Here is a 144,179-nt window from a genome sequence, read left to right as displayed (position 1 = left end):
CTCCCCCTATGTAAGCACCATTGAAAGCCACAACTTCCCACAGACAGTGCACCTCCCCAGCAATCCTCTCAGTGGTCAACGTGGGCCCCTACTTCTGTGCCCCAGGTGCCTCCAAAACTGTCAGTGATCCTGATCTGAGTGGGTTTGGGCAGTGGATGCCAGCCCCCCAGTTCTGGAGGTACAGGTCCACACCAGTGGCTTCCCTGGTCCTGGTGTTTACCTCTTAAACTCCTGGATTCTGTTTGAGCACTGTTATAGGGTGCTTTCCATCCTACCACTGCCACTCTGCAAGCTATTGCTGGTCCCCAGGTGTAGGATGCTTTTGCACTGTTTTTTGTTTTTGTTTTTGTTTTTGTTTTTTTACTTTCCCCTGGGTAGCTCCTGTTGGCCACCTTCCCCTTCTGTTTATCCTGTGATATCTGTCTGCACAATCACAACTTCATCCTTTGTACCTCTGGACTGAAGATTCTCTGCCCTTGTAGAGATCCAGACATATAATCTTACATCTTAGGCTGATTTTGTGGGTGTTCAGACTGGTTTGGTAGATATCTAGCTAAATTCAGGGGTCCTGTTAAAATGGAGTCCTCTGCCCATTTCTTGACTGGGTTATTTGTTCTTTGGATGTTGAGTTTGATAAGCTCTTTATAGATTTTGGATACTAGCTTTTTATTGGATGTCATTTGCAAATATCTTCTTCCATTCTGTTAGTTCTCTTTTGGTTTTGTTGACTGTTTCTTTTGCTATGCAAAAACTTTATCTTGATGAAGTCCTGATAGTTCATTTTTGCCATGTTTTTCTTGCCTTTAGAATGATGTGTCTAGCAAGAAGTTGCTGTGGCTGAGGTAAAAAAAAAGTTTTTAACTGCATTCTCTAGGATTTTGATGTACTCCTGTCTCACAGTTAGGTCTTTCATTGCAATTGAGTTTATTTTTGTTTATGGTGTAGAAAGTGGTCAAGTTTCATTCTTCTGCACATGGCTGTCCAATTTTTCCAACACCATTTGTTGAAAAGACTATCTTTTTTCATTGGATATTCTTTCTGGCCTTGTTGAAGATTAGTTGACTGTAGAGTTGGGCGTCCATTTCTGGGTTCTGTCCTCTGCTCTATTGATCTATGTGTCTGTTTTTGTATCGGCGCCATACTGTCTTGATGATGACAGCTTTGTAATACAGCTTGAAGTCTGGAATTGTGAAGTGATAAGCTTTGCTTTTCTCTTTCAACATTCCTTTGGCTGTTCTTTGTATCTTTTTTGGTTCCATACAAATTTTAGGATTGTTTGTTTCAGCTCTATGAAAAATGCTGATGGTATTTTGATAGGGACTGCATTGAATATGTATGTTGCTTTGGGTAGCATAGACATTTTAACAATATTTATTCTTGCAATCCATGAGCATGGAATGTTTTTCCATTTCTTTGTGTCTGCCTCAGTTTCTTTCATAAGCATTCTATAGATTTCAGAATACAGATCTCTTACCTCTTTAGTTAGGTTTATTCCTAGGTATCTTATGGTTTTTGGTGCAATTGTAAGTGGGATTGATTCCTTGGTTTCTCTTTTTTCTGCCTCATTGTTAATGTATAGAAGTGCAACTGACTACTGTGCATTATATCCTGTGACTTTGTTGAATTCCTGTTTCAGTTCTAGCAAGTTTTGGGTGGAATCGTTTGGGTTTTCTACATAGATTATCATGGTGTCTGTGAAGAGTGAGAGTTTGACTTCTTTGACTATTTGATGCTTTTTATTTCTTTTTGTTGTTTGATTGGTGTTGCTAGGACTTTTAATACTATGTTGAACAAAAGCGGTGGAGTGGACATCCCTATCATGTTCCTGACCTTAGGGGAAAAGTTCTCAGTTTTTACCCATTGAGGATGATATTTGCTGTGGGTTTTTCCTATATGGCTTTTATGATATTCAGGTATGTTCCTTCTACCCGTACACTGTGGAGAGTTTTAATCAAAAAGGATGCTGTGCTTTGTTAAATGCTTTTGCTGCATCTATTGAGAGGTTCATATGGTTCTCATCCTTTCTTTTATTAATATGTGGCACATTGATTGATTTGTGGATGTTGAATCATCTCTGGAGCCCAGGAATAAATCCCACTTGGCTATGGTGAATAATCATTTTGAAGTGCTGTTGGATTCTATTAGCTAGTATATTGGTGAGGATTTTTACATCCACATTCATCAAGGATATTGGTATGTAATTCTCCTTTTTTGTGTGGTCTTTGGTTTTGGGGTCAAGGTAATTTTGGTTATTTTGGCTGCACAGAATGAGTTTGGAAGTTTTTCTTCCATTTCTATTTTTTGAAACAGCTTCAGAAGAAGAGGTATTCATTCTACATATTAGTTCTTCTTTAAATATTTGGAAGAATTTCACTGGGAAGCCATCTGTCCCTCAAGTGTTATTTGTTGGGAGATTTTGGATTACTGATTCAATTTTGTTGCTGGTTGTGAGTTTGTTCAGGTTTTCTATTTCTTCCTGTTTCAGTTTTGGTAGTTAGTGTGTTTCTAGGAATGCATCCATTTCTTCCAGAATGCCTAATTTGTTGGCATATAATTGTCACAGTATGTTATTATAATTGTATTTTTTCATCGTTGGTTGTGACCTCTCCTCTTTCGTTCATTGTTTTATTGATTTGGTTCCTTTCTCTTTTCCTTTTGATGTCTGGCTAAGGGCTTATTGACCTTATTTTTGTTGTTGTTGTTATTTATTTTTATTTTATTTCATTTTTAAATTTTATTTTATTTTTTCAGTGTTCCAAGATTCATTGTTTATGCACCACACCCAGTGCTCCATGCAATAATGCTCTCCTTAATACCCACCATCAGGCTCACCCATCTGCACGTACCTTCCCTCCAAAACCTTCAGTTTGTTTCTCAGCATCTGCAGTCTTTCACGGTTTGTCTCCCCCTCCGATTTCCCCCAACTCCTTTCTTCTCTCCTTCTCCCAGTGTCCTTGGTATTATTCCTTATGCTCCACAAGTAAGTGAAACCATATGATAATTGACTCCCTCTGCTTGACTTACTTCACTCAGCATAATCTCCTCCAGTCCCGTCCATGTTGACACGAAAGTTGGGTATTCATCTTTTCTGATGGAAGCATAATACTCCATTGTATATATGGACCATATCTTCTTTATTCATCTTCTGAAGGGCATCTTGGTTCTTTCCACAGTTTGGTGATTTTTGGTTATTGACCTTATTAATTCAGTGAACCAACTCCTAGATTCATTGATTTGTTCTAGTGTGTGTGTTTTTTTAAATTTCTATATCATTGATTTCTACCCTAATCTTTATTATTTTTTTCCTCTGCTGGGTTTAGGTTTTATTTGCTATTCTTTTCCCAGCTCCTTTAGTGTAAGGTTAGGTTGTGTATTTGAGATTTCCCTTGGTTCTTGAGGAAGGCCTGTGTTGCTATATGCTTCCTTCTTAGGACTGCCTTTTCTGCATCCCAAAGTTTCTGAAATGTTGTGATTTCATTTAATATTCTTCCATGTATTTTTTTTTTAAATTCTGTTTTCTATCCTAATACCTATTCCTTTTTTTTAGTAGGTTGTTCTTTAACCTCCATGTATTTATGGTCTTTTCAAATATTTTCTTGTGGTTGACTTAAGTTTTATGGCATTGCGGTCTGAAAATATGCATGGTATAGTCTTAATCTTTTTGTCCCAGTTGAGTCCTGATTTGTGCCCTACGATGTGATCTATCCTGGAGAATGATCTATGTACACTAGAGAAGAATGTGTATTCTGTTGCTTTAGGATGAAATGCTCTGATTATATCTGTTAAGTCTGTCGGGTCCATTGTGTCAGTCAAAGCTGTTGTGTCCTTGTTGATCTTTTGCTTTGATCATCTGTCTATTGTTGTAAGTGGGGAGTTAAAGTCCCCTACTACTATTGTATTATTATCAATGAATTTCTTTAATTTTGTTAATAATTGGTTTATATATTTTGTTTTTCTGAAAGAAAGGAACATAAATATTTACAATTGTTAGATCTTCTTACTTCTTACTGGATAGACCCTTTTATTATGAGGTAGTGTCCTTCCTCATCTCTTATTACAGTCTTTAACTTAAAATTTATTTTATCTGATATAAGGATGGTTACTACAGCTTTCTTTTGTTGTCTATTTCTATTGTTGTCTAGACAATAGATAAATTGTTCTCCACCCCCTCACTTTCAATCTGGAGGTAGCTTTATGTCTAAAATGAATCTCCCATAGATAGTATATTGATCAGTTTTTTAAAATTTTTTTAATTTTTTTATAAACATATAATGTATTTATAATATTTTTTAAAATTTATTTATTTGTTAGAGAGAGAGCGAGTGAGCACAGGCAGACAGGGTGGTAGGCAAAGGCAGAGAGAGAAGCAGGCTCCCCGCCGAGCAAGGAGCCCAATGTGGGACTCGATCCCAGGACGCTGGGATCATGACCTGAGCCGAAGGCAGCTGCTTAACCAACTGAGCCACCCAGGTGTCCCATATATAATGTATTATTAGCCCCAGGGGTACAGGTTTGTGAATCACCAGGTTTACACACTTCACAGCACTCACCACAGCACACACACCCCCGTTAGGGCCGATTTAATGTTAAAACCTGTTAAACTATTAGGGCCTGCTTAGCCAGAGTGACTCCATATTGCCTAGGTAGCCATATTGTTGTTTACATCCACGGACTTCATTCTGGGAATAAACACCCCAGCAGTTCCTGGTATCAGTTCCGGGTATCGATTCCAGGAGTAAACTTCTTAACAATAGAAGCCATGTACCTTGAGGTCTGCTGTTATGCCCTATAAAACCATCCTGTGAGATCGGGATGGGGTCACTGTCTTCGGAGGTGGCCCTGGGTGGTCAGTCTGGTTTCTAATGCTTGGCATAGAATAATGCTTTGCATAACTTTCACTTTGACTAAGTCTCATTCCCCTGGCCAGTCAGTCTAACTTCTAATGCTTGGCATAGAATAAAGCTTTGCATAACTTTCACTTTGTCTTGGTCTCGTTCCTTTGATAATGGACCCCAGCACTTCCCAATGTCCATAACTCCACCACCATCTCCCGACTCCCCTCCCCCCGGCAACCCTCAGTTTGCTCTGCGAGATTAAGAGTCTCTTATGGTTTGTCTCCCTCCCGATCCCATCTTGTTTCATTTATTCTTTTCCTACCCCCCAAACCCCCCACGTAACATCTCCACTTCCTCATATCAGGGAGATCATATGATAGTTGTCTTTCTCTGATTGACTTATTTTGCTGAGCATAATACCCTCTAGTTCCATCCATGTCATCGCAAATGGCAGGATTTCATTTCTTTTGATGGCTGCATAGTATTCCTTTGTGTATATATATATATATATATATATATATATATATATATATATATAAAACTTCTTTATTCATTCATCTGTTGATGGACATCTAGGTTCTTTCCATAGTTTGGCTATTGTGGACATTGCTGCTATAAACATTCGGGTGCACGTGCCCCTTTGGATCACTACATTTGTATCTTTAGGGTAAATACCCAGTAGTGCAATTGCTGGGTCATAGGGTAGCTCTATTTTCAACTTTTTGAGGGACCTCCATGCTGTTTTCCAGAGTGGTTTCACCAGCTTGAATTCCCACCAACAGTGCAGGAGGGACCCCTTTCTCCGCATCCTCGCCAGCATCTGTCATTTCCTAACTTGTTAATTTTAGCCACTCTGACTGGTGTGAGGTGGTATCTCATTGTGGTTTTGATTGGTATTTCCCTGAAGCTGAGGGATGTGGAGCATTTTCTCATTTGTCTGTTGGCCATCTGGATGTCTTCTTTGCAGAAATGTCTGTTCATGTCCTCTGCCCATTTCTTGACTGGATTATTTGTTCTTTGGGTGTGGAGTTTGATAAGTTCTTTATAGATTTTGATAGTAGCCCTTTATCTGATATGTCATTTGCGAATATCTTCCCCCATTCTGTCAGTTGTCTTTTGGTTTTGTTAACTATTTCCTTTGCTGTGCAAAAGCTTTGATCTGGATGAAATCCCAATAATTCATTTTGCCCTTGCTTCCCATGCCTTTGGTGATGTTCCTAGGAAGAAGTTGCTGCGGCTGAGGTTGAAGAGGTTGCTGCCTGTGTTCTCCTCAAGGATTTTGATGGATTCCTTTCTCACATAGAGGTGTTTCATCCATTTTGAATCTGTTTTCGTGTGTGGTGTCAGGCAGTGGTCCGATTTCATTTTTCTGCATGTGGCTATCCAATTTTCCCAACACCATTTGTTGAAGAGGCTGTCTTTTTTCCATTGGACATTCTATCCTGCTTTTTAGAAGATTAGTTGACCATAGAGTTGAGGGTCTATTTATGGGCTCTCTCTTCTCTTCCATTGATCTATGTGTCTGTTTTTGTGCCAGTACCATACTGTCTTGATGATGACAGCTATGTAATAGAGCTTGAAGTCTGGAATTGTGATGCCACCAACTTTGACTTTCTTTTTCAATATTCCTTTGGCTATTCGAGGTCCTTTCTGGTTCCATATAAATTTTAGAATTATTTATTCCATTTCTTTGAAAAAAAAAAAGGGTGGAATTTGATAGGGATTGCATTAAACGTGTAGATTGCTTTAGGTAGCCTAGACATTTTCACAATATTTGTTCTTCCAATCCAGGAGCATGGAACATTTTTCCGTTTCTTTGTTTCTTCTCAATTTCTTTCATGAGTACTTTATAGTTTTCTGAGTACAGATTCTTTGCCTCTTTGGTTAGGTTTATTCCTAGGTATCTTATAGTTTTGGGTGCAATTGTAAATGGGATTGACTCCTTAATTTCTCTTTCTTCTGTCTTCTAGGTGTAAAGAAATGCAACTGATTTCTGTGCATTAATTTTATATCTTGACACTTTACTGAATTCCTGAACAAATTCTAGCATATTTGGAGTGGAGTCTTTTGGGTTTTCCACATATAGTATCATATCATCTGCAAAGAGTGATAGTTTGACTTCTTCTTTGCTGATTTGGATGCCTTTAATTTCTTTTTGTTGTCTGATTGCTGAGGCTATGACTTCTAGTACTATGTTGAATAGCAGTGGTGAAAATGGACATCCCTGCCATGTTCCTGACCTTAGCAGAAAAGCTCTCAGTTTTTCTCCATTGAGAATGATATTTGAGGTGGGCTTTTCATAAATGGCTTTGATAATATTGAAGTATATGCCCTCTATCCCTACACTTTGAAGTTTTGAACAGGAAGGGATGCTGTCCTTTGTCAAATGCTTTTTCAGCATCTATTGAGAGTATCATATGGTTCTTGTTCTTTCTTTTATTAATGTATTGTATCACACTGATTGATTTGTGGATGTTGAACCAACCTTGCAGCCCTGGAATAAATCCCACTTGGTCATGGTGAATAATCTTTTTTATGTACTGTTGGATCCTATTGGCTAGTATTTTGGTGAGAATGTTTGCATTGTGTTCATCAAAGATTGGTCTCTAATTCTCTTTTTGGATAGGATCCTTGCTGGTTCTGGGATCAAGGTAATGCTGGCCTCATAAAATGAGTTTGGAAGTTTCCTGTCCATTTCTACTTTTTGGAAAAGGTTCAGGAGAATAGGAATTAATTCTTCTTTAAATGTTTGGTGGAATTCCCCTGAGAAGTCATCTGGCCCTGGGCTTTTGTTCTTTGGGAGATTTTTGATGACTGCTTCAATCTCCTTACTGGTTATGGGTCTGTTCAGGTTTTCTCTTTCTTCCTGGTTCAGTTGTGGTAGTTTATATGCCTCTAGGAATACATCCATTTCTTCCAGATTGTCAAATTTGTTGGCATAGAGTTGCTCATAGTATGTTCTTATAATTGTTTGTATTTCTTTGGTGTTGGTTGTGATCTCTCCTCTTTCACTCATGATTTTATTTATTTGGGTCCTTTCTCTTATCTTTTTGATAAGTGTGGCCAGAGGTTTATCAATCTTATTAATTCTTTCAAACAACCAGCTCCTAGTTTCATTGACTTGTTCTATTTTTGTTTGTTTGTTTGTTTCTATTTCATTGATTTCTGCTCTGATCTTTATTATTTCTCTTCTCCTGCTGGGTTTGGGCTTTCTTTGTTGTTCTTTCTCCAGGTCCTTTAGGTGTAGGGTTATGTTGTGTATTTGAGACCTTTCTTGTTTCTTGAGAAAGGCTTGTATCATTATATATTTTCCTTTCAGGACTGCCTTTGCTGTGTACCACAGATTTTGAACTGTTGTGCTCTCATTTTCATTTGTTTCAATGAGTTTTTTTCAATTCTTCTTTAATTTCTTTGTTGACCCCTTCATTCTTTAGAAGGATGCTGTTTAGTCTCCATGTGTTTGGGTTCTTTCCAAATTTCCTCTTGTGATTGAGTTCTAGCTTCAGAGCATTGTGGTCTGAAAATATGCAGGGAATGATCCCAATCTTTTGATAGTGGTTGAGACCTGATTTATTACCCAGAATGTGACCTACTCTGGAAAATGTTCCATGTGCATTAGATAAGAATGTGTATTCTGTTGCCTTGCTATAGAATGTTCTGAATATATCTGTGATGTCCACCTGGTCCAGTGTGTCATATAAGGCCTTTATTTTCTTGTTGATCTTTTGCTTGGATGATCTGTCCATTTCAGTGAGGGGAATGTTAATTTCCTCTACTATTATTGTATTATTGACAATGTGTTTCTTTGATTTTTTATTAATTGGTTTATATAGTTGGCTGCTCTCATGTTAGGGGCATATATATGTAAAATTGTTAGAGCTTCTTGTTCAACAGACACTTTGAGTATGATATAGTGTCCTTCTTCATCTCTTATTATAGCCTTGGCTTAAAATATAATTGATCTGATGGAAGGATTGTCACCCCAGTTTTCTTCTGATGTCCATTAGCATGGTAAATTGTTTTCCACCCCCTCACTTTAAATCTGGAGGTGTCTTCGGGTCTAAAATGAGTGTCTTGTAGGCAGCATATTGATGGGTCTTATTTTTTTATCCATTCTGATACCTTGTGTCTTTTTATTGGGGTATTTAGGCCATTTACATTCAGGGTAACTATTGAGAGATATGAATTTATTGCCATTGTATTGCCTGTAAGGTGACTGTTACTGTATATTGTCTCTGTTCCTTTATGATCTACTACTTTTAGGGTCTCTCTTTGCTTAGAGGACCTCTTTCAATATTTCCTGTAGAGCTGGTTTGGTGTTTGCAAATTCTTTCAGTTTTTGTTTGTCCTGGAAGCTTTTTATCTCTCCTTCTATTTTCAATGATAGCCTAGCTGGATATTGTATTCTTGGCTGCATGTTTTTCTCATTTAGTGCTCTGAATATATCATGCCAGTTCTTTCTGGCCTGCCAGGTCTCTGTGGATAATTCCACTGCCAATCTACTATTTTTACCATTGTGTGTTACAGACTTCTTGTCCTGGGCTGCTTTCAGGGTTTTCTCTTTGTTGCTAAGACTTGTAAATTTTACTACTAGATGACGAAGTGTGGACCTATTCTTATTGATTTTGAGGGGGTTTCTCTGCACCTCCTGGATTTTCATGCTTGTTCCCTTTGCCATATTAGGGAAATTCTCTACAATAATTCCCTCCAATATACCTTCTGCTCCCCTCTCTCTTTCTTCTTCTGGAATCCCAATTATTCTAGTGTTGTTTCATCTTATGGTGTCACATATCTCTCGAATTCTCCCTTCATGGTACAGTATTTTTTTGTCTCTCTTTTGCTCAGCTTCTTTATTCTCTGTCATTTGGTTTTCTATATCACTAATTCTTTCTTCTGCCTCATTTATCCTCACAGTAAGAGCCTCTATTTTTGATTGCACCTCATTAATAGCTTTTTGGATTTCAACTTGGTTAGATTTTAGTTCTTTTATTTCTCTAGAAAGGGCTTTTATCTCTCCAGAGAGGGTTTCTTTAATATCTTCCATGCCTTTTTCGAGCCTGGCTAGAGCCTTGAGAATCATCGTATTGAACTCTAGATCTGACATATTACCAATGTCTGTATTGATTTAGTTCTTAGCCTTCGGTACTGCCTCTTGTTCTTTTTTTTTTTTTGTGGTGAGTTTTTATGCCTTGTCATTTTGTCCAGATAAGAGTATATTTAGGAGCAAAGAAAATACTAAAAAGGTGGCAAAGACCCCAGGAAAATGTTCTTTAACCAAATCAGAAGAGATCCCAAAGCATGGGTGGGAGAAAGGGGATGAAAAGAAGTTCAAAAAAAAGAATTAAAAAAAGAAAACAAATAAAGAAAAAATATAAAAAAGAAAAAATATGTATATACTAGACTGGTGACTAGAACAGGGTCACCCACTTAATTTTGGGAGTATTTTGGTCTCTTAGAAGAAACTACCTCCCCAAATTTTAAAGAATGAAAAACATATATAAGGGTATACACAATGAAGGGATGGAATATGCCTATAAAGATGAAAAAAAATTTTTTTTGAATTTCTAAAAAAGGAGTTGATAATGTAAGTTGGTTGGGGGAATAAAGGAAAAGGAAGTGGAGAGAATTTGCTCAGGCTGGAGTCTAGAACAAGCCCAGCGCTAGATTTAGGGTATATTTTGATCTATTAGTAGAAGTTGTACCCCAAATTTTTTAGAAGAAAAAACCCCCACGTGTATACAAAAAAATAAAGTTAGATACAATGAATGATAAAATATGACTATAATAATGAAGGTTCAAAAAAGGTTATTATTATTATTATTTTTTATGAAAGGTATTGTTAAGATAAACTAGTTTAAAAACGTTAGAAGAGGAAGGGGTAAAAGTTAAAAAAAATTAGCAGAAGAAAAAAAATTAAATTAAAAAAATATTAACTCCAAGACTAAAGAATCATGGGGAGAAAGCCATGAATTCCAGACTTTGATTTCTCCTCCTTTGGAATTCCGCTCTTCTCCTTGGTAAGTGAATTTGGTCTTGGCTGGATTTCTTGTTGATCTTCTAGGGAAGGGGTCTGTTGTAGTGATTCTCAACTTTCTTTGCCCGAGGCAGAATTGCACCACCCCTACCAGGAGTCAGGCTAAGTAATCCGCTCAGATTCGCTTTCTGGAGCTTTTGTTCCCTGAACGCTTTCCGTAGAGTTCTGCAGGACGGAAATGAAAATGGTGGCCTCCCAATCTCCGGCCTGGAGGAGCTGAGAGCTTTGGGTCCCACTCCTCAGTGCGCCCTCAGAGAAAAGCGCTCAATCACTCCCGTCTCCCTGGCCTCTGGCTGCGCTCCCTGCTCACCCAGCCTGTGACCAAGCATCTCTGTCTCTGGCACACAGCTCCACCTGGAGTCTCCAAACCCCGCAGATCCCTGAGCTCCCCCATTGGGTGTCTTCCTAGATCTTATGGGGACCTCACTCACAGAGCAGTGGCCTGAGCCACAGATTACGGTTCAAGGTAACCCTGAGTTGAGAGCTCACTTCTCAGCTCTGTCTCTGTAGCTGGCTTCCCCACTCTAATACCTGTGAGCTCTGTGACACTCAGAAACCCCCAATCCTTCTGTGACCCCACAGGACCTGGGGCCACGCTGACCACACGTGGGCTTCACCCTGATTTAGCCTCTGGAGCAATGTCCCTTAGTGGAGCAGACTTTTAAAAGTCCTGATTTTGTGCGCTGTTGTTCTGCCACTTGCTGGGAACTGGCCCCTTCCCCTGTGGTCTATCTTCCGGTTGCTTTAGATTCACTTCTCCACTGGTCCTACCTTTCAGAAAGTGGTCTATTTTCTGTTTCTAGAATTGTTGCTCTTCTTCTCTTTGATCTCCTTTTGGATTTGTAGTTGTTTGCAATGGTTTGATAAGCTATCTAGCTGATCTCCTGCTACCTGATGTCGTCTCAGCCTGCTACTTCTCCGCCATCTTGACCTCTATCCCAGTTTTGTTTTTTTTAATCCATTCTGATACCCTATGTGTTTTGACTGGAGCATTTAGTCCACTTACATTCAGAGTAATTCTTGAAAGATATGAAATTAGTGCTATTGTATTGCTGTTAAGTCATTGTTCCTATAAATTGTCTCGGTTCCTTTCTGGTCTATGTGACTTTTGGGCTCTCTTTTCTCTGAAAGGATCCCCTTTAGTATTTCTTGCAGGGCTGTTTTAGTGTTCACAAATTTGTTTAGTTTTTGTTTGAAAACTCTTAATCTCTCATCCTATTCTGAATTACAGTCTTCTGGACAAAGTATTCTTGACTGCATATTTTTCTTGTTTAGTACATTGAATATATCATGCCAGTCTTTTTGGTCCATCAGGTAAGTGTGGACAGGTCTGCTGCCAGCCTTATGTTTCTACCTTTGTAGGTTAAGGACCTTTTGTCCCAAGCTGCTTTCAGGATTTCTCTTTATCTTTGAAATTTGGAAGCTTCACTATTATATGTTGAGGTACTGACCTATTTTTATTGATTTTGAGGAGGATTCTCTTTGTTTCCCACTCTTGAATGTCTGTTTCCTTCCAGATTAGGGAAGTTCTCAGCTATAATTTGTTTAAATATACCTTCTGCTCCTCTCTCTCATTCTGTGTCTTCTGGGACCACCATTATCTGGATATTATTTCACTTCATGGAGTCACTGCATTCTCTACGTCTCCCTTTGTGATCTAGTAGCTTTCTTCTTTTCTGCTGCCTTATTTTACATCATTTTATCTTCTGTATCACTGATTCTTTCTTCTGCCTTGTTCATCCTTGTTTTTACAATCTCCATTTGGGACTGGATCTCTGTAACAACTTTTTCAGTTTTGGTCTGACTAGATTTTAGTTATTTTACTTCTACAGAAAGTGCTTCTCTAGTGTCTTCTATGCTTTTTTCAAGCCCAGCTAGTATTTTTTTAATTGTTGTTTTAAATTCCATTTCATATATCTTACTTATGTCCATATTGATTAAATCCCTGACAGTGAGTGCTACCTCCTGTTTTTTTCTTTGGAGTATATTTCTCTATCTCGTCATTTTTTTCCAGAAAAAAATTGAAGAAAGAAAGGGAAACATCAACAGTGGCAACAATGACAACAGCAAGAAGCAAACAAACGGGCAAACAAAACTCAGATAAAAACAAAAAAAGAAAACATGCAAAAACAAAACAAAACAAAAGAGAAACCAGATCCTGGGTGTGTCTTGGTCTGCTTGTTAAAAGAAGATATATTTCAAAATAAGAAGGAAATAAAAATTTATATATATAGAAAATAAAATAAAATTAAATGAAAGGAAAGGAAACAAAAATAAAATATATGTATACATATATGTATAAATAAAATTAAAAAAAGAATTGAAAAAATAGCACAATACCTGAAAAATAATACCCAAGACTATAGAATAAGAAAAAACATAACCCAACAATGAATGCTATATACTGTTTTCCCCAAGAGCTGAAGCTTTGCAGCCCTCTCTAATCAGTAAACTCAGAGCAAGCCATTTGTTTATGCTGGTCTTCTCAGGGAGTGGCCTGTTGCACTGATTCTAAGGCACACTTGTCCTAATGGAAAAGAGCCCTCCAGGCAGGACTCAGTGTAAGTAGCTTCAGATTCTACTATGTGGCACTATTTTGCTCCCTGAAGGCTTTCAGCACTGATGGCAAGATGAATATTGCTGTGACCCACTCTCTAGCCCTGGGGCTGAAATCTTGTGTTCTGCACTTTTCAGTGAGCCCTCACAGAAAAGCAGTCAATCACTCGTCTCTATTTTCTGTCAGAACTCTCTGTTCACCCTTTCCGTGATTGAGCATTTTTATGTCAGGCAGGAGACTGAGTTTCAAAAGTCCAAATTTTACAGATTCCTGAGGTCTGGACCTGTGATATTCCTCCCAGGGAAGGGAGGGGTCTTGTGGAACACCTCTGCCTTTTGCTGGACACCAGCCAGAGAAGTGGTCACATGACTATGCAGCAGTTTGCTGTTTATGGCAACACAGAAGAAAGCTGGCATCTAGGCTTGCTGTTTTCAGCCAGCTTCCCCATCTTGTGCCTGGGAACTCTGCCACAATCAGGAACCCCTGTTCTTCTTGTGACCCCGGGGATCCTGAGACGACACTGTCCCATCTGTGGTTCCACTCAGCTTCACCACCTGAGCACCTTTAGGCTAGGGACTTATTGCACTGCAGCAGAATTCTAGAAGTTCTGATTTTGTGCTCCACTGCTTATAATACTTTGCAGTAGTCTCCTTAAGCAGATGCCCTCCCCTTGGCCATTTCCTCAGGTATATCTCCCTGGATTCAAGTTTCCACACCTCTTACCTTCCAAAAAGTGGTCACTTTTCTAATTGTAAAGTTGCAGCATTTATTTTCTCAGATCTCTGATTGATTTTGCAGGTGTCCAGTTTGTTTTTATAACTATATAGCTGTATTTGAGGGACCAGACAAATTAAGAGTCCCCTACTCTCTGCCGTCTTAACTCCATCCTACTAATCAGAGAGATTTTTATCTTTCACTCTATTAATGCGGTGTATCTTATTTATTGATTTGTTTGTGTTGAACTATCCTTGTAGACCGGGAATAATCCTTTGATACATATCCATGGTACATATCCTTCAATATACTGTTAAATTTGATTTACGGAGTTTTGTTGAGTATTTTTGAATCTATATATTTCTAGAGATATTAGCCTATAGTTTTCTTTTCATGCCATGTCCTTTTCCGGGTTTGGTATCAGGGGATGTTCCCCTCATAAAATGAAGAAAATTTCCCTCTTCTTCTATTATTTTAAATTTATTTTTCATATTTTTATTTTTAATTTTTTGGGAAGGCGAGAGAGGTGGAGGGAGAGGAGATGGAGACGTCTAAGCAGGCTCCATGCCCAGCACAGAGTATCATGTGGGGCTCCACCTCACAACCCTGAGCTCATGATCTGAGCCCAAATAAAAAGTCAGCCCTTAACTGAGTGAGCCACTCAGGAACTCTCCTTTTCTATTTTTAAAAAGGGTTTGAGAAAGATTGATGTTAATTCTTTAAATTTTAGAATTCACCCGTGACACCATCTGGTCCTAACTTTTTCTCTGTTGGGATTTCTTTGATTTTTTGATTGCTGATTCATTGATTTGCTCTTTTTTTAAAGTTTCCATATCATATATTTCGGCTCTATTCTTTATTATTTCCTTCATTTTGCTGGCTTTGGGTTTTGTTTGTTATTCTTTTTCTAGCTCCTTTAGGTATTAGGGTAGGCTCTTTGAGATTTTCTTTTGCTTCTTGAGGTAGGTCTGTATTGCTACAGAATTCCCGTTTAGAGCCACTTTTGCTGCATCCCAAAGATTTTGGACTGTTGTGTTTTCATTTTCATTTCCATGTAATTTTTCATTTCTTATTGGTTGACCCATTCATTGTTTAACTTCCATGTATTTGTGCTCTTCCAGATTTTTTCTTGTGACTAATTTCTAATTTCATAGTGTTGTGGTCAGAAAAGATGCATGGTATGACTTCAGTCTTTTTGAATTTGTCATGACTTGTTTTGTGGTCTGATACATGATATATTCCAGAAAATGTCCCTATGTGCACTTGAAAAGAATGTGTATTCTGCTGTTTTAGGATGGAATGTTCTCAATATGTCTGTTAAATCCATCTGGTCCAGTGTGGCATTGAATGCCACTGTTCCTTTGTTGATTTTCTGTTTGGATGATCTGTTCATCGAGTTAAGTGGGGGGTGTTAAAGTCCCCTACTATTATTGTATTAATATCTATTAGTTAATTTATGTTCATAATTAACTGTTTTATGTATTTGGTTGCCTGCATGTTGGGTGAATATTTACAAATGTTAGATATTCTTGTTGGTTGTCCCCTTTGTTATTGTATAGTGTCCACCTTTGTCTCTTATTACAACCTTTGTTTAAAGTCTATTTCATCTGGGGGCACCTGGGTGGCTCAGTGGGTTAAGCCTCTGCCTTCGGCCCGGGTCGTGATCTCAGGGTCCTGGGATCTAGCCCCGCATCGGGCTCTCTGCTCGGCAGGGAGCCTGCTTCCCCCTCTCTCTCTGCCTGCCTCTCTGCCTACTTGTCATCTCTCTCTCTCAAATAAATAAATAAAATTAAAAAAAAATCTATTTATAAAGTCTATTTCATCTGATCCAACTATTGCTTTCTTTTGATATCCATTTGCATGATAAATATTTCCCCATTCCCTCACTTTCAGTTTGTGGATATCTTTTTTTCCTGAAATGAATCTCTGGTAGGCAGCATATAGATGGGTCTTGTTTTTTTTTTTTTAATCCACTCTGTGACCCTATGTCTTTTCATTGGAGCACTTAGTAAATTTATATTCAAAGTAATCAGTAATTCAAAGTTGATGGTTGCTTAGGTTTGAATACCTTCTTTACTCCCTCCCTCCGTATTTTAGGTATATGGTGTCATATTTTACATCCTTTCATTTTGTGAATCTCTTGACTGGTTTTTACATAAATATTTATTTTTTACTGCTTTTGTGTCTTTTACTTTTCATACTCTCTCTTATGGTCTTTCCTTTCCACTTGGAGTCCCCTTTAATATTTCTTGTAGGGCCAATTTAGTGGTCATGAACTCCTTTAGTTTTTGTATGAGAAACTCTATCTCTCTATTCTGAATGATAACCTTGCTAGATAGAATATTCTTGGCTATAGATTTTTCCCTTTTAGAACTCCAAATATACAGTGTCACTACCTTCTGGCCTGCAAAGTTTCTTCTGAAAAATCTGCTGATAGCCTTATGGTGTTTACCCTTGTATGTAAATGTCTTCTTTTCTCTTGCTGCCTTTTTTTTTTCTTTATTGGTATTTTTTTGCCATTTTAATTACTGTATGTCTTGATGTGGATCTCCTTGGGTTGAATTTTTTGGGGGATCTTTATGCTTTCTGGGTCTGGATATCTGTTTTCTTCCCTAGATTAGAGACACTTTCAGCTATTATTTCTTAAAGTAAACTTTCTGTCCCCTTTTCTCTCTCTTCTCCTTCTGGGATCTTTATAATGCAAATATTTTCATGCTTGATGGAGTTGATGAGTTCCCTCAGTCTGTTTATATTGCATAATTCTTTCTTCTCTCATTTATTTAGCTTGATTACTTCATTACTCTGTGTCCTAGTTCATTAATTCATTCTCTGCTTCTTCCAGCCTGGCATATTCCACCAAGTGTATTTTTAGTTTCATTTATTGAGTTCTTAATATCTGATGTGTTATTTTTAATGTCTTTGTTTAGGGTTTCAACGATGTCCTCCACTCTTTTTTGAAGTCCAGTGAGTATCTCTGTGATACTATTTGCTTAGATCTTCTGCTGTGATTTTGTTCTGTTTTTTTTCATTTGGGACATATTCCTGTCCCCTCATTTGCTTAGCTCTCTGTTTTTTCCCCTCTATGTTAGGAAGGTAGGCTATATCTTTTGCTCTTGAAAGTAGTGGATGGGACTTGCACTTTTAACTACATGGTACTGGTTCTCCTTCACAGCCATTGTGGAGATCTGGGCTGGTTGGGGCCATTCCACAAAGTGTGTGGTAGTTGGGTGCAATTTTAAAAAGGTGAACATGTCCTGTGAGGTTGGAAGTTGCAGTATTGGCAAGGTTTGTGTTGGTCTTCTGGGGGAAGAGATCTTCATCACCAGGACTGAGGCAGATCTGGCTGGAGGGGGCAGGGCATGGTGTAAGCAAGTGGGGTATGAGTGCCAGTGCTGTGCTGGTTCTCACAGGTGGCTGTGTGTTTATTATGAGGGGTGGGAGAGGGAAATGGTGCCTACCATTGCTCCTGGAGAAGTCCTCAGTGAACTCTGAGATTAGTCACTAACTCCTATAAGACCCAGGTACCTTTCAAACTGCTGCTGTCAAACTGTATTTCCACAAGCTGTTTGCTGTGCTGTCTCTTTAAGGGCAAGGGTCCAGCTTCCTGTCTACCACCAAGCTCTCTCAGAGCCAAGCCCACTGATTTTTAAAGTTCCAGGATTTGGGTCGCCTGGATGGTTTGTTTGGTTAAGCATCTGCCTTAGGCTCTTAGGGTCCTGGGATCAAGCCCTGCATTGGGCTCCCTGCTCCCTGCTCAGTGGGGAGTCTGCTTCTCTCTCTCCTTGTTCTCCTCCTCCCTGCTTGTGTGTTCTCTCTCAAATAAATAAATAAAATCTTAAAGAAAAAAAAAAGTTCCAGGCTTTAATTCCTGCTGTCTGTAGGAACTCATGAAATTCAGTCCCTCTGATTTTCCAAGCCAAGTGCTATGGGTATTTCTCTTTCCCTTGTGGGCTCCTTGGTGTGCTTGTTTCTTGCCCCTCTCTGTGCCCATGTCTCCTCTCTGGTGGTCAGACTTATGGAGTTTGTGTTCCCACTGAGTCCTTGCCCTTCCTATTCTCTTTGATGTGACTTCTTCTTTATATTTAGTTGCATTTGTTTGGACAATCTTTGGGTCCTTTTCTGGGTTGTTTGTTCTGATGTCAATATTATCTAGTTGTATCTGTGGGATGAGGTGAGTTTAGGGTTATCTTACCCCATCATCTTCATTTTTAGACTTGGCACTCCAGTTATAATTTCTCTCTGCTTGCCACAAGTTGACTTCTGAAGGTGGCAAATCTTAGAGTCAAGTGGCAGCATAATGTGTGTGTCTTATTGCAAGGCTTTCCAAATAATGATGTTCCCTTTGTTATCTCGTTTCTGTGACTGAGACCAAAGAATGTTATTAATTTCTAGTTTGAATTCATTGTAGTTGGAGAATAAGTTATTTATTATTTCCATTATTTTACATTTGTTGTGGTTTGTTTTATTACCCAAGATATGGTGCACCTTGTATATGTTGTTAAATTTGCATATCCTTGCCGATTTTTTGTCCAATTGTTCTGTCAATTGTGGAGAGCAGGATATTGAAATCTACAGCTACCATTATGGAATTACATATTTCTACTTTTGTTTTTGTCATTTTTTTCTTCACATATTTTGCAGCTGTTTTTGGTGCATATATATTTTGAATTGTTATATCATCAAGGTGGATTGACCCTTTTATCATTAGGTAATGTCCCTCTTTGTCCCTGGTAATTTTCTTTGGTCTGAACTATACTTTTTCTGATGTTAATATAGCTACTCCTTCTTCCTTTTGATTAATGTCTGGCATATCTTGCTTCCTTTTACTATCAACTTCCTTTCTTATAGACAGAATATAAATGGATCATGTTTTTAATTCATGCCACCAATCTCTGCCTTTTGGTTAATGTAGTTAGACTACTTAAATCTGACATTTTATTTTTTCTGTCTTTGTTTTTTTTTTATAGTGTTTTTTAGTGTATTGTTTTGTTTACCTTTTTAGTGATTTCCATAAGCATTTTTATATACATATCTTTATCAATTTGCTTGTGTCATTATTTTATCAGATTTAGAAGTATAGAAATTTTACCTTTTTTTACTTTCTTTATCTTCTTTCATTTATAGTATCTTAAGTATTAACTTTTGCATACATTGAGAGCCACATCATCCAATTGTTATAATTTTTGCTTCAGCTCTAAATATAATTTAGAAAACTCTACAAGAGAAGAAAAATTTGCTCATTTGCCCACCCCCCCCTTTTTCTTTTCTCTTATTGTTCTCTTTTTTCTTCCTGGCATTCCATTTCCTACTTTGATAAGTTTTTTCTTTAGGTAACTTCTTTCAGTCATTTCTTTAAGGGTAGATTTTTTAAAGATTTTATTTATTCATTTGAATAAATGAATAGGTACATCTGCTTTCAACAAATGGTTTTAGTTTTCCTTCATTTGAGAAGTTTTTCATATATTTTTCACTTCTGAAGAAAAACTTACCTGGATATGGAATTCTGAGTTGATAGCTCTTAAATTTTTGTTTTCTTTTTAGGTATTTTCTGGTGGCCTCCCTGATTTCTGATGAGAAACATAAAATTTGGGTTTACTTTTTTCTGATAGAGAGATTTCTGATAAATCAGATAGCAGAGAAATCTGATAGCAGATTTCTCACTGGCTGCTTTTAAGATTTTTCTCTTTTAGTTTTTAAGAAGTTTAGTTATAATAATTCTTGGCATGGATTTCTTTGCGTTTACCCTATGTTTGCTCAACTTTTTAAATATGTAAGTTTGTGTCTTTTGCCAAATTTGGAAAAATTTTTCCCATTCCAATTTCTCTTCTGAAATTCTGATGTTATGAATGCTAGATCTTTTGTTATAGTTCCACAGGTCCTAAGGCTCTGTTCGTTTAAAAAAAATCTATTTTTTGGGATGCCTGGGTGACTCAGTCTGCTAAGCCTCTGCCTTCAGCTGAAGTCATGATCCCAGGTCCTGGGATCAAGTCCAACATCAGGCTCCTCGCTCGGCAGGGAGCCTGCTTCTTCCTCTGCTTGCTGCTCACCCTTCATGTGCTCTTTCTTTCTCTGACAAATAAATAAATAAAATCTTTAAAAAATCCATTTTTATTTATTTTCAGTTTGGGTGATTTCTATCTTCTGGTTTACCAATTCTTTCCTTTGTTTTCTCTATTCTGGTAATAAGCCCATCCATTGATTTTTAAACTTACTTTTTAATAGACTACTTTAGAATAGATCTAGACTTAAGAGTTATGCTGATAGTGTAAAGTGTTTGCATCAGTATGGTCCGGTTTACTTGTCCATATGTATAAGCCTATATTGATACATTAAGTAAAGTCCATACTTTATACAGTTTCTTAGTTTTTAACTAAGTGTTCCTTTTATGTTCCAGAAGCCCATTCCATGGTACCACATTACCTTTAGTCACCATGTCCCCTCAGGCTACTTTCATTGTGAAATTTTCTCAGACTTTCCTTGTTTTTGATGACCCTGATGGTTTTGAGAAATACTTACCAGATATTTTGTATATTGTCCCTTAATTGGGTCCTTTCTGGTGTTTTTCTTATGATTAGACTGGGACTGTGGGTTTTGGGAAGGAAGGTCACAGAGGCAAAATGCCATTCTCATCACATGCTCTCAAGGATGAGAATACCATCAACATGACTGTTGATGTTAGTCTTGATCACTTGGCTGAGATGGTATTTGTCATCTACCTCTACTGTAAAGTTTCTCTTTTCCCCCTAATTCATCCTGTGTTCTTTGTAATAAAGTCACTATGTACAGCCAGTACTTAAGGAAGGGGGATTTATGCTATATTCCCTTGAACACAGAGTATTTACATAAATCATTAGAAAGTCTTCTCCATGAGAGATTTGCTCTTTCTTTCTTTCTTTCTCTTCCTTCCTTCCTTCCTTTCTTTCTTTCTTTCCTTTTCTTTCTTTCTTTCTTTCTTTCTTTCTTTCTTTCTTTCTTTCATTCATTCTTTTAATCTGTCATCCATTTATCATCTATTATCTATTTATCTATCTATCTATCTATCACCTATCTACTTATCTATCATCTATTTTTCATCTATCATCTATCACCTATCATCATCATCTATCAGTTACCCTCATCCAACATATCAATCATCTATTCATTTACCTATATTAGTATAGGTTCATGAATGTTTATTTTATACATTGTGTTCTAACCTAATGCTGTTATTTGTTTTTTTTTTTTGCTCAAATTATTCCAACTTTGGCCATTAGGGACCCTTTCAATTGGTTTCATGTCCCTTTGACATACTTCTATCAGTGTTTGTATTATTATTATTGTTGTTTTTGTTATTAGCACTTACATTCTGGCACTACACAATTCTCCTGGGTTATCCTGTATATTTCAGTCCTAGGATCAGCCATGTCACTGTGGAACCCTGATTCCTTTTATCAGAGAAGGGTATTAAGGAACTAAGTTCTGGGTGCTAGCTATATTCAATGCTACTAGTCCCTGTAAACTGACAGAGCAAAAAAAAAAATACATGTTTGTTTGTTAACCTGTATACACACAAATCTATAAACCTTTCTCTGTATAATCATATTCATCTATATTAAACTAAGATGAGCTCATTGTGATGTCTCAAACTTTAATTCATTACCACATGGGTTATTCTAGACTTCTCCCTTTACTTCTCTTTAATCTCCCACTTCAGTGTTGCAAAATCTGTCCCTCTTCATATGCCATACATTTATATACTGTTCAATTATAGTATACATAAATTGTGGCTTCAAAATTCTTTATCCATACCCCTAATGGAAAACAACTTTATCAAGTAGATTATGGTGCTTATGTGCAGTTCCTTTTATCTTTGGCTTTACAGACTGCTAATAGGCAAAATAACTTAGGTCATTATCCTTCCCACTCCTACCCCTCCTCAGTAAGGTTATTTCATATATAGGTAACACAGTTGAATTCTTTTGTCGTAGTCTGCTTTCCATCTTGAGATTCCTCTTATATACTTAATGGTTTTTAAAAAATTTGCATACATTAAGGTTTATTCTTTCTGTTGTAAAGTTGTATGGATTCATTATTACAGTATCATAAAGAATAATTTCATTGCTCAAAAATCACCTATGCTTCACCAGTCCTGAGAAATTCTAATGTCTTTACCATCCGTATAGTTTTGCCTTTCCCAGAATATTATATAAGTGGAATCATAAATTATGTAGTCTTTGTAGACTGGGTGTGTGTGTGTGTGTGTGTGTGTAGCAATATGTATTTAAGTTTCATTCATATCTTTGCATCACTTCATAATTCATTCCTTTTTATAGAAAAGAATAGTACTTTATTATATGGGTGTATCATAGTTTGTTTCTTCATTTACCTATTGAAGGACATCTTGGTTGACTTCACAGTTTTGTGAATAAATTTATTATAAATATTTACATGAAGAATTTCATATGGACATGTTTTAAAATCTACTGGACAAATGCCTAGAAGTGTCATTGTTGGATTATATGATAAAACTATGTCTAGCTTTATAAAAAGATGCCAAAATTTCTTCCAAAATTTGCATTCCCACCAGGAATGAATGAGAGTTTCTGTTCCTCCACATTCTCACCAGTAATTTGTACACATTCATTGGGTTTTAAGATTTTTTAAATCATATTTTTAGATGTAAAATATCTATTTGGTTTTTCCTTATACTTTTCTTTTCTTTGCCGAGACTTACTATATTTTAATTTTTTTCCATCCTCTCTTGGTTTTCTCTGACTGCCACAATATCATTGGAGCTGGGATACCTCAATCACAGCTTAGTGAGGGTTCAGGCTCACCAAGTCTAGACTCTGCATTAATCCTTTGCTGCCAAAGGTAGAGATGGGGTCTGGAATAGAGCAGTTACCATCTAAAAGTTTTTGTCTTGTTAAGCTGCCCAATTCCTGGTCCTTAGGCTAAAGAGAGCAGGATTGTCTTGGTGCTTTTGTGTGTCTGTGCCCATTGGAATTTCCATGTTGCTAGCTTCTCTAACACCATTCTGCAATATATGAGGCAAAGAAAACCCGAGGAACTCAGCATCATGTTGTTTATTAGGTCCAGGTTTTCCAAATTAGTTTGCATTCTTCTCTACACCTTTTAGTCTTGTTTTGTTTGATTTATACATAAGAGGGTTTTAGCTGTACTTAATGAGAGGACTGAGAGTAAGTATGTCTACTCCATCTTTCTGAAAGAGAGTCTTCAAAAGGGATTTTTAAAAATTGAATTTGTACCCAAAAGTCTTGTTAATTTCTACCATTAATTATAATTATGTGTAGTTTCTTTGTAATTTTTTATGTATACAGTTCCATCATTTCTACATGTGGAAAATGCCTTTTTGATCCTTTATTTCTACCTCTTTTACCTTTTTCTTTTTCCAACTTTGCTGTGGTGTCCAAGATTTCTAGTATAATATGAGAGAAAGCAGGCAGAACTTTCTGATCTTTAGTGAAGCATCAGTGTGCTATGGTTTTTTTTAAGAGACTGTGTTTTTGGATTTTGGGATTAAGGAAGTTTTCAGCATGTTAAGAATTTTATTTTGTTTTAAAATCATGAATGGATATGGTTTCCAACAAATTTTCTCTGCATTTATACAGACGGTTATACGTTATTTGTTTTTATTGGTCAACGTAGTAAATTACATTAATTGTTTTTCTAATAATAGATCAACCCTACATTATGGTTATAAATCCATATCATCTTTTTTCTAAAATAGTTGTATAACATTTGAATTATTTATTCCTTCAATATGTGCTAGAGCTTCCTGGTAAAATCTTATATAGCTGATGTTTTATTTTTTTATGAGAAGATTATAAACTACTATTTCAATTTATTTAATGCTAACAGTGTTATCAGGTTTTTATTTTCTGTTGAATCAGTTTAGATTATAAGAATTTCTAAGATTTCACTGAATAAACACTGCAAAAAATAAAAATTGCAAATGTTTGTACCATTTTCAGTTATGCTGAGACAAAAGGACACAGTTTAGATAGCAGATATTTATATCATCTTTCCAGCTTACTTCTTCTTTCTTTTGCTTCTTCTTTCTTTTTCTTTCCTTTTTAAGGTTAGCTTCCTTTATTACTCATTTTTTAAACTTTTTAACTTTATTATTTTCTTTTTTTGGTGTTCCAAGATTCACTGTTTATGCATCATATCCAGTGCTCCATGCAATACATGCCCTCCTTAATACCCACCACCAGGCTCACCTAATACCCTGCCCCCCTCCCCTCCAAAGCCCTCAGTTTGTTTCACAGAGTCCACAGTCTCTCATGGTTCATCCCCCCACTCCGATTTCCCCCAACTCCCTTCTTCTCTCCTTCTCCCAATGTCCTCCGTGTTATTCCTTATGCTCCACAAGCAAGTGAAACCATATGATAATTGACTCTCTCTGCTTGACTTATTTCACTCAGCATAATCTCCTCCAGTCCCGTCCATGTTGACACAGAAGTTGAGTATTCATCTTTTCTGATGGAGGCATAATACTCCATTGTATATATGGACCATATCTTCTTTATTCATCTGTTGAAGGGCATCTTGGTTCTTTCCACAGTTTGGTGATTGTGGCCATTGCTGCTATGAACATAGGGGTACAGATGGCCCTTCTTTTCACTACATCTGTGTCTTTGGGTTAAATACCCAGTAGTGCAACTGCAGGGTCATAGGGTAGCTCTATTTTTAATTTCTTAAGGAATCTCCACACTGTTTTCCAAAGTGGTTGTACCAACTTGCATTCCCACCAACAGTGTAAGAGGGTTCCCCTTTCTCCAACACCTGTTGGCCTCTCCAACACCTGTTGTTTTCTGTCTTATTAATTTTGGCCATTCTAACTGGTGTAAGGTGGCAGCTCATTGTGGTTTTGATTTGAATCTCTCTGAAGGCTAATGATGATGAACATTTTTTCATGTGTCTGTTAGCCATTTGTACGTCTTCTTTGGAGAAGTGTCTGTTCACTACTTCTGCCCATTTTTTGATGTGGTTATCTGTTTTTTGAGTGTTGAGTTTGAGTAGTTCTTTATAGATCTTGGATATCAGCCCTTTGTCTGTAGTGTCATAAAATCTATCTACAAAAAACCCACAGTGAATATCATTCTCAATGGGAAAAGCTGACGGCCTTCCCTTTGATATCAGGAACATGACAAGGATATCTATTCTCACCAATGTTGTTCAGTATACTACTAGAAGTCCTAGCAACAGCAATCAGACTACAAAAAGAAATAAAAGGTATTCAAATTGGCAAAGAAGAAGTCAAGCTCTCTCTCTTCACAGATGGCATAATACTTTCTATGGAAAACCCAAAAGACTCCACCTCCAAACTACTAGAACTCATACAGCAAATCAATAATGTGACAGGATACAAAATCAATGTACAGAGATCAGTTGCTTTCTTATACACTAACAATGAAAATAGAGGAAGGGAAATTAGAGAATCAATTCCACTTACTATAGCACCAAGAACCATAAGATACTTGGGAATAAACCCAACCAAAGAGGTAAAGGATCTGTATTCAAGGAACTACCAAACACTCATGAAAGAAATTGAAAAAGACACAAAAAGATGGAAAAGCATTCCATGCTCGTGGATCAGAAGAATAAACATTGTTAAAATGTCTAAACTACCGAGAGCAACCTATGCTTTCAATGCCATCTCGATCAAAATTCCACTGACATTGTTCAAAGTGCTGGAACAAACAATCCTAAAATTTGTGTGGAACCAGAAGAGCCCCTGAATTGCTAAGGAAATGTTGAAAAAGAAAAACAAAACTAGGGGCATCATGTTGCCTGATTTCAAGCTTTACTACAAAGCTGTGATCACCAAGACAGCATGGTACTGGCACAAAAACAGGCATATAGACCAGTGGAACCGAGTAGAGAGCCCAGATATGGACCTGCAACTCAATGGTCAAATAATCTTTGATAAAGTAGGAAAAATATGCAGTGGGAAAAAGACTCTTCAATAAATGGTGTTGGGAAAATTGGATAGCTATGTATAGAACAATGAAACTCGACAGTTCTTTTACACCATACACAAAGATAAAATCGAAATGGATAAAAGACCTCAATGAGAGGCAGGAATCTATCAAAATCCTCGAGGAGAACATAGGCAGTAACCTCTTCGACATAGGCCACAGCAACTTCTTTAAACACATGTCTCCAAAGGCAAAGGAAACAAAAGCAAAAATGGACTTTTGTGACTTCAAGATCAAAAGCTTCTGTACAATAAAGGAAACAGTCAGGAAAACAAAGAGGCAACCCATGGAATGGAAGAAGGTATTCGCAAATGACACCTCATCTTACTTCTTTTATAAAGTTGTGGTTTTGTATCTTGTAACAACTATGGCTACACTTGAATTACCTCAGGAAATAATTAGATATTTGCTCATGTGGCTAATATTCTTAGAATAAATATCTGAATATATTGCTCAGAATTATTTTTATTTCCCAGAAGTAAGAAAAAACAGCACTGTAGATTTCTTTGTTGAGATATACCATAGCATCAAATAGATAGGGCCCCTTCCTTGGATTCTAAGGTGGCTATAGAAATTTGAGGGTTTTTAAAAATTAATTCTTATAACATTTACAAGATGTCTCCCAGGAAGTCAGGTCTCTATGGAGGCTTCATCTTTCCTTAAAGACTTGCTTATAGGAAGAAACCAACCAACTAGCTCACTTCTTTCTTACTTCTGGTGTGAATTTTCTAGTGGATGACAGTTGTCATTTCCCACTAGAATTTATTCTACATAATCTCACCTTCAGATCCCCTATCACCAATTTGTGTAAGTATATTTGTTCACATTTTTACCAGAAGAATTTCTCATTATTTCTCCATAAGTTGGCCCACTCTATTTTGCTAAAATCTTGACATTTGAACCCCCAGGATTATTTTTTTATCATCACCATCCTCATCCTCATCATCATTATCATCATTACTTTTAAAAGAAAGTAGCGTATAACTGATAGTGATAATAATAAAAAAAGAAAGTAGCATAGCTTTGAATTTTCCTGGGCAGAGATTGGACATGCATCAGATGATGGTGCTCCACTGGCCTCCATTCTGGAGGGAAGATGACATGGAGCAGAGTAGCAGTTGGACCTGGATGAACATGTGACCATTATTGAAAGCCACTAGGATTTTGGATCATTTGTTGCTGCAGCAAAACTTAATTTGTTATGACTAATACATTCCCCTTCTTTGATATCAAAGTCACTATATTTTCAATTTTCTCACTATGTTCTGTACTGTTGGATGCTGATCTCTATTGACTGTATCCACCAGGCTTCCTTTTTTTTCTGGCTCTGGTTGGGTTCAACTGATAGGAGGCACCAGTAGACGATTGGAGAGGGGAAGAAAGAAAGCTCAGAGTACTTATCCCCTGGCTTCTCCCTTGCCAGGCTATAGGTTGGAGATATCTGTGTTCCTCTACCTAAGACTTCAGTGATCTTGTAACCACTCCTTCCCTTGTCCCTCTGACCCAGAAGTAAGGCCTCCTGCTATTGTTATATATGTCTGGTCAAATCTTATTATTCCTTTTATTAAGTTCTCATTTATCCCCAAACATCAACTGTTACCACTGACATTATTGCAGGTGGATGAAATAAGTGAGAAAGAGCAGATTAAGCCACCATCAGTCCCAGGAAGTGCATTAAGAACATAACCCCTTTTGGGGTGCCTGGGTGGCTCTGTTGGTTAAATGTCTGCCTTCAGCTCAGGTTATGATCCTGGGGTCCTGGGAGTGAGTCCCACATCAGGCTTTCTGTTTAGCAGGGAGTTTTCTTCTTCCCTCTTCCTCTGCTGCTCTTGCATACTCTCTCTCTTTCTTTCAAATAAATAAATAAATAAAATTAAAAAAAGAAAATAACCTCTCAATGGGAAGGCAGGGAGATGAGTAGCATTATCTTTGTGTATTAAGGACAACACAGTATATTATACCTGCTGAGGATATTTGATACAACAATGAAATACTTGCAAGCAAATAGTGTCCTGAATTTGCAATCATTCTGGGTCTACTGAATCCCAAAGAAGGGTCATTATCCCAAATTCTCAGGAAAGAAAACTGCCAATTTGGAAACTTAATGAAACACAGCAAGGCCACCAGAATACCAGCACACAGGCAGTGTTTATAGCTGCGGTAAACAGAATTTCTGAAAAGCCACCCCCCCAGCTGTCCCACCTTGATCCCCAGAACCTGTGATGTGATGAGATATCACTCCCTCAATTGCCTTATGTTATATGGCACAGTTGACCTTAAATTAAGGAAATTAACTGGATTCTCTGTGTGGGTCCAGTATACTTGGATTAACCCTTAAAAGCAGAGAGCTTTCCTTGGCTGGTGGCAGAAGAAGGATTTGATGCACTGTTGCTGTCACTGCCTGGGGAATATTTGTCATCTCTATATAGTAAACTGACCTGGTGACTAACAAATCTGCACAAACAAATTTAAGGCAAATGCAGGAAGTTGGAGGCTCTTTTTGACTTTAGGAAGCATGAAGGAAATGATGGCTGCTGTCCTTTTGGATGTGGAATCTCTCTCATGGAATGTGTTATTGGAATGTACTCATACTCGTTGTGGTCCTTGGTCTCCCACTTGGAGCTGTGCTGGTGTGCCATGCTGTATAGCAGCAACCCTGTGCTGTCACACTCTGTCCAGTCTGTCTTTCTCTGATGCCTTGCACTTTTCGTCTAACATGATGGCACCAGTGTGTGTCCAAGCCAAGCCAACAGATCACTGGCTGCAGGGTCCCGGGCTAGAGTCTGCAGCTTGCTCTGAGCTCCTGAGTTAACAGACCTGGGACAAGTCTGGATTGGCATTTTCACAAATTACTCATGTGAAGCTTTGTACTGTGAATTTTGAAAGCAACTGGCCTAGAAAGATCTTGAAAAAATAGTCTTTTAAAATTTATTTATTTATTTATTTAAACAGAATCTAAAATAATATTTATTTATTATTTTTTAATTTAATTTTATTTTTCCAGTGTTCCAAGATTCATTGTTTATGCACCACATCCAGCGCTCCATGCAAAGAACCAAAACAAAACAATACAATACAAAACAAAAAGAACCCATAAATAAAGGAAAAATATTAAGGGAACATCTGTGTCACTACAGTCTATAGCACCCTGCTTTTGCTAAAAAGTTGAATTGAGTGAATCATATCCTTAGAAATTGTAGCTTATCCTGAATCTTTGATTTGGGCAGGGGACTCATCTCCCCTATGAGTTCTGGTGTCAGTTGTGCTCTGAGCTACTTTACCCAGCTGATTAGAGAAAGTTCCTGTGTTAATGTAAAGATGCAAACCACCTAGAGACAAACTCTGCTCCACATTGGAAGAGCCTAACTCCTTATTTCAGGCAATGTCTCATGCTTAGTCACAATGAGTGAGGGATCACTGTCAATACTAGCAAGATCATCTGTAAGTGCATGTTCTACAGACAGTGGGTGGGCAGGTTAGAATCTGGAACTTAATGTCTCTAACCATTTTTGGCTCAATAGAAGTTTAAAATGTTTATGTATGTGGCCTATTTTGGTAATTTGTGCCATACCAAAGGTCTGAAATGCAAATGCTCATTTTGAATCATTTATTCAAATTCTTGTGTGTTGTCTGGTTAATGGCCGGTCTCTTAAAGAAGGTATAATTAAAAGACTGCACATAGACACAATGAACCTTGGATAGCATGAATCATGCATTTGAGGAATTAAAAATTACAATAAAAATAAACAGAAGTATATCCATATCAACTATACCAATAGAATTTGAAACAAAGTTATTTCCATACTTGTTGAAAGAACATCTGATCTGTTCCCTGTGCAAAGGAAACTTGGCCAAGTGGCAGTCAGGCATTAAGGACAATTACAAAACAGAAATGAACCGCAGCACTTTGGTTTGATCTACCCGAATCAGTTCACAGTAATAAAACATTTTCTTTACTTTTGAAAAAATGATGAAAGCCATGACATGCCATCTCTAGAATACTATGATTTGGCTAATCTCTCCCAACTCTCTTGACTATTATCAAGAAGAAAGGCTTTTTGTCTTGAAATACACTTTTTTTTTACATTAAGCCATGATAACTCACAAACATCAGTGAATGCGCAAAAGGACTTTACAAAGACACTTCCTTGGAGGAAAATTGATGGAGATGTGGTAATTTCATTGGTCTTTCCTTGGGGCTGTCATTGTGCCAGATGTCCCTGAGCCCCTCCACTGTGGAGAACAGCAGCCTCTGAGGCAGCCTTCTTTATTAACATGGCAATTAAACCACCTACCCCAGCCAAGCTTTTCTAGTTGAGGAGAAAGTGTTTTGAAGTTGCAGGGAAGTTGATAGAGCCTGGAAACCATTAGTGAGCTTCTAGTAAGACTTGGAAATATATTTATATCATGAAACATTTTATATTCACCTTTTTTTTAAATGATGTGGCTGAACACCTGTAACTAGATATATCCATGGGAAATCAGTTCCTATGGATATATGGGATTGAGGAAGAAGGTATGCAATGAGAAATAGGAAAGGATGGATGATCAGATAAGATCATTTGGGACAACTGTCTACCTGATGAAGAAATAATTAGAGTCCTGCCTTTCACCAAATACAAAAGTAAACTCTAGATGAAACATATTTCTCAAATGGAAAGCCTAACTTTAAAAGGTGCTAAAAGAAAACCTATAGAGGGATTTTTTTTCATCACCTTGGGGTCATGAAGAGTTTACTAAGCAAGGAATTGATTGACAGATCTGACCAACAAAAACAAAACAAAATAAAACAAAAACCATTCAAACCACTACTGATTAGTGAAAGACATAGTAAGCAAAGTTAAAACAAGAGTCAAAGATCAGAAGAAAATATTTGCTGCACATAGAACAGAATGAGTTACAGTCATAATAAAGAATTCACACAAATCAGTAAGAAAAAGACATTTGGCAGAAGGAAGGATAAAGTCCCAGATAAACAACAACAATGATCCCTAAGTACTGAAAAGATGCTCAACCTCCCTAATAATCAGGGGAACATAAACTAAAACATCAGCAAGATGCCATATTTTACTGGTTAGATTGACAAAAGTTAAGAAGATAAGAGATCATATCTGGAGCTGGTGAGGGACACAAGGAAACATGCACTCATATCCTGTGATGCATATTACTGCAGACATTTTGATGGTATATTTGCAATAGCTATCAAAAGCTGGCAAGGTCTAGAAAAATCAAAAGTGCATATTTTGACCAGCAATTCCATTTTTGGAATACAGCTTACATGAATACTTGCATATGGACACAAGATAAATAAAAATTAAATATACTCTGCATTGTTACACAATGCAGATTAGAATCTGCATTCCAAATTGGAATCAACCTGAATGTTCATTAGCAGGGGACTAGAAAACAATTTTTGGCTTATATGTATATCTTATGAAATATGATGAGGCATTACAAATGTAAGTTAGATGTATAGATACAGACAGAAAATTCTCCAATATATATCCAGTGAAATTTGTTTTATGTCAAAAACAGTACCAAAAAGTCTGTAATACAAAAGATCTCACAGATAGTGAGATCTTTTGATAGTAGGCACTCAATAATTATTTGTTGAATGAAACATATGTAATGTATAGAAAAAGTTCTGGAAGGACATGTGACAAAGTGTGCAGAGCAGTCACCAATAGAGAAGGCATAGGGATTTAGGATTTGGGAAAGAAGCAAAGGTGAACTTACACATAATACTGAATACATCTTTCTATTGTTTACATGTTTATTTCATGGTAGTTTTAAAGAAGTTGTGCCTTCTCCAAAGGGAGTGATTTCACTGCCATCTATACAGTGAAGATGATTTCTTAGGTGTAGAAATATTAGGTTGTCTTTTTTATGGCTTTGCTGTTGTTATTATTATAATACTTAAGTAGTATTTATTAGCATAACAAATGAATTAATTACACAGGTACAATATTCCATTTATATGAAGCTAATTTATATGAAGCTAATTAAAACATAAGCAAAAGTGACTTGTGAAATAGATCCCCAAAACATTTTTCAGTGGTGGGGTGACAGAGGGGCTGTTGGCTGGAAGGGGCCTGGGGTTGTCTTCTGGGATGCTGGACACATTTTGCCATTTGATTATTGATGCCACAGTCTACGAATAAGTATAATTTAAAGTAAGAAAATGTACAGTTAAAATTTGTGCCTAGCTTAATGTTGCAAATGATTTCTCAGCAAATATATTCCCCATACTATCGGCGGGAAGTGAATCTCAAAGATGTAAGGACTGGGATTAAAAATGCTAGTTCCTCATACCTCCATATCATAAAAACCATATCAGAAAAACACACAGCAAATATCATCCTCAATGGGGAAAAACTGAGAGCTTTTCCCGTAAGGTCAGGCACATGATGGGGATGTCAGCTCCTGCCACTTTTGTTCAATATAGTACTAGAAGTCCTAACAACAGCAATAAGACAACAAAAAGAAATAAAAGCATCCAAATAGGCAAAAAAAAAAAAAAAAGTCAAACCCTCACTCTTTGCAGACACCATGATACTCTATGCAGAAAACCCAAAAGACTCCACCCAAAAATTGCTAGAACTGATAGGAATTCAGTAAAGTCATAGTATATAACATCAATGCACAGAATTCAGTTGCATTTCTATACACTAACAATGAGGCAGAAGAAAGAGAAACCAAGGAATCAATCCTATTTACAATTGTACCCCAAACCATGAGATACCTAGGAATAAACCTAACCAAAGAGGTAAGAGATCTGTATTCTGAAAACTATAGAACCTTATGATGGAAATTGAAGATGACACAAAGAAATGGAAAAACATTTCATACTCATGAATTGCAGGAACAAATATTGTTAAAATGTCTATGCTACTCAAAGCAATCTACACATTCAAAGCAATCCCTATTAAAATATCATCAGCATTTTTCATAGGGCTGAAACAAACAATCCTAAAATTTGTATGGAACAAGAAAAGACCCTGAATAGCCAAAGGAATGATTAAAAAGAAAAGCAAAGGTGGAGGCATCACAATTCCAGACTTCAAGCTGCATTACAAAGTTGTCATCATCAAGACAGTATGGTACTGGCACAAAAACAGACACATAAATCAATGGAACAGAATAAAGAACCCAGAAATGGACCCTTAACTCTTTGGTCAACTGCTCTTCAACAAAACAGGAAAGAATATGGAAAAAAAGACAATGTCTTCAACAAATGGTGTTGGAAAAATCAGACAGCCACATGCAGAAGAATGAAATTTGGCCACTTTCTTACACCATACACAAAAATAAACTCAAAATCAATGAAAGACCTAAATGTGAGACATGAATCCTAGAGAAGAACACAGGCAGCAACCTCTTTGACTTTGGCCAACAACTTCTTGCTAAACATGTCTCCCAAGGCAGGAGAAACAAAATAAATAATGAATGATTTGGATATCGTCATGATAAAAAGCTTTTGCAAAGGAAACAGTCAACAAAACTAAAAGGCAACCTATGGAATGGGAGAAGATATTTTCAAATACCTTATCAGATAAATGGCTAGTATCCAAAATCTACAAATAACTTATCAAAATCAGTATTCCCAAACCCAAGATCCAGTCAAGAAATGGGCAAAAGACATGAACAGACATTTCTCCAAGGGGCACCTATAAATGGCTAATAGACACATGAAAAGATACTGAACATCATTCACCAGCAGGGCAATACAAATCAAAACTGCAATGAGATTCCACCTCATAGTGATCAGAATGGCTAAAATGAACAACTCAGGAAAAAACAGATGTTGGTAAGGTTGTGGAGAAAGAGGAACCTTTTACACTGTTGGTGGGAATGCAAGCTGGTGTAGCCAATCTGGAAAACAGTATGGAGGTTCCTTAAAGAGTTAAAAATACAGCTATACTATGACTCATCAATTGCACTATGAGGTATTTATCAAAAGGATACGAACATAGCAATTCAAAGGATCACCCCACTGCATAAAACAGCAATGTCCGCAACAGCCAACAGATGGAAATAGCCCTGATCCATCAACAGATGAATGACTAAAGAAGATTGGGGGGGGAGGGCGCCTGTGGCTCAGTGGGTTAAGCCTTTGCCTTCAGCTCAAGTCATTGTCTCTGGGTCCTGGGATTGAGCCCCGCATCGGGCTCTCTGCTCAGGAAAGAGCCTGCTTCTGCTCTCTCTCTGCCTGCCTCTCTGACTACTTGTGATTTCTCTCTTTGTCAATTAAATAAATAAAATCTTTTTTTAAAAAAAAGAAGATGTCATCAAAAAGAATGAAATCTTGTCATGTGCAACAACATGCATGGAACTAGAAGGTATTGTGTTAAGTGAAATAAGTCAGTCAGAGAAAGACAAATACCATATGATTTCACTCATATGTGGAATTTAAGAAAAAAAAACACAAGAGAAACATAGGGGAAAGGAAGAAAAACTAAAACAAAATGAAAACAGAGAGGGAGGCATACCATAAGAGATGCTGAACTCTAGGAAACAACCTGAGGGTTGCTGGAGGGAAGGTGGGTGGTGGGGAGGGATAATTGGGTGATGGGCCTTCAGCAGGACACTGGATGTAATGAGCACTGGGTATTATAATGCAACTGATGAATCACTAAATTCTACCTCTGAAACTAATAAAAGAAGAATACTGGCTCCTACTGAATTACAGAAAGGGGATTGCCTCCCTTCCTCATCTTCTTAATCCCTTGTGATCTGGAGTTTTGATCTCACTATCCCCTGAAACTATTTTGCTAAGATTGCCAACAGCTCCCTAGCTCCTTAATCAAATTAGAACTTGTTAATTCTCCTGTCACTTGACTTTAAAGCAGTATCATTGCCACTCTCCACTTTTTGAAACATTCTCTTAACTTTCATGAAACTACACATTGGCTTTCTACCTCTCTGCTGTTTTCTGTCTCTTTACTGTTACTCTCTTCCTATTCCTTACATGTTAATTTTCTTTAGGATTTGTCTCTGACTTCTTTTCCTACTTTCTGTGTTCTTCACAATCTTTCTATATGACCTCATTCACTCTTGTGTTTTAAATCCAATCTACACACTATATTTCCAGCAAAAACTGTGCTTTTGAGCTCCAAACTATACCTCTAGCTGGAACTGGACATCCTCATCATGTGGTGTCATAAGCATCTCAAATTCAAAATATTAAGAATTAGACACATTTTCCCTAAACCCAGATCAGTTCTCCCTTTTCTAGTCCCCATCTTCATGATTGGCAACACCTTCTGTTCTTTCAGAAAACAGGAAATTGTCCTCATTTTGTATTTTATACTCAGTGGGAGATGAAGCCCTGCAAATTCTTTGTTACTAATGTCTCATGAACTGAATCTATTTGGTGTCATCTAATCCCAAAGTCACTGTCTTAGTTTGGGCCACATTTTTAGGGTTTGGCTAGTGCAATAGTTTTCTGAACAATCTCTAGTCTTGTTTCTCTCTCTCAGTTTCAGAGGTAGAGTTTAGTGATTCATCAGATGCTTATAACATCCAGTGCCCATTACATCAAGTGCCCTTCTTAATGTCCATCACCCAGTTACACCATTCTCCCTTTTGTTTCTCTTGAATATGTTGTATAGTGTTGTATTGTGCTCCTTTTTTCTCCCCCACACCAGTTAGAAGTGTTTTATTTAAAAAAATATGAAACAAATGCAAAAACCCTTTTAATTGTAAGTCTGATTAAATTTAATATTAAAGTTCTCAAAAACCCATTGGAGAAAGTCAGCAGGTATGTCAAAGAAAATCAGGAATCTGCTGACAAGTCTTTTGTGGAAAAGTAAGTTGCATAGGTATACAAGCTATCCTAATGATTATCAAGCTCAAATTTTGTTTTTCAAAAATAGGTCTTAATATATACCAAGAAAACCATACAGACACCCCCAACAGTGCAAAGATGTAACAATGAAGTTTAAGGATAGAGGAGAAGCCATATATGACAATACACACAAACAATCTATAAAATAAAATAAACCATTCAATCCTAGGAAAAAATGGGGAAACTTCATGAATGTAAAACACAAGGTACAAGGACTAACAGCAAATGGAACTATCCTAAATATTTCCCCATTGACTAACTAAAACACAAAATGATGACCATTAACAGGTAGTTTTCATATACTATATGTATGTAAATTACAGTAATTTTTTTTTCTACTCAATTGCCATTTCTTCCTTTTTCCATTTTCCCTAATTTTCTCTAGCAACATGTTTCCCTTGGTTTGATCAGTTGAATCTAAAAGGTTTGGAACCTAAAGTGAGTACCAACTCTTACTGGAATAGTACTTGGGAAATGCAACTCTAGAAAAGGCAAATTAAAAAAAAAATTTTTTTATTTAATCTAATTTCTTTTCAGTGTAAGAGAATTCATTGTTTATGCACCACACCCAGTGCTCCATGCTATACGTGCGCTCCATAATACCCACCACGTGGCTCACCCAACCTCCCACCCCCCACCCCTTCAAAACCCTCAGGTTGTTTTTCAGAGTCCATAGTCTCTCATGGTTCATCTCCCCCTCCAATTTCCCTCAACTCCCTTCTCCTCTCCATCTCCCCATGTCCTCCGTGTTATTTCTTATGCTCCACAAATAAGTGAAACCATATGATAATTGACTCTCTCTGCTTGACTTATTTCACTCATAATCACTCATAATTCACTCATAATCACACATAATCACTCATAATTTCACTTATTTCACTCATAATCTCTTCCAGTCCCATCCATGTTGCTACAAAAGTTGGGTATTCATCCTTTCTGATGGAGGCATAATACTCCATAGTGTATATGGACCACATCTTCCTTATCCATTCATCCGTTGAAGGGCATCTTGGTCCTTTCCACAGTTTGGCGACTGTGGCCATTGCTGCTATGAACATTTGGGTACAGATGGCCTTTCTTTTCACTACATCTGTATCTTTGGGGTAAATACCCAGTAGTGCAATTGCAGGGTCATAGGGAAGTTCCATTTTTAATTTCTTGAGGAATCTTCACACTGTTCTCCAAATTGGCTGCACCAACCTGCATTCCTACCAACAGTGTAAGGGGTTCCCCTTTCTCCATATCCTCTCCAACACACAAAACAGATAATCATGTCAAAAAATGGGCAGAAGACATGAACAGACACTTCTCCAGTGAAAACATACAAATGACTATCAGACACATGAAAAAATGTTCATCATCACTAGCCATCAGGGAGATTCAAATTAAAACCACATTGAGATACCACCTTGCACCAGCTAGAATGGCCAAAATTAGCAAGACAGGAAACAACTTGTTTTGGAGAAAAGGCAAATTTTAACTGAAGTGACTGGACAAAGTTAAGCGTTTGTTCTCAATGGAACAATGTCCTCCAGGTTAATCAGTAGGTTAATGGCTTCTCTTGGCTGGGTCACATGACCCAGCATGATACTGGCATGCTCCATGGTGAGGTACTGCAGAGCTATGTGCGCAAACACCCAGCCACTTAAGCTTTCAATAAAACAAAGCATCATCTTAAACCATTTCAGTAAAAAAAAATAAAAATTAAAAAAATATTGTTTTTCTATTGGTCTGCTTTGCCTCTTGAACTGGCTTGGAGTGTTGTTCATGACAGAAGACACAGTAGTTAATTTGTTAATAAGTTGGTACTCCACACTTATTAAGTTATTAATTACTATTAATTTATTACAAATTATAAATTTATTACAAATTATAAATTATTATTTATAATAATCTTACTATTAATTTATTACTATTAATTTATTACAACTTATTAATTTGTTAATAAGTTGGTACTCTTTGGGCTTCAATACTTCCTACTCTTCAAGCCTCAGCATAGTTTTGCTGAAATAATGGTATTCTTCCTTAACATCGTCATTGTCATGGGACAAATATCGCTACGGACTGGAATGCTGTAAGCAGCTTTTTTTCTGATTTCTTCAAAATCCACATCTCCAACCAAGATGGCTTTAGCCATGATGGGATCTTGAACTCTTTTTATTTTCACATTGATCAGTGCAACGCCCTCCTTGATCATATCTGCTGTGATCAGATTGGGAATGCCTGCATCAGAGACCACAATGTCTGCAAGAACTGTATGTTTCTTCATTTGCTCTTTGGGAGTGTACTAATGAATATTGTAATAGTGGCATCACCTCCAGCGTATTCACAAGCCCCTTCACAAGCCCCATCTATCTGTAGTGGCACTGCAATGGGCATTCCAACATTTTTTGACCTCCCAACCACAGCCGCATTCTTCCCTAGGGTTGGAATGTCCATTCACTTAATTAATTATTTTCCAGACACTCCATGGGATCACTGGTAACATATTTGCTCTACATTAATTACATAAAACCATCAGCATCTTTGGAGAAACACTATTGCAGATGTTTCTCTCATCAGTATGTTCTGGAAGAGGCAGCTGAACAAGAAGGCCGTCTACATTATAATCATCATTTTTTAAATTATGTTCAGTTAGCCAATATATAGTACCTCATTAGTTTTTGATGTAGTGTTCAACGATTCACAACAAGTTCTATGCAAACAAACAGTAGATCAGAGGTTGAAAATTTGAGGCTGCTGGTGACTTTCAAAAGCTTTTCTATGGAGAGAGGAAAACAAAATTCTTATTGGGGTGCATTGGGTAGAAGGGGAAAGCAAGAGATTATATACAATTGCTATCAGTCAGAGTTTTATCAACAGAGCAGCCCCACTATCCATGATTTGGAATAAAAGATTCATTGTAAAGAGTGCTTTGTGCAACTGCAGGAAGAGCTGAAAGCAAAGGTCTAAGAGGATGGGAGAAAAGTCACTACTCAGGGTTTGCTCATGGGAGTAGTTGAGAAGTCTGGGTGGCTCTGTCTCTGGGTTTAGTTGTAGGCCAAAAGTCAGCAAAAGTGCTCCATCCATTGAAGTTTCCAACCCCCTGCACCCTCACTGGACTATTTTCTAATCATCCTTTGAAATTCTATTCAGACATGGCCTCCCCCAGAAGCCCTTCTGGAACCTACTGGCATACCTCTTCTGGCTCTGTTGATCATTTCTATGTGATTCTATGTGATTCCACGCACCTCTCCTGTGGGCATTCCCTGGTAGAGCTCCTGGCAGTTAGTAGGTGTCCCAAATGTTTGTACAATTGACTTGAACTCTGTTTCTCCTGAGATCCTGAACTCCTTGAGGGCAGGGACTGTGCTCCCTCTATAAATATTTGCTGACTCAATACAAGGATGGACAGATGAGTGGGTAAATGAGCAGGACCAGAAGTCTGAACACAGCCTGAAGGTTCCGAACTTTGTGTGTCTTGTATTTGTTATCTACTTCTTTTACTTATGCTAAATGACCTCTTTGGTGTTCACAAAGCATTCTGAAGCATTCTGAAACTTGGTGAACATGTTCACATTTGGCTCCTATTATCCTTTGTAATATTATATATTTTAATTGTTTGTGTTCTGTCATCATTTTTCCTAGTTATTCTCATATGAAAGTCCCTCTCAATACTTTAATTGACCTCCTTGGGATACTTTCAGTTTTGATATACCTTTCTTAATGTGTAGTAACATGAAATGGTATGGCATTATAGAGGCAAATGCATGATAATATTATACAAGCTGAGATTTTGCTGCAGATAAATTATGGGGAGGCTTATCAAAGGAGTAACCTGTATATTAGTCATGCTGAATATATATATTTAACTAAGGCAACCTATAGGGTACAGACTGCTTAATACCCTGCAGGGAGCAAAGGTGCATCCTTAGGCCCCTAAAATAGAAATAACCTCTCTGCTCATCTAATATTCCCTGATGGTTGCTCTTTGCACCCAGAGCATTCTGATGTCATGAAGGAAACAAAGGCCTCTTCTGCAATCCTGAGGTGCCAGATTGGCTGGGCAAAGACAAAGGGGCATTTTAAATAAAGGCTCCAGACATTTATTTAGCCTCAAAATTACTTCTCCAAATTTGCACATTGTGCAACACTGCAGATCTTCAAATGTATTTCTGTAATTGGCTCCAATATGCCTTATGTTGTAACTTTTCTTTTTGTCATGTGGAGGGAGTAGGGAAGGGATTAGTTGTCTTTTTTTCCCCTTCCAGAGAACTGCCAAAATAATTTTGACTCTCCCAGATGAAGTAAGTTTTAAAATTGTGGTTCTCCTGAGGTTCATCTGGAAGAAGACACAGCAATTCTGAGAAACCAATGATGGGGGCTGCCAAGATGTTCCATTTCCTTGGCTGTGGCTTCTGTTTCCTTGCATCGAGGTCAGTGTGAGAACAAAACCATGGTTTTCAGGGGTTGAAGAGGTTTGTTAAACACTTGTCCTTGCCCACCTCAAAGTCTCCTGCCTTGCATGGCAATATTGCCTTAAACCCAGAGTTTAGAGTTTATTGTGGAGGTTGGATCCTCACTTCCTCTTGCTCTTTCCCAGGCTCAGCCATTCCTACTGGCTGAGTCGCACCTGGGAAAATTGGGATGCACACTTGGCTCAGGCTATTTTTGAGGTGTGCAGTTTCTAGGAAATTGGAGATTGCCATCCCATACCATTCTGTGTCTCCATCCTGGGTTTTGAGATAAAGTATGAAGGGTTGGGGCTAAGGACTGAATAAGAATTATTCAGGGATCATATAAGAACCATAGAATTTCAGAGCTGTGAGTTCCTTTTAGACAGAATTGCAGAGAGGGAGGAGCAGAATTAACTGAATCAGACTGACCTGGGAGGCCTGGCACAATTTGACCATCAAGTGTTGACACCTGAACTGTCAGCCTCTTCATAGCTTTGGGGAGATTGGTAAAGTGGCAGTTTTTTGAAATGGAATTTTAGTGATGTACAGAGAAGAGGAGTGTGGTACAACAGTGTGTGCCACTTTCCCAAGCACTGCTTTACCAGAACCAGATGGTACAAATATTTAGCCTTTGAGTCTCACTTTAGTTGTTTGGAAAAGGGTTTGTTTGGGGTGGGGAATGAGATCATATGTTGAATGAAGACTGAAATGGATCAGGTGGCTATAGTGGGTGCATACATTATTATCATCAGTTAGTACAGTCTTTATTTGAAAGATAAATGCACCAAAGCCCCCCCAAATTTAGATGATTTGCCTAACAACACAGAGCATTTAATGGCAGCACTCAAGAACAGAGCAATTTCTTCTGACATTCAGAGGAGTACTTTTTACCATTTCGCTACCCTGTAATCTTTTAGGTAAGCTCTCATGAGAAAATAAAATGAAATGGTTTGAATAAAAGTTTTTCATGATTGTATTTTTGATATCAAAATGCTTTCAATGTGAAAATGAAAGATTTCATGGGTGAGCTTTCTGCAGTCTGGAGCCAAAGGGAGGGCCTTTCTGCCTGCCCCGGTTCCCATGTCATCTGGGCACTTTCCCTGTGAAACCATTTAGGAACATTGCTCTGTGTGAGTCCCTTAAGCTTGGTGCTAGAAACAAAGCATGAAAATTGCTGTCCCTGTTCCCAAGTTGTTCATTGCTTTTTGGGGAAGAAATTAGGAAGTAAATCAATGATATACAGTTTAATGAACTCTGTGATTCATGTTAGCCCAGAGGAGGGACACTTAATTAAGGTGAATGTGTTTAGGGTCATTGAGAGCCATCAGCCCTGCACTGAGCCTGGAAGGCTGGGGAAGAGATGGACAGAGGAGAAGGAGAGGTGTGGAGGTAGAAGGGAGAGACTAAAGGAAGTGCCAGGAAGAGCTAGAGGCCATAAGGGAGTGCTGATGAGTATGGATGGAACCCTCCAAGAGCTGTAGGATTTCCCTTGGTGTGTATGTGTTTGTGACAACAATTGCATATTATGTATGTATGTATGTATGTATGTATGTTAGTCACCATAGAATATCTCATTAGTTTTTGGTATAGTGTTCTAAGATTCATTGTTTACATATAACACCCAATGATCCATGCAATACATGTCCTCCTTAATACCCACCACCAGGCTCACCCATCCCCTACCTTCCTCCCCTCTAAACCCCTCATTTTGTTCCTTGGAGTCCACACTCTCTCATGGTTTTTTAAAGATTTTGTTTATTTGAGAGAGAGAGAGAGAATGAGTGGGGGGAGGGGCAGAGAGAGAGGAAGAGGCAGACTCTCCACTAAGCAGGGAGCCCAACAGAAGGTTCTATCTGAGAACCCTGGGATCATGACCTGAGCTGAAGGCAGATGGTTAACATACAGAGCCACAGTGAGACACTCAGTCACCCCAACAATTTGCATTTTAGAAAGATTGTTGGCTCCTATTGAGAGGCTAGCTGGGCAGAGAGTAGGAGTGGAACTGGGGGACCTGAAAGTTATAGGGTCTCCAAAGTAGAATCAACTTAGGAGGGAAGAAGAGAGAAGACACTAGTGGCAGGCTTTGCTTGGGATCCTATGTGGGGAGAGGTCAGAGGAGGGCTCAGGTGACCCTCAAATTAGTGGCTCAGGCTCCCAGGCCAGGAGATGACCCACAGTGAGACACAGAAGTCAGGGTGGCTATAAAGCCCCACTTTCAGAAGGAGTTCAGGCTCCAAGGTGACACTGTCCTGAAATTAATAGATTTCTATTGATGGGATGATGGAATGTACTTGTGAGCAAAGGAATTTGGGGCTCTTCCTTGCTGATCCATTGGCAGACAGTATTGACATGCCCCATGAATGCAGAATCTCAGTGGACCCACTCGAAGTGAGGACACAATAAGCACATTTTACCTATGACCCATGGCCCCAGAGGCTACACTTGCTGATCAAATCAGAGCTTGCTGAGAACACAGAAAGAAAGCAATGAGGTTCCAGGAGGCACAAATGACTAAGAAACTCTATCATACCATTGCTTGTGCTCTTCCCTGTATTTGGTGAAAACAGCATTGAAGGAAAGAGAAAGTCCTTCCTTACTCATCAGTAAGCCAAAGGTAGAGGGTTGGTAGAATGTACACATATCAAGAAGCACAATTAAAAACAGTTCAATTCATTTTGTGTAGTGTTGTCACAGTAACATGTAAGAATAAAGTACATGTGTACATGCAAGTTACAAAATGTAAATTGTGTAATTTCTGTGATTCTACATATAAGTTAAATTCACCTGTATTTGCATTTAAAACTGGCATTCTATAACATAAAGATGAGTGGTAAAATTCATTCTAATAATTAAAAATTGTGCTTTTTTTTAACCTAGAACAACTTTAAATAGGAAATAATAAACACATTTCATGTACATATTGGCCATCAGTATATCTTCTTTGGAAAAAATGTCTGTTAAGACCTTTGCCCATTTTAAAATCAGGTTATTTAATTTTGTTGTTGTTGTAGTTGAGTAGTATGAATACAATTCGTTTGGGGGTACTAAATCTTTATCAGGTATTTGATTTGCAAATATTTTTTTAACCATTCTATAGGTCACTTTTTCATTTTGTTGATGGTTTCCTTTGAAGTTTTTTAGTTTGATGTAGTCCCAACATGTTTATTTTTGCTTTTGTTGCTTGTGCTTTGGTATCATATCCAAAAAAATCATTGCCAAAACCAGTGTCAAGATTTTAACCTATGTTTTCTTCTAAGAGTTTTAAGATATCAAGTCTTACATTTAAGTCTTTAATCCCCCACCCCCCTTTTATTTTTTTTTATTTTTTTTTTAAAGATTTTATTCATTTATTTGACAGACAGAGATCACAAGTAGGCAGAGAGGCAGGCAGAGAGAGAGAGGAGGAAGCAGGCTTCCTGCTGAGCAGAGAGCCCGATGCGGGGCTCGATCCCAGGACCCCGGGATCATGACCTGAGCCGAAGGCAGAGGCTTTAACCCACTGAGCCACCCAGGCGCCCCCCCCACCCCCCTTTTAAAGGAAGGGATGGAAATAGGAAAGGAGGTAGAGAGAGAGAGAGCTGAGAGAGAGGGAGAGAGAGAATCTTAGGCAGGTTCCACACCTAGTGCAGAGCCTGATGCAGAGCTTGATCTCACAACTCTGAGATCATGACCTGAGCCAAAATTAAGAACCAGTGCTTAACTGATGGAGACACCCAGGCGTTGCAAGTCTTTAACCTATTTTAAGTTAATTTTTGTATGTGGTGTAATTTTATTCTTTTTCATTTGATATGGGTATTCAGTTTCCCCAACACCACATTAGAAAGTCTATCCTTTCTCCATCATGTCTTCTTGTCACCATTGTTAAAGATTAGTTGACCACATATGTGTGGGTTTATTTCTGGGTTCCCTATTCTGTTGTATTGGTCTACATGTTTTTATGCCAGTACCATACTGTTTTGATTACTATAGTTTTGGAAAACAAATGGATAAAGAAAACATGGTATATATATGCATAAAATGGAATATTTTCCAGCCATATAAAAGGAGGAAATTCTGCTGTTTGCAACAACACAGGTGAACTTGGAGGACATTATGCTAAGTGATATAAAGTGGACACAGAAAGACAAATATTTAATCTCACTTAAGGTAGAATCTGAAAAAGTCTAATTCATAGAAGCAGAGAGAAGAATGGTGATTGCAGTGGCTGGGGGATGAGGGAAATGTGTACCAACTTTCAGTTATAAGAGGAATAAATTTTGAGGAGCTAATGAATAGCATGGTAACTATTGTTGATAATACTGTTATATTTGATATTAAGTGTTCTCACTACACACAAAAATAATTATGAGGTGGTGATGGATGTGTTAATTAGCTTGACTATGGTAATCATTTCACAATATATATGTATATCAAGTCACCACAATGTACACTTTAAATACATATAATTTTGTTTGTCAGTTATACTTTAATAAAGCTGGATAAATATAGGAGAATGCTTAAAGTACACAAGCCACAAAGTTTTATAAATCTATAATGTGCTATACCATAGCACAATTAAAAAGTGATTTTATGATTGTGAAATAATTATTATAAAGAACAAACATTATATTTGACAGAAACTTCCTTGCCCTTCCCTTGAGCAATGATTAAATCCCCTCATCAATTCTTCTGTTCCTAACAGACTCAGTTGTGAAACTAGCGCCATAAGTTATTCCATGAAAAAATGCTTACATGGGCAAATGATTTGGGCAAATGATTTGGGAAATTCAGCCAGAAGTTTCCAATCTAGAAATTCAGTAACTCATTTTAAACATCTGGGTTGAAAGTTAGGCCGAATTTCATTAAACCCAGATTTTTTCTGAGTTATTTGTTCACAGGACTGTATTCCACTTTGCACCTGTGTTATTATCCTATTAAACTAGTGCTGAGTACACCTTGGGACAAGCGGTAGGCCTGATTTATCTCATGTGCTAGAGCCCAAATTGCATGTTAACCCATTCACTCATTCATTCTATGAATAGTAATGGAATATCTGTCCTGCACGAGGCCCTGTACTTGGCACTGGGAGTGCTACAGTCAGTGATGTAGGCATATTTTGATAGTATGACCCTTATAGCCTTGTGGGCTCTCCAGGGATTAATAAATAATCAAAGTAAATCTACAATCAAAAACTTAGATAAGAACTATGAAGAAAACTGTTCTATAGTAATGTTCAAAAAAGGAAGTCAATGTGTAAAGGGGAGTCAGAGGAAGGTGTTGCAGGGAGAGAGAGCCTTCTATGGTGAGAGAAGAATGTGTGCAGAGGCTGTGGATGGGAGGGAGTGCATTAGAGGCCAAATGACAGTAGCAGAGAGGACAAGGACAGTGACACTTGGGATGTGGCACCTGGAAGGATAGGCACAGGGCCAGGCCCACTAATTCTTATATGGCTGTTGGGAATTTTTGCCCTTTAAGAATCTTGCTAATGAAAAGGTCAGTACTGCGATTATGAGGAAGTGAATGAAGCACTTGCTTCAAGCACAAAATTTAAGAAGTATCAAAAACCAAGTAATCAAAATAAATAATGTAATATTTAAAGAAATCAATATTGATGCAAAAAGACTCCCAAGATGGAGATGACTGGGTGGTTCAGTCAGTTAAGTGTCTGCCTTTGGCTCGGGTCATGATTCCAGGGTCCTGGGATGGAGCCCTGCATTGGGCTTCTTGCTCAGCATGGAGTCTACATCTCCTTTTCCCTCTGCCTGCCATTCCCCCTGCTTGTGCTCTTTCTCTCTCTGACAAATAAACAAAATTTTAAGAAACTACTTCTAGGATGAACAAACTATGAAAAGTGTAGCCATTTTTATGTCTTCTTTGGAGAAGTGTCTGCCACAGCAACTTTCAAGACATGTCTCCAAAGGCAAAGGAAACAAAAGTGAAAATGAACTTTTGGGACTTCATCAAGATTGAAAGCTTCTACACAGCAAAGGAAATAGTCAACAAAACAGAGAGACAACCCACAGAATGGGAGAAGATATTCACAACTGACACTACAGACAAAGGGCTGATATCCAAGATCTGTAAGGAACTCCTCAAACTCAACACTCAGAAAACAGATAATCATGTCAAAAAATGGGCAGAAGACATGAACAGACACTTCTCTAAAGAAGATTTCAGAGGAGTCAAGATGGCGGAGAAGTAGCAGGCTGAGATGACATCAGGTAGCAGGAGATCAGCTAGATAGTTTATCAAACCATTCTGAACACCTACAATTCCAACAGGAGATCGAAGGGAAGAAGAACAGTAATTCTAGAAACGGAAAATTGACCACTTTCTGAAAGGTAGGACCTGCGGAGAAGTGAATCCAAAGTGTCAGGAAGATAGACTGTGGGGGAGGGGCTGGCTCCTGGCAAGTGGTGGAGCAACAGAGCACAAAATCAGAACTTTTAAAAGTCTGCTCCACTGAGGGACATTGCTCCAGAGGCTAAGCCAGGGTGAAGCTCACGTGGGGACAGGGTGGTCTCAGGTCCCACGGGGTCACAGAAGGATCGGGGGTGTCTGAGTGTCACAGAGCCCACAGGTATTAGAGCAGGGAAACTGGCTACAGAGATGGAGCTGAGGAGTGAGCTCTCAACTTGGGTTACCTTAACTTCTGCTCTGTGAGAAGAGACCCCACAAGATTCGGGGAGACCCTCCTGGAAGAGCTCAGGGACCTGCTGGGTTTGGAGACTCCAGGTGGGGCTATGTGCCAGAGACAGATGCTTGGTCACAGGCTGGGTGAGCTTGGAGCGTGGCCAGAAGCCAGGGAGATGGGAGTGATTGAGTGCTTTTCTCCGAGGGTGCACTGAGGAGTGGGGCCCCAAGCTCTCAGCTCCTCTGGGCCAGAGATTGGGAGGTTGCCATTTTCATTCCTGTCCTCCAGAGCTCTGTGGAAAGTGTTCAGGGAACAAAACTCCTGAAAGCAAACCCAAGTGGATTACTTAGCCCAAGCCCTGGTAAGGGCGATGCAATTCTGCCTCAAGCAAAGACACTTGAGAATCACTATAACAGGCCCCTCCCCCAGAAGATCAGCAAGAAATCCAGCCAAGACCAAGTTCACTTACGAAGAACAGCCGAATTCCAGAGGAGGAGAAAGCAAAGCATGGAATTCATGGCTTTCTCCCCATGATTCTTTAGTCCTGCAAAGTTAATTATTTTTTTTAAATTTTATTTTTTCTTATGCTAAAATTTTTTTAAACTTTTACTCTCCTTTTTTAACATTTTTTAACTAGTTTATCTTAACAATACCTTTCATTTTAAAAATCTTTTTTGAGCCTTCATTATTATAGTCATATTTTATCCTTCATTGATCTAACTTTATTTTTTGTATACACATAAGGTTTTTTCTTCTAAAAGAATTTGGGATACAACTTCTTCTAATAGATCAAAACATACCCTAAATCTAGCACAGGACTTTGTTCCAGTCTCCAGGCTGAGCAACTTCTCTCCACTTTCTTTTTCTTTATTTTCTCAACCAACTTATCTTATCAACTCCCTTTTTAGAAATTAAAAAAAAAATTCATCTTTATAGTCATAGTCCATCCCTTCATTGTGTTTACCCTCATTTTGTGTATATATATATATATATATATATAGTGTATATATATATATACACACACACACATATATATATACACACACACACATATATATACACATATATATATATTTTGTGTATATATATATACACACACACAAAATATATATATATACACACACATATATATATTTTGTGTATATATATATTTTGTGTATATACATATATATACACACACACACATATATATATACACACGCATATATATACACACACACACACACACACACACACACATATATATATATGTATATTCATTCTTTAAAATTTTGGGAGGTGGTTTCTTCTAAGAGACCAAAATACTCCCAAAATTAAGTGGGTGACTCTGTTCTATTCATCAGCCTAATATATATATTTTCTTTTTTAATTTTTTTCCCTGAACTTCTTTTTACCTCCTTTCTTCCCCCCACAACTTGGGGTCTCTTCTGATTTGGTTAAAGCTCATTTTCCTGGGGTCTTTGTCACCCTTTCAGTATTTTATTCACTCCTTCATATATTGTTATCTGGATAAAATGACAAGGTGGAAAAACTCACAACAAAAAAAGAAAAAGAGGCAGTACCAAAGTCTAGGGACCTAATCAATATGGACATTGGTAATATGTCAGATCTAGAGTTCAGAATGACGATTCTCAAGGTGCTAGCTGGGCTCAAAAAAAGCATGGAAGATATTAGAGAAACCCTGTCTGGAGAAATAAAATCCTTTCTGGAGAAATAAAAGAACAAAAATCTAACCAAGTTGAAATTAAAAAAAGCTATTAAAGAAGTGCAATAAGAAATGGAGGCTCTTACTGCTTGGATAAATGAGGCAGAAGAGAGAATTAGTGATATAGAAGACCAAATGACAGAGAATAAAGAAGTTGAGCAAAAGAGAGACGAATGACTACTACCACAAGGGGAGAATTCGAGAGATAAGTGACACCATAGGATGAAACAGCATTAGAATAATTGGGATTCCAGAAGAAGAAGAAAGAGAGAGGGGAGCAGAAGGTATATTGGAGAGAATTATTGTAGAGAATTTCCCTAATATGGCAAAGGGAACAAGCATCAAAATCCAGGAGGTGCAGAGAACCTCCCTCAAAATCAATAAGAATAAGTCCACACCCCATCATCTAATAGTAAAACTTACAAGTCTTAGTGACAAAGAGAAAATCTTGAAAGCAGCCCGGGAAAAGAAGTCTGTAACATACAATGGTAAAAATATTAGATCGGCAACAGACTTAGCACAGAGACCTGGCAGGCCAGAAAGAACTGGCATGATATATTCAGAGCAATAAACAAGAAAAACATGCAGCCAAGAACACTATATCCAGCTAGGCTATCATTGAAAATAGAAGGAGAGATAAAAAGCCTCCAGGACAAACAAAAACTGAAAGAATTTGCAAACACCAAACCAGCTTTACAGGAAATATTGAAAGGGGCCCTCTAAGCAAAGAGAGACCCTAAAAGTAGTAGACCAGAAAGGAACAGAGACAATATATAGTAATAGTCATCTTACAGGCAATACAACAACACTAAATTCATATCTCTTAATAGTTACCCTGAATGTAAATGGGCTAAATGCTCCAATAAAAAGACACAAGGTATCAGAATGGATAAAATACCAAAACCCATCAATATGCTGCCTACAAGACACTCATTTTAGACCCAAAGACACGTCCAGATTTAAAGAGAAGGGGTGGAAAATAATTTACCATGCTAATAGACATCAGAAGAAAGCTGGGGTGGCAATCCTTATATCACATCAATTAGATTTTTTTTTCTCCAATTTTTTATTTATTTTCAGCGTAACAGTATTCATTGTTTTTTCACCACACCCAGTGCTCCATGCAATCTGTGCCCTCCCTAATACCCACCACCTGGTTCCCCCACCCTCCCACCCCGCCCCTTCAAAACCCTCAGGTTGTTTTTCAGAGTCCATAGTCTCTCATGGTTCACCTCCCCTTCCAATTTCCCTCAACTCCCTTCTCCTCTCCATCTACCCTTGTCCTCTATATTATTTGTTATGCTCCACCAATAAGTGAAACCATATGATACTTGACTTTCTCTGTTTGACTTATTTCACTCAGCACAATCTCTTCCAGTCCTGTCCATGTTGCTACAAAAGTTGGGTATTCGTCCTTTCTGATGGAGGCATAATACTCCATAGTGTATATGGACCACATCTTCCTTATCCATTCATCCGTTGAAGGGCATCTTGGTTCTTTCCACAGTTTGGCGACCGTGGGTGGCCATTGCTGCTATAAACATTGGGGTACAGATGGCCCTTCTTTTCACTACATCTGTATCTTTGGGGTAAATACCCAGCAGTGCAATTGCAGGGTCATAGGGAAGATCTATTTTTAATTTCCTGAGGAATCTCCACACTGTTCTCCAAAGTGGCTGCACCAGTTTGCATTCCCACCAACAGTGTAAGAGGGTTCCCCTTTCTCCACATCCTCTCCAACACACGTTGTTTCCTGTCTTGCTAATTTTGGCCATTCTAACTGGTGTAAGGTGGTATCTCAATGTGGTTTTGATTTGAATCTCCCTGATGGCTAGTGATGATGAACATTTTTTCATGTGTCTGGTAGCCATTTGTATGTCTTCATTGGAGAAGTGTCTGTTCATATCTTCTGCCCATTTTTTTAATATGATTATCTGTTTTGTGTGTGTTGAGTTTGAGGAGTTCTTTATAGATCCTGGATATCAACCTTTTATCTGTACTGTCATTTGCAAATATCTTCTCCCATTCCGTGGGTTGCCTCTTTGTTTTGATGACTGTTTCTTTTGCTGTGCAGAAGCTTTTTATCTTGATGAAGTCCCAGAAGTTCATCTTTGCCTTTGTTTCCTTCGCCTTTGGAGACATATCTTGAAAGAAGTTGCTGTGGCTGATATCAAAGAGGTTACTGCCTATGTTCTCCTCGAGGATTCTGATGGATTCCTGTCTCACGTTGAGGTCTTTTATCCATTTCGAGTTTATCTTTGTGTACGGTGTAAGAGAATGGTCAAGTTTCATTCTTCTACATATAGCTGTCCAGTTTTCCCAGCACCATTTATTGAAGAGACTGTCTTTTTTCCACTGGATATTTTTTCCTGTTTTGTCAAAGATTATTTGACCATAGAGTTGAGGGTCCATATCTGGGCTCTCTACTCTGTTCCACTGGTCCATGTGTCTGTTTTTATGCCAGTACCATGCTGTCTTGGTGATCACAGCTTTGTAGTAAAGCTTGAAATCAGGTAACGTGATGCCACCAGTTTTATTTTTGTTTTTCAACATTTCCTTAGCAATTCGGGGTCTCTTCTGATTCCATACAAATTTTAGTATTATTTGCTCCAGCTCTTTGAAAAATACTGGTGGAATTTTGATTGGAATGGCATTAAAAGTATAGATTGCTCTGGGCAGTATAGACATTTTAACGATGTTTATTCTTCCGATCCAAGAGCATGGAATGGTCTTCCATCTTTTTGTGTCTTCTTCAATTTCTTTTAGGAGTGTTCTGTAGTTCCTCGAGTACAGATCTTTAACCTCTTTGGTTAGGTTTATTCCGAGGTATCTTATGGTTTTTGGTGCTATAGTAAATGGAATCGATTCTCTAATTTGTCTTTCTGTATTTTTATTGTTAGCGTATAAGAAAGCCACTGATTTCTGGACATTGACTTTGTATCCTGCTACATTACTGAATTGCTGTATGAGTTCTAGTAGTTTGGAGGTGGAGTCTTTCGGGTTTTCCATATAAAGAATCATGTCATCTGCGAAGAGAGAGAGTTTGACTTCTTCCTTGCCAATTTGGATACCTTTTATTTCTCTTTGTTGTCTGATTGCTGTTGCTAGGACTTCTAATACTATGTTGAACAAGAGTGGTGAGAGTGGGCATCCTTGTCGTGTTCCTGATCTCAATGGGAAGGCTGCAAGCTTTTTCCCATTGAGGATGATATTTGCTGTGGGTTTTTCATAGATAGATTTGATGAAGTTCAGGAATGTTCCCTCTATCCCTATACTTTGAAGCGTTTTAATCAGGAATGGATGCTGGATTTTGTCAAAAGCTTTTTCTGCATCAATGGAGAGGATCATGTGGTTCTTCTCTCTTCTCTTATTGATTTGTTCTATCACATTGATTGATTTGCGAATGTTGAACCATCCTTGTAACCCAGGGATGGATCCTACCTGGTCATGGTGGATAATCTTTTTAATGTGCTGTTGGATCCTGTTTGCTAGGATCTTGTTGAGAATCTTAGCATCCATATTCATCAGTGATATCGGTCTGAAATTCTCCTTTTTGGTAGGGTCTTTGCCTGGTTTGGGGATCAGGGTAATGCTGGCTTCATAAAAAGAGTCTGGAAGTTTTCCTTCTGCTTCAATTTTTTGAAACAGCTTCAGGAGAATAGGTATTATTTCTTCTTTGAAAGTTTGATAGAATTCCCCAGGGAATCCGTCAGGTCCTGGGCTCTTGTTTTTTGGGAGGTTTTTGATCACTGCTTCAATCTCGTTACTAGATATCAGTCTATTCAGGTTGTCAATTTCTTCCTGGTTCAATTTTGGGAGTTTATAGTTTTCCAGGAATGCATCCATTTCATCTAGGTTGCTTAGCTTATTGGCATATAACTGTTGATAATAGCTTCTGATGATTGTTTCTACTTCCTTGGTGTTAGTTGTGATCTCTCCCTTTTCATTCACAATTTTATTAATTTGGGCTTTCTCTCTTTTCTTTTGGATTAGTGTGGCCAATGGTTTATTGATCTTATTGATTCTTTCAAAAAACCAGCTTCTAGTTTCGTTGATACGTTCTACTGTATCTCTGGTTTCTACCTCGTTGATCTCTGCTCTAATCTTGATTATTTCCCTTCTTACGTGTGGAGTTGGTTTGATTTGTTGTTGATTCTCCAGTTCTTTAAGGTGTAGAGACAGCTGGTGTATTCTGGATTTTTCAATTTTTTTGAGGGAGGCTTGGATGGCTATGAATTTCCCCCTTAGGACCGCCTTTGCTGTATCCCATAGGTTTTGGATTGAAGTGTCTTCGTTCTCATTGGTTTCCATAAATTAAGTTCTTCTTTGATCTCCTGGTTGATCCAAGCATTCTTAAGCAAGGTGGTCTTTAGCTTCCAGGTATTTGAGTTCCTTCTGAACTTTTCCTTGTGATTGAGCTCCAGTTTCAAAGCATTGTGATCTGAGAATATGCAGGGAATAATCTCAGTCTTTTGGTATCGGTTGAGCCCTGATTTGTGACCCAGTATGTGGTCTATTCTGGAGAAGGTTCCATGTGCACTTGAGAAGAATGAGTATTCTGTTGTTTTAGGGTGGAATGTTCTGTATATATCTATGAGGTCCATCTGGTCCAATGTATCATTCAATGCTCTTATTTCTTTATTGATTTTCTGCTTCAATGATCTGTCTATTTCTGAGAGAGGCGTGTTAAGATCTCCTACTATTAATGTATTCATATCAATATGACTCTTTATCTTGATTAATAGTTTTCTTATGTAATTGGCTGCTCCCATATTGGGGGCATAGATATTTACAATTGTTAGATCATCTTGGTGGATAGTCCCTTTAAGAATGATGTAGTGTCCTTCTGTATCCCTGACTACCGTCTTTAGTTTAAAATCTAATTTATCTGATATGAGAATCGCTACCCTGGCCTTCTTTTGAGGCCCATTGGCGTGAAAGATGCTTCTCCATCCCTTCACTTTCAGTCTGGGTGTATCTTTAGGTTCAAAATGGGTCTCTTGTAGACAACATATGGATGGGTCCTGTCGTTTTATCCAATCTGCAACCCTGTGTCGTTTTATGGGTGCATTTAGGCCATTCACATTGAGAGTGATTATTGAGAGATACGTTTTTATTGACATTGTGTTATCTTTGAAGTCTTTCTTTCTGTCGATTGTCTCTATATTTCTGTTCAATGCTATTCTTAGGATTTTTCCTCTTTTATAGAACCCCCCTTAATATTTCCTGCAGTGTCGGCTTGGTGGTTGCATAGTCTTTCAAGCCTTGCCGGTCTTGGAAACTCTTTATCTCTCCATCCATTTTGAATGTGAGTCTTGCTGGATAAAGTATTCTTGGCTGCATGTTCTTCTCATTTAGTGCCCTGAATATATCTTGCCAGCCCTTTCTGGCTTGCCAGGTCTCTGTGGACAGGTCTGACGTTATTCTGATGGGCTTTCCTCTGTATGTAAGGAGCTTCTTTGTCCTAGCGGCTTTCAAGAGATTGTATCTACAATTATGATTCCTCAATTTTACTATGAGGTGCCTGGATGTTTTTTTTGAATTTATAATCTTGGGGGGGGACCTTTCTACTTCTAGTACATGAACACTTGTTCCATTCGCAAGATTGGGAAAATTTTCATGAAAAACTTGTTCCACTATATCTTCTAGACTTCTTTCTTTCTCCTCCCCTTCAGGGATTCCAATAATTCTGACGTTGGAACTTTTCATGGCATCATTTATTTCCCTGATTCTGTTTTCGTGGCTTCTAAGCTGTTTGTTCCAGGCTTCCTCCTGATCCTTTCTCTCTATTTGTTTGTCCTCCAGATCACTAATTCTATCTTCTGTCTCAGTTACCCTAGCTTTTAGAGAATTTAGATTAGATTGGAACTCATTGAGAGCGTTGTGAACCTCATCCCTGGTGGCCTTCAGCTCTGCCCTAACATTATGAACCTCCTCTCTGGTCGCTTTCAATTCTGCCCTAATCAATTCTGTTTGGTCATCCATGGCTTTCTCCAACCTAGCTATTGCCTGGATAATTGTTAACCTGAATTCTCTTTCTGACATATTGTCTATGTTGATAGCCGTTAGCTCTGTTGCAGAAGGCCCATCCTCTGTATTTTTCTTCTGTTGGGGATTCCTCCTCCTAGTCATTTTGGTGAGAGATGACTGGACAGATGTAGCTGGATGTATTGACCGTGGTGCAGTCAAGGTGCACCCTGGAACGCTTCTGAGCACTCAGGATTCCCCACCCAAATGAGAGAAAAAAGAAAAGAAAAAGAAAAAAGAGGGAGAGAGAGAGACAGGAAAAAAAGGGAAGATAAAAGTGAAGGTTCAGCCCAAATGGGCCCCAGGGTAAGGTTTATGACGTATACAAACAAAAACAGACAAACAAAAAGACTGATAAAAGTATATGACGAGAGAAAATATATATATATATAAGCAAAAAAAAGGAGGAGCCTCGTCAAGAAGAACCCCAAGTATAAGATTTATATACTATCCGGACAAACATAAATACACAGAGACACTGGCAGAAGAAAAAGATGGGAGCATGGTTATAGATTCTCGGTGTGGGCGAGGAAGGTTATTTTGATTCTTCCTGGATGTATCTTGATATCTTTGTTAAAGGACTCAACTTTCCTAAGAAAAAGGGGGATTAAAAATTGGTTCACCTATAGGGGTAGCATTGCTTGGAGAAAGGGGGTTACCTTGAAGTTTAACTCTATATGAATATTAGAAAATAAAAATAAAAAAGGAATAAACTGGACTAAACTAAATTAAAAATTTTTTTTAAAAATTAAGAAAATAGAAAAGCAAAAGAAAAACACATGTGTATGTATCAAAAAATTCAGGTTAGAAGTTTATCATGGAATTTGATGTACTGGACATCTCACTGTGATGGTAAATAGGTTAAAAAATTATCTATATAAAAAAAGAAAAAAAATGAACCAGAATAGTGGGAAAGAATTAAAAATAAAAGTTGTATCTATGAAGTAGTGGTGGTTGTTCTCTTGTAGTCTTTTTTTTTTTTTTTCCTGATTTGTTTTCTGGGGGAGGGGGCTGCCACGTGGGTTTTCAGTCAATGATGTTCCCTGAGTTAAGTCCTCCCGACCCCCTCAAGGGGGTGGGCTCTGAGAAAAACGTTTTTTTTCAGGTTTTTGTTCTCTGGAGGTTTTTATGTTTGTTCACTTCTTTTCTCTCGCCTTGACAGCTTTTGATGGTTTTTGGAGGTTTAGAGGAAAGAAAACTGCACCCCAACCTCCCTCTCAGAGAGAAGCCTCAGTCTGCTCCCCTGCAGGTGCTGCAGCCGCTGGGCCGCTGGCAGAGCAGGTTCTGAGTCGAGGTCCCTGGGGACGCAGGATCTCCTGCTTGTACGCAAAACCAAGGCAGCTGTGGCTGTCTGGGCAGCTCCAGACCACCAGAGAGGTTCCAAGCAGCAATCGCACACTGAGATTTTCCCGCTGGCTGGGGCTAAGAGCTCAGGGCTTGCGCGCTCCTCTCCCAGGGGATGGTTTGGGGCGCGGCGCCTCCAGCTCTATCGGCTCTATCGCCACGTGGGTCTATCGCCGCGTGGGTCCCAGAACACCAGGCTGGGCGTTCGTGCACCTCTCTCAGGGGAGGTTGAGGCACGCGCGCATCTCCAGTAAGGTGCGAGTTCTGCCGTCTGGTGTGGCTCCCAGCCCCTCACGGGAGCCGGACTCCACCCATTCTCGGGCGCACTGGCGGCTCCGGGACAAAGACCAGGTTTCTCCGCCGCACTCTCTGGCTCAGCGCCAGGGGAGGCTGCCCTGGGTCTGGGGACTTAAGCCCCTATCCCTATCCGCCCCGATTCCCACAATTTCCCCGCTCGAGTCTTTGCTCTTTTGAGTGCTTTCAACAAGACTCCAAGTTAATGCTGCTCCCCAGATGCCGGGCACTCTCGTATTGGGGTATTATTTTCCAGTCGGTCGCCTCTGGTGGCTCCCTCCCCCTTTTGTTTATCTTCCGATATCAGTCCGACGTTCCCACTCCACTTTACCTGCCCACTGGCGTCTTCTGGCCCCCGTAGAGATCCAGACGTGTATAATTCTGATCTCAGGCTGATTTCATGGGTGATCGGAGTTCTTTGGTAGGTAATCAGCTCACTTTAGGGTGCAGGTTGAAAAGGCGCCTCCTCCTACTTCCCCGCCATCTTGTCTCCACATCAATTAGATTTTAAGCAAAAGACTATAATAATATTTGAGAAAGGATACTATATAATACTCAAAGGGTCTGCCCAACAAGAAGCTCTAACAATTTTAAATATCTATGCCCCTAACGTGGGAGCAGACAACTACATAAACCAATTAATAACAAAATCAAAGAAACATCTTGACAATAATACAGTAATAGTAGGGGACTTTAACACACCCCTCACTGAAATGGACTAATCATCCAAGCAAAAGATCAACAAGGAAATAAAGGCCTCAAAAGACACACTGAACCAGATGGACATCACAGATATATTCAGAACATTCCATCCCAAAACAACAGAATGCACATTCTTCTCTAGTGCACATGGAACATTCTCCAGAATAGATTACATCCTGGGTCACAAATCAGGTCTCAACCAGTACCAAAAGATTGGGATCATTGCCTGCATATTTTCAGACCACAATGCTCTGAAGCTAGAACTCAATCACAAGAGGAAAGTTGGAAAGAACCCAAATACATGGAGACTAAATAGCATCCTTCTAAAGAAAGAATGGGTCAACCAGGAAATTAAAGAACTGAAAAAATTCATGGAAACAAATGAAAGTGAAAACAAAACAGCTCAAAATCTGTGGGACACAGCAAAGGCAGTCCTGAGAGGAAAATATATAGTGATACAAGCCTTTCTCAAGAAACAAGAAAGGTCTCAAATACATAGCCTAACCCTACACCTAAAGGAGCTGGAGAAGAAACAGCAAAGAAAGCCTAAACCCAGCAGGAGAAGAGAAATCATAAAGATCAGAGCAGAAATCTATGAAACAGAAACCAAAAAAACAATAGAACAAGTCAATGAAACTAGGAGCTGGTTGTTTGAAAGAATTAATAAGATTGATAAACCCCTGGCCACACTTATCAAAAAGAAAAGAGAAAGGACCCAAATAAATAAAATCATGAATGAAAGAGGAGAGATCACAACCAACACCAAAGAAATACAAACAATTATAAGAACATACTATGAGCAACCCTATGCCAACAAATTTGACAATCTGGAGGAAATGGATGATTCCTAGAGGCATATAAACTCCCAAAACTGAACCAGGAAGAAAGAGAAAACCTGAACAGACCCATAACCAGTAAGGAGATTGAAGCAATCATCAAAAATCTCCCAACAAACAAGAGCCAAGGGCCAGACGGCTTCCCAGGGGAATTCTACCAAACATTTAAAGAAGAATTAATTCTTATTCTCCTGAAACTGTTCCAAAAAATAGACATGGAAGGGAAACTTCCAAACTCATTTTATGAGGCCAGCATCACCTTGATCCCAAAACCAAAGACTCCATCAAAAAGGAGAATTACAGACCAATATCCTTGATGAACACGGATGCAAAAATCCTCACCAAAACACTAGCCAATAGGATCCAACAGTACCTTAAAAGCATTATTCACCATGACCAAGTGGGATTTTCCAGGGTTGCAAGTTTGGTTCAACATCCGCAAATCAATTGATGTGATACAATACATTAATAAAAGAAAGAACAAGAACCATATGATACTCTCAATAGAAGCTGAAAAAGCATTTGACAAAGTACAGCATCCTTTCCTGATCAAAGCTCTTCAAAGTGTAGGGATAGAGGTTACATACCTCAATGTCATCAGCCATCAATGAAAACCCACAGCGAATATCATTTTCAATGGAGAAAAACTGAAAGCTTTTCTGCTAATGTCAGGAACATGGCAGGCTGTCCGTTATCAGCACTACTATTCAACGTAGTACTAGAAGTCAGCCTCAGCAATCAGACAACAAAAAGAAATTAAAGGTGTCCAAATCAGCAAAGAAGAAGTCAAACTATCACTCTTTGCAGATTATATGATACTATATGTGGAAAACCCAAAAGACTCAACTCCAAATATGCTAGAACTCGTACAGGAATCCAGTAAAGTGTCAGAATATAAAATCAATACACAGAAATCAGTTGCATTTCTTTACATCAACAACAAGACAGAAGAAAGAGAAATTAAGGAGTCAATCCCATTTACAATTGCACCAAAAACCATAAGATACCTAGGAATAAACATAACCAAAAAGTCAAAGAATCTGTACTCAGAAAACTATAAAGTACTCATGAAAGAAATTGAGGAGGGCACAAAGAAATGGAAAAGTGTTCCATGCTCATGGATTGGAAGAACAAATATTGTGAAAATGGCTATGCTACCTAAAGCAATCTACAAATTTAATGCAATCCCTACCAAAATACCATCTTTTTTTCAAAGATATGGAATAAATAATCCTAAAATTTTTATGGAACCAGAAAAGAACTTGAATAGCCAGAAGAATGTTGAAAAAGAAAGCCAAAGTTGGTGGCATCACAACTCCAGACTTCAAGCTCTATTACAAAGCTGTCATCATCAAGACAGTATGGCACAAAAACAGACACATAGATCAATGAAACAGAATAGAGAGCCCAGAAATAGACCCTTAACTCTACAGTCAACTAATATTTGACAAAGCAGGAAAGAATATCCAATGGAAAAAAGACAGTCTCTTCAACAAATGGTGTTGGGAAAATTGGACAGCCACATGCTGAAAAATGAAACTGGACCATTTCCTGACACCACTTATGAAAATAGACTCTAAATGGATGAAGGACCTCAGTGTGAGAAGGGAATCCATCAAAATCCTTGAGGAAAACACAGGCAGCAACCTCTTCGACCTCAGCCATAGTAACTTCTTCCTAGAAACATTGCCAAAGGCAAGGGAAGCAAGGGCAAAAATGAACTATTGGGACTTCATCAAGTTCAAAAGCTTTTGCACAGCAAAGCAAACAGTTAAAACCAAAAGACAACAGAGAGAATGGGAGAAGATATTCACAAATGACATATCAGATAAAGGGCTAGTATCCAAAATCTATAAAGAACTTATCAAAGTCCACACCCAAAGAACAAATGATCCAGTCAAGAAATGGGCAGAGGACATGAACAGACATTTCTGCAAAGAATCCAGATGGCCAACAGACACATGAAAAAAAGCTCCACATCACTCAGCATCAGGGAAATACAAATCAAAAGCACAATGAGATACCACCTCACACCAGTCAGAATGGCTAAAATTAACACGTCAGGAAATGACAGATGCTGGTGAGGATTTACAGAAAGGGGAAACCCTCTACATGTTGGTGGGAATGCAAGCTGGTGCATCCACTCAGGAAAACAGCATGGAGGTTCCTCAAGACATTGAGAATAAAGCTACTCTATGACCTAGCAATTGCACTACTGGTTATTTACCCTAAAGATACAGATGTAGTGATCCAAAGGTGCACGTGAACCTGAATGTTCATAGCAGCAATGTCCACAATAGCGAAACTATGGAAAGAACCTGGATGTCCATCAACAGATGAATGGATAAAGAAGAGGTGGTATGGGGGCACCTGGGTGGCTCAGTGGGTTAAAAGCCTCTGCTTTCAGCTGAGGTCATGATCTCAGGGTCCTGGGATCGAGCCCTGCATCAGGCTCTCTACTCAGCAGGGAGCCTGCTTCCTCCTCTCTCTCTCTCTCTGCTTGCCTCTCTGCCTACTTGTGATTTGTCTGTCAAATAAATAAATAAATAAATCTAAGAAAAAAGAATCAGGTCAAGTCATTTAGGAAGATGAGTTTCGAGCTGATTTAAAAAAAAAAAAGAAGAGGTGGCACACACACACACACACACAATGGAATACTATGCAGCCATCAAAAGAAATGAAATCTTGCCATTTGCGACGATGTGGATGGAACTAGAGAGTATTATGCTTAGCGAAATAAGTCAATCAGAGAAAGACAATTATATGAGGAATTTGAGAAGCATTGTGGGGGGTTTGGGGTAGGTTTAAGGAAAAAGAAAAGAAGATAGGATTGGGAGGGAGACAAAGCATAAGAGACTCTTAATCTCACAAAACAAACTGAAGGTTGCTAGGGGGAGGGGTGTAGGGAGAGGGTGGTGGGGTTATGGGCATTGGGGAAGGTATGTGCTATGGTGAGTACTGTGAAGAGTGTAAGCCTGATGATTCACAGACCTGTACCCCTGGGGCTAATAATACATTATATGTTAATAAAAAAATAAAAAAAAATTTAAAAAAACATTTTATTCCTTTTTATGGGTGAATAATATTCTGTGTGTGTGTGTGTGTGTGTGTGTGTATGCAAGGCAAATACACACACACACACACACGCATACCACCCCTTCTTTATCCATTTATCTATCAATGGACATTTGGGATGTTTCCACAGTTTAGCTATTGTAAACAATTCTACTATAAACATAGAGGTGCATATATCCCTTTGAATTAGTATTTTTGTAGTTTTTGGGTAAATACCCACTACTGTGATTACAAGATTATAGGGTCATTCTATTTTTAACTTTTTGAGGAACTTCCACATTATTTCCCAGAACTTCTGCACTAGTTTACAGTCCCTCCAACAGTGTAGGAGGGTTCCTTTTTCTCTATAACTTTGCCAACACTTGTTGTTTCTGGACTTTTTTTTTTTCTTTTCGCCATTCTGACAGGTGTGAGGTGTTATTGTAGTTTTGATTTGCATTTCCCTGACAGTGAGTGATGATGAGTTAGCTTTCATAAAGTTAGGAAAGTAAAATTATATTCAATTCTGTTGTGGTATAAATAAAAGATTAAACTTAAAATACTGATATGAGTATTAGAAACCTGCATTTTATATTTTCAATATTTTTTCACTACTTGTTCTAGAAAAATGTTAACCATTAAAAAATATAAAAATCTTATATATTGAAACACAGATTTTTTCCTTTCGCCTAGACTCCAATGTTGCTTGGCACATCACTGAATAAGGGATTGATTCATCAGATGTGACTTTTGCAAGAGTTTCTCTTATTGCACCACAGGGAAAAGGTTGGTGAAGGGAGGAAACTCATTGAGAATGGCTCCATTGTACAATTAGATGGACAGTGGTGCTATTGTCTGAGATGGGGAAGGCTGGTGGAGGTGCAGATGTTTTGAGGAGGGAAGCACAGATAGTTTTTTTTTTTCTTTAGTATGTGGATTTCTGAGGTACCTTTGACCCCTGACTGTCTGATAGTCTCAATGTCTCAAAAAAGAATTATTAAGTAGCTGAATGTATAGGTCTACAGCTCAGAGGAAAATTGTGGGTAAAAGGTATAACTTGGGAGTTATGAACTGGCTTACAGATGACAATTGAAAGAGATGAGGCCATCTATGGCAGGTCTTAGCTGTGGGTGCACATCAGAGTCACCTGGACCGCTTTTAAATTTCTTCATGTCCAGGTACCATTCCTGCCAATTAAATCAGAGTCTTTAGAGGAGGGGTCCATGTGTGAGTATTTTTGAAAAAGCCTCCCATGAACTTCTGCTTCCAGAGAGATGGAGTAGATGTACTTTCCCCTGTTCCTCCTACTAACTGGAACTAAAAGCACTGCACAGTGTATGTAAAACAAACACAAGAAGACTCTGAAAGATAGAGGGAAAACTCCCTGGATAGGAACTTCAGAACCCAAGGAACAACATGATGGTGAGTTCCCTGGACTCTCTTTCTGCTTCATATGTCCCAGACTTGTAGCTGAAGAGGACAGCAACTTGGAAATGACAATGAGTGCAGACAAACTAAAAGCCCAAATGAAATTCCACCATCCACAATCAAAGGGCCAGGGAATGGGCACCTCAGCAAGACAAAAACATTGTTGGACAACATTTACTTTACTCTGGCCAAACAGGACAGAAAAAACTGTGGCACCATGGACACCCATGCCAGAAAGTCTGAGTGGAGAGCTAAGGTGTCTATCCTCATGAAGCTCTAATGAGGTACTCTAACATTCTAGCTGATAAGGAGCTCCCCTCACCCCACACTGTCAGTGGAGGCCACATGGAGAACCTGGAGTCTCACCCTCACTTGACAGTAACTGTTGGGTCCCCCCCAAAATGGGTCCCCCCAGTAATGGGTCCGTGATTAAAGGAGTGAGACTGATACAAAGCGAAAGTCAAGCAAAGCTTTATTTCGCGCCAAGCATCAAGAATCAAACCGACCATCAAGCAGACCGGTCGGGGCTGCCCCTTACAGAGAGGATGATCTGCCTCTGTTTCACAGGCTAACTTTGATAGAGCAAAGGCCATGTGGTTGGGCCTGGCCACGCACAGGTGACCAACGAAATTGTAACACACAGAGAAAGCTGCACAGTCATGCTAGGTGACCAATTGAATTACAATTTACCCTAGTAGACATTTGAACCAGCCTATCACCTTGGTCAGAATTGGCACCCAAAAGGTGCCCAAAGGGTGGGGCCCATACTCCTTGGTAGCTAGGAGACAGTATGCGCCCCCACTGATTGAATACCTCCACCTGGTCTGACCCACTCTTGTATTTGGACTTTGTTACCTGGGACTGGTTTCCAGGACTTGTTTTTAAGTAAGTTCCCCTGGAGGAGGCGGAGGCAGAGTCAATTTAAGTTTTACAACAAAATGGCAGTTCAGCCAGGGTGGGGCTGCTCTGGCTGAATAGGCCCTTACATAACTAGTGTCCCTTCCTCTGCCTGCTGGGTATTGTCAAAGGAGGCCTAGTAAAGAGTCAGGACTTTACCCATTGCTCAGTGAAGCCACTCTCCAGTAGTTAGTGGAGACAGTAAGCTGGAAACCCCAACCAACAGTAATAAGGAATGCTTCTTCAACTTGGGTGTCAAGGGTGACCAAGTAGGGAACCTGGACTTCTATCTTCCAGTCATGGTGCAATACCAACACCCTTGCTGGATTGGTGTCAGAGACATCCAGCTAAAATAGAGCTTCAATGAGATTCAGAGTCTTATGATATAATAATGATATGATATAAAAATTATATGATATAAAAATGGTCTGATGTTTAATAAAAAAATCATTCACTATACCAAAAGCCTGATGATGGATGACAGAAGACAATATATGCCAAAACCAAGATGATAAAGATGGAATTATCTGAAAAAGGAAATGTCATCAAAATGATGAAATAGGAATCCCTGGGTCCTCCCTACCTCACTCCTCAACTCACTGATTCAATAACAATGCATGGATATATTCTCTCTGTGAAAAATTCAGAAACTAGTTGAGAGGCTTCTGCACCCTGGGCAAGTATGAAATCAGCTACATCAAAGCTAGTAGCAATATCTGAGACAACCTTTTCCATAATCCTTACCCTTGACATCGTGCCATACAATAGGAAGGAACCCTTTAGCAAATGCTTCTTCCTCGAGGGAGAAAGAGTTGGATGACGGACACGTCCAGAGTTCCAACTTTTCCAGGGGTGCCTGAAGGACTAGTTTCTGTCTTATATGTCTTGGAGTGCTGATAGACAGAGACATTCTAGATGCCCAGTATCAGAGAGAATAAAGACAGCAGTGTGGAATGGCACAAAAACAGTTGTCCCTCCCCAATTTATCACAGAGTAAGCAAGACCTCTGTATGAATACCAGGAGAGGTAGCTGGTTTTTGTTTGTTTGTTTGTTTGTTTGTTTGTTTTTAATGTGCAGATGCCAACAAAAAGGTCAAGGAAAAGTAAGAAACAGGGAAATGTGTCCCAGACAAAGGAACAAGATAAATCTTTAGAAACCGACCCTAAAGAAATGGAGATATATAATTTACCTGGCAGATTATTCCAAATAACCATCATAAAGATATTTAATGAGGGAGGGAGAATAATATATGAACAAAACAAGGATTTCAACAAAAAAAAAATGAAGAAAATATACCAAGCTGAAATCTTAGACCTGAAGAACACATAACTGAACTGGAACATTCACTAGAGGGGTTTAACAAAAGACTGGATCAAGCAGAAGAAAGGATCAGCAAACTGGAAGTGAGACCACTAGAAATTTTCCAGTCAGAGGAGGAAAAAGAAAAAAGAATGAAGAAGAGTGAATAAAGCTTCAAAAATTCTGGGTCACTGAGAGCAGATCATTGCATTATAGGGGTCCTTCTGGAAGAGGTGCTGGGCAAGGAGCTTGGGGGCATGTCCTGGGCCAGGGGAACCAGAGGGTGCAGGGAGAAAAACTGAGCAAACTAGCTAGGAGACCCATCCAAGTTGTCTGTGCTCCTGGAAGGTGACAGACACACAGGTGTGCAATACTGGCTTCAAGAAAGCAGCTCAGAGGCACATGGAGGCTCTGTGGTAGTGTAAGAAAGGCATAATTCAGGGCCAGCTGCATGAGCTAAGGTGCCCACGCGGGTCTCCAGGGACAGGACTGGGAGCTCCACGGTCCCAGGCAGACAGCCAGTGCGCCAGGCTGACTGAGACTCCTGTGGGTACCCTCTCTGCCTGTGCCACTGTGCACATCCACATGTGTGTATGTGTATGGAAGGGGCAAGTAGGTGGGTATGCATACATCTTTATTGCCATGGCCCTGGCTTTCCCATGCCCCAGCATGTGCGATCATGGGTTCCTCAGGATGCCTGGGTTGAGATAGGCAGCAAGAAAACCTGTTGGTGAAGATAACTGTTAAACCATAATCACTTTTGAATGTAGGGAAATAAATGGTAATCCAGTTAAAACAACCTCCCTGAAAATATAGAGGTGGCCCCAGTGGGTCAAGGGACATACCTGTTCCACAATTATATATATCACCTGTGCACACAGCAAAAGGCCATTTATTTCAGATTTCAAAAACAACAAATATACAATGTAAGTAAAAACAGAAAAGTATAAAATTGCAGGAAAAAAACTCCCTCATTATCCCATCCTCACAAAGCAGCCGGGGTAAACATCTTCACATATTTTCTTATTAAAAAAAAAACAGCTTAAATGAAGTATTATTGATACTTTACAAAAACCATGCACATATTTAATGTGTACAATTTGATGGGTTTGGACATATGTATACACTGTAAAACCTTGACCACAATACGGTAATAGACATAACCATCACCTCAAAAAATTTCCTTGTTGGTGTCCTTGTTTTATGCAATTAAGCAAAGTTAAAATGATATTTACAAATGGCTTTTATATCTTATATTTTTACTAATTTTATTGAAACATTTTCTCACGGTCTTAAAAGTGTTTGTGGACAATGATTTTAATGATGCATTAATAGACCATTCTGGGAAGATTCTGTATTGATGTCACCAGTTTCCAACAGTTGAACATCCAGTCCTCTTGGATTCTTCACTATTATAATTGCACTGGGACAGAACAGAAGGGGCCAGAGTCTTAGTGCCTAGGAGTACATACTCCAGACCCAGGGGGATCTAGGTTCAAATCCTGCTCTTGTCTGTGGATCCTTAGGCAAATTATTTAACTTCTTTGTGCCTGAGTTTCCTCATTTACAAAAATGGGGGTAATAATAGTTATGTTCCAATGGTGAAATTAATGAGATGAATTAAAATTTTAGAGCACTTAGTCAGAAACATAATGAGAACTATATGTATTTATTAAATTTAAAAAATCCAATAATCTTTCTCCTATGAGTTAGTTTATTTCCTTAGATTGGATTCTTAGAAGTGGAATTCCTAGGGCAAGGGCTATAAATATTTTAAAGGTCCATCTGGGCCAGTTGCTTTCTCTGAAGTTCCTCCTGATGCCCTCTTCCCCTGGCAGCCTCTCAGTGGGTTGTGCTCACTTTTATTTCTTAATCCTTGGATAGCATTAGCATTGCATTAGAGTTTACAATACTTTTTGCATGTTTGATATACGAAAAATATTTTCCTCATTAGTTAGGGACATTGAACATTTCCCAAATGTTTTAATTATTTGTGTTTGACCTTTTGTGAATTGTCTGCTGCTGTCCTTTACCCACTTAAAAAATTGAATTCCAAAGACTTTTCTTATCTTTATATTTTTATATTTTATATATAGAATAAATTTACAAGTATATAATATATAATATAAATTAAATATAATTCTATTATAAATATGTAATATAAATATATAAATTTATATATATTTGTATATTTTATATTTATTTTATATTTTTTCTGATCTATTTTCTGGGGTTTTATATGTGAAGGCTATTAACCTATATATTTAGTGTTATTTTTTCATTTTGAATGCTCCTCTTATAGCAACTCTGGACTCCATATTCTTTTTTTTAAGTTAACATATACTGTATTTTTTTTTTTTCAGGGGTACAGATCTGTGATTCATCAGTCTTACACAATTCACAGCACTCATCATAGCACATACCATCCCCAATATCCATCATGGACTCCATATTCTAGGTAATATTTATTTGTCTCTCTCTCAGTTTTTTTGTTTTTGTTTTCGTTTTTTTTTATGCATCATGTCAAACACAAGGCTGCTCCAGCTCTCTTTAGCTTAATCCATGCATTTTGCCTTCATTGTCATTGTCATGGCTTCTAGGGGGTACAGGTCTTTGCTCTTGGATTCCTACACGGTTGCTATACAAAACGAGGAACAAAAGAAAGGTCTGAAAAATGGGAATAGGGAACAAAATATTACTATGCAGAAAAGTTGATACTGTTCATATTATTTATTGCATTCATTTCCAAAGACGCCTGAGTTTCTAAATGCCATCTCTAGGGAAAAGCAAATTAGTGCTGAGCTGCCAAGACTGACAAGAGAAAATAATCAAAAGAAGAAATGAGGCATCAGAGAACTGTCTACGCTGGGCTGCAGTAAGCCCTGAAATCCCCTAGATGTCACGATATAACTCTGATACATTGTTTTTGCATGGGAGACAGGTTTCAATTTACATCCATCCAAAGTAAACAGCTGTATTGCTTAAGGAAATATTAATTTTTGAGAAGAAAAAAATGTCTTGGATACGATAACATAAAAACACAGTTAAAAGTTTGGCGCCTAGCTCATAAACTGCAGAGACTTTTCCTATATTGTTTGATAGGTTCAGAAAGAATTCAAAATATTTGTCTTGGCATTTGCTAACACCTTCCATTTGGAAAAACTTATGAATGTGAATAGGTTGATAAAATGCTTTTTTTGGGGGGGCCAACCACTGGGGTATCCACCTGTGTCTTTGCCTTAAGCTGTCCTTCCCACCCCTCTCCCTGCTTTGTCCAGCTCTTTAGCCACCACCTCTGATAGGAGTAGCTGACTTAATAGGTCTTCTGTCTTAGATGTTGGCCAAGCTTTGGAGAGGGGTTCTATTCTTGGCTCACTATTCTGGTCCAAACTTACTCATTAAATGCCTCATTGAAGTTCATTTAAATTAGAACAATTGTTTCAGGGTCTGGCCTTAACTAACAACTGATTGCTTCTGGAGCTTCCTCCCCAAAGGGGTCTCTGGATTGGTCCCCCATTGTCTGGTTCTCATCTTCCAGTCCAGGCTCCCTCTAAATCCCTTGAAGCATTTTGTCATCTCCCACTGTAGATGCTTGTTGAATGAAGGGCCTGCATATAAGAAGGGCTCGGCTCACCCCTTTTCTTCCTTTTTTTTTTTTTTTTTTTTGTCAGTGAAGTTTGGGTCTGGTAGCTCTGGGACATGAGTGGCCTTTGTATCCTCACCAGTATTCACATCTAGCTTTACAGAAAAGCTGGTGGAAGGATGGCAATCACAGGATCATGTGTGTGTGTGTGTGTGTGTGTGTGTGTGTGTATGTGTGTGTGTGTAAATTAATTCAGGGGTAGTTCGGGTGACAGCCCGTCTTTCTTCAGGCTATTATAACAGAATACCATAGACTGGTGGCTTAAGGACAGAAACTTATTTCTTACAGATCTGGAGGCTGGGAAGTCCAAGATCAAGAGGGTGCCAGCATTGTCAGGTTCTGGTGAGAGCCCTCTTACTGGTTTGTAGATGGCCACTTTCTTGCTGTGTCCTCACTTGGCAGAGACCAGAGTGGAGTGGGGAGGTAGGAAGGGGGGAAGGGAGAGATAGGGGTTACAGAAGAAGCAAACTCTCCTGTGCCTTTTTTAAAACAATTTTTTAATTGTTTTAAAAATTAAAACAAAATGTTGACACAAAATGTTACATTAGTTTCAACATCTCTGTATGTTTTGTATGCTTACCACATGTGTAACTACCCTCTGTCACCATTCAGCACTGTTACAATACTATCTATTCCCTGTGCTGTACCTTTCACCCCTGTGAGTTATTCATTCCATAACTGGAAGCCTATATATACTTCCCACTCTCCTCCACCCATTTGGCTCATCCCTCTACACCTTCTTCGGCAACAACCAGTTTATTCTCTGTATTTATAGGTTTGATTTTTCTTTTTGTCTGTTTTTCACTTGTTTTGTTTTTTGGATTCCACATATAAGTAAAATCATATAATATTTGTCTTCCTCTGACTAACATTTTACTTAACATAATATCTTCTAAGTCATTACAAATGGCACAATCTCATCTTTTTTTATGTCTGGGTAATATTCATATATATATATTTACATTTTGCATATATATATATATACTAACACATAAGATTTATATTGTTCATGATATCTATCAACTTTAATCTATCATCTATCTATCTGTTATTGATCTATCATCTATCTATCTCACATCTTCTTTAACCTTTCATCAATGGATGGACACTTAGGTTGTCTCTGTATCTTGGCTATTGTAAATAATGTTGCAATAAACACAGGGATGTGTATATCTTTCTGAATTAGTGCTTTCATTTTTTGGGGTAACTATCCAGTAGTGGAATTATTAGGACATATGGTACTCTATTTCTAATTTTTTAAAAGATATTTATTCATTTATTATTTATTTATTATTTATTTATAGGAGGTGGGGCAGACAAAGAGGGAGAGGGAATCTTATGCAGACTCCATAATGAGTGTGGGGGCTGATGTCGGGCTTGATTCCACAACCCCCAAGATCACAACCTGAGCTGAAACCAAGAGCTGGACAGACTGCACCACCCAGGTGCCCTTATTTTTAATTTTTGAGGAATGTCCATATTGTTTTCCACAGTGGTTGCACCACTCTACCTTCTTACCACTAATCATTAGGGAGATGCAAATCAAAACCACAATGAGATATGATCTTGTATCTTTTCCTATAAGGGCACTGTTCCCATTCATGAGGGGTCCAACTTCAAGACCTAATTACCTCCCAAAGTCTCCACCTCCTGATATTGCATTATGAATTTGGATTTCAACATATGAATTTTGGGAGAGATAAACATGCAGTTCATAACATAACCATAGACAGAATTTATTTTCATAAAGCAATTCTACAATATGCTGAGTTGCCATGTCTCCTCCCTGACCCCTGCCTAGTTTTGAAAGTGGTTTTGAGTAGCTGATGGAAAATAAGTATATAGTCAAAGTATTTATGGTGAATGGGTCAGTTGACCTGTCTTTACTCATACTGACATTTTTCTGTATCAAGCTCTTGCTAGTGGTTTAATGACTAAGATTATTGAGTTAATTAATTATGCAGATTCTCATTCAAGCAATCACTTTTTCAAGTGGGAGAAATCCATTTTTATCATGAATTGGATAAATATGGACATCAGATTCCAGAATTATTTCGGACTTTTGGATTTTTTTTTAACTTTGCTCTTTTCACATGAACTATATTTTTGTTTTAAGGTACAACAGAAAAGATTTATGGGTATATAGAGGAAATAGCCTTGATCTGAGTTGGCTATGCTGGGATTCTTATCCCAACTCCACTCTGAGCTTCTGCTTCTGAATCTGAAAAATGGAAATTATAATACTTAAAATAATAATTAAATAATAATAATAATTAAAATTATTATAATAATTAAAATTATTCTATGTATAGTACAGAACTGTTGTGAAGGTCAATGGGATGATGTGTGCGAAAGTGTTTTATAAACTGTAGGTTAGATAAACTATAAAAGACACCTGAATAGTTATTTGGCAATATCATATCCCAAAATAGTCAATTTGGCAAAATCATACACCAATTTGCATTATAAATTTACTTTTGTGTTATTATTTTCAAAGAATGCATCAGGAAGTGTTATCAGTGAAAGAATGTGAGTGGTTTCTGAAAGTGCTGAAGTATTTATTTTCTCATCATTAGGAGAAATTGACTTTGATTCTTTACTTTTTTTAAAAGTAAAGATGCTGCTCATTTTGTGGTTCTGTCTTCTCCCTAAAGCCAGGAAGAAACTTCAGTGAATATGCATGTGGCAGGAGCTGAGGAGTGATTGGTATAGATACAGCCCTTAAGGACCTAGAGTGTTATTTGTGAACTTAGTGCAGAAGTTTGTTGGGCTAGATGGGATAAGGGAGGAGGAATCATGAGGTTTGGGGATGTGTGTGTATGTGTGCATGTATGTGAATGTGTATGTGTGGTGTGTGTGCATATGTGAGTGTCTATGTGTATGGGTGTTATAGGTAGAAATGATCTTCTAGGTTTACTGAGTCTTGAGGTCTTGAGCACTAGGCACCTGTATTCATGACCAGAAGTGTTACCATGGAGGCCCAAGCCTCTGCCACCTCTATCTAGCACAAGGCTTTGGTAAGCATTGTCTTATCACTAACTACAGTACAGTGTCAGGTATTCTATTAGCACAAGGTGGCCAAGAGAAGATGCCAGGTCTCTGGGGGCATCAGGAGGGCTACTCAGAGCAACCCCATCTCTGCCCCCAGTGTGGGAGCTGGTCACATGTAGTGAGGTGGGTGGGCACATGAAGGGGGTGGGAAGTGCAGGACAATTGAGGCTGTTAGGTGCCAGTGGGAGAGCACCAAGTGCAACTGGTGGTGGGCTGTATTCTGGGCCAAGGCTGTGCAGTGCTGCTAAAATAGTGTGTCAGGACAGCCGGGGCTAAGTCTGATGGGGGAGAGGGTAGCTGCAGTGAAGAGTCACTGCCCTGGCAGCTCTGGGTCCTATGGAGGGAGGGAAGGAAGAGTGGGGCAGTGGTGGGTGCTGCCAGCCTCTTGGGTGGTTTAGTGCGCATGGAATGGTGAAGCTAGTGTCGGCTGGATCTCTGACTTCAAGGTTAAGCAAATGTTATATACTAGCTTAGACACTTACAATGTCCAACTATTTAATTTACATTTGTTAATCCATGTTTTAAATCTCTTCCTTCTTCATTGGTAAGCTTCTAGCAGACAGAAACCATTTGTTCAATTTATTTTGTGTAGCATCGAATAGAGAGCCCTGTGTAGAATCTCAATCTAATTTTTCTCCTGACTTGAACAGTCATTTGGGTAAATCCCACATGTTGATTTCTGAAATGTTCGGTAAAATACTGTGGTTGGTTGGGTAATTTTCTGTGGCTGAAGAGATCATCTCTTAGGCTCCATCTAAGTTACTAATTTCCTTATGAAAATGCATGAGAATTTACTGTATAGCTGTTAATTTATTAATCAAAATACGTTGTGTCTGTTTTTTATTTTGTTATTTAAAATCAAAAAAGCAATTAGACCCTTTTATGGCCTAACTGCATGCCAAATGTAACTTGTTTTCAGACTAAAATGCCTTGGAGTTGTATTACCTCAAAGAGTGTTTGCAACCAGTAAGCTGTATTTATTTTTAGCTTTTAAAACAGTGAGATAGTTTGCCCTCAATTTTCAGATGGAAAAAAATCCCTCTGGGCTAAACCCTGGTGCACTAAGTATCTTTATGCTGGACTCTTCCCAACCAAACTCCAAATTGTGGAAAACAAATGTTTCTAGTGATTCAGTCTTAATAACAGTTTGGCTAGCGTTGGTGCTTATTAAATGCCAGTTTCTTAAATTATATCGAAGGAGGTAGTTATAGACTGAGGTGGGTTTAGCCAAGCACATGGAACCACAAGAACTTACCACATGTAAGTATGTCGGGGTGGGATTCTGTGGCACCAGGTTGGAGCAGCTTGTGCAGCATTTAAGTCTCAGGGTTTCATGCTGGGAGGCTGCTTTTGTTTTGACATTGGGTGCATGGACTTGAGCCAGACACATGGTCAATCTGATTTCAGATTGGGTGAGTAGGGGAAAAGGAGCACATATGTCTGAGCACTGTGGCCCGGTCATATCCATATGTGTCATCTCTTTCAGTCTCACTTTTACAGGAAGGTACTGTCAATCTTCTTGTTAGTACAGGGGCAGGCTGAGTGAAGTAAGTAACTTGGGTGTCATAAAATTGGCAGGTAGCAGCTCTGGGACTCAAACTAGATCTATTCAACAACAAGGGTCATGCTCATTCATTCCTACTTGCTGTCTATATGAAGAGGTAGTTTCGCAAGTTTTATCAAAGTTTTAGTATGTTTTTTTAAAATTTTTTATTTCTTTTCAGTGTAACAGAATTCGTTGTTTATGCACCACACCCAGTGCTCCATGTAATACGTGCCCTCCTTAATACCCACCACCTGGCTCACCCAACCTCCCACCCCCCGCCCCTTCAAAACCCTCAGATTGTTTTTCAGAGTCCATAGTCTCTCATGGTTCACCTCCCCTTCCAATTTCCCTCAACTCCCTTCTCCTCTCCATCTCCCCATGTCCTCCATGTTATTTGTTATGCTCCACAAGTAAGGGAAACCATATGATGATTGGCTTTCTCTGCTTGACTTATTTCACTCAGCACAATCTCTTCCAGTCCCGTCCATGTTGCTACAAAAGTTGGGTATTCATCCTTTCTGATGGAGGCATAATACTCCATAGTGTATATGGACCACATCTGCCTTATCCATTCGTCCGTTGAAGGGCATCTTGGTTCTTTCCACAGTTTGGCGACCATGGCCATTGCTGCTATGAACATTGGGGTACAGATGGCCCTTCTTTTCACAACATCTGTATCTTTGGGGTAAATACCCAGTAGTGTAATTGCAGGGTCATAGGGAAGCTCTATTTTTAATTTCTTGAGGAATCTCCACACTGTTCTCCAAAGTGGCTGCACCAACTTGCATTCCCACCAACAGTATAAGAGGGTTCCCCTTTCTCTACATCCTCTCCAACACATGTTGTTTCCTGTCTTGCTAATTTGAATCTCCCTGATGGCTAGTGATGATGAACATTTTTTCATGTGTCTGATAGCCATTTGTATGTCTTCATTGGAGAAGTGTCTGTTCATGTCTTCTGCCCATTTTTTGATATGATTATCTGTTCTGTGTGTGTTGAGTTTGAGGAGTTCTTTATAGATCCTGGATAACAACCTTTTGTCTGTAGTGTCATTTGCAAATATCTTCTCCCATTCCGTGGGTTGCCTCTTTGTTTTGTTGACTGTTTCTTTTGCTGTGCAGAAGCTTTTGATCTTGATGAAGTCCCAAAAGTTCATTTTTGCTTTTGTTTCCTTTGCCTTTGGAGACATATCTTGAACGAAGTTGCTATGGCTGATATCAAAGAGGTTACTGCCTATGTTCTCCTCTAGGATTCTGATGGATTCCTGTCTCACATTGAGGTCTTTTATCCATTTCGAGTTTATCTTTGTGTATGGTGTAAGAGAATGGTCGAGTTTCATTCTTTTACACATAGCTGTCCAGTTTTCCCAGCACCATTTATTGAAGAGACTGTCTTTTTTCCACTGGATATTTTTTCCTGTTTTGTCAAAGATTATTTGACCATAGAGTTGAGGGTCCATATCTGGGCTCTCTACTCTGTTCCACTGGTCTATGTGTCTGTTTTTATGCCAGTACCATGCTGTCTTGGTGATCACACCTTTGTAGTAAAGCTTGAAATCAGGTAACGTGATGCCACCAGTTTTATTTTTGTTTTTCAACATTTCCTTAGCAATTCGGGGTCTCTTCTGATTCCATACAAATTTTAGGATTATTTGCTCCAGCTCTTTGAAAAATACCGGTGGAATTTTGATTGGAATGGCATTAAAAGTATAGATTGCTCTGGGCAGTATAGACATTTTAACAATGTTTATTCTTCCCATCCAAGAGCATGGAATGGTCTTCCATCTTTTTGTGTCTTCTTCAATTTCTTTTAGGAGTGTTCTGTAGTTTCTCGAGTACAGATCCTTAACCTCTTTGGTTAGGTTTATTCCGAGATATCTTATGGTTCTTGGTGCTATAGTAAATGGAATCGATTCTCTAATTTGCCTTTCTATATTTTCATTGTTAGTGTATAAGAAAGCAACTGATTTCTGTACATTGACTTTGTATCCTGCCACATTACTGAATTGTTGTATGAGTTCTAGAAGTTTGGGGGTGGAGTATTTCGGGTTTTCCATATAAAGAATCATGTCATCTGTGAAGAGAGAGAGTTTGACTTCTTCCTTGCCAATTTGGATACCTTTTATTTCTCTTTGTTGTCTGATTGCTGTTGCTAGGACTTCTAATACTATGTTGAACAAGAGTGGTGAGAGTGGGCATCCTTGTTGTGTTCCTGATCTCAACGGGAAGGCTGCAAGCTTTTTCCCATTGAGGATGATATTTGCTGTGGGTCTTTCATAGATAGATTTTATGAAGTTCAGGAATGTTCCCGCTATTCCTGTACTTTGAAGCATTTTAATCAGGAACGGATGCTGGATTTTGTCGAATGCTTTTTATGCATCAATTGAGAATTATGTGGTTCTTCTCTCTTCTCTTATTGATTTGTTCTATCACATTGATTGATTTGTGGATGTTGAACCATCCTTGTAACCCGGGGATGAATCCCACCTGGTCATGGTGGATAATCTTTTTAATGTGCTGTTGGATCCTGTTTGCTAGGATCTTGTTGAGAATCTTAGCATCCATATTCATCAGTGATATTGGTCTGAAATTCTCCTTTTTGGTAGGGTCTTTGCCTGGTTTGGGGATCAGGGTAATGCTGGCTTCATAAAAAGAGTCGGAAGTTTTCCTTCTGCTTCAATTTTTTGAAACAGCTTCATGAGAATAGGTGTTATTTCTTCTTTGAAAGTTTGGTAGAATTCCCCCGGGAATCCGTCAGGTCCTGGGCTCTTGTTTTTTGGGAGGTTTTTGATCACTGCTTCAATCTCGTTACTAGATATCAGTCTATTCAGGTTGTCAATTTCTTCCTGGTTCAGTTTTGGGAGTGTATAGTTTTCTAGGAATGCATCCATTTCATCTAGGTTGCTTAGCTTATTGGCATATAACTGTTGATAAGAACTTCTGATGATTGTTTCTACTTCCTTGGTGTTAGTTGTGATCTCTCCCTTTTCATTCATAATTTTATTAATTTGGGCTTTCTCTCTTTTCTTTTGGATTAGTGTGGCCAATGGTTTATTGATCTTATTGATTCTTTCAAAAAACCAGCTTCTAGTTTCATTGATACGTTCTACTGTATCTCTGGTTTCTACCTCATTGATCTCTGCTCTAATCTTGATTATTTCCCTTCTTATGTGTGGAGTTGGTTTGATTTGTTGTTGATTCTCCAGTTCTTTAAGGTGTAGAGACAGCTGGTGTATTCTGGATTTTTCAATTTTTTTGAGGGAGGCTTGGATGGCTATGTATTTCCCCCTTAGGACCGCCTTTGCTGTATCCCATAGGTTTTGGACCAGAGTGTCTTCATTCTCATTGGTTTCCATGAATTGTTTAAGTTCCTGGTTGATTTCCTGATTGATCCAAGCATTCTTAAGCAAGGTGGTCTTTAGCTTCCAGGTGTTTGAGTTCCTTCTGAACTTTTCCTTGTGATTGAGTTCCAGTTTCAAAGCATTGTGATCTGAGAATATGCAGGGAATAATCTCAGTCTTTTGGTATCAGTTGAGTCCTGGTTTGTGGCCCAGTATGTGGTCTGTTCTGGAGAAGGTTCCATGTGCACTTGAGAAGAATGAGTATTCTGTTGTTTTAGGGTGGAATGTTCTGTATATATCTATGAGGTCCATCTGGTCTAATGTGTCATTCAGTTCTCTTGTTTCTTTATTGATTTTCTGCTTCGATGACCTATTTCTGAGAGAGGTGTGTTAAGATCTCCTACTATTAATGTATTCATATCAATATGACTCTTTATCTTGATTAATAGTTTTCTTATGTAATTGGCTGCTCCCATATTGGGGGCATAGATATTTACAATTGTTAGATCATCTTGGTGGATTGTCATTTTAAGAATTATGTAGTGTCCTTCTGTATCTCTGACTACAGTCTTTATTTTAAAATCTAACTTATCTGATATGAGAATCGCTATCCCGGCCTTCTTTTGAGGCCCATTGGCATGAAAGATGCTTCTCCATCCCTTCACTTTCAGTCTGGGTGTATCTTTAGGTTCAAAATGGATCTCTTGTAGACAATATATGGATGGGTCCTGTCGTTTTATCCAATCTGCAACCCTGTGTCATTTTATGGGTGCATTTAGGCCATTCACATTGAGAGTGATTATTGATAGATACGTTTTTATTGACATTGTGTTACCTTTGAAGTCTTTCTTTCTATAGATTGCCTCTATATTTCTGTTCAATGCTATTCTTAGGATTTTTCCTCTTTTATAGAACCCCCCTTAATATTTCCCGCAGTGTTGGCTTGGTGGTTGCATAGTTTTTTAAGCCTTGCTGGTCTTGGAAACTCTTTATCTCTCCATCCATTTTGAATGTGAGTCTTGCTGGATAAAGTATTCTTGGCTGCATGTTCTTCTCATTTAGTGCCCTGAATATATCTTGCCATCCCTTTCTGGCTTGCCAGGTCTCTGTGGATGGGTCTGACGTTATTCTGATGGGCTTTCCTCTGTACGTAAGGAGCCTCTTTGTCCTAGCAGCTTTCAAGAGATGGTATCTACAATTATGATTTCTCAATTTTACTATCAGGTGCCTTGATTTTTTTGGGAATCTATAATCTTGGGGGGAGACCGTTCTGCCTCTAGTACATGAACGCTGGTTCCATTCATGAGATTGGGAAAATTTTCATGAAGAACTTGTTCCACTATATCTTCTAGACTTCTTTCTTTCTCCTCCCCTTCAGGGATTCCAATAATTCTGACGTTGGAACATTTCATGGCATCATTTATTTCTCTTATTCTGTTTTCATGGCTTCTAAGCTGTTTGTTCCAGGCTTCCTCCTGATCCTTTCTCTCTATCTGTTTGTCCTCCAGATCACTAATTCTATCTTCTGTCTCAGTTACCCTAGTTTTTAGAGAATTTAGATTAGATTGGAACTCATTGAGAGCATTTTGAACATCATCCCTGGTGGCTTTCAGTTCTGCCCTAACATTGTGAACATCATCCCTGGTGGCTTTCAGTTCTGCCCTAATCAATTCTGTTTGGTCATCCATGGCTTTCTCCAACCTAGCTATTGCCTGGATAATTGTTAGCCTGAATTCTCTTTCCGACATATTGTCTATGTTGATAGCCATTAGCTCTGTTGCAGAAGGCCCATCCTCTGTATTTTTCTTCTGTTGGGCATTCTTCCTTCTAGTCATTTTGGTGAGAGATGGCTGAACGGATGTAGCTGAATATATTAACCATGGTGCAGTCAAGGTGCACCCTGGAACACTTCTGCCCACTGGCGTCTTCTGCCCCTGTAGAGATCCAGACGTGTATAATTCTGATCTCAGGCTGATTTCATGGGTGATCAGAGTTCTTTGGTAGGTAATCAGCTCACTTTAGGGTACAGGCTAAAACGGCACCTCCTCCTACTTCCCTGCCATCTTGTCTCCCTCTCAAAGTTTTAGTATGTTTTGAATGTATTTGGATTTAATACTGGTTGACTAAAAAATTAGCAAACTAAGTATATATTTTAAAAACAAAATTTTGGCTTTGCACAGCTAAGTGAAGTTTGATTTGACCTTTGACCTGTGGGTCAGAGTGCATTGCTCTAATTTCAGATTCACAGTACATTAAGTCGTGGTCCGCATCTCCCTGGTTCCATCCAGCATGGCCAGCCTAAGTTCTTATTACCCTTGGGCCTGTGTTTTGCTTCTGGAACTCTGAACTTTACCCTCTGACATTCAGGCAAATCACAGGGACAGACTCCTCTCTCTTCTCATTCTGGGATTGCATTTCTTTCAATCTGTATCAGAAAATTTCCAGTGGAAAACTGTGGTTAGCACCAAAGAGTAAATAGCCACATTTGGATTTAGTTGGGTGATGGATGAGTCTACATTCATGAATGGTCTATGGGAATCTGGTAGGTTTGAGCCGACCATCCCATCTTTCCTTCCTCATGCTTCTTGATGTAATTTTTCACTAGTGAAGTGTTTAGTCTTATTCACTTATATCAAAATTCCAGGGGAGAGGCCATCATATCACATTCTAGCAGAGTAAGGCCATGGACCCTACTGTTATCCTAGATCTGAATTTTAACTCTGTGATTTCCTAGCTGTGTGTTCTTGGGCAAATTACCCCATTCTCTCAGCCTCAGCTTTCTCAACTGTAAAATTAAAAATAATACCTGCCTCATTGGGTTGTTGTGAAAAATAAAATGTCTATAAGTCTCTCAGGATAGTATCCAAAACATATAATTATGTGCAATTATAATTTTTTTGGTATTTTTATTTTTTGTTGTATTATACATCCTTTAGGTTAGGCTAGTATATTTATTCTTTGAAGACATCATATGCAGAGGGCAAGAAATATCATCCTTTTGAGTTTTAATGCTACTGCTGGGTTCTTCCATTACTTAAATCTTTTTCAATATCTCTGGCTTAACTGTAGCACCTGCCACATTCATCTTGCCTGGAATTTGGATATGTGAGAGTAAGTCAGTATCCTGTGAATAGCCCTGTAGGGCTGCTCTCCATCTTTTCTTAAACCTAGCACCAGGTTTTTGGCGCCAAGCATGTGGCATCTCCTCAGAGACACCAGAAGGAGAAGTAGCTGAGAGGTTCTCATCGAATGTAAAAGAGCCAGACTCTGCAGAACTATGAAGATTTTGTGGTCATGTCCTGGTGGAATAAGAGACCTCAGAAACCTAGCAGCACTCACCAAGAATGTTCAAGTACTCTCATGTCCTGCAGGAAATACAATGGCTGAGCAGTTTGGGTGGGAAGACCAGGACCCAAGGTCACTATTCTCAAGGGCTAGTGTGACTACAGAGGGCTTTGCCCATGTGGCTTCATAACTGAGGACTCAGTATTTGTACCTGGCCCACAATTCTGGGGGCATGAATGTTAGTGGCCTTTGATGTTGCTGAAGCTGGGCTCCTTAGCGGGCCAGAAACTCAGAGGAAAGGCAAATGCTGTTACTGAAACACATCTATCTCTTCCTCACACGCAGAGCATTTACTAAGAATGCCCTTAGGAGAATTATTGTTACCGTGTTGCTATGGATGACTAACTTTCTTTAAGCACTGACAATGTTCCAGGTTGTGTGTTAACTGCCTTACACGTACATGGACAGGGGTGACATGGCCAACCCAAGTTGCACAGTCAATGGTTGGTGAAGCCATAGGTCCAGGTATACCTTTTCCAAATCCTGGGCTCTCAATATGGGACCAGATTGGTGAAGTCTTTTAGAAAAGGTATTAGGGGCAGAGGTCAGAACAGTGTGGCTAGTAGGAAGCACTGTCTCTTATTATTTGAGTTTTGGGTTTTCAGGCTTTCTAATCTTGGTGTTCTAAGAGGGTGCCTGTGAAGAGGATTGCTTTCATATTTCAATTGTATAGATAAACATTACTGTACATTTATTACTTACAGAACTCTGACTTTCCTTTCTTTATTCTTTTTCTGCTTTTGATAATAAGATTTAGAAATGTCTAAAGATGATTTCATGGTGGCAGGGTCCAATGAGATTACTTGAGATCTATACTACAGGTGAGGAGTTGAAGCTAATTTTCAAAGTCAACAGAGCTGTATGTGTGTATGTATAATATAATGTTTGAGTTCTTGCTTTGTCCCTTTATGGGTCATATTTACTGAGGCTGTTAAAAAATCTATAAATATTTGTCATGTAATAAAGCTGAATTCAAATGCATGAAACAAAAATGTTGTAACATAGTGAAATCTGAGGCAGATAAACGGTTGACAAGAAAGAAAATAGATTTCAGAATTATAGAACAAACACACCGCAGAAGAATAACCTTTTGAAACAGTGTGGGAGAAGTCATTTTGAAAAACATGGTGGTACTTCTGGATCACAACCCCAAACTTTCTGTCTCTTTGCACTGTCTCTATTCAGCACATGTATGTCTGTGTGATTAATGTATAGATGCATAATGCTCCCCAACATTTTTCTTCTGTCATAAACTGCATTAAATCTCATCATATTCTAAGTTTTTCACAGACATATCTATGTCTTTCTCTTCAAATTCTTGAAAACTTGTGCATGTTCAAGAACATCTTTGATGAAGCTATTAATCTGTTAAGATTTCTCATATGAAAGCAAAAAAATTCATCTGAAAAGAAAGGTTTGGATAAAAGGTGAGGTGGGGACCATTTCCACCTTACCATTCACATTTTCTGACATCTGTGGTCTTACTTTGCAAATACAAAAAGGGTGCTGTCTCAGAAACCTCAGGGAAGGGAATAGAATTAGTTTCAACTTCTGGTTAGCACCCCCCAAAGTCTGAAAACCAAGACAAATTCCTAAGAACACTTCAGGAAAATGTGCTGTTCTCTCAGAAATGTGCCCCTCCCATTGCCTGGGTCTTGCTTTTTCCTCACTGGACTTATTCCTGCCTTCTCTCTTCTTATTGTAGGGTTGGTTCACCTTGTTAGCAAGGGAGCTTCATCTTCTCCTATCCACCCCCATGTTCTCTTTCTGAAGGATTGTCTTGCTATGGCTTTAATTCTCACTTACATATTGATATTAACTATGGTTGGAACCCCTCATCCTCATTTACAAATGCAGGTTGAACATTTCTGTTCCAATTCTTTTCTGTGCTTCAAATTGAACACAATCAAATTCTAATATCATTGTTTCTGCCAAGCTCTTTACGCTTGAAGATTTGTCTGGATGTTTGAACTGTTGCTTGTTCCTTACCCATGCCAGCCCTGCTGTTCTATCCCCTGCACTGTCTCCTGTCCTGGCCAGCCTTAACTGCTTATAGCATCTCACTCAGCCTGCTGATAACTTGCTCCTCCTTCAGTAGATGGCTCCCATTCACCTGTGCATCAGCCCTGTAGGTGCCAGGGATACAGCAGTGGGTTGTCCCTGCCCAGTCATGGAACTTGCTCCTGTGGTACCATTCCCCAATGGTCTCCTGCCAGATTGACACTGCTGTACCAACCAAGATGACACACTCACACTTACAGTTGAACTCTGCAGTGTGTAAAATGACAATGTATTCATTGTTTATTTCTTGGTCATGGAAAAATAATTTTTTTTCAAGAAGGCCTTGACATTTCTTATTTTGATTAAATGAGCAAATTAATTTTTGTCTTTTATGCCCAAGACTCTATTTTTCTTTTAAGTAAAGGTTTTAACCAGAGATAATAATTTGGCTCTTTGCCCTGACATTTGAGAGTTGAGAAGTCTACACATATTTTTCAAAGATATAACCAGGGTTAGAAGACTAGTTAAATGCACAATTAATGTTAGGAAGAAAAAGATAGAAAAACACTCTATATTTGCCAATTGTTTTTGGTGACATGTGTCTAATGAGCTTTTTTTAACCTTGATTTATTTTCTTACATTTGACTTACTTAAGGGTATAGCATTTGACTGCATTTGATTTGCTTAAGGTTGAGTTCTTAGCCTAACCAAAATTGAAAGACAAAAAACCCAAAACAACCCCCCCTCCAAAAATCACTGCAAAACACCGAATGAAGAAAATGATTTAAAAAAAAATGGGCTTGAAAAAGTTTTTTTCATTGTAAGAGAAGTTTTAATGCATAAGAATTTGTCTTTTACTTTGACTCATAATCTATTGACAATGAAAAAATATAAAGTGGTTATTATCTCTTATGTTCATAAGTAGAGAATTCAGAGGCTACCAATGAGGGAGAATTAACTAGGTCAAACCATAAAGCAGTCACATGTTCTGCTTCCCAAAGTCCAGGAAATTTGAGAGAACCACTTATAACAGCTTTCCATTTTGTGGTCTTTCAACTTAACCTTAAATTACAACTCACAATAACATGGAAACTAAAGCAGGAGAGGGAGAGGAGGGTATGGGGAAATCAAGAAAAACAACGATATTATTGCAATTCATACCATGGAAAATGGTTTCATTAATATTCTGGAAAGCCAAGAAAGAGTTTAAAAAATTAGTGTTTTTTAATATTTCTCAAAATAAGTTTTACTTTATAGATTTAATTATCATGGCATACTAGTTTTCCCACCATTGTTCTGACAAATTGCCACAAACTTAGTGGTTTAAAACAACAGAAATTTATCTTGTATTTTTGTGTATCAGAAGTCCAATGATGGTCTTACTAGGCTAAAATCAATTTGTCAGCAGCACTGCACTCCTTTCTGAAGGCTCCAGGGGAGACCCTTATTTTCTCCAGCCCTTAGAAGATGTCTGCACTCATTGGCTCATGGCCCTCTTCCTCCATCTTCTAAGCCAGCAACAGAATGAGTCCTCCTCACAGTGTCTCATTCTTGCATTTGTTCTCCAGCCTCCATCTTTCACATTTAAAGGCTTTTGCGATTATGTTGGGACCACTCACATAGTCCAAGATTATCTCCCTATTTTAAGGTCGGCTGACTAGGAACCTTGATTCAATTCCATCTGTTATCTCTATTCCCCATTGCCACATAACATAATGTATTCCTAGGTTCTGAAAATTAGGATGTAGACATTGTTGGGTGCTATTAGTGTACCTACCTCACATGGTATTGTTCAGACTTTCAGTGTGATCTGTGATTAAAAATAGAACTACAAAACATAAATGTATTTCAGAAAACTTTAGGTATTTTTCCTTTTTCCAAGATTTTAGATGACATATGTGTTTATGATGTTATTTGTTTGTTTATTTATTTATTTACTTATGATGTTTTGACTGAAGTATATTATTTCAAAGGTTTTCCACCTCTGACCCAGACTAACTATTCTATTCTGGTGGGTCTGTAGAATAAAAGAACATTTTTTTCATTTGATTAGAATGTTTAGAAAAACAGTTAGACATAATTAGGTCTTGGAGAAACTCATCTATAAACAGATACATATAAACATATATAAATACCCTGTAGTGCAATTGCTAGGTCGTAGGGTAGCTCTATTCTCAACGTTTTGAGGAACCTCCATGCTGTTTTCCTAAGTGGCTGCACCAGCTTGTATTCCCGCCAACATGTAGGGGGGTTTCCCTTTCTCCACATCCTCGCCAGCATCTGTCGTTTCCTGACTTGTTAATTTTAGCCATTCTGACTGGTGTGAGGTGGTATCTCATTGTGCTTTTGATTTGTATTTCCCTGGTGTTGAGTGATGCAGAACAATTTTTCATGTGTCTGTTGGCCATCTGGATGTCTTCTTTGCAGAAATGTCTGTTCATGTCCTCTGCCCACTTCTTTCTTTTTTTTTTTTTTTAAAGATTTTATTTATTTATTTGAGAGAGAATGAGTGAGAGAGAGTGTGAGAGAGGAGAAGGTCAGAGGGAGAAGCAGACTCCCCAAGGAGCTGGGAGCCAGGTGCAGGACTTGATCCTGGAAGTCCCAGATCATGACCTGAGCTGAAGACTGTTGCTCAACCAACTGAGCCACCCAGGTGCCCTCCTCTGCCCATTTCTTGACTGGATTATTTGTTCTTTGGGTGTGGAGTTTGATAAGTTCTTTATAGATTTTGGATACTAGCCCTTTATCTGATATGTCATTTGTGAATATCTTCTCCCATTCTGTCAGTTGTCTTTTGGTTTTGTTGACTGTTTCCTTTGCTGTGCAAGAGATTTTGAACTTGATGAAGTCCCAATAGTTCATTTTTGCCCTTGCTTCCCTTGCCTTTGGCAATGTTTCTAGGAAGAAGTTGCTGTGGCTGAGGTCGAAGAGGTTGCTGCCTGTGTTCTCCTCAGGATTTTGATGGATTCCCTTCTCACATTGAGGCCCTTCATCCATTTGGAGTCTATTTTCCTGTGAGGTGTAAGGAAATGGTCCAGTTTCATTTTTCAGCATGTGGCTGTCCAATTTTCCCAACACCATTTGCTGAAGAGACTGTCTTTTTTCCATTGGATATTCTTTCCTGCTTTGTCATAGATTAGTTGACCATAGAGTTGAGGGTCTATTTCTGGGCTCTCTATTCTTTTTTTTTTTTTTAAAGATTTCATTTATTTGACACACAGAGAGAGATCACAAGTAGACAGAGAGGCAGGCAGAGAGAGAGAGAGGGAAGCAGGCTCCCTGCTGAGCAGAGAGCCCGATGTGGGGCTTGATCCCAGGACCCTGGGATCATGATCTGAGGCGAAGGCAGAGGCCTTAACCCACTGAGCCACCCAGGCGCCCCTGGGCTCTCTATTCTTTTCCATTGATCTATGTGTCTGCTTTAGTGCCAGTACCATACTGTCTTGATGATTACAGCTGTGTAATAGAGCTTGAAGTCTGGAATTGTGAGGCCACCAACTTTGGCTTTCTTTTTCAACATTCTTCTGGCTATTCAATGTCTTTTCTGGTTCCATATAAATTTTAGGATTATTTATTCCATATCTCTGAAAAAAGAAAAGGATGGTATTTTGATAGGGATTGCATTAAATGTGTAGATTGCTTTAGGTAACATAGATATGTTCACAGTATTTGTTTTTTCAATCCATGAGCATGGAACGTTTTCCCATTTCTTTGTGTCTTCCTCAATTTCTTTCATGAGTACTTTATAGTTTTCTGAGTATAGATTCTTTGACTTTTTGGTTACGTTTGTTCCTAGGTATCTTATGGTTTTTGGTGCAATTGTAAATGGGATTGACTCCTTAATTTCTCTTTCTTCTGTCTTGTTGTTGGTGTAAAGAAATGCAACTGATTTCTGTGCATTGATTTTATATCCTGACACTTTACTAAATTCCTGTATGAGTTCTAGCAGATTTGGAGTGGAGTCTTCTGGGTTTTCCACAGATAGTGTCATTATCATCTGCAAAGAGTGAGAGTTTGACTTCTTCTTTGTCGATTTGGATGCCTTTAATTTCTTTTTGTTTTCTGATTGCTGAGGCTAGGACTTCTAGTACTATGTTGAATAGCAGCAGTGATAATGGACATCCATGGTGTGTTCCTGACCTTAGGGGAAAAGTTCTCAATTTTTCTGCATTGGGAATGATATTCACGGTGGGTTTTTCGTAGATGGCTTTAATGATATTGAGGTATGCACTCTCTATCCCTATACTTTGATCAAGAAATGATGCTGTACTTTGTCAAATGCTTTTTCAGATCTATTGAGAGTATCATATGGTTCTTGTTCTTTCTTTTATTAATGTATTGTATAACATTGATTGATTTGCAGATGTAGAACCAACCTTGCAGCACAGGAATAAATCCCACTTGGTTGTGGTGAATAATCTTTTTAATGTACTGTTGGATCCTATTGGCTAGTATTTTGGTTAGAATGTTCGCATCTGTGTTCATCAAGGATATTGGTCTGTAATTCTCTTTTTGGATGGGGTCTTTGGTTTTGGGATCAAGGTAATGCTGGCCTCATAAAATGAGTTTGGAAGTTTTCCTTACACTTATATTTTTTGAAACAGTTTCAGAATAGGAATTAATTCTTTAAGTGCTTGGTAGAATTCCCCTGGGAAGCCATCTGACCCTGGGCTCTTGTTTGTTGGGATAATTTTGATGACTGCTTCAATCTCCTTACTGGTTATGGGTCTGTTCAGGTTTTCTCTTTCTTCCTGGTTCAGTTGTGGTAGTTTATATGCCTCTAGGAATGCATCCATTTCTTCCAGATTGTCAAATTTGTTGGCGTAGAGTTGCTCATAATATGTTCTTATAACTCTTTGTATTTCTTTCATGTTGGTTGTGATCTCTCCCCTTTCATTCATGATTTTTTTTATTTATTTACTTTCATTTACTCTCTACTATATATTTATTTACTTTCTCTTTTCTTTTTGATAAGTGTGGCCAGGGGTTTATCAATCTTATTAATTCTTTCAAACAACTAGCTCCTAATTTCATTGACTTGTTCTATTGTTTTTTTTTTTTTTTTTTTTTTTTGGTTTCTATTTCATAGATTTCTGCTCTGATCTTTTTTATTTCTCTTCTCCTGCTGGGTTTAGGCTTTCTTTGTTGTTCTCTCTCCAGCTCCTTTAGGTGTAGGGTTAGGTTGTGTATTTGAGACCTTTCTTATTTCTTGAGAAAGGCTTGTATTGCTATATATTTTCCTCTCAGGACTGCCTTTGCTGTGTCCCAGAGATTCTGAACATTTGTGTTTTCATTATCATTTGTTTCCATGAATTTTTAAAATTCTTCTTTAATTTCCTGGTTGACCCATTCATTTAGAAGGATGCTGTTTAGTCTCCATGTATTTGGGTTCTTTCCAAGTTTCCTCTTGTGATTGAGTTCTAGGTTCAGAACACTGTGGTCTGAAAATATGCAGGGAATGATTCCAATTTTTTGTTACTAGTTGAGACCTGATTTCTGACCCAGGATGTGATCTATTCTGGAGAATGTTACATGTGCACTAGAGAAGAATGTGTATTCTGTTGTTTTGAGATGGAATGTTCTGAATATATCTGTGATGTCCACCTGGTCCAGTGTATCATTTAAGGCCCTTATTTCCTCATTGATCTTTTGCTTGGATGATCTGTCCATTTCAGTGAGGGAGGTGTTAAAGTCCCCTACTACAATATGTATTACTGTTAATGTGTTTCTTTGATTTTGTTATTAATTGGTTTGTGTAGTTGGCTGCTCCCATGTTAGGGGCATAGATATTAAAATTGTTAGATCTTCTTGTTGCACAGACCCTTTGAGTATGATATAGTATCCTTTCTCATCTCTTAATATAATCTTTGGCTTAAAATCTAATTGATCTGATATAAGGGTTGACACCCCAGTTTTCTTTTGATGTCTATTAGCATGGTAAATTGTTTTCCACCCCCTCACTTTAAATCCGGAGGTGTCTTCAGGTCTAAAATAAGTTTCTTGTAGACAGCATACTGATTTTTTCTTAATCCATTCTGATACCCTGTGTCTTTTGATTGGGGGCATTTAGCCCATTTACATTGAGAGTGATTATTGAGAGATATAAATTTAGTGCCATTGTATTGCCTGTAAGGTGACTGCTACTGTGTATTATCTCTGTTCCTTTCTTGTCTATTATTTTTAGCCTCTCTCTTTGCTTAGAGGACCCCTTTCAATATTTCCTGTAGAGCTGGTTTGGTGTTTATAAATTTTTTTTAGTTTTTGTTTGTCTTGGAAGCTTTTTAATCTCTCCTTATATTTTCAATGATAGCCTAGCTGGATATAGTATTCTTGGCAGCATGTTTTTCTCATTTAGTGCTCTGAATATATCATGCCAGTTCTTTCTGGCCTGCCACGTCTCTGTGGATAAGTCTGCTGCCAATCTAATATTTTTACCATTGTATGTTACAGTCTTCTTCTTCTTCTTCTTCTTCTTCTTCTTCTTCTTCTTCTTCTTCTTCTTTTTAGATGTTTTATTTATTTATTTGACAGAGTTCACAAGTAGGCAGAGAGGCAGGCAGAGAGAGAGGAGGAAGCAGGCTCCCCATGGAGCAGAGAGCCTGATGTAGGGCTCGATCCCAGGACCCTGGGGTCATGACCTGAGCTGAAGGCAGAGGCTTTAACCCATTGAGCCACCCAGGCGCCCCTGTTACAGACTTCTTGTCCGAGGCTGCTTTCAGGATTTTCTCTTTGTCATTAAGACTTGTAAGTTTTACTATTAGTTGACAGCTGTGGACCTATTCTTATACATTTTGGTGGTGGTTCTCTGTGCCTCCTGGATTTTGATGCTTGTTCCATTTGCCATATGAGGCAAATTCTCGACAATAATTCTCTCTAATATACCTTCTGCCCCCCTCTTTCTTTCTTCTTCTTCTGGAATCCCAATTATTCTAATATTGTTTCATCTAATGGTATCACTTAGCTCTCAAATTTCCCTTTGTGGTTCAGTAGTTGTTTGTCTCTCTTTTGCTCAGTTTTGCTATTCTCCATCATTCTGTCTTCTATATCACTAATTCTTTTCTGCCTCATTTATCCTAGCAGTAAGAACCTCCATTTTTGATTGCACCTCATTAATAGATTTTTTAAAATTTTAGCTTGGCTAGATTTTAGTTCTTTCATTTCTCCAGAAAGGCTTTTATTTCTCCAGACAGGGTTTCTTTAATATCTCCCTTGCCTTTTTTGAGCCCAGCTAGCACCTTGAGAATCATCATTCTGAACTTTAGATCTGACATATTACTGATGTCGATATTGATTAGGTCCCTAGCCTTTGGTACTGTCTCTTGTTCTTTTTTTTTTTTTTTTTGAGGCGAGTTTTTCCACCTTGTCATTTTATCCAGATAAGAATATATGAATGAGAGGATAAAATACTAAAAAGATGGCAAAGACCCCAGAAAAATGTGCATTAACCAAATCAAAAGAGACCCCAAATCATGGGGTGAAGAAAGGGGGTAAAATGAATTTCAGAAAAAAAAGTAAAAAAAAATTTAAAAATGCATATATAAGACTGGTGAATAGAACAGAGACACCCACTTAGGTCTATTTTGGTCTCTTAGAAGAAAATACCTCCCAAAATTTTAAAGATAAAAAAACTTATATACAAATACAAAAATAAAGGTAAATATAATAAAGGGATGGAATATGACTTTAAAGATAAAAATTTTAAAAAATTCTAAAAAAGAAGTTGATAAGAGAAGTAGTTGGGAAAAGAAAGAAAAAGAAAGTGGAGACACTTTGCTCAGGCTGGAGACTAGAGGAAAGCCCTGTGCTACATTTAGGGTATATTTTGATCTATTAGAAGAAGTTGTATCCCAAAAATTTTTAGAAGAAAAAACCCTATATGTATACAAAAAATAAAGTTAGATACAATGAAGGATAAAATATGACTATAATAATGAAGGTTCAAAAGATTTTTCTTTACAAGAAAAGTATTGTTATGATAAACAAGTTAAAAATGTTAAAAGAGGAAAGTAAAAGTTAAAAAAATCAGAATAAGAAAAAATTTAAAATAATTTAATTAACTTTGTAAGACTAAAGAATCATGGGGAGAAAGCCATGAATTCCATGCTTTGCTTTCCCTTCCCCTGGAATTCTGCTGTTCTCCTTGATAAGTGAGCTTGGTCTTGGCTGGATGTTCTTGCTGATCTTCTGGGGGAGGGGCCTGTTTTAGTTATTCTCAAGTGTCTTTGCCTGAGGCGGAATTGCCCTGTCCTTGCCAGGGGCCAGGCTAAATAATCTGCTTGGCTTCACTCCCGGGAGTTTTTGTTCCCTGAAGGCTTTCTGTAGAGCCCTGGAAGATGGGTATGAAAATGGCAGCCTCCCAATCTCCAGCCCAGAGGAGCTGAGAGCTTGGGGCCCCCACTCCTCAGTGTGCCCTCGGAGAAAAGCGCTCAATCACTCCTGTCTCTCTGGTCTCCAGCTGCTTTCCGAGCTCACCCAGCCTATGAATGAGCATTTCTCTCTGGAACACAGTCCCATTTGGAGTCTCTAAACCCAGCAGATTCTTGTCTCCAAAGAAGGAAGGTGAGTCTCCATGGATCTGCCACTTGTGGGGTCCCTGCTTAAAGTGCAGTGGTCTGACTGTACCACAGATTAGTTTAAGGTAACCCTGAGCTGAGACCTCACTCCTCGGCTCTGTCTCTGTAGCCGACTTCCCTGTTTTAATACCTGAGAGCTCTGCTACACCCCCTCAGACACCCCCAATTCTTTTGTGACCCCATGGGACCTGAGACCACACTGTCCCCACAAAGCCTCCACCCCCACTTAGCCTCTGGAGTGATGTCCCTCAGTGGAACAGACTTCTAAAAGTTCTGATTTTGTGCTCTGTTGCTCCACGGCTTGCTGGGAGCTGGCCCCTCCGCCCATGGTCTATCTTCCCATCGCTTTGGATTCACTTCTCTGCAGGTCCTACCTTTCAGAAAGTGGTATATTTTCTGTTTCTAGAACTGCTGCTTTTCTTCTCTTTGATCTCCTGTTGGATTTGTAGGTGTTCGGAATGGTTTGATAACTATCTAACTGAACTCCTGTGACCTGATGTCATCTCAGCCTGCTACTCCTCTGCCATCTTGACTCCTCCCTCCCAGTGATTCATTTTTATCCTGTCACCACTTAAATTTTATTTATTTTTAAAATTCAATTTTTACTTTTTTTTTGTACATAATTCATAAAAAGCACACAGTGAAAATACTCCCTCCTTTCTCTACTAACTCCTTATTTTCCCTTCCTCATGTGATCTGTTTCTTGTATAACTTTCTAGAAGTATTTTATGTATTTATGAGCAATATGTACAAAAAGTTCCAACTGCCACTTTATTTTTATGTGTTAGTATATTTTATATGCTGCTCTGATATTTCTCCTATTAATTAAGGATATATTTTTGAGATTGTTGCATATCAGTAAAATGTTTCTCCAATCTTTTACTTTATAGAAATTTGAGATTGTTTTTGATTTGCATAACAGTTGAAAAAAGATTCATAAAAGTTTACATGCACCTTCCACAATCCTCTCACCTGCCTAATATAGACATAGAACAATGATGAAGAAATTGACCTTGACACAATACTATTAACTAAAGAATTCATTTAATTTCCTGAATTTTTGTACTGATGACCTTTCATCTCCCCAGAATCCAGTCAAGAATCTCACATTCTATTAGTCTTCATGTCTCCTTTTCTCTTCCTTTCTGTCATAGTTTCTTAGTCTTTCCTTGGTTTTCATTATCTTGAGGAGGGCTAGTCAGTTATTTTGCAAAATATTTCTCAATCTGTTTTTTTCTGGATTAGTTTAAAATTATTCATTATTGAAAAGCCTACAATAGAGGTTATGTGACCTTTCCAGTGCATCATATTGGGGATCATGATGTTGATTTTTATTAACAACAATGCTAGTTTTGATTTACTTGGCTAAGGAAGTATCTACCAGAAATCTCCATTGCAAAGTTACTATTTCCCATTTTTAATTTTTATTTTAATTTTTTTGAAGATTTTATTTATTTATTAGAAAGAGAGAGAGAGAAAGGAAAAAGCATGAGCAGGGGAATGGGCAGAAGGAGAAGCAGGCTTCCTGATGAGCAGGGAGCCAAACTTGGGGCTTGATCCTAGCACCCAGGGATCATGACCTGAGCTGAAGACAGACACTTACCTGACTGAGCCACACAGGCACCCCTATTCCCAGTTTTTGTTACTAAATATTTTGATAGGAATTGTTTGAGATTATACAAATATCACTTTTTTGCTTAAAAGTTTCTCAAAAATTTTAGCACCAGAGGTGGATCATGCATATGCATAAATGTGTAATCATTATTGTGATGTTCTGGTGGTGATCTTTTATTTTTCTCACTTTTGTGTTCATTCATTGAAATCATTTTTGTAAAGAAGAGGTTGCCCTTTCCCTCTATTTTATTATTTATTTATTTATGGACTCACAGAGACTTTCTTAATTCTTTGGATTATAAACCAACATTATTGTTTATTTTGTTGCTTCAAATTTTAAAATTTGTCTGTGGAAGCTCCTTCAGGTTGACTCCTATGACTTTTTGACTTTCTTTTTGATTTTTGTTCATTTTTCATTCTTTTTATTTCTTATTCATTACTGTGTCATTGTTTTTGTACATCTTTACTTCTCATCATAAGATGGTACAGGCTCATCTTTTATTTTTGCTGTCCCAGCCCTGAAACCAACCAGTGTTACCTGGTTTCTTTATTGGAAAATGTATTTAGAAACCAAGATCTGGGTGCTAGGTGTGCTCATTGTTACTGAGGTATTAATTTTCTAATCCTTCTATCTGGGACCCCTGGGTGACTCAGCCGGTTAAGTATCTGTGTTTGGCTCAGGATCCCAGGGTCCTGGGATTGAGCTCTGTGTCTACTTCTCTCTCTCCCTCTGCCTGCCCCTCGATCCACTTGTGAGTACACACAAACTCTCTCTCTGTCAAATAAGTAAATAAAATCTTTGAAAAAACAACAGATTATATCTATATCTATACATTTATGCATATATATCTGAATCTCTATTTTTAGATATTAAAAATTCACACATTTATTTTTATACTTCCAACTAATTCAGTACTACAGGGATTATTCTAGTCTTTACTCTTTCCTTATTTGTTCAAGTTAACATGATATAGATCAGGCAGCATTCTTCCATCTGGCTCTGTGATCTGCAAAGTTGCCATGGTTGGAGAGAAGAGAGGTGGAAGAGGCATGCTTGTTCTACACTGCCTTGGATTGGAATTGAAACATGTCACTTCTAGTCCTAGTAATTTGAGCAGAACTTATCACATAGTCCCAACAGAACTCTAAGTGGGTCATAGAAAATAGTAAAACACTAGGAATAATTAGTGGGTACTGTTGTTTCTTCCTTTGTCCTATCACTTGGATTCTTAAACTGCACTTGTACTTTTATTTTCTTACTCTCTCTGCTTGTTCAATCATTTGAGATATGATATTGAAAGAAAATTCAAATTTGGATATAGTCAAACTTATTAACTTTTCCTTTAGTATTTCTGCTTACTTTTTTGACTTGAGAGACACATATGCCAAGAACCACAGTTTACTTGGAGCAGAAGTCTAGCAACAGAAGGTCACTGCTGCAGCTATAAGATTGATGAAGTGCTGAAGTTTCAGTATGGAATACTTTCAGAGTTAAAACGTTTGGGGCCTAATCATAGAAGGGCTTTACACAGTTGTGAGTTTTACCTCCAGGAGCTCCACCATGTGCTCAGGATGAAGATTGGATAAAAAATCCCTATGCTTGATGAAGTCCCAGAAGTTCATCTTTGCCTTTGTTTCCTTCGCCTTTGGAGACATATCTTGAAAGAAGTTGCTGTGGCTGATATCAAAGAGGTTACTGCCTATGTTCTCCTCGAGGATTCTGATGGATTCCTGTCTCACATTGAGGTCTTTTATCCATTTCGAGTTTATCTTTGTGTACGGTGTAAGAGAATGGTCAAGTTTCATTCTTCTACATATAGCTGTCCAGTTTTCCCAGCACCATTTATTGAAGAGACTGTCTTTTTTCCACTGGATATTTTTTCCTGTTTTGTCAAAGATTATTTGACCATAGAGTTGAGGGTCCATATCTGGGCTCTCTACTCTGTTCCACTGGTCCATGTGTCTGTTTTTATGCCAGTACCATGCTGTCTTGGTGATCACAGCTTTGTAGTAAAGCTTGAAATCAGGTAACGTGATGCCACCAGTTTTATTTTTGTTTTTCAACATTTCCTTAGCAATTCGGGGTCTCTTCTGATTCCATACAAATTTTAGTATTATTTGCTCCAGCTCTTTGAAAAATACTGGTGGAATTTTGATTGGAATGGCATTAAAAGTATAGATTGCTCTGGGCAGTATAGACATTTTAACGATGTTTATTCTTCCAATCCAAGAGCATGGAATGGTCTTCCATCTTTTTGTGTCTTCTTCAATTTCTTTTAGGAGTGTTCTGTAGTTCCTCGATGTTTATAGCAGCAATGGCCACGGTCGCCAAACTGTGGAAGGAACCAAGATGCCCTTCAACGGATGAATGGATAAGGAAGATGTGGTCCATATACACTATGGAGTATTATGCCTCCATCAGAAAGGACGAATACCCAACTTTTGTAGCAACATGGACAGGACTGGAAGAGATTATGCTGAGTGAAATAAGTCAAACAGAGAAAGTCAAGTATCATATGGTTTCACTTATTGGTGGAGCATAACAAATAATATGGAGGACAAGGGTAGATGGAGAGGAGAAGGGAGTTGAGGGAAATTGGAAGGGGAGGTGAACCATGAGAGACTATGGACTCTGAAAAACAACCTGAGGGTTTTGAAGGGGCGGGGTGGGAGGGTGGGGGAACCAGGTGGTGGGTATTAGGGAGGGCACAGATTGCATGGAGCACTGGGTGTGGTGAAAAAACAATGAATACTGTTACGCTGAAAATAAATAAAAAATTTAATAAGAAAAAATCCCTATGCTTCTGTCAGGGAAAAGGGAAAAGTAACCATTTTGATTTACACTGAAAGAAGTTTCTTCTCCTTAAAAAAGCTTTCTGTTAATGGAAAATATTTTACTAATCTGAGGAATATTTAACTAATCTGAGGAAAGGAAAATTTCCTATCCTAGCCCCCTCTAGCCTTTGATGTGGAGGGGGAATGTATGTAACTCTAGGGCCCTCTAGATTTCCTGGATTATATAAGGAGAATAAAAATTTGAGAAGCACTTATGAATATTTAGGCCAGGGGCACAGGCTTACTAAAACACTGTGGCCTAATTACAGGGTTAGAATTCTAATCCCTCTGGGAGTTACAATTGATAAAACAGTAAGCCTCAGACTCTACTTAAGAAGGAATCTGTAAGGAAACCCAAAGAGTCCACTATAGGAAATTCATGTCTCTGACACACAGCTATAGAAAATAGTTAATTCAGCCTAATTCATAGATGATATACATAAAATCTCACTCTAAAGGCCTACCTACCTCAGTCTCTTTCACCTGATGCCTCATCTGACTTTCAACAAAAATTTACAAGGCTTGCTAGACCGCAAAAAATAGTCTAAAGAGGTCAGCTTGAAAAAAAAAAAAAAAGACAAGAGTGGCGAGAATGGACATCCTTGTTGTGTTCCTGATCTCAAAGGGAAGGCTGTCAGTTTTTCCCTATTGAGGATGATATTCGCTATGGGTTTTTCATAAATAGATTTTATGAAGTTGAGGAATGTTCCCTCTATTCCTATACTTTGAAAGGTTTTAATCAAGAATGGATTCTGTATCTTCTCAAATGCTTTTTCTGCATCAATTGAGAGGACCATGTGGTTCTTCTATCTTCTCTAATTGATTTGTTCTATCACATTTATTGATTTGTGAATGTTGAACCACACTTGCATCCCAAAAATAAATCCCACATGGTCATGGTGGATAATCTTTCTAATGTACTGTTCAGTCCATTTAGTTAGTATATCATTCAGAATCTTAACATCCATATTCATCAGGGATATTGTTCTGAAATTTTCCTTTTTGGTGGGGTCTTTGCCTGGTTTGGGGATCAGGGTAATGCTGGCTTCATAGAAAGAGTCTGGAAGTTTTTCTTCTGTTTTTATTTTTTGAAACAACTTTAGAAGAATAGATATTATTTCTTCTTTGAATATTTGGTTCAACTTAGTACTAGAAGTCCTAGCAAGAGCAATCAGACAACAAAAAGAAATAAAAGGTATTCAAATTGGCAAAGAAGAAGTCAAGCTCTCTCTCTTCACAGATGGCATAATACTTTATATGGAAAATCCAAAGATTCCACCCCCAAACTACTAGAACTCATACAGCAAATCAGTAATGTAGCAGGATACAAAATCAATGTACAGAAATCAGTTGCTTTCTTATATGCTAACAATGAAAATATAGAAAGGGAAATGAGAGAATTGATTCCATTTACTATAACACCAAGAACATAGGATACCTGGGAATAAACCTAACCAAAGAGGTAAAGGATTTGTACTTGAGGAACTCCAGAACATTCATGAAAGAAATTGAAGAAGACACAAAAAGATGGAAAAGCATTCCATGCTCATGGATCAGAAGAATAAACATTGTTAAAATGTCTATACTACCCAGAGCAATCTATACTTTCAATGCCATCCCAATCAAAATTCCACCAATATTTTTCAAAGTGTTAGAACAAACAATCTTAAAATTTGTATGGAACCAGAAGAGACCCTGAATGGCTAAGGAAATGCTGAAAAAGAAAAACAAAACTAGAGGCATCACGTTGCCAGATTTTAAGCTTTACTACAAAGCTGTGATCACCAAGACAGCATGTTACTGGAACAAAAACAGTCACAAAGGCCAGTGGAACAGAGTATAGAGCCCAGACATGGACCCTCAACTCTGTGGTCAATAATCTTTGACAAAGCAGGAAAAAATATCCAGTGGAAAAAGGACAGTCTCTTCAGTAAATGGTTCTTGGAAAATTGATAGCTAAGTATAGAAGAATGAAACTCGACCATTCTCTTACACCACACACAAATATAAACTTGAAAGGGATAAAAAACCTCAATGTGAGATAGGAATCTACCAAAATCCTAGAAGAGAACATAGGCAGTAACTTCTTCAACATAGGCCACAGCAACTTCTTTCAAGACACGTCTCCAAAGGCAAAGAAAGCAGAAGTGAAAATGAACTTTTGGGACTTCATCAAGATCAAAAGCTTTTGCACAGCAAAGGAAATAGTCAACAAAACAAAGAGGCAACCCACGGAATGGGAGAAGATATTTGCAAATGACACTACAGACAAAGGGCTGATATCCAAGATCTATAAAGAACTCCTCAAACACAACACTCAAAAAACAGATAATCACATCAAAAAATGGGTAGCAGGCATGAGCAGACACTTCTCCAAAGAAGACATACAAATGGCTAACAGACACATGAAAAAATGTTCATCACCATTAGCCTTCAGAGAGATTCAAATCAAAACCACAATGAGCTGCCACCTTACACCAGTTAGAATGGCCAAAACTAATAAGACAGAAAACAACAGGTGTTGGAGAGGCCAACAGGTGTTGGAGAAAGGGGAACCCTCTTACACTGTTGGTGGGAATGCAAGTTGGTACAGCCACTTTGGAAAACAGTGTGGAGATTCCTTAAGAAATTAAAAATAGAGCTACCCTATGACCCTGCAGTTGCACTACTGGGTATTTATCCTGAAGATACAGATGTAGTGAAAAGAAGGACCATCTGTACCCCAATGTTCATAGCAGCAATGGCTACAGTCGCAAAACTGTGCAAAGAACCAAGATGCCCTTCAATGGACAAATGGATAAAAAAGATATGGTCCATATATACAATGGAATATTATGCCTCCATCAGAAAGGATGAATACTTTTGTGTCAACATGGATGGGACTGGAGGAGATTATGCTGAGTGAAATAAGTCAAGCAAAGAGAGGCAATTATCATATGGCTTCACTCACTTGTAGAGCAAAAGGAATAACATGGAGGACATTGGGAGAAGGAGAGGAGAAGGGAGTTGGGGGAAATTGGAGGGGGAGATGAACTATGAGAGACTGTGGACTTCGAGAAACAAACTGAGGGTTTTGGAGGGGAGGGGGATGGGGGTGTTAGGTGAGCCTGGTGGTGGGTATTAAGGAGGGCAGATATTGCATGGAGCACTGGGTATGGTGAATAAACAATGAATCTGGGAACACTGAAAAAAATAAAATTAAATTTAAAAAAGGGAGAGATAAGCTTCAGAACAAGGTTCAGATATAGCAGAGATTTGGGAATTATTGGACAATGCACAAGCTCTTAAAATCACTGTGATTAATAGGCTAAGCATTCATGTGGAAAAAGTATTCAATATGCAGGAAAAAATGAATAATATATTCAGAGAGAAGGAAACATTAAGAAAATTAAAAAAAAAAGGAACATTAGGAATTACAAGCATTGCATCAAAGTGATTCATTAGGGGTGCTCAGGTGGCTCACATGGTTAAGTGACTGATTTTTGGTTTTGGCTCAGATGGTGATCTCAGGGTAATGAGATTGAACCCTTCGTCAGGCTCCCTCAGCTGGTAGTATGTTTGAGATTCCCCTCCCTCTTCCTCTGGCTCCACTTCTCTCTCTCTCTCTCTCTTTCAAATAAATAAATAAATAAATAAATAAATAAATAAATAAATAAAATCTTTGAAAGAAAGTGATTCATCAGTAGAATGGACACAATCAAGGAAAGAATCATTCAGTTCAATTATATATCAATATTAACTTCTAAAAAATATTTATTTACTTGAGAGAGAGAGAGAGAGAGAGAGAGCATGAGTTGGGGAGGGGCAAAAGGAGAGGGAGAAGCAGTATCTGACCATTTATTTGGATCTTTTCTTTCTTTCATCCAAGTTTTATAGTTTTCCTCATATAGACTTTATGCATATTTTTTCAGATTTATACCTAAGTATATTTTTTCTTGGTACTAATGTAAATGTGATGTAAAGTGTTTTCAACTTTAAATTCCAATTATTCACTGCTGATATATAGGAAAGCAACTGATATTTGCATATTAATATTTTATCTTGTAACCTTATTACTTCCAGGAATTCTTTGGTCAAATAATAAATATAATCACTCATTAATTCCGGGAAGTCTTTGTTCAATTCTTTGGAATTTTCTACAAAAATAATCATGCTATCTGCAAGCAAAGACAGTTTATTTCTTCCTTTCAATTCATATCCTTTTGTTTCCTTTTTTTGTCTTGTTGCATTATCTAGGACTTCTAGTACTGTGTTGAATAGGAATGTGAATTATCCTGACTGTCAGCTGAGGATTCCAACCTAGGTTTCCATAAAGCTTAGTGACCATAGGGTGGTCAGACTTCTTAAAAGGTAGCTCAGGGCTCCAAAAGCAAGTGTCTCATTGAACAAAATGAAAGCTTCACTATCTTTTATAACCTAGCTTTGAAAGTAGCATCAGTTTACATGAATTTTATGGTTACATACACCATTAAAATCACTGAAATTCAAGGGGAAGGGTAATGACCCTTAACTCCTAATGGGAAGAAGTTCAAAAGATTTTTGGACATAGTTTAAAATTGCCAAAGTGGCTTATATCTTTCCATAAGTTTGTCCATTTTGTCTACATTTTCAAATCGTACTGGTATAAAGCTGTTGGCAGAACTATATTATCCTTTAAATCTTCACTCAAACTATAGTTGTCAGCATTTGTAATATTATGTATTTGTACCTTTCTCTTTTTCCTTAAAGTCAAGGACTTTTCTACTTCATAGTTTATGTTTTTTTTAAAGAACCAGCTTGTAGATTTGTTGATTTTATTCATCGTAACTTTGTTTTCTGTTTTCTTGCTCTCTGTTCATTTTTAAGAATTCCTTTGTGCTCATTGTGTTTTTCCATTTTTCCCCATTTTTTTTTTACAATGTATATAATTCTGGGTTGGCTATTACTTTCTTTTAGCACCTAGTAGTTATCATTCCACTTATCTGGTCTCTATTGTTGAAGTCTGCCTGTATTTAACAGCTATTCGCTTTTAAGTGATATATTCCTTCTTTATACTTTCATGATGTTCTCTTTGATTTTGTTGTTCTCCAGTTTGACTACATATGATGTCTTTTTATTAATCTTTCTTAGGATATGTAGTGATTCCTGGATCTATGGATTCATGGTTGACATAATTTCTGGAAAATCTGCAGCCATTGTCTCTACCTTTTGCCTCTTTAACGTTCCACCAAATTTCTCTTTCTGGGACTCCATTTAGGTGGATACTAGATTTTCTCATTATATCTTCCATATTTCTTCAGCTCTCTTTCATGCTTTTCATCTCCTTTTCTTTATTCACTACATTCTAAATTATTTGAACAACTTCCATTTCACTGTCTTGTCAGCTGCATCTAATCTTTCTAATATTTAGCACAATTATTTGAGACTTCAATCCAACCATTATACCTTTTATTTCTGGAGGTTAATGTGTTAAATTATAATTTTGTTATTAAATTTTTTAGTACACTTATCTTTGTAATTTTGTCTTTTATCTCTTTGAACATTTCATGTAAGGCTTTTTTGCATGTTGTACCTCTCATTGAGAGGCTAAACTTCTGGTGTGCATGGTAATCTTTGTGAGGCCATGTTTGAATTGAGTCTATAAGAGATGTAGTTCTAACCTGGGGCAGTGATCTTCCAAAGAGGGTAGATAGAAGCTTTCTACTTTTATAAATAGTGTAGAGGGTAACCCATTTCAAAGTCTACTAACCCCATCCTCAAGGCTTTTTCTCAATATGGGTATCTCAAACTCAGCTTCCTTCTCAGTGCTGTTCTGTTGGTCAATATTCCTGAAACAATTTGGCCACCTAAGTCAGGACTCAGAAAGCCTCTACTATTATTCCACAACACTTAGTTCCCATATTTACTCCCACCCCTGGGTATCTGTGGCTCTGCTCATGGTCTCTGGTGTTTTTGCCCTGACATTGTCCAAGTGCCAAACTTTAACTTGCTTTCTCCCATCCTATCCTCTCTGCTCTCCATCACAACAAGCTCTAGCCTTAGTTCTCATCAGTTGTCTTTTTTGGGGGGTTATCCCTGGAGAACTCTTCTACCTTTAGGGAGACTAACAACCCTCAAAGAATGTGTCATATTTATCTCTGTGAGCCAGTTGTGGACAGGGAGTTTCCTCAGTGTTCCTACCTAACTCATGAAACCAGAAATGAAAACCTATTTTCACTGTTAGGTTTCCATTTTTATGAACTAGAATTTCCATGTATCAATAAATTTCAAAAGTACATAGTTAAACATATTGTCTTTTCTAAAATAAAAGGACATAAACTTAGTAATCCATTATGGAGCATAGATTTCATCTTTTATGGAAACTCCAGTAGATTTGTCTTGGCCTTCTGTGATGCTGGTTGAGAAAAATTCCAAGGTCATTTCCAGGCATAGTGGAAACAAGGCTATGATTGATCAGCAATGTCCTCTAAAGCTATAGAACAGTGGAATGGCAGCATGTGAGCTTCATCTTTGAATATTACTTAGTATTCACAAATGAAATGAAATCCGGTTCAATTAATTGACTTGCCCAGAGCTATGCCATGAAATAATGGCCACTAAGATGACTAAGCTGAGGGTTTTTAAACTCCTTGTCCTGTGCATCTTCTGCTGTACTATACATACCACATAAAAACTCTCCTTCATGTTTCCCTATTTTTGTCAGTAATACTGTTGATTTTCCAGGAATCCTCAGTCAAAACCTAGAAATTGCCTTATTCATTTCAGTTTTTCATCCTTCAATGGACAGACCAGTTTTTTAAATAAATGGCAACTTCTTTTTCCTTCTCTCTTTGCATGCTGTAGTCTAGTCTAGGTTTCTATAAACATCTCATTGTTAGTCTCGTGGTCTCCAATCCTCCTCTTTCTACCCCTCATGAAACATGCAGGGTTTTATGTAATTGTTTAGTTTTTAAAGTTGTGTCCCATATTTTTCTGACACTGGGTGTGTTAAGCAAAACATATCTGAAGAGCTCACTTAAGCTATAAGTCTTGTCATTATTGGATTCTATTGCCCAGACTTGGCCCTTACTCTTACGGGTTTTCTTTCCTTGCTCATAATCACTAGCATTTTTTTTTTTCTACCAACAAGGCCAGGGTTAGAGGTTGGTCATGCCAGTGCCCTGGAGGCATAAGAAAAAAAGGGCAGGATCTATAGAAAAAGAAGCAGGACAACTTGTGGGTATCAGATTTATTATGGACTGGGGTGATACAATCTGCTACTTCTTTATAGAAGGAGTTAAGGTCTAAAATTAAATTTATAATCCAATTTTTTGATGTGGACTTGTGAGCAGATTTTCCCAAATTTATCAGTTCAAATGAACTGCTCATACATTTTGAATAGGAACAAGAAATATGTGATTTCAGTTATTTCACTCCCACTCTTTTCCTTTTGTTTCTGGAGGAAAAGTGCCTCATACTGCATAGTAATATTCTAAACAAGGTAGAAGATAAAGCCAATAATGTAAATGTGTGACGTATTACTTTTTTAAAAAATATTTTATTTATTTATTTGTCAGAGAAGGAGAGAACACAAGCAGGGAGAGCAGAGACAGAGGGAGAAGCAGATTTCCTCCAAACAAGGGGCCAAATGTGGGGTTCGATCCCAGGCCCCTGGGATCATGACCTGAGCCAAAGACAGATGCTTAACTGACTGAGCCATGCAGGCATCCCATTATATATTTACTTTTAAAAAAAATTGTGTTATGTTAGTTACTACATCAAAAACTAATGATGTACTCTATGATATATTTACTTTTTTTTTAAAAGATTTTGTTTTATGTATTTGACAGACAGAGATCACAAGTGGGCAGAGAGGCAGGCAGAGAGAGAGAGAGAGAGAGGAGGAAACAGGCTCCCTGCTGAGTAGAGCCTGATGCGGGGCTCGATCCCAGGACCCTGGGATCATGACCTGAGCTGAAGGCAGAGGCTTTAACCCACTGAGCCACCCAGGCGCCCCAATATATTTACATTTGAAATAACCAAAAAGAGCTGAATTATCTGAAAAGAGAAAAAATCTAAGGTAGTTAATTTCTGAGGGAATATTCTTTTTTTTTTTTTGCAAATTTCCTTATTTTTTTTAAATTTATTTTTTTTAAATTTCTTTTCAGTGTAACAGTACTCATTATTTTTGCACCACACCCAGTGCTCCATGAAATACGTGCCCTCCCCAATACACACCACCTGGTTCCCCCAACCTTCCACCCCCCGCCCCTTCAAAACCCTCAGGTTGTTTTTCAGTGTCCATAGTCTGTCATGGTTCTCCTCCCCTTCCAATTTCCCTCAACTCCCTTCTCCTCTCCATCTCCCCATGTCCTCCATGTTATTTGTTATGCTTCACAAATAAGTGAAATCATATGATACTTGACTCTCTCTGCTTGACTTATTTCACTCAGCATAATCTCTTCCAGTCCCGTCCATGTTGCTACAAAAGTTGGGTATTCATCCTTTCTGATGGAGGCATAATACTCCATAGTGTATATGGACCACATCTTCCTTATCCATTTGTCCATTGAAGGGCATCTTGGTTCTTTCCACATTTTGGTGACCGTGGCCATTGCTGCTATAAACACTGGGGTACAGACGGCCCTTCTTTTCACTACATCTGTATCTTTGGGGTAAATACCCAGTAGTGCAATTGCAGGGTCATAGGGAAGTTCCATTTTTAATTTCTTGAGGAATCTCCACACTGTTTTCCAAATTGGCTGCACCAACTTGCATTCCCACCCACAGTGTAAGAGGGTTCCCCTTTCTCCACATCCTCTCCAACACACGTTGTTTCCTGTCTTGCTAATTTTGGCCATCTGAGGGAATATTCTTTAACCAAGTCTTGAGTGGACTTAGGGAATCAGATGTGAAACGCTAGCTGGGTTGGAAGAATGATGGTTTTGATTATAAGAAATCAAGTTGCTTTACCAGATACCTCCTTCCATGTGTGATTTGAAAACACATTTCCAGTCTCAGTCATGACTAGGTCTGTTTGGGTCTAAGATATGGTGACATCCTTTTAACTACAGTTGAAGAGGGGTAGGGGATGTCCCAGGGACTTATTCTTCTTCTTAACCCTTTGGAGTCCCACCATCACTTCTTGGCCCAGAAAACACCTCGACCACTGACCTACCTCCTGGCCATGCATCACTGAGCCCTCCATATCCTCCTCCATTTCCTCTTACACCACAGAGCTTGGGGTCTGCTTCCTATGGTGAAGTGTGGCTCAACTCTTTCCCAAGGAATGAATTATTCCTGATTTAATGGTAGGTTCATGAAACAGTTCAGTGCTGCCCTCTCAGTTGTCTTGCGTGCAATGGCTCTCAACACACAGTGGGCTATAATGCTGAGGGCTGTGGTACCATATGTCTCCACACTATACTTCACACCACTGTAAACACACCTCTCCCATATAAAGTTGGTTAAAGTCTTCAGTTTCTAGGGAGTGATTTTTAGTAAGAGTAAAGAGTAATTGAACACATCTACAACTTGGCAGCCCTTGTGCTGCTTATAAGCTACTATACACATTGCAGAAACAAGTCCTCCAAAGCCCCCCTCCCTTTTTTTAATAAGTGGGACACATTTACTTAAGAACTTAAAGATGATGTCAGTAGTCTTGTTTTGTTTCCAAACATTATTAACCTTGTCAAAGTTCTTACACAGTCTTCTGGATATTTCTGTATTACATTCTGCATAATGTTCTTTTGGGGGGCCAAGAATTTTGGCTAGAGTGTGCAGAGGTATTGGGGTGTGTGTGTGTGTGTGTGTGTGGTGTGTGTTTGTTTTTGAGTTTTAGGGCTAGTCTGATAAAAAGACAATGAAGTAATGGTTGGGTTCTTGTTTTTTTCCTCGTTGTTGTTGATAACATTTATTATCTACTTTGCTGGTGGAGGAGCAGACTCTTCCTTGTTTCAGTGGTTGTGAAGTTTACATTAGGAGAAAAATTCAACTTGCCATTACATTCAATACAATTTAAATTAATATATGACTTTTGGCTATAGTGGGTAATATACATCTAAAATGGATTAAAAATTATTTTCCTTGTGTTACATTTCAGAAAGAACTGTCCCTTTTTAAAAAAAAGATTTTATTTATTTAGAGGTTTATTTATTTATTTATTAGAGAGAGAGAGAGAGAGAGAGAGAGAGAGAGATAACATGTCCCTATCAAGGAGGGGCAGGAGGAAAAGGAGGAGAGAAGCAGACTCTCTGGTGAGCATGGACCTGATCATCACTCGAGCCAAAATCAAGAGTTGGAACTTAACCAACTGAGCCACCCAGGTGGCACTGGGACTGTCCCTCTTAAATGAATGTCTGTTAGCTGGTTATCACTCCCCAAATCCCCAATGGTGCTAGGAGGTTAGGTGTGGAGGCCTAACTTTTGAGTAGTCATCATAAAATAAAGCCCTCACAGGTTTGCTGCTCTCTTATTGAGAATGGGTGTGGCTTTGTGAGTGTTAGTGACTCTAGTGATTACACCCAGAGTGGGCCCCAAGCCCAACGGACTCCCTCCAGTCTTCAAGCCCATAATGAGATGTATTTTCACTATCTTTACCCGGAAGTTGTATTTTATGACCTTTTGTCCTTCATACATGCACAGCATGGCCAACCTTTCATGACTGGCGCATTGCAGGCCTCTCAACTCTTGGTGTGCCAAATGGTGCCCGAAATATCAGAATGGTGGATAATGAAGGGGACTGGTATAGATTTAGAATTATGAGCACCTATAAAATAGTTCATGTTTTAGGTGAAACAACTCTTCTCTAAGACCGTGAATGTGCTCTACTTGCACTTTACCATGCCACAAGGACCTCTTATAAAGCTCTTGCAGTCTTTTGTATAGGTTTATTTCCCAAATCTATCACAAGTATGAGATGGCATTCTGCCTATGCATGTTTATTAAAAAAAAAAAAAGAGAATGAACAAATCATTAACAGATAATTTTACTCAAAAGTTTTTCTTGAAATGTTTACAGTGTCCCTTAAGACAGGAAATATTTCAAAGAGGATGAGTGGCCAAATCAGGACTTGGGATTACTCATTTAACTGCAAAATTGAGGGATGTGAACTACCTACTTCTCCGAGGTGTTTGAAGGGGAAATGAGTATCAGATAGAAGGGCTGTGAAGTATTCAGAAGAAAGATACCAAGTAATCATCAGCATTACTAACATCAGTTGTTCAACACTTTGTCTTCAGCCTTGACTTCTTTTCAGAACTTTATACATACACCAAGCTCCTTATTTATCTCTCTCATTGCAGATTCAGTAAGTATCTCAAACTCAGTTTGGCCAAAACAGAACTCTTGATTTGTACACCCACACCTAGTTCTATTCTAGTCTGACTCATCTCAATAAATGGTACCAACATTCATCAAAATATATCTTTATTTTATTTCCCTTTCCTCACTATTCTCTACCATCAAAACCACTGGTAAAACTTGGTGACTTTTCCTTTAGAATATATCTTTTGATGTGTTCACTTTTGTCTGTCCTCACCATGATCACATTGGCTAACCCACTTTTATTTCTTCACTTTTCAACTTGTCTTTCAGCTTCACTCTTGCTCTACCATAATCTGGTTTTCACATAGAACCTGGAGAGATCTTAGATAAAGACCAGATTATGTCATTTCAGGGTGTGAAACTCTTCTTTGGCTTTCCATTATGGTCAGGATATGTCAACTATAAGCTCTTTGTGGTAAATGATTGTCTACTTGTTTGATTTTGTTTTTACTATTATTTCCCTTACTGACTTTTCTGCTCCCTCAACATCTCAGGCTGGTTCCAGTTCTGGAGGCTTTGTGGTAACTGTTCTTTCTTCTGAGAATAATTTTTTCCCTTCATTGTCTCCTGGCAGACTCATTTTTGTTACTCAGAGCTCAGCTTTAATGCCACCTAGATGGAGAGGCTTCTCTGACTATGGAGCCAGAATCTCTACATCCTGCTTTGATACTTCATATAGTATTTACCACTATTTGATATTTATCTCTTTTTTCTCTATTATTTATCAGACTATCACCTTGAACCTATGAAAGCAGACAATTTTTTCTGGCTTGTTTCCTGCTTAGAACACATGGAAAAACACATTAAAGTTGTTCCAGGCAGATGAAGTTCTGAATACACAAATATTTATATATATATTATATAATATATAACACATATTATATAAAAATATATATTCCTTTTATATTTTATATTTTATAAATATATATTTTATATTCCATTATATTTTAAATATTTTTAGTCAGAGTGGCATAAAGCCTGGTTTTCTTGTCATTTCAAATATTTATCATTCAACACTGACCTTTTATGCATGAACATTGAAGTTATTTTAAATTCAGTTTTAATAATAATTATGATGGTGATACTTATTTTCCTAATGGCAGCAATTTAAATTTAAAAATTAAGGAGGAAATATCTCATTAATTTTCAGGGGTTGATAGGTAACTTGCAGTGTCCTAAATCAGGTAAATAACATTATTGGAAGTGGAAAAAGTTGATGAGATTAATTTTCTCTCCCTGAATCTCTCAAATCAGTTGATCTCTCAAATCACATGGTTATATGATTGATTGACATAATAAAAGACTTTCTAGAAATATTAATAAACTGTTTTCTCAAACAAGCAAACATATTAAATAGGATAACTGGAAATGTCTTCTTAAGGGGGAGATTCTTGCATCATAGATGAGAGTTGTAATGTAAAAGAAAATTATTTTGATACTTGTTAAAATGGTAAGGAAGACATTATTTTATTATTTGTTTCAGGGGTACAGGTCTGTGATTCATCAATCTTACACAATTCACACTGCTCACCATAGCACATACCCTCCAATGTCCATCACCCAGCAGCAGCCCTCAGTTTGTTTCCTGAGATTAAGAGTCTCTATGGTTTGTCTCCCTTTCTGGTTTCATCTCATTTCATTTTTCCCTCCCTTCCCGTATGATTCTCTGTCTTGTTTCTCAGATTCCTCATATCAGTGAGATCATATGATAATCGTCTTTCTCTGACTGACTTATTTTGCTTAGCATAATACCTCTAGTTCCATTCACATCATTGCAAATGGCAAGATTTCATTTTTGAGGGCTGCATAATATTCCATTGTGTGTGTCTATATATGTATCTCACATCTTTCTTATGCATTCATCTGTTGATGGACATCTAAGCTCTTTCCATAGTTTGGCTATTGTGGACATTGCTGCTATAAACATTTGGGTGCATGTGACCCTTTGGGGCACTACATTTATATCTTTGGAGTAAATATCCAGAAGTGCAATTGCGGGGTCATAGGGTAGCTCTATTTTCAATTTTTTGAGGAACCTCCATACTGTTTTCCAGAGTGGCTGCACCAGCCTTCCCACCAGCAGTGTAGGAGGGTTCCCCTTTCTCTACATCCTTGCCAACATCTGTCATTTCCTAACTTGCTAATTTTAGCCACTCTGACTGGTGGTATCTCATTGAGGTTTTGATTTGTATTTCCCTGATGCTGAGTGATGTTGAGCACTTTTTCATGTGTCTGTTGGCCATTTGGATGTCTTTGCAGAAATGTCTGCTAATGTATTCTGCCCATTTCTTGATTGTATAATTTGTTTTTTTGGTATTGAGTTTGATAAGGTCTTTACAGATTTTGGATACTAGCCCTTTATCAGATTGCAGTATCTTCTCCCATTTTGTCAGTTGTCTTTTGTTTTGTTGACTGTTTCCTTTGATGTGGAAAATCTTTTGAACTTGATGAATTTGCAATAGTTAATTTTGCCCTTGTTTCCCTTGCCTTTGGTGATGTGTCTAGGAAGAAGTTGTTGTGGCAGAGGTCAAAGAGGTTGCTGCTGGTGTTATCCTCGAGGATTTTGATGGATTCCTGCCTCACATTGAGATCTTTCATCCATTTGAGTTTATTTTTGTGTGTAGTGTAAGGAAATGGTCCAATCTCATTCTTCTGCATGTGGCTGTCCAATTTTCCCAACACCATTTGTTGAAGAGACTGTCTTTTTTCCCATTGTACATTCTTTCCTGCTTTGTCAAAGATTAGTTGACCATAGAGTTGAGGGTCTATTTTTGGGCTCTCTGTTCTGTTCCATTGATCTATGTGTTTGTTTTTGTGCCAGTACCACACTGTCTTGATGATTACAGCTTTGAAATAGAGCTTGAAGTCTGGAATTGTGATGCCACCAGCTTTGGTTTTCTTTATGAACATTCCTTTGGCTATTCGGGGTATTTTCTGGTTCCATACAAATTTTAGCATTATTTGTTTCATTTCTTTGAAAAAAAATTGATGGTATTTTGATAGGGATTTTTCTACACATGTAGATTGCCCTAGGTAGCATAGACATGTTCACAATATTTGTTCTTCCAATCCATGAGCATGGAACACTTTTCCATTTTTTTGTGTCTTCCTCAAATTCTTTCATGAGTACTTTATAATTTTCTGAGTACAGATTCCTTGCCTCTTTGGTTAAATGTATTTCTAGGTATCTTATGGTTTTGGGTGCAATTGTAAATGGGATTGACTCCTTAATTTCTCTGTCTTGCTGTTGGTGTATAGAAATGCAACTTATTTCTATGCATTGATTTTTTAACCTGATACTTTACTGAATTCCTGTATGAGTTCTAGCAGTTTTAGGGCATAGTCTTTTGGGTTTCCACATAAAGTATCATATCATCTGCAAAGAGTGAGAGTTTGAATTCTTCTTTGCTGATTTGGATGCCTTTAATTTCTTTTCATTGTCTGAGTGCTGAGGCTAGGACTTCTAGTACTATGTTGAATAGCAATGGTGATAGCGGACATCCCTGCCATGTTCCTGTCCTTAGGGGAAAATCTCTGTTTTTCCCCATTGAGAATGATATTCACTGTGTGTTTTTCATAGATGGCTTTGATGATATTGAGGTATGTACCCTCTATTCTTACACTTTGCAGAGTTTTGGTCAAGAAAGGATGCTGTACTTTGGCAATTTTTTTTCCTAAATCTATTGAGAATATCATATGGTTCTTGTTCTTTCTTTTATTAATGCATTTTTCCACATTGGTTGATTTGCAGATGCTGAACCAGCCTTGCAGCCCAGGAGTAAATACCACTTGTTCGTGGTGAATAATCTTTTTAATGTACTGTTGGATCCTATTGGCTAGTATTTTGGTGAGGATTTTCTCGTCTATGTTCATCAAGGATATTGGTCTCTCAGTCTCCTTTTTGGTGGGGTCTTTGCCTGGTTTTGGGATCAAGGTAATGCTGGCCTCATAAAATGAGTTTGGAAGTTTTCCTTCCATTTCTATGTTTTGGAACAGTTTCAGGAGAATAGGTATTAATTCTTCTTTAAATGTTTGGTAGTATTCCACTGGGAAGCCAAATGGTCCTGGTCTCTTGTTTGTTGGGAGACTTTTGATTATTGCTTCAATTCCTTTGCTGGTTATGGGTCTGTTCAGGTTTTCTATTTCTTCCTGGTTCAGTTTCAGTAGTTTATATCTCTAGGAATGCATTCATATCTTCAAGATATGCTAGTTTTTTCTGGTCTGCCAGGTCTCTATGGATAAGTCTGCTGCCAATCCAATATTTTTACCATTGTATGTTACAGACTTCTTGTCTCAGGCTGCTTTCAGGGTTTTCTCTTTGTCACTAAGACTTGTAAATTTTACTATTAGATGACGGGGTATGGACTTATTCTTATTGATTTTGAGGGGGGTTCTCTGTGCCTCCTGGATTTTGATGCTTGTTCCCTTTGCCATATGAGGCAAATTCTCTACAATAATTCACTACAATATACCTCCTCCCCTCCTCTTTTCTTCTTCATCTTCTGGAATCCCAGTTATTCTAATATTGTTTCATCTTATGGTATCACTTATCTCTCGAATTCTCCCTTTGTGGTCCAGTAGTTGTTTGTCTCTCTTTTGCTCAGCTTCTTTATTCTCTGTCATTTGGTCTTCTATATCACTAATTCTCTCTTCTGCCTCATTTATCCTAGCAGTAAGAACCTCCATTTTTGATTGCATCTCATTAATAGCTTTTTAAATTTCAACTTGATTAGATTTTAGTTCTTTTATTTCTCCAGAAAGGTCTTTTATTTCTCCAGATAGGTTTTCTCTAATATCTTCCATGCCTTTTTCAAGCCCAGCTAGCACCTTGAGAATCGTCATTCTGAACTCTAGATCTGACATATTACCAATGTCCATATTGATTAGGTCCCTAGACTTTGGTACAGCCTCTTTTTTTTTTTTTTTGTGGTGAGTTTTTCCACCTTGTCATTTTATCCAAATAAGAATATATGAATGAGAGAATAAAATACTAAAAGGGTGGCAAATACCGCAGAAAAATGAGCTTTAACCAAATCAGAAGAGACCGCAAGTTGTGGAGGGAAGAAACAGAATTAAAATAATTTCAAAAAAAATTTGAAAAAGAGAAAAAAGAAAATATAGATATTAGACTAATGAATAGAATGAGCCACCCACTTAATTTTGGGAATACTTTGGTCTCTTAGAAGAAACTACCTCCCAAAATTTTAAAGAAAAAAAACCGTGTGTGTGTGTGTGTGTGTGTGTATACATATATACATATATGTATATATATATGTATATATACACACACACACACACACACACACACACGGTTTTTTTTCTTTAAAATTTTTAAAAAATTTTTTTTTTTTCTTTAAAATTTTTTCTTTTTTTTTCTTTAAAATTTTTTTAAAATTTCTTTAAAATATATACACACACACACACACACACAAATAAGGGTAAACATGATGAAGGGATGTAATATGACTGTAAAGATCAAAATTTTTAAAAAATTCTAAAAAAGGAATTGATAAGATAAGTTCATCAAGAAAAGAAAGAAAAAGAAAGTGGAGAGAATTTGCTCAGGCTGGAGACTAGAACAAAGCCCTGTTCTAGATTAAATGTATATTTTGATCTATTAGAAAAAGTTGTATCCCAAAATTTTTTAGAAGAAAAAACCCTATGTGTACACAAAAAAAGAGTTAGATACAATGAAGGGTAAAATATGACTATAATAATGAAGGTTCAAAAAGATTTGCTTTTTAATGAAAGGTATTGTTAAGATAAACTAGTTAAAAAAGTTAATAGAGGAAAGAATAAGAGTTAAAAAAATAGAATAGAAAAAAATAAAATTAAAAAAAATTAATTAACTTTGCAAAACTAAGGAATCAAGGGGAGAAAGCCATGAATTCCATACTTTGCTTGCTCCTCCTCTGGAATTCTGCTGTTCTCCTTGATAAGTGAGCTTGGTCTTGGCTGGATGTTCTTGCTGATCTTCTGGGGGAGGGGCCTGTTGTAGTGATTCTCAAGTGTCTTTGCCTGAGGTGGAATTGCACCACCCTTGCCAGGTGCTGGGCTAAGTAATCTGCTCTGGTTCGCTCTCAGGAGCTTTTGTTCCCTGATCACTTCCCGTAGAGTTCTGGAGGATGGGAATGAAAATGGCGGCCTCCCAATCTCCAGCCCAGAGGAGCCGAGAGCTCGGGACCCCACTCCTTAGTGCGCCCTTGGATAAAAGCGCTCAATCACTCCCATTTCCCTGGCCTCTGGCTGTGCGCTGAGCTCACCCAGTCTGTGACCGAGCATCTCTGTCTCTGGCACACAGCCCCGCCTGTAGTCTCCAAATGCAACAGATCACTGCTGCTCTTCCAGGGAGGTCTCCCCAGATTTGCCACCGTGGGGTCCCTGCTCCAAGAGCAGTGGCCTGATTGTGGCATGGACCACAGTTTAAGGCAACCTTGAGCTGAGGGCTCACCCCTCAGTTCCGTCACTTTCACTGGCTTCCTTGCTCTAATACCTGTGAGCTCTGTGATACTCAGACACCCCTGATCCTTCTGTGACCCCGCAGGAGCTGAGACCACGCTGTCCCCATGAGGGCTCCTCTGCTGCTTAGCCTCTGAAGTGATGTCCTTCAGTTCAGATTTTGTGCTCCGTTGCTGTGCCGCTTGCCAGGAGCCAGCACCTCCCCTTGCGATCTATCTTCTCATTGCTTTGGATTCAATTCTCCACAGGTCCTACCCTTCAGAAAGTGGTCAAATTTCTGTTTCTAGAATTGCTGCTCTTCTTCTCTTTGATCCTCTGTTGGATTTTTAGGTGTTCGGAATGGTTTGATAAACTATCTATCTGATCTGCTGCTACCTGATGTCATCTCAGTCTGCTATTTCTCCGCCATCTTGACACCTCTCAAAGCTTTTTATCTCTCCTTCTATTCTCAATGACAGCCTAGTTGGATATAGTATTCTTGGCTACCTTTTTTTTTTTTGCCCCATTTAGTGCTCTGAATATATCATGCCAGCCCTTTCTGGCTTGCCAGGTGTCTGTGCTGCTAATCTAATATTTCCACCTTTGTATGTTACAGACTTCTTGTCCTGAGCTGCTTTCAGGATTTTCTCTTTGTCTCTGAGACTTGTAAATTTTACTATTAGATGATGTGGTGCTGACCTATTTTTATTGATTTTGAATGGAGTCCTCTGTGCCTCCTGGATTTTGATGCCTGTATCCTTCCCCAAATTAGGGAACTTTTCTCCTATAATTTGCTCTAATACACCTATGCCCCCTTTTCTTCTGCTTCTGGTATTCTAATTATTCTAATATTCTTTCATCTTATGATATCACATATCCCTCAAATTCTCCCCTTTCAATCCAGTAGTTGTTTATCTCTCTTTTTCTCACCTTCTTTATTCTCTCTCATTTGGTTTTCCATACCACTAATTCTCTTTTCTTCCTCATTTATCCTAGCAGTTAGAACTTCCATTTTTGATTACACCTCATTAATAGCCTTTTTGATTTTGACTTGGTTAATTTTAGTTTTTTATTTCTCTAGAAAGGGATTCTCTGGTATCTTCTATGCTTTTTTCAAGCCCAGCTAGTGTCTTTATAATTATCATTCTGAAATCTAGTTCTGACATCTTACTAATGTTTGTATTGTTTAGGTCCCTTTTTTTCCATTTTGTCATTTTGTCCAGAGAGTAATAAATGAATGAAAGAACAAATGCTCAAAGGTTAATAACAACCCCAGAAAAATACACACTAAACAAATCAGAAGAGACCTTCCAGAATGTGGTTGCTTTTTTTTTCATAGAATTTCTGCTGTTCTTTTCTTTGATCTCCTATTGAGTTTGGTGGTATTCAGAATGGTTTGATAATTATCTAGTTGAATTCCTGGGACCAGAGAAAATTTAGCTTTCCTACTCCCCTGCCATCTTGCTCTTCCCTGTCATCTTTTCTGAGGTATAACTTACAAGCTGTAAGTTATTTAAAGTGTACAACATGATGGTATGTATACATATACATTATGAAAGGATCCCTCCCCCATCAAGTTAACACTTTCATACCTCACCATACTTCACACATTTACTTTTCTTGTGTGAGAACATTTAAGTTCTAATTTCTTCACAAATTTCAGTTAAGTAATACAGTGTTACCTACCCACTATAGTCACCATGTTATACATTAGATCCTCAGAACTTTGTCTTATTACTGAAAGTTTGTATCTTTTTACCAAACTGTCCTATCCCCCTGTCCCTAGCTAGCACCAATCTACTGTTTCTATGAATTTAAGTTTAAAAAATTTAGCATCATTATTTTTAGATTCCACATATAAGTGCTACCATGCAGTATTTGTCTTTCTTTGTCTGGCTTATTTCACTTAGCATGACACCCTCCTTGTCTCAAGTATCAGGATTTTTTTATTTTCTAGAGCTAAATTATATATACATATAATATATATATAAAATTTATATATATTATATATAAAATTTATATATAAATATTTAAATATAAATAAATATTATTATTTATAATATAATATATAATATAATAATAATACATAAATATATAAATAAAATTATATATATATGTAAAATTTATTCATCTACTGATGACATTTATGTCATTTCTGTTGCTTGGCCATTGTGAATAATGCTGCAATGAACATTGGAATACAGCTATCCCTTCAATATAATGGTTTCATTTCCTTTGGATATAGACTTAGAAATGGTACTGCTGTATCATATAGTAGTTCTATTTTTAATTTCTTGAGGAAACTTCATACTTTCCATGGTGGTCATACCAGTTTACATTTCCAGCTATAATATACAAGGATTCTATTTTCTTTTTATTCTCATTTGCATTTGTTATTTTGAATCTTTTTGATAATAAACATCATAATATAACATAAACATCTCATTTTGCTTTTGATTTTTATGCCCTTGATTATTACTGATGTTGAGCACCTTCTCATGTATCTGTTGGCAACTGTATGTGTTTTTCAGAAAAATGTCTATTCAGGTCGTTTATACATCTGTAGTAGGGTTGTTCTCTTTGCTACTGAGTAAGTAAGCACTCTACATTATTTTGAGTATTAATGTCTTATAAAATATATGGTTTGCACGTATTTTCTCTTCTTTCATGTGTTCTTTTTATTTTGTTGATGGTTTCCTTTGTAATGCAGAAATTTTTTTAGTTTGATGTAGTCTCTCTCATTTATTTTTGCTTTTGCTGCCTTTGTTTTTGGGGTCAAATCCAGTAAGTCATCCCCAAGACTGATGTCAAGGAGCTTACCTACTATGTGTTCTTTTAGAAGTTTTAAGATTTCCCAGTATAATTTATTAAAGAGATTATTTTTTCCCCATTGTGTATTCTTGGATCCTTATAAATTACTTGGATATATACGCATGGATTTATTTCTGGGTTCATTATTTTGTTCCATTGATTTATATTTCTGTTTTTATGCCAATACTATACTACACTACACTATTTTAATTACTATAGTTTTGTAATGTCAGAGAGTGCAATACCTCTACCTTTGTTCTTCTTTCTCAAGGTTGTTTCAACTATTTTGGGTCTTTTGTGATTCCATACCCATTTTTGGATGTTTTTCTATTTCTGTGAAAAATGTCATTGGAATTTTGATCAGAATTGCATTGAACGTGCAAATTGCTTTGGGTAGTATGGGTATTTTAACATTGGTTTTGTAACCTGAAACTTTACTGGATTTGTTTATTACATAATTTTCTTTTTCTGGTGACATCTTTAGGATTTTCTCTATATAATATCATCTCATCTGCAAACAGTTAATTTTACTCCTTTTTTTTTTTTAATCATTTAGATGCTTTTCATTTCTTTTTCTTGCTTAGTTGCTTTTGCTGGAACTTCCTGTACTATGTTGAATAAAAGTGATAAGAGTGGGCATCTTTATCTTTTTTCTGATCTTAAAGGAAAAGCTTTCAGCTTTTTACCATCAAGTATGATGTTCGTTGTGGGCTTGTTATTATGGCCTTTATCATGTTGAAGTACATTCCTTCTATACCCTATTTGTTGAGAATTTTTATTATAAAATGATGCTGAATTTTGTCAAATGCTTTCTATCTTCTATTAAAATGATCATGTGATTTTCATCCTCTAATTTGCTAATGTGGTATATCACATTTATTGATTTAAGTATATTCAACCACCCTTGTATCTCAGGAATAAATTCTATTTGATCATGGTGTTTGATCCTTTTATATATATATATCAACATTATGAACTGTTGAATTTGATTTCTTAATATTTCTTTGAGGATTTTTGCATCTGTGTTTATCAAAGATATTGGTCTTCAAATTTATTTTCTTGTAGTGGGTGAAAATAATTTTTAGTCTTTTTCTTCCTATTCATTTATTAATTCATCTAACATTTATTGGATATGTACTGTGTGCCAGGCATTATATCACCATAGGTACTAGGGGAAAAAAATGAATAGGATGAAACCTTTTCTTCATATGAGGAACACTGCTTATTGATGAAAAGGGAAGAGACAGGCACATAAATTTATTTATTCCTTCAATCAGGCAATAAATATTTGTAGAACCCTTTTGATATGCAAAGATCTGTTAGGGATACAGCAGAATACAAAACAGTTAATTTTTATTTTTGTCTTCATAGAACTTATGTACTAGGTGGTAACAGCAATATGATGCCACAAGTCACCACCAGGTTTCATGCTTCTGTCAGGAAAGGTTTCACAGGGGAAGAGACATCTCAATTACTACTTAAATGATTGGTAGATCTATTTCCTATCTCTCTACATTTGCCCATTCTGGACATTTTTTATTAATAGAATTATATAATATGTAGTCTTCTGTGACTGGCTTCTTATATGGAACATACTGTTTTTGATGTTATGGTATGTATCAATACTTCATTCCTTTTTATATCTGAATAATATTATATAGATCATTGTAATTTTATTTGTCCATTCATCAGTTAATGAGCATTAGGGTTGGTTCTACATTTTGGCTATTATGACCACTGCTACTATAAACATCCCTGTACAACTTTTTACATGGATATATGTTTTCCATTCTTGTTGGTATATAACAAGCAGTGGAATTGCTGGCTCATATGGTGACTCTATGTTTGACATTTGGAGGAATTGCAAGACTGTTTTCCAAACATAACTGCTTTAGGGAGTGGCCAATTTGAATCTTTTGCCATTTTTAAACTGGTTATCTAACCTTTTTTCACTGTGTTTTGTGAGATTATATATATATATATATATATATATATATATATATGTGTGTGTGTGTGTGTGTGTGTGTGTGTGTATCCCATACATACATATACACATGCAGACACACATACACACATACATATACTAGATACATGTCCTTTATCAGACATATTTTTGTAAATCTCTTCTCTCAGTCTGTGGGTTGTCTTTTCACTTTCCTGGTGGTGTCTTTTGAAATGCAGAATTTGTTGATTTTTATGAAGTCCAGTTTACCTATTTTCTCTTTTACCAGTTGTGCTTTTGATGTCATACCTAAGAAATTATTGCCTGATCCAAGATTATGACGATTTTCTTCTGTGTTTTCTTTTAACAGTTTTATGGTGTAAGTTGTTATATTTAGGCCTATGTTCTCAAGTGACTCTTTTGCATATGGTATGAGATATGTCCTGTTATTTTATACTTATAATTTTTCACCTTCTAACATACTACATAATTTATTTGCCTATCATGTTTATTGTGTTTTTACCTGTTTGGATATATGCTTTACAAAGGTTAAGTGCTTTTTCCTCTTTCTTATTGTTATATGGCCAGAAAAAGTGTGTGCTCAATGAATGTATATTTAAAGACTAGTGAAGTGGTGCCTGGGGGGCCCAGTCGTTAAGCGTCTGTCTTTGGCTCAGGTCATGACCGCAGGGTCCTGGGATGGAGCCCTCATCAGGTTCCCTGCTCAGTGGGAAGCCTACTTCTCCCTCTCCCACTCCCCCTGCTTGTGTTCCCTCTCTTGCTGTCTCTCACTCTAGCAAATAAATAAAGTCTTAAAAAAATAGACTAGTAACTGTAGTTAACAACATGATATTTTAGAAGAAGGGCTAGTAATTGTGCTAGAAAGGATAGCCTGGCTGTAGTAAAAAGTTCATATTAACATCACTTGTTACACCTAAAAAGGATTTATCTCATCCTAGAAACCAGTACAGACAAAGCCTCAGTGGAAGCCCAGATTTCTGGTGAATAAGGTTTTTGGGTGCAGGGTTTTGGTTTGTGGATTCCTTGTACCATATTTGTTTAAGTTTTTTGTTATTTGAATTTTTATGGATTCATTAATAAATAAATATGGATGGAGAGAGTAAGAGTATATATCTTATAGTTTGCTGGAAATTCTGGTGATTGGCAGCAACTTTAAATATAACTGACAACCCTAGAACCTTGAAAAATGCATTTTCCAAAAGGCTAATTTGGAGATTTCCCAAAAGGATAACTTGCAAATTTTCAGTAGACAGCATACAGGGAGACCCAGGGAGATGAGTGGAGCCCTCCTCCAACAATGTCACCCTCAATTTACCTGCCTCCAAGATAAATGAATTGGATTGCATAACTTTTCACCCCCAACATTCTGAAATTCAGTAATTACACATTGTGTTGAGATTCAAGCCAAGCAGAGCATGTCTCTGTGCTTAGCAGGACAGACACAGAAGGTTTGGCTGTGTTGTGATGGTATCCCCAGTGCTGGACAGACAATGAGTGCTTCTCTGCATGGGGGTTGCTTTTTTTTTTTTAATTGTGTTATCTTAGTCACCATATAATACATCATTAGTTTTTGATGTAGCGTTCTATGATTCACCGTTCACATATAATACCCAGTGCTCCATGAAATACAAGCTCTCCTTAATATCCATCACCAGGAGCACCCATCCCCTCAATCCCATCCCCTCCAAAACCCTCAGTTTGTTTTTCAGAGTCCACAGTCTCTCATGGTTCATCTCCCCCTCCGGTTCTCCCCTTTTACTTTTCCTTTCTTTCTCCTAATGTCCTCCATGTTATTCCTTATGTTCCACAAGTAAGTGAAACCATATGATAATTGACTTTCTCTGCTTGACTTATTTCAATCAGCGTAATTCCTCCAGTCCCTTCCATGTTGATGCAAAAGTTGGGTATTCATCCTTTCTGATGGCTGAGTAATATTCCATTGTATATATGGATCACATCTTCTTTATCCATTCATCTGTTGAAGGGAATCTTGGCTCTTTCCACAGTTTGGTTATTGTGGACATTGCTGCTATGAATATTGGGGTACAGATGGCCCTTCTTTTCATTACATCTGTATCTTTGGGGTAAATACCCAGTAGTGCAAAAGCCAGGTCATAGGGTAGCTCTATTTTTAATTTTTTGAGGAATATCCACACTGTTTTACAAAGTGGCTGCATCAACTTGCATTCTCACCAACAGTGTAAGAGGGTTCCCCTTTCTCCACAACCTCTCCAACATTTGTTGTTTATTGTCCTGTTAATCTTTGCCATTCTAACTGGTGTAAGGTGGTATGTCAATGTGGTTTTGATTCGAATTTCACTGATGGCTAATGATGAATATTTTTTCATGTGTCTGCTAGCTATTTATATGTCTTCATTAGAGAAGTGTCTGTTTATTTCTTCTGCCCATTTTTTGACTTGGTTATTTGTTTTTTGGATGTTGAGTTTGAGAAGTTCTTTTTAGTAATCTTGGATATCAGCCCTTTGTCTGTAGTGTCATTTGTGAATATCTTCTCCCATTCCATGGGTTGCCTCTTTGTTTTGTTGACTGTTTCCTTTGATGTGCAGAAGCTTTTGATCTTGATGAAGTGCCAAAAGGTAATTTTTGCTTTTGTTTTCCTTGCCTTTGGAGGTGTGTGTTGAAAGAAGTTGCTGTGACCGATGTTAAAGAAGTTACTATGTTCTTCTCTAGGATTTTGATGGATTCCTGTTTCATGTTGAGGTCTTTCATCCATTTTGAGTTTATCTTTGTGTATGGTGTAAGAGAATGGTTGAGTTTCATTCTTCTGTACATAGCTGTCCAATTTTCCTAGCACCATTTATTGACGAGACTGTTTTTTTCCCCACTGGATATTTTTTCCTGCTTTGTTGAAGATAATTTGACCATAGACTTGAGGGTCCATATCTGGGCTCTCTACTCTGTTCCATTGGTCTATGTGTCTGTTTTTGTGTGTGTGGATGGCTCTTAGTTTAAAAAGCCTTCTGCAGATTCCCTGATTTTCTTCCAAGGGCTCCCTCTGTTTTCCAGTTACTTCACTTCTAAAGGATAGTTAAGGGGGAAGCTTTTCTAAGCCAAATAATTTTCCTTAAATTGATTTAAAAACACCTTCTATATTATAGTTACCTCAGAGTGAGTTTACTTTTTTTGTACTTTTTGATTAAGGAGAGGATTAAGGTAGCATGGGACAGATGACATTTGAAATTCTGTCGGGCTGGGAGGGCATACAGTAAGTATTCAAAATTTACAATATTGGGTGATCAGATTTAGAGGACTTACTATAAATGACATATAAATATGTAATTAATGGATTTCAAACTGAGGACTGAGGACACCAGAGAATTCTAGGTAAAGTAATTTCTTTTTGGTCAAATATCATATGAATTTCCACAACCAGCTTCAACCCTGCACTCTCCCTCCAAAGACAATAATTTCCACTTAGCAGTGCAGTGATTAAAAAATATGACATATAAATAAGTTATCGAATGTAGACCGAAGTCACTGGCTAAAAAAATGCACATTTCCTTAAGAAAATGTACTTGAAAAAATTTAAATAAAATATCTGATGGTCTTTGTAATGTTGAAATTATTGGTCTGGTGCCAACCCCATTTTTACTAGAGAAAAAATAGTCATTTAAAAAAATGGCACCATGTGGATGCAAAAGTTGGGTATTCATCCTTTCTGATGGAGGCATAATACTCCATTGCATATATGGACGATATCTTCTTTATCCATTTCTCCATTGAAGGGCATCTTGGTTCTTTCCACAGTTTGGAAGAGATTATGCTGAGTGAAATAAGTCAAGCAGAGAGAGTCAAGTATCATATGGTTTCACTTACTTGTAGAGTATAAGGAATAACACGGAGGACATTGGGAGATGGGGTGGAGAAGTGAGTTGGGGGAAATTGGAGGGGGAGACAAACCATGAGAGACTGTGGACTCTGAGAAACAAACTGAGGGTTTTGGAGGGGTGGAGAGTTGGGGGGTTGGGTGAGCCTGATGGTGGGTATTATGGAGGGCATGCATTGAATGGAGCACTGGGTGTGGTGCATAAACAATGAATGCTGGAACATTGAAAAAAATAAAATTAAATTAAAAAAAATTGAGGCACAGGGAACCCAATTCAGCCACAGAGACAGCCTGGCCCTGGGGCAAGCTCTCTGGTGCTCCATGTCACCTGCCAGTCTCATCCGCCCACCCTTCTGCTTCCTGGAGGGCTCACATTGCATCACACTCTGTAGTCTTCCTAGCCATGGTCTCTTAACTCTTCAAATTCATTAAGGGACAGTCAAAAGCAACCCCTCTGAACTGCAAAATCGTCTCAACTTCCATTTATGCAGTGCTAATATGGGTATGAACATACAAGATGGAGTGGGAATAATCAGCAAGTCCCTAAATATAAAACCACGTCTAAGAGTCTACAGATGTTCTAATACCCATTACTCATCCCAGAAATGTATTTTGGTGCAGCTGGAACCTGATGGGTTAGAAGGGGTGGGTGATGGAGAGCTTTCATTTCAAAGGGAGATATAGAGGGAAATCAGATGGTGTCGTTTTCCATTTTGGAAGTCTGTTCATCTCTGAGTCAGCTGCAGCTGTATAGCTCTGCCCCATGTGTTCAGAATTATGTGCTGGTGGATGGGCTGTGCAAGCCTCCTGTGGCATGACTGCATCAGATGTTGTGTGCTCTGGACATTGGAGGAAGGGTGCAGGAATGTTTGGGCAGATTGAAGCAGTTCTGTGAGGTCCCAACACATCTCTGTTAGATTTAGATTTGGATCCTCTTGCATCATGGAACCATGTGTTTAAAGAAACCAGTTTGGGGAATCAGGATAATTAAATTTGCCATGGTCCAGTCTTTTAACATATCAGAGGGCTCCTAGTTTTTTGTTTGAACCTAGAGGTTAGCTATCAAGTCCTCTGCCACCCATTAAGAAATGTATAATTCAAAAAGTCTCTGGAGTAACACACACTGAGGGCTATGCCACACTCTGGATAATAGTAAAAAAAAAATCTGGCATTTAATGAGTGTTTTTTCTGTGCCAGATATATATGCTTTATATACCTTATTTCATTTATTCTCATAATGGACCTCTGAGGTAGGTACTATTATTTTTTCAAACATTTTTTAACATTTTTATTTATTTATTTGACAGAGATCACAAGTAGAGGCAGACAGAGAGAGAGGAGGAAGCAAGCTCCCTGCTGAGCAGAGAGCCCAATGTGGAGCTCAATCCCAGGACCCCGGGATCATGACCTGAGCCGAAGGCAGAGGCTTTAACCCACTGAGCCACCCAGGCACCCCTGAGGTAGGTACTATTATTAAACTTATTTTTTATAAGTGGGAAACCAAAGTGATTTATCCAAAGGTTATATGAAACATCCCCAAAAGAAGATTGAGGTGAGACTAGAAGTAAACTGATTTTGGCAGACCAGTCTTGTAGCTGCTGTCCTGAGTTGAGCACAAAGTAAAATCATTTTTAAAGGTATTTTTACTTAAAAATAAGAAGCACATGGGAGAGCCATCCACAACCTGCTATGGCAACAGGTCCTCCCTACTGCACACCCTCCCCCCAGGCCACCATGCCCCACTGAACTCAGAGTGAATTTACTCTGAGTGAATTCATGTTCAGGATGTGCATGTCCAGGGGACAGCATCCTGTCTGCAGTTCAGTTCGTGGGTGAAGGTCTAAATCACTCATGGTTCCTTTCTTCCCACATATATAAATGATCTTACTTACCAAGGGGAGCCTTGGAAACTACCCAGTGGGAGGACTGAATCTCAGCATGTTTAGACCAAATTTAGTGAAAAATCACCTTGATATTGTCAGCTTTTACTTATTTATCATGTCTTTTTAAAAAATATTTTATTGATTTATTTGACAGGGAGAGAGAGAGATCACGAGCAGCCAGAGAGGCAGGCAGAGAGCAGGATCCTCACCAAGCAGAGAGCCCAATGTGGGCTAGATCCCAGGAATCTGAGACCATGACCTGAGCCAAAGGCAGAGGCTTAACCCACTGAGACACCGAGGCGCCCCATTTATCAAGTCTTTGAGAAAGTAGGATGTTTCATTCACTTCTTTATCAATTCAATAATTATTTATTGTGTGCTATTCATGTATCAAATTCTGGCATATAAAAGTGAGCAAATTTTGAGGCACTTGGCTGGCTCAGTTGGTATAATATGCAATGATTGATCTTTAGCTTGTGAGTTCAAGCCCCATGTTGGGCATAGCATTTACTTGATAAATATATATATATTAAAAAGTATTTTTTTAATTAAAAAGTATTTTTAAAGGACTCTGGGCAAGATGGCAGAGAAGTAGGAGACCCTATTTCAACTGGTCTGCTGAATTGAGCTAAATATCTACCAGAACGTTCTGAACACCCATGAAATCAGCCCAAGATGTAAGGCTATACACTTCTGGATCTCCACAGGGATAGAAGATCATCAGTGGAGAGGTAAAGTGCAGTGGGAGTTCTCAAACTGATATTGCAGGATAAACAGAAGTGGGGGAGAGCCACTTGAAGCGACCCATTGGAAAGTAATACTGCAGTATGAAAGTTCCCTGTGCTTGGGGACCAGGATTAAGTTGGAGTCTGGTTAAAAATGCACAAAATTTTGCTTAAAGGGCAATTGGTGGAATCTGGCAGCCACAGGCACCAACCTAAACCCACAGTCCCAGGGCAGTAGCAGCTGGCACCTACCCATGTCTGAGAGAGCCTGGCAGGGGTTCCAATTGGTGGTCTCTGAGCCTGCAGCTGCTTGTACCACCACTGGAGGTGCACACACTCCCACCCATGCCTGAGAAAGCCAGGTGCAGGCTCCTGTCAGAGGTCCTTGGACCTGCAGAATTCCACAACCTGAGCTGCAGCTGGGTCTGAGCGCAACCAACATGGGCGTGGACTCCAGACATCAGTCCCAGCAATGGCAGCCAATGGGATTGGGCTCGCCCAGACCAATATCACTCTTGGTTTTAGTGACACAGGGGTGCAGAGACAAGCGGGGGCCTTGGGCAACCACTGAGATGGTGGCTGGGAGTGCAAACTTCCTGTAGGAGGTTGTGGTGTTCAGCAGAATTTGCAGAGGGAGAATCTGTGTTTTTTGGACCATCCAGAGGGGAGCAGACTGTCTTATCTCTGAGGCAATGGACTGGGTGTGGGACAGTTTACTTTGCACTAACCCTCTGAAAAGCCACCAAAAGCCACCAAAGAACAAAAACCTCCAGAGAACCAGAGCCTGAAAGACCAGTTTCCACAGAGCCCAGCCCCTTGGTAGGGGGCAGGGCGCCTAAGCCCAAGCAATACTGACTGAAAAACAATGTGGTAGGCATTTACCCCAGAAGACAAGCCAAAAGAACAAGAGGACAATAACCACAGGGTCCCCACAAAACTGTAAAACCCCAACATCAGGGGAAAACAATATCTTAAGTCCCAAGTGTTGCTCCAAAACCTGTATATTTCATAGATACAACTTAAAAAAAAATTCATTCTAAAAAAAAATTCATTCTAGTGATTCTTTTATTTTTTTATCTTTTATTTTATTACAATTACAACTAGATGTTTAATATAATATATTACATAATAACTTTTTAACTTGAACTTTTTTCATACATATACCTGTGTTTGTGTTTCTTTTTCTTTTTCTTTTCTTTTTTAAAATTATATATATAGGTATAAGTTTCAAGGTAATCCTTTTTCCCTATTCGGTACTACTCCTGTATATAAAACAGTTTTAATTTCCCTGTATCTCTGGAAAGTTGAGTCCTTTAATATAGATAACAACATATACCCATGAAGAACTGAAATAACTTTCCTCATCCACATTGAAGGTTTATAACCACCTTTCCATCTTATTCTTCTGTCAGTATTTCTGTATACTTGTTTTTGTTTTAGTACTATGTAAATCTTATTCTTGGGGTTCATTTTGGCTGGGTTTTTCTTTCTTTCCTTTTTTTTTTTTCTTTTAGTTTTGTCATTTTTTTTGCTTGTTCATTTTTGTTTACGTATCTTATAAACGTCACTTTGGGGGCTCATTTTGGCTGGGTTTCTTCTTTTTTTCCCTCTTTCTCTCTCTCTCTTTTTTATTTTTTTTCTTTCTTTTTGTTGGTGACTTCTGGTTCCTTGGAAACTGTCCAATGTGCACCTTGACTGGATTGTGGTTGATATATCCAGATATACATCCCCTCAACCACCTCTCACCAAAATGACTAGGAGGAAGAACACCCAACAGAGGAAAAAAATCACAGATTGTGACCTCTGCCACAGAACTATTGGATTTTGACGTAAATGATATGTTGGAAATGGAATTCAGGGTAACAATTGTCCAGGCAATGGCTAGGTTGGAGAAGACCATTAGTGGCAATATAGAATCTCTAAGGGCTGAAATGAGAGCTGAACTGGCAAAACTTAAAAATGCTACCAATGAGATCCAATCTAATCTAAATACTCTAAAAGCTAGAGTAAATGAGGCAGAAGACAGAATTAGTGATCTAGAAGACAAACTAACAGAAAAGAAGGATCAGGAGAAGGCCTGGAACATACAGCTTAGAAACCATGAAAACAGAATTGGGAAATAAATGGTGCCATGAAATGTTCCAATGTCAGAATGATTGGGATCCCTGAGAGGGTGGAGAAAGAAAGAAGACTAGAAGATATAGTTGAACAAATTCTGGATGAAAATTTCCCTAATCTGGGAATGGAATAAGTGTTCATGTACTAGAGGCAAAATGGACACCCCCTGAAATCAACAAGTCTAGAAAGACATCCAGACACTTAATTGTGAAATTCACGAGTCATAATTTCAGACAGGAGGTCTTAAGGGCAGCTAGGGGGAAGAGATTCCTTAGGTACAGAGGAAGGACCAACAGAATAATATCAGATCTGTCTGCAGAAACTTGGCAAGCTGGAAAGAGCTGGCAAGACATATTCAGGGCACTAAATGAGAAGAACATGCAGCCAAGAATACTTTATCCAGCAATGCTGACATTCAAAATGGATGGACAGACAGAGAGCTTCCAAGAATGGCAAGGTTTAAAAGATTATGTGACCACCAAGCAGACACTACAAGAAATATTAAGGGGGTTCTATATAAGAAAAAGAACCCAAGAGTGACATATAACAGAAATTTACAGAGACAATCTATAGAAACAAGGGCTTCACAGGCAACATGTCAATAAAAACTTATCTTTCAGTAATTACTCTCAACATGAATGGCCTAAATGCTCCCATAAAACAGCACAGGGTTGCAGTCTAGTTAAAATGACAGGACCCATCCTTATGCTATCTACAAGAGACCCATTTGGAACCTAAGGATACATCCAAACTGAAAGTGAAGGGATGGAGAACCACCAAATGGCTTCAAAAGAAATCTGCAGTAGTGATTCTCATGTCAGATAAATTAGGTTTTTAAGCTAAAGATTGTAGTCAGAGATATAGAAGGACACTACATCATTCTTAAAGTGTCTATCCACCAAGAAGATCTAACAATTGTAAGTATTTACGTCCCTAATATGGGAGCAGCCAACTACATAAGCCAACTGTTAATCAAAATAAAGAGTCATTTTGATATGAACACATTAATTGTATTCATCTTGGATATTAACACAGCACTCTCAGTAAGATTATCCAAGCAGAAAATCAATAAAGAAGCAAGAGCATTGTTTCCATGTACCAGATGGACCTCATAGATATATACAGAACATTCATAGATATATACAGAACATTCCACCCTGAAACAAAAGAATACTCATTCTTCTCAAGTGCATGTGGAACTTACTCCAGAATAGACCACACACTGGGTCACAAACCAGGGCTCAAAAGATACCAAAAGACTGAGATTATTCCCTGCATATTCTCAGACCACAATGCTTTAAAACTGGAACTCAACCACAAGAAAAAGTTTGGAAGGAATTCAAACACTTGGAAGCCAAAGATCATCCTGCTCAAGAATGTTTGGATCAACCAGGAAATCAAAGAACTTAAACAATTCACAGAAACCAGTGAGAATGAAGACACAATGGTCCAAAACCTATGGGATATGGCAAAGGTATTCCTAAGTGGGAAATACATAACCATCCAAGCCTCACTCAAAAGAATTGAAAAATCCTGAATATATCACCTCTCTTTACACCTTAAAGAACTGGAAAATCAACAACAAATTAAGCCTACTCCATGCACAAAAAGGGAAATAATTAAGATTAGAACAGAGATCAATGAAAGAGAAACTAGAGATACAGTAGAATGCATCAATGAAACTAGAAGCTGATTCTTTGAAAGAATTAATAATATTAATACACCACAAGGCAAACTAATCCAAAAGAAAAGAGAGAGAACCCAAATTAATAAAATTATGAATGAAAGGGGAGAGATCATGACTAACACCAAGGAAATAGAAAATATTATCAGAAACTAGTATCAATAGTTATATGCTAATAAGTTATGCAACCTAGAAGAAATAGATGCATTCCTGGAAACCTATAAACTTACAAGATTGAATCAGGAAGAAATTGACAACCTGAATAGACCAATATCTACTAATGAGATTGAAGCAGTGATCAAACACCTCTCAAAAGACAAGAATCCAGGACCTGACAGATTACCTGGAGAATTCTACCACGCATTCAAAGAAGAAATAATACCTATTCTCCTGAAGCTGTTTCAAACAATAGAAACAGAAGGAAAACTTCCAGACTCTTTCTATGAAGCCAGCATTACCCCGATCCCCAAATGTGGCAAAGACCCCATAACAAAGGAGAATTTCAGACCAATATCCCAGATGAATATGGATGTCAAGATTCTCAACAAGATCCTAACTAATAGAATCCAACACTACATTAAAAAAAATTATCCACCATGACCATGTGGGATTTATCCATGTGATGCAAGTGTGGTTCAACATTCACAAATCAACCAATGTGATAGAACAAATCAATAAGAGAAGAGAGAAGAACCACATGGTCCTCTCAATTGATGCAGAAAAAACATTTGACAAAATACAGCATCCATTCCTGATTAAAGCTCTTCAGAATATATGGATAGAGTAACATTCCTCAACTTCATAAAATCTATCCATGAATAACCCACAGCAAATCTCATTCTCAATGGGGAATAACTGACAGCCTTCCCTTTGAGATCAGGAACATGACAAGGGTGCCCACTCTCACAATTGTTGTTCAACATAGTACTAGAAATCCTAGCAACAGCAATCAGACAACAAAAAGAAATAAAGTGTATCCAAATTGGCATGGAAGAAGTCAAACTCTCTTCACAGATGGCATGATACTTTATATGTAAAACCCCAAAGACTCCACCTCCAAACTACTAGAACTCATATAGCAATTCAGTAATGTTGCAGGATACAAAATCAATGTACAGAGATCAGTTGCTTTCTTATACATTAACAATGAAAATATAGAAAGGGAAATGAGAGAATTGATTCCATTTACTATAGCACCAAGAACCATAAGATATCTGGGAATAAACCTAACCAAAGAGGTTAAAGGATCTGTACATGAGGAACCCCAGAACACTCATGAAAGAAATTGAAGAAGACACAAAAAGGTGGAAAGGCAGTCCATGCTCATGGATCAGAAGAATAAACATTGTTAAAATGTCTATACTGCCCAGAGCAATCTATACTTTCAATGTCATCCTGATCAAAATTCCACTGGCATTGTTCAAAGTGTTGGGACAAACAATCCTAAAGTTTATATGGAACTTGAAAAGACTCTGAATTGCCAAGGAAATGTTGAAAAAGAAAAACAAAGCTGGTGGTATCACATTGCTTGATTTCAAGCTTTTTACAAGGCTGTGATCACTAAGACAGCATGGTACTGGCACAAATACAGACACAGAGGTCAATGGAACAGAGAGCCCAGATATGGACCCTCAGCTCTATGGTTAACTAATCTTAGACATAGCAGGAAAAAATATCCAGTGGATAGAAGAAAACCTCTTCAATAAATGGTGTTGGGAAAATTGGGCAGCTGTGTGTAGAAGAATGAAACTTGATCATTCTCTTATGCCATACACAAAGATAAACTCAAAATGGATAAAGGACCTCAACATGAGGCAGGAACCTATCAAAATCCTAGAGGACAGCATAGGCAGTAACTTCTTTGGCATCAGCCACAGCAACTTGTTTCAAGACATGTCTCCAAAGGCAAAGGAAACAAAAGCTAAAATGGACTTTTGGGACTTCATCAAGATCAAAAACTTCTGCATAGCAAAGGAAACAGTCAACAAAACAAAGAGGCAACCAACGGAATGGGAGGATATTCACAAATGACACTACAGACAAAGGGCTGATATCCAAGATCTATAAAGAACTACTCAAACTCAACACCCAAAAAACAGATGATCATGTCAAAAATGGGCAGAAGAAATGAACGGAGACTTCTCCAAAGACATATAAATGGCTAACAGATACATGAAAAAATGTTCATCATCATTAGCCATTAGGGAGATTCAAATCAAAACCACACTGAGATAACACCTTACACGAGTCAGAATGGCCAATTCAACAAGACAGCAAACAACAAGTGTTGCAGAGGATGTGGAGAAAGGGGAACCCTCTTACACTGTTGGTAGGAATGCAAGTTGGTGCAGCCACTTTGGAAAACAGTGTGGAGATTCCTCAAAAAATTAAAAATAGAGCTACCCTATGACCTGGCAATTGCACTACTGGGTATTTACCCCAAAGATACAGATGTAATGAAAAGAAGGGCCATCTGTACTCCAATGTTCATAGCAGCAATGTCCATAATAGCCAACTATGGAAAGAGCCAAGATGCCCTTCAACAGATGAATGGATAAAGTAGATTGGTCCCTATATACAATGGGATTTTACTCAGCCATCAGAAAGGATGAATTCCCAATTTTTGCATCAATATGGATGGAACTGGAGGAGATTATGCTGATTGAAATAAGTCAAGCAGAGAAAGTTAATTATCATATGGTTTCACTTACTTGTGGAACATAAGGAATAACATGGAGGACATTAGGAGAAGGGAAGGAAAAGTGAATAGGGGCAAATCAGAGGAACAGATGAACCGTGAAGGACTGGGACTCTGAGAAACAATCTTAGGGTTTTGGAGGGGAGCGGAGTTGGTGGATGGGTGAGCCTGGTGGTGGGTATTAGGGAGGGCATGTATTGTATGGAGCACTGGGTGTGGTGCATAAACAATGAATCTTTGAACACTAAAAAAAAAAAAAATTAATGCAAATTTATACATGGTAAAAAAATATTTTGAAAAAGTTAGCAAGTTTTATTATGATCTCTTTATGGGAGAAATTTTTCAATTGATGTGAGGGATTTCCAGGTTTGTTTGCATTTCAGGCCTTTTGCTTTGTGTTCTTGATTTTTTTATTAGCTTAGCACAGAAAAATCTTTGGCCAGTCTTAACATTTAAGTAAGGAAGTTTTTTCATTTGCAGTGGTCTGAGAGAATGTAGGAGAGCCGAAATGCCTTTTAAAACAGCTTCCTAATATTATATGAAAACATATGATCTCTTTTAATAGATGTCTTTTAGATAAGAAATTTCCTAATTTGGCTTCTCCAAAATAATAATCTCAGACAGAGTAAGTAAACTTATTTTTTGAACTTCGGGATATGCAAGGCTGTTGTTAAATATTCCAGTGATCTAAATCAAGGTCATTAAGCTCTTAGGAAAGAATAAGCTGCTGGTATATGCATGTGTATGACACAGCTTCAAGGAGGACATGAAGGTGCAGACAGGAAAACAGGAAAGTTTCAGGTCCAGGTCATCATACGCAGGAGAGGTGGAGGGCTGGGGCCAGCCTCTTGATGCTGGCTGGCTGGAGACAGGGGGGCAGCAACCACTCTGTCAGCCATCTTTGGCTTGGGACAACACTGAGGTATCCAAATATGGTGGGTCCTTAGGGTTTCCTTTTGGTTATTTAGTTCCAGAGCTTTTTTTTTTTTTTAAGATTTTATTTATTTATTTGATAGAGAGAGGGAGGCAAAGGGTGAGGGGGAAGCAGGCTACCTACTGAGCAGAGAGCCTGATGTAGGGTCCAGTCCCAGGACCCTGAGATCATGACCTGAGCAGAAGTCAGAGGCTTAACCCACTGAGCCACCCAGGTGCCCCTAGTTCCAGAGCTTTTTGTTTTTGAATTTTTAAATTCTATTTTTATTACAACTAATAATGTTTTTAATTCTATTTTTATAATAATTATTTTAATAATTTTAGATTTTGAGGGCTCCTGGGTGGCTCAGTCCCTTAAGTGTTTGCCGTCATCCTGTATCATACTCTCGGAGTTCTGGGATTGGCCCTGCATTGGGCTCCCTGCTCAGTGGGGAGTCTGCTTCTCCCCCTCTCCCTGCTTGTGCGAACTCTCTCTCTCTCTTTCAAATAAGTAAATAAAATCTTTAAAAAATTTAGATGTTCTATTCACATTAAAAAATTTTTTTTATAAATATATAATGTATTTTAGCCCCATGGGTACAGGTCTGCGAATCGTCAGGTTTACACATTTCACAGCACTCACCCCCTCTCCAATGTCCATACTCCCACCACCCTCTCCTGACCCCTAGTTGTCTTTCTCCAATTGACTTATTTTGCTGAGCGTAATACCCTCTGGTTCCATCCACGTCATCGCAAATGGCAGGATTTCATTTCTTTTGATGACTGCATAGTATTCCATTGTGTATATATACCACATCTTCTATATCCATTCATCTATTGATGGACGTCTAGGTTCTTTCCGTAGTTTGGCTATTCTGGACATCGCTGCTATAAACATTCGGGTGCATGTGACCCTTTGGATCACTATGTTTGTATGCTTAAGGTAAATACCCAGTAGTGCAATTGCTGAGTCATAGTGTAGCTCTATTTTCAACTTTTTGAGGAACCTCCATGCTGTTTTCCAGAGTGGTTGCACCAGCTTGCATTCCCACCAACAGTGTAGGAGGGTTCCCCTTTCTCTGCATCCTCACCAGCATCTGTCATTTCCTGACTTGTTAATTTTAACCAGTCAGAGATTGGTGTGAGGTGGTATCTCATTGTGGTTTTGATTTGTATTTCCCTGATGCTGAGTGATGTGGAGCATTTTTTCATGTGTCTGTTGGCCATTTGGATGTCTTCTTTGCAGAAATGTCTGTCCATGTCCTCTGCCCATTTCTTGATTGGATTCTTTGTTCTTTGGGTGTTGAGTTGCTAAGCTCTTTATGAATTTTGTGTATGAGCCCTTTATCTGATATGTCATTTGCAAATATCTTCTCCCATTCTGTCAGTTGTCTTTTGGTTTTGTTAACTGTTTCCTTTGCTGTGCAAAAGCTTTTGATCTTGAAGAAATCCCAATAGTTCATTTTTGCCCTTGCTTCCCTTGCCTTTGACGATGTTCCTAGGAAGAAGTTGCTGCAACTGAGGTCGAAGAGGTTGCTGCCTGTGTTCTCCTCAAGGATTTCGATGAATTCCTTTCTCACATTGAGGTCCTTCATCCATTTTGAGTCTATTTTCATGTGTGGTGTAAGTAAATAGTCCAATTTCATTTTTCTGGATGTGGCTATCCAATTTTCCCAACACCATTTGTTGAAGGGACTGTCTTTTTTCCATTGGACATCTTTCCTGCTCTGTAGAAGATTAGTTGACCATAGAGTTGAGGGTCTATTTCTGGGCTCTCTATTCTGTTCCATTGATCTATGTGTCTGGTTTTGTGCGAGTACCATACTGTCTTGATGATGACAGCTTTGTAATGGAGCTTGAAGTCTGGAATTATTATGCCACCAACTTTGGTTTTCTTTTTCAATATTCCCTTGGCTATTCAAGGTCTTTTCTGGTTCCATATAAATTTGAGCATTATTTGTTCCATGAGAAAAATTGATGGTATTTTGATAGGGATTGCATTAAACGTGTAGATTGCTTTAGGTAGCATAGACATTTTCACAATATTTGTTCTTCCAATCTAGAAGCATGGGACACTTTTCCATTTCTTTGTGTCTTCCTCAATTTCTTTCATGAGTACTTTATACTTTTCTGAGTATAGATTCTTTGCCTCTTTGGTTAGGTTTATTCCTAAGTATCTTATGGTTTGGGGTGCAATTGTAATTGGGATTGACTCCTTAATCTAATCACTTGCAAAGAGTGATAGTTTGACTTCTTTGCCAATTTGGATGCCTTTAATTTCTTTTTGTTGTCTGATTGCTGAGGCTAGGACGTCAAGTACTATGTTGAATAGCAGTGGTGATAATGGACATCCATGCCACGTTCCTGACCTTAGTGAAAAAGCTCTCAGTTTTTCTCCATTGGGAATGATATTTGTGGTGGGTTTTTCATAGATGGCTTTGATAATATTGAGGTATGTGTCCTCTATACCTACACTTTGAAGAGTTTTAATCAGGAAGGGATGCTGAAATTTGAGAAATGCTTTTTCAGCATCTATTGAGAGTATCATATGGTTCTTATTCTTTCTTTTATTAATGTATTATATCACATTGATTGATTTGCGGATGTTGAACAAACCTTGCAGCCCTGGAATCAATCCCACTTGGTTGTGGTGAGTAATCCTTTTAATGTACTGTTGGATCCTATTGGTTAGCATTTTGGTGAGAATTTTTGTATCTGTGTTCATCAAAGATATTGGTCTGTAATTCTCTTTTTGGATGGGATCCTTGTCTGGTTTGGGATCAAGGTGATATTGGCCTCATAAAATGAGTTTGGAAGTTTCCCTTCCATGTCTATTTTTTGGAACAGTTTCAGGAGAATAGGAATTAATTCTTCTTTAAATGTTTGGTGGAATTTCCCTGGGAAGCCATCTGGCCCTGGGCTTTTGTTCATTGGGAGATTTTTGATGACTGTTTCAATCTCCTTACTGGTTACAGGTCTGTTCAGGTTTTCAATTTCTTCCTGGTTCAGTTGTGGTAGTTTATATGTCTCTAGGAATGCATCCATTTCTTCCAGATTGTCAAAATTGTTGGCATAGAGTTTCTCATAATATGTTTTTATAATTGTTTGTATTTCTTTGGTGTTGGTTGTGATCTCTCCTCTTTCATTCATGATTTTATTTATTTGCATCCTTTCTCTTTTCTTTTTGATAAGTGTGGCCAGGAGTTTATCAATCTTATTAATTCTTTCAAACAATCAGCTCCTAGTTTCATTGACTTGTTCTATTTTTTTTTTTTTTTTTTTGGTTTCTAGTTCATTGATTTCTGCTCTGATCTTTATGATTTCTCTTCTCCTGCTGGGTTTAGGCTTTACTTGCTGTTCTGTCTCCAGCTCCTTTAGGTGTAGGGTTAGGTTGTGTATTTGAGACCTTTCTTGTTTCTTGAGAAAAGCTTGTATCCTTATATATTTTCCTCTCAGGACTGCCTTTGTTATGTCCCACAGATTTTGAACTGTTGTGTTTTCATTTTCATTTGTTTCCATGAATTTTTTCAATTCTTCTTTAATTTCCTGGTTGAACCATTCATTCTTTAATAGGATGCTGTTTAGTCTCCATGTATTTGGGTTCTTTCCAAATTTCCTCCTGTGATTGAGTTCTAGCTTCAGAGCATTGTGGTCTGAAAATATGCAGGGAATGATCCCAATCTTTTGATACAGGTTGAAACCTGATTTGTGACACAGGACGTGATCTATTCTGGAAAATGTTCCATGTGCACTAGAGAAGAATGTGTATTCTGTTGCTTTGGGTTGGAATGTTCTGAATATATCTCTGATGTCCATCTGGTCCGGTGTGTCTTTTAAGGCCTTTATTTCCTTGTTGATCCTTTGCTTGGGTGATCTGTCCATTTCAGTGAGGGGAGTGTTAAAGTCCCCTACTATTATTGCATTATTGTCAATGTGTTTCTTTGATTTTGTTATTAATTGGTTTATATAGTTGGCTGCTCCCATGTTGGGGGCATAGATATTTAAAATTATTAGAGCTTCTTGTTGGATAAGCCTTTGAGTATGATATAATGTCCTTCCTCATCTCTTATTATAGACTTTGGCTTAAAATGTAATTGATCTGATATAAGGATTGCCACCCCAGTTTTCTTCTGATGTCCATTAGCATTGTACATTGTTTTCCACCCCCTCACTTTAAATCTGGAGGTGTTTTCAGGTCTAAAATGAGTTTCTTGTAGGCAGCATATTGATTTTTTTTAATCCATTCTGATACCCTGTGTCTTTTGATTGGGGGCATTTAGTCCATTTACATTCAGGGTGACTATTGAGAGATATGAATTTAGTGCCATTGTATTGCCTGTAAGGTGACTGTTAGTGTATATTGTCTCTGTTCCTTTCTGATCCACTACTTTTAGGGTCTCTCTTTGCTTAGAGGACCCCTTCAATATTTCCTGTAGAGCTGGATTGGTGTTTGCAAATTCTTTCAGTTTTTGTTTGTCCTGGAAGATTTTTATCTCTCCATCTATTTTCAGTGATAACCTAGCTGGATATAGTATTCTTGGCTGCATGTTTTTCTTGTTTAGTGCTCTGAATATATCATGCCAGTTTTTTCTGTCCTGCCAGGGCTCTGTGGATAATTCCACTGTCAATCTAATATTTTTACCATTGTATGTTACAGACTTCTTGTCCCGGGCTGCTTTCAGGATTTTCTCTTTGTCGCTAAGACTTGTAAATTTTACTGTTAGATGATAGGGTGTGAACCTATTCTTATTGATTTTGAGGGGAGGTTCTCTGTGCGTCCCGGATTTTGATGCTTGTTCCCCTTGCCATATTAGGGAAATTCTCTACAGTAATGCTGTCCAATATACCTTCTGCTCTCCTCTCTCTTTCTTCTTCTTCTGAATCCCAATTATTCTAATGTTGTTTCGTCTTACAATGTCACTTATCTCTTGAATTCTCCCCTCCTGGTCCAGTATTTGTTTGTCTCTCATTTGCTCAGCTTCTTTATTCTCTGTCATTTGGTCTTCAATATCACTGATTCTTTATTCTGGCTAATTTATCCTAGCAGTAAGAACCTCCATTTTTTATTGCATCTCACTAATAGCTTTTTGGATTTCAACTTGGTTAGATTTTAGTTCTTTTATTTCTCCAGAAAGATCTTTTATCTCTCCAGAGAGGATTTCTCTAATATCTTCCAAACCTTTTTCGAGCCCGGCTAGATCCTTGAGAACCGTCATTCTGAACTCTAGATCAGACATATTACCAATGTCCATATTTATTAGGTCCCTAGCCTTCAGGACTGCCTCTTTTTCTTCTTCTTCTTTTTTTTTTTTTTTGGTAAGTTTCTCTGCCTTGTCATTTTGTCCAGATAAGAATATATGAAGGAGCGGCCCATGGAGTCAAGATGGCGGAGAAGTAGCAGGCTGAGATGACATCAGGTAGCAGGAGATCAGCTAGCTAGCTTATCAAACCATTGCAAACACCTATAAATCCAACGGGAAATCGAAGAGAAGAAGAGCAACAATTCTAGAAACTGAAAATCGATCACTTTCTGAAAGGTAGGACCTGCGGAGAAGTGAATCCAAAGCGACGGGAAGACAGACCGCAGGGGGAGGGGCCAGCTCCCGGCAAGTGGTGGAGCAATGGAGCACAAAATCGGGACTTTTAAAAGTCTGCTCCACGGAGGGACATCTCTCGAGAGGCTAAACCGGGGGGAAGCCCACGCGGGGTCAGCATAACCCCAGGTCCTGCGAGGTCACAGAAGGACTGGGGACGTCTGAGTGCCTCAGAGCTCGCAGGTATTAGAGTGGGGAAGCTGGCTACAGCGACAAAGCCGAGGTGTGAGCTCTCAGCCCGGGGTTACCTTGTGCCGATCGCAGGCTGCATGGGCTCGGAGGGCGGCTTGAGGCCACAGAGACAGAAGCGAATGGGCGCTTTTCTCCAAGTGCCAGCAATTGACTGCTTTACTCCAGGTGCGACTGGAGGTCAGGGAGGCAGAGGCGGTTGGGCGCTTTTCTCTGAGGGCACACTGAGGAGTGGGACCCCAAGCTCTCGGCTCCTCCGGGCCGGGGATTGGGAGGCCGCCATCTTCATTCCCGTCATCTGGAACTCTATGGAAAGCGCTCAGGGAACAAAAGCACCCAAAAGCAAACCCGAGTGGATTACTTAGCCTGGCCCCTGGCAAGGGTGGTGCAATTCCTCCTGCGGCAAAGACACTTGAGAATCACTACAACAGGCCCCTCCCCAACAAGATCAACAGGAAACCCAGCCAGGGCCAACTTCGCTCACCAAGAACAGCGGAATTCTAGAGGAGGAGAAACCAAATCTTATCTGGACAAAATGACAAGGTGGAAACACTCACCAGAAAAAAAAGAACAAGAGGCAGTATCAAAGGCTGGGGACCTAATCAATACGGACATTGGTAATATGACAGATCTAGAGTTCAGAATGACAATTCTCAAGGTTCTAGCTGGGCTCGAAAAAGGCATAGAAGATATTAGAGAAACCCTCTCCGGAGAGATAAAAGCCCTTTCTGGAGAAATAAAAGAACTAAAATCTAACCAAGTTGAAATAAAAAAAGCTATTAATGAGGTGCAATCAAAAATGGAAGCTCTCACTGCTAGGATAAATGAGGCAGAAGAAAGAATTAGTGACCTAGAAGACCAAATGACAGGGAATAAAGAAGGTGAGTAAAAGAGAGACAAACAAAAACTGGACCACGAGGAGAGAATTCGAGAGATAAGTGACACCATAAGACAACACAACATTAGAATAACTGGAATTCCAGAAGAAGAAGAACGAGAGAGGGGAGCAGAAGGTATATTGGAGAGAATTATTGGAGAGAATTTCCCTAATACGGCAAAGGGAACAAACATCAAAATCCAGGAGATGCTAAGAACGCCCCTCAAAATCAATAAAAATAGGTCCACACCTCGTCACCTGATAGTAAAATTTACAAGTCTTAGCGACAAAGAGAAAATCCTGAAAGCAGCCCGGGAAAAGAAGTCTGTAACATACAAGGGTAAAAACATTAGATTGGCAGCGGACCCATCCACAGAGACCTGGCAGGCCAGAAAGAACTGGCATGATATATTCAGAGCACTAAACAAGAAAAACATGCAGCCAAGAATACTATATCCAGCTAGGCTATCATTGAAAATAGAAGGAGAGATAAAGAGCTTCCAGGACAAACAAAAGCTGAAAGAATTTGCAAACACCAATCCAGCTCTACAGGAAATATTGAAAGGAGTCCTCTAAGCAAAGAGAGACCCTAAAAGTAGTAGATCAGAAAGAAACAGAGACAATATACAGTAACAGTCACCTTACAGGCAATACAATGGCACTAAATTCATATCTCTCAATAGTTACCCTGAATGTTAATGGGCTAAATGCCCCAATCAAAAGACACAGGGTATCAGAATGGATAAAAAACCAAAATCCATCAATATGCTGCCTACAAGAAACTCATTTTAGACCCTAAGACACCTCCAGATTTAAAGTGAGGGGGTGGAAAACAATGTACCATGCTAATGGACATCAGAAGAAAGCTGGGGTGGCAATTCTTATATCAGATCAATTAGATGTTAAGCCAAAGACTATAATAAGAGATGAGGAAAGATATTATATCATACTTAAAGGGTCTGTCCAACAAGAAGATCTAACAATCTTAAATATCTATGCCCTAACATGGGAGCAGCCAACTATATAAACCAATTAATAACAAAATCAAAGAAATACATTGACAGTAATACAATAATAGCAGGGGACTTTAACACTCCCCTCACTGAAATGGACAGATCACCTAAGCAAAAAATCAACAAGGAAATAAAGGCTTTAAATGACACACTGGACCAGATGGACATCAGAGATATATTCAGAACATTCCAACCCAAAGCAACAGAATACACATTCTTCTCTAGTGCACATGGAACATTCTCCAGAATAGACCACATCCTGGGTCATAAATCAGGTCTCAACCAGTATCAAAAGATTGGGATCATTCCCTGCATATTTACAGACCACAATGCTCTGAAGCTAGAACTCAATCATAAGAGGAAATTTGGAAAGAACGCAAATACATGGAGACTAAACAGCATCCTTCTAAAAAATGAATGGGTCAACCAGGAAATTAAAGAAGAATTGAAAAAATTCATGGAAACAAATGATAATGAAAACACAATGATTCAAAATCTGTGGGACACAACAAAGGCAGTCCTGAGAGGAAAATATATAGCAGTACAAGCCTTTCTCAAGAAACAAGAAAGGTCTCAAATACACAACCTAACCCTACACCTAAAGGAGCTGGAGATAGAACAACAAAGAAAGCGTAAACCCAGCAGGAGAAGAGAAATCATAAAGATCAGAGCAGAAATCAATGAAATAGAAACTAAAAAAACAATAGAACAAATCAATGAAACTAGGAGCTGGTTCTTTGAAAGAATTAATAAGATTGAGAAACCCCTGGCCAGACTTATCAAAAAGAAAAGAGAAAGGATGCAAATAAATAAAATCATGAATGAAAGAGGAGAGATCACAACCAACACCAAAGAAATACAAACAATTATAAGAACATACTATGAGCAACTCTACGCCAACAAATTCGACAGTCTGGAAGAAATGGATACATTTCTAGAGACATATAAACTACCACAACTGAACCAGGAAGAAATAGATAACCTGAACAGACCCATAACCAGTAAGGAGATTGAAACAGTCATCAAAAATCTCCAAACAAACAAAAGTCCAGGACCAGACGGCTTCCCAGGGGAATTCTACCAAACATTTAAAGAAGAATTAATTCCTATTCTCCTGAAACTGTTCCAAAAAATAGACACGAAAGGACAACTTCCAAACTCATTTTATGAGGCCAGCATCACCTTGATCCCAAAACCAGACAAGGATCTCATCAAAAAAGAGAATTATAGACCAATATCCCTGATGAACACAGATGCGAAAATTCTCACCAAAATACTAGCCAATAGGATCCAACAGTACATTAAAAGGATTATTCACCACGACCAAGTGGGATTGATTCCAGGGCTGCAAGGTTTGTTCAACATCCGCAAATCAATCAATGTGATACAATACATTAATAAAAGAAAGAATAAGAACCATATGATACTCTCAATAGATGCTGAAAAAGCATTTCTCAAATTTCAGCATCCCTTCCTGATTAAAACTCTTCAAAGTGTAGGTATAGAGGACACATACCTCAATATTATCAAAGCCATCTATGAAAAACCCACCACAAATATCATTCCCAATGGAGAAAAACTGAGAGCTTTTTCACTAAGGTCAGGAACGTGGCATGGATGTCCATTATCACCACTGCTGTTCAACATAGTACTAGACGTCCTAGCCTCAGCAATCAGACAACAAAAAGAAATTAAAGGCATCCAAATCGGCAAAGAAGTCAAACTATCACTCTTTGCAGATGATATGATACTATATGTGGAAAACCCAAAAGGCTCCACTCCAAAACTGCTAGAACTTGTACAGGAACTCAGTAAAGTGTCAGGATATAAAGTCAATGCACAGAAATCAGTTGCATTTCTTTACACTAACAACAAGACAGAAGAAAGAGAAATTGAGGAGTCAGTCCCATTTACAATTGCACCCAAAACCATAAGATACCTAGGAATAAATCTAACCAAAGAGGCAAAGAATCTATACTTAGAAAACTATAATGTACTCATGAAATAAATTGAGGAAGACACAAAGAAATGGAAAAATGTTCCATGCTCATGGATTGGAAGAACAAATATTGTGAAAATGTCTATTTTACCTAAAGCAATCTACGCATTTAATGCAATCCCTATCAAAATCCCATCCATTTTTTTAAAGAAATAGAACAAATAATCCTAAAATTTATATGGAACCAGAAAAGACCTCGAATAGCGAAAGGAATATTGAAAAAGAAAGCCTAAGTCGGTGGCATCACAATTCCAGACTTCAAGCTCTATTACAAAGCTGTCATCATCAAGACAGTATGGTACTGGCATAAAAACAGACATATAGATCAATGGAACAGAATAGAGAGCCAAGAAGTATTCCCTCAACTCTATGGTCAACTAATTTTCGACAAAGGAGGAAGGAATGTCCAATGGAAAAAAGACAGCCTCTTCAACAAATGGTGCTGGGAAAATTGGACAGCCACATGCAGAAAAATGAAATTGGACTATTTACTTACACCACACATGAAAATAGACTCAAAATGGTTGAAGGACCTCATTGTGAGAAAGGAATCCATCAAAATCCTTGAGGAGAATGCAGGCAGCAACCTCTTTGACCTCATCCGCAGCAACTTCTTCCTAGGAACATCGCCAAAGGCAAGGGAAGCAAGATCAAAAATGAACTATTGGGATTTCTTCAAGATCAAAAGCTTTTGCACAGCAAAGGAAACAGTTAACAAAACCAAAAGACAACTGACAGAATGGGAAAAGATATTTGCAAACGACATATCAGATAAAGGGCTAGTATCCAAAATCTATAAAGAGCTTATCAAACTCAACACCCAGAGAACAAATAATCCAATCAAGAAATGGGCAGAGGACATGAACAGACATTTCTGCAAAGAAGACATCCAGATGGCCAACACACACATGAAGAAATGCTCCACATCACTCGGCATCAGGGAAATACAAATCGAAACCACAATGAGATACCACCTCACACCAGTCAGAATGGCTAAAATTAACAAGTCAAGAAATGACAGATGCTGGCGAGGATGCGGAGAGAGGGGAACCCTCCTACACTGCTGGTGGGAATGCAAGCTGGTACAACCACTCTGGAAAACAGTGTGGAGGTTCCTCAAAAAACTGAAAATAGAGCTACCCTATGACCCAGCAATTGCACTACTGGGTATATATCCTAAAGATACAAACGTGGTGCTCCGAAGGGGCATGTGCACCCGAATGTTTATAGATGCAAAGTCCACAATAGCCAAACTATGGAAAGAACCTAGATGTCCATCAACAGATGAATGCATAAAGAGGAGTGGTATATATACACAATGGAATACTATGCAGCCTTCAAAAGAAATGAAATCTTGCCATTTGCGATGACGTGGATGGAACTAGAGGGTATTATGCCTAGCAAAATAAGTCAATCGGAGAAAGACAACTATCATATGATCTCTTTGATATGAGGAAGTGGAGATGCAATGTAGGGCAGCTGGGGGGAGGTAGGAAAAGAAAAAATGAAAGGAGATGGGATCAGGAGGGAGACAAACCATAAAAGACTCAATCTCAAAAAACAGACTGAGGGTTGCTGGGGGGAGGGGGGACGGGAGAGGGTGGTGGGGATATGGACATTGGGGAGGGTATGGGCTATGATGAGTGCTGTGAAAGGTGTAAACCTGGCGATTCACAGACCTGTACCCCTGGGGATAAAAATACATTATATGTTTATTAAAATAAATAAATACTTGTTTGATGAAAAAAAAAAGAATATGTGAAGGAGCAAATAAAGTAATAAAAGGGTGGCAAAGACACCAGGAAAATGTGCTTCAACCAAATCAGAAGAGACCCCAAATTTTGGGGGGAGGAGAAAGGGGATAAAAAGAAGTTAAAAAAAATTAGAAAAAAGAAAATAAATAAAAAAATATAGAAAAGAAATATATATATATATATATATATATATATATATATATATATTAGACTGGTGACTAGAATATGGTCACCCACTTGATTTTGGGAGTACTTTGGTCTCTTAGAAGAAACTACCTCCCCAAATTTTAAAGATTGAAAAACATATATAAGGGTATACACAATGAAGGGATGGAATATGCCTATAAAGATGAAAAAAAATTTTTTTAATTTCTAAAAAAGAAGTTGATAAAGTAAGTTGGTTGGGATAATAAAGAAAAAGAAAGTGAAAAGAATTTGCTCAGGCTGGAGACTAGAACAAGCCCAGAGATAGATTTAGGGTATATTTTGATCTATTAGAAGACATTGTACCCCAAACTTTTTAGAAGAATAAACCCTATGTGTATACAAAAAATAAAGTTAGATACAATGAAGGATAAAATATGACTAAAATAATGAAGGTCCAAAAAAGATTATTATTATTATTATTATTTTTGTGAAAGGTATTGTTAAGATAAACTAGTTTAAAAACCTTAAAAGAGGAAAGGATAAAAGTTAAAAAAAATTAGCAGAATAAAAAAATAAAATTAAAAAAAATTATTTAACTGCAAGACTAAAGAATCATGGGGAGAAAACGATGAATTCCAGGCTTTGCTTTCTCCTCCTCTGGAATTCTGCTGTTCTCCTTGGTAAGTGAACTTGATCTTGGCTGGATTTCTTGTTGATCTTCTGGGGGAGGGGCCTGTTGTAGTGATTCTCACATGTCTTTGCCCCAGGTTGAATTCCACTGCCCTTACCAGGGGCCAGGCTAAGTAATCCGCTCAGGTTCACTTTTGGGAGCTTTTGTTCCCTGAACACTTTCTGTAGAGTTCAGGAGGAAACTGGCGGCCTCCCAGTCTCTGGCCCAGAGGAGCCAAGAGCTTGGGGTCCCATTCCTCAGTGCGCCCTCAGAGAAAAGAGTTCAATCACTCCCGTCTCCCTGGCCTCTGGCCGCGCTCCGAGCTCACCCAGTCTGTGACCAAGCGTCTCTGTCTCTGGCACACAGCTCCGCCTGGAGTCTCCGAACCCTGCAGATCCCTGAGCAACCCCATGGGGTGTCTCCCCAGATCTTGTGGGGACCTCACTCAAAGAGCAGTGACCTGTGCCATGGATTACAGTTCAAGGTAACCCCCAGTTGAGAGCTCACTCCTCGATTCCATCTCTGTAGCCGGCTTCCCTACTCTAATACCTGTGAGCTCTGTGACACTCAGATACCCCTGATCCTTCTGTGACCCCATGGGGCCTGGGGCCATGCTGACCCTGCCTGGGCTTCACCCTGGTTTAGCCTCTGGAGTGATGTCCCTCAGTGGAGCAGACTTTTAAAAGTCCTGATTTTGTGCTCCATTGTTCTGCAGCTTGCTGGGAGATGGCCCCTCCCTCTGCGGTCTATCTTCCTGCCTCTTTGGATTCACTTCTCCGCTGGTCCTACCTTTCAGAAAGTGGTCAATTTTCTGTTTCTAGAATTGTTGCTCTTCTTCTCTTCAGTCTCTTGTTGGATTTGTAGGTGTTTGCAATGGTTTGATAAGCTATCTAGCTGATCTCCTGCTACCTGATGTTGTCTCAGCCTGCTACTTCTCCGCCATCTTGACTCTTCCTCCCAGCTGTTTTATTCACATTTAAAAATGATTTCATGTTGTATAGTTTTTTATTGTGATAAAGA

General features: G+C 38.3%; 1 pseudogene across 1 annotated transcript; it reads right to left on the bottom strand.

Annotated features, from left to right (window-relative positions):
• Positions 1-37,470: 37,470 nt before the first annotated feature.
• LOC308341619 (bifunctional methylenetetrahydrofolate dehydrogenase/cyclohydrolase, mitochondrial-like) lies at positions 37,471-123,946 on the bottom strand (annotated as a pseudogene). The gene is made up of 3 exons: positions 123,757-123,946; positions 37,928-38,623; positions 37,471-37,621 (listed from the first exon to the last, which is right to left on the bottom strand). The product of its transcript is annotated as a bifunctional methylenetetrahydrofolate dehydrogenase/cyclohydrolase, mitochondrial-like (transcript).
• Between the last annotated feature and the right edge of the window lie 20,233 nt (positions 123,947-144,179).

The sequence above is a fragment of the Martes martes genome, assembly GCF_963455335.1.
Source record: "Martes martes genome assembly, chromosome: 4".
NCBI classification, from domain to species: Eukaryota; Metazoa; Chordata; class Mammalia; order Carnivora; family Mustelidae; genus Martes; species Martes martes.
Note: the sequence above shows the minus strand (reverse complement) of the source record. Positions and strands in the feature narration are given on the sequence as shown.